The sequence below is a fragment of the Ursus maritimus genome, unplaced genomic scaffold, assembly GCF_017311325.1.
Source record: "Ursus maritimus isolate PB19 unplaced genomic scaffold, ASM1731132v1 scaffold_2, whole genome shotgun sequence".
Lineage (NCBI taxonomy): Eukaryota > Metazoa > Chordata > Mammalia > Carnivora > Ursidae > Ursus > Ursus maritimus.
In genome coordinates, this window is record NW_024424452.1 from 86,637,611 (window position 1) to 86,769,298 (window position 131,688).

General features: G+C 39.6%; 2 protein-coding genes and 1 pseudogene across 2 annotated transcripts; 1 reads left to right on the forward strand and 2 right to left on the reverse strand.

Moving 5' to 3' along the window:
• Nucleotides 1-1,439: 1,439 nt before the first annotated feature.
• SHCBP1L (SHC binding and spindle associated 1 like) lies at nucleotides 1,440-40,378 on the forward strand. Its single transcript, XM_008701228.2, has 10 exons — nucleotides 1,440-1,856; nucleotides 3,351-3,500; nucleotides 13,519-13,733; nucleotides 14,833-14,919; nucleotides 14,992-15,210; nucleotides 30,253-30,358; nucleotides 32,479-32,632; nucleotides 33,747-33,997; nucleotides 35,000-35,122; nucleotides 35,926-40,378. Exons 1-10 carry the CDS (start codon nucleotides 1,440-1,442, stop codon nucleotides 36,175-36,177), a joined length of 1,974 nt encoding a protein of 657 aa, XP_008699450.2. The 3' UTR covers nucleotides 36,178-40,378.
• Nucleotides 40,379-42,053: 1,675 nt separating this feature from the next.
• DHX9 (DExH-box helicase 9) lies at nucleotides 42,054-98,679 on the reverse strand. Its single transcript, XM_008701114.2, has 28 exons — nucleotides 98,536-98,679; nucleotides 95,269-95,401; nucleotides 94,482-94,622; nucleotides 77,046-77,160; nucleotides 75,521-75,633; nucleotides 74,779-74,927; nucleotides 72,385-72,431; nucleotides 70,482-70,618; nucleotides 70,067-70,156; nucleotides 69,804-69,965; nucleotides 69,586-69,663; nucleotides 68,657-68,848; nucleotides 62,218-62,359; nucleotides 61,687-61,769; nucleotides 58,822-58,978; nucleotides 56,544-56,644; nucleotides 55,014-55,227; nucleotides 54,733-54,827; nucleotides 54,362-54,435; nucleotides 53,054-53,206; nucleotides 50,169-50,329; nucleotides 49,327-49,438; nucleotides 48,570-48,731; nucleotides 48,346-48,473; nucleotides 46,295-46,524; nucleotides 45,840-45,955; nucleotides 44,921-45,121; nucleotides 42,054-42,722 (listed from the first exon to the last, which is right to left on the reverse strand). Exons 2-28 carry the CDS (start codon nucleotides 95,377-95,379, stop codon nucleotides 42,356-42,358), a joined length of 3,831 nt encoding a protein of 1,276 aa, XP_008699336.1. The 5' UTR covers nucleotides 95,380-95,401; nucleotides 98,536-98,679; the 3' UTR covers nucleotides 42,054-42,355.
• LOC103672416 lies at nucleotides 88,892-90,708 on the reverse strand (annotated as a pseudogene).
• Nucleotides 98,680-131,688: the final 33,009 nt, after the last annotated feature.

A 131,688-nucleotide genomic window follows, 5' to 3' on the forward strand; every position in this document is an offset into this window, starting at 1 on the left:
TATATATATATATATATATATATAAAATCAGGGTCCTTACCAAACACAATCATCTATTGACCCATCTGCACCCTTCACTAAGATTATGAGGATAGGAATTCTGTCCTTTGTTTCTGTAACTTTGGCATCTCTGCATTGCCTGGCACATAGCAGTTTCCTACAAATATTTGTGTTTTGTTTTGTTTTTCTGGAAAGAGGCTGTTGTTGTTTTTAAACTTTTGACTAGGCCAAGTGGTCTCTGTTACCTCTGAATCTAAGAATCAAAACCCCACAACTTATTAAAAAACAAACTTTTGGAAGAAATGCTAGAGTAAACAGATTTTGCTTTGGGTGAGTGAAATCTGTAGCTAAGTACAATTTTAAACAAATTCCAGGACTCCTGAAAAAAGGAATAAACTTAGAGTCAAAAACGTGATAAATGTTGTAATTATTCCCTGAACATGATATTAAGACTAATATTTTCCTCAAAATAAACTCCAGATTTAACACAGTGTCCTTCCAGATGAGTGTGAAGGAAGGCAGGTGTTTTCCCAATGCTGTTCTTTGTGGGAGCTGTTGGCCCCAGGGCAGTACTTCACAGCTAGAGAGCAAACAGGAGTTATTCCAACTGGCTCCATGCACGTTTAATAGTAATGTAACAGAAACGAGTGGTCTCTGTTCTTCTCCAGAATGTATTATCTTGAGCAGACTTTCATTGTGAGGGTATTCATAGTTTGCACACATTACTCCCAGCTGGAAATTTGAGTCTAGCTGAACAGTTACATAACATAATCTTTAATGGGAATTTCGAGCAGCACAGCAGAGACATGAAATTAGACTAACCTATCCTTTATGGCAAAAAGTGTTTTGTTCAAAATGTAAAGACAGTTTTATATTGGGAACCGTGTGAATAGGCTGGGGAAACTCTAGGTCGCTAGGGGTGTCACTACAGTGACATGAGCAGAGGGTTCCAGTTACTGTCGTCCCCAGGGTAAAACTAAATTTTCTTTCAGATTGTGTTTGTGTAGATGCGCGTGTGTGCAGTGATAGGCGGCGCATTAGTTAGGTCACGATGACCTGGGGGTGACTCACAAACACCCTGAAAACGAGAAGACCCTGGGGAGAGAATTCTCTCGTTGGGTGGGTCCAAGGGGAGCGGCGTAGGGTTAGGGCGAGCGCCCTGCGCGTGGGCGCCACCTAGTGGGGAAGCCGCACTGAGCGCCACACTCTCCACCCCGGCCCCGCTCCGCAGTACCCGCGCCCACCCCCCACCCCGCGGGCAGCCGTCCCCTCCACCCCCGCTCCCGCCCCCACACCAATCCCCCAACTCACCAGCGCCCGGCGTCCCTCGAGGCCCCGCGCTCGTTGCGGGCTCCGCGGGCGCCGCTCGCTCATTGGCCAGCGGGCTGAGGGCGGGAAAAGTGAGTAACGGCTGCAGCCGGCCCTCGCGGCGTGAGGAGATGGCGTCGGGGGCCAGGGCTCCCGTGTCGGAGGACTCTGTCCGAACCGTCAGCCCCGGCCGGCGAGGCGAGAAGGGGCTGGCCGCGCCCACCGGGGCCTCGGTGGCGGTAGGGGCCCTGAAGAGCGCCGCATCCCCGGTGCGGTCGGTGGTGGCGTCCCCGCGGCCCATGAAGGGGAAGGCGGGCCGCGAGGCGGCCCGGCGGCGGCTGCAGCTCCTGCCGGCCTCCCAGGCCGAGGGCCGGGACGAGGGGGCGGAGGACGAAGACGAGGAGGAGGAGGAGCCCCTTCTGACGGTGCTCGAGGAGGAAGAAGAGGAGGCGCAGCCGCTGCCCCCGGTGTGCGTGTCCCCCATGAGGGGGATGTGGCGCGACGAGAAGGTGGCGCTGTACTGCGACGAGGTGCTGCAGGGCTGTAAGGTGAGGGGCCGGCGCGGGGACGCCGGGTCCCTCTCCCCACGGGGCACAGCCCGCCTGCAGTTCCAAGAAGCACGTGGACTTGGCATTTGCAAAGGGTTACCGTGGGCTTTTCAGGCACACAAACCATTGGCAGTGAGGGCGGCAGCCCTGGTAGAGCGTTTGCAGGGTTTCTGGCAGCTTCCAAGAGATCAAGATCGGATAGGCCTTATCAGTGCCCAGGTTTACATCTTAGATCGATAAGCCTTATCAGTGCCCAGGTTTGCGTCTTAGTTTTCTCATTTAACGACTTGTGCCCATCCCCAAGGCTACGATGACCTAGCCTTGACTTTGACCCGACAGTACCGCACAGGTCTACACTCGGTGGTTCCACCCAAGATACAAAACTCGTAACACTGCATAGAACAAATATCATATGTTTCTAACCTATTTTTTAAACTTCTAGTAGAAGAATTTGTGTACAAAGATATTCGTTGCACTGATATGTATCAGAATTAAAAATTAGAAACTGAATTTCCGACTTAAGGGGGCAGTAAAGATCTTGTGGTACTGCATGTAGTGGAAACCCATGCAGAAGTAAAAATTAGGTTTTCAAGAACATTCGTTACATCTCACACTATAATGTTAAAAAAAAAAAAGAGACAAAAAAAAAAAACATGATTCATATGTATGGATGAATACATACGTAGAAAAATGACCGGAGGGAATTAGCAACAATGGTTATTTGGGCTGTCAGGATCAGGAGTGGGTTTTGTTTTCCTTAAATTTTGTGAGTTTTTCTGATTTTCTTTAGGTGAGCCGTATTTTGTAATTGGACGAAAATTTTTATTTATAAGAACACTGTTACCATAAAACTAGGACAGTATTAATGGCCAATTTCTATCTCATAATGAAGGTTGGAGAAGATGAAGTCTCTGAAAGGCAATTGAAAAACGTTTATAGAAATTTTTGTGCTATTAATCAGACGGGATCTAATGCTGGGTTTCACAATAGCTTAGATGATTAGCATCCTTGAGGTAGCTGAATTTAAATTTAAAAAATCAAATGGGTAGTATTTGTTGAATCCTTAATATGCTCTTTGTTTTAAAGAATGGAATGCTGTTTTAAACTTTTATGTACTGACTATGTTCTAAATAGGTTATTGTATCTTTAAAGTTCAGAGAAAATAATTGCTGATTTTTAATATGATAATTACTATTTTTTAAATGTATAATTACAGTTCTTTCTCCTCAGTGGATTAATAAAACAAATTACTTAAATATAAATAACAAGTAGATGTTTCAGCACTGAATTTCCCTATTGAGTGAATGGATCTCTTTTAAGTTTTTAATGTTTATGTTATTTTCCAGTAAACATTGATTCAATTAAAATCTGTTACTTTCCAGGTTTTTTATTATTTAAGGGTATATTGGTCCCATATTTAAATAGAAATCAGTAAAAATATTTATATATCTATGATTTTATATACTTACACATACATATTTTTTCTTTTGCTAGGCGGAAGATGCTGATGAGGCTATGAGTAAATATCTATCAGAAAAATTAAAGTTGAAAGACAAATGGCTTGGAGTATGGAAGACGAATCCTGAGTTATTCTTTGTGAAATATGAAGAAGCTTCTATCCCTTTTGTTGGTATACTGGTTGAGGTAAATAACCTTTACCTGAGCTTTGTTCTTTTGAGTGAAATTATCAGTTCTTTGTAAGACCAAAACATGACCTTACTAATTTGGGGCTTTGATACTTACACACAGATTGGCAAAGATTAATGTCTATTTTAAGTTTCTAAGCAAATTAATAGCATAAAAAGACGGGGGATATTAGCATCCATTTACCTGGGCACAGTTAATTATTAAATGGAATCTAGTGTATCAGACAGTATTTATTAGCTTAGTTTCAATTGCTTAAATAGCAAAAGTGCATTTCTTTTTTTTTTTTTTTAAGATTTTATTTATTTATTTGACAGAGAGACAGCCAGCGAGAGAGGGAACACGAACAGGGAGAGTGGGAGAGGAAGAAGCAGGCTGCCAGAAGAGCAGGGAGCCCAATGCGGGGCTCGATCCCAGGACCCTGGGATCACGCCCTGAGCAGAAGGCAGACACTTAACGACTGACCCACCCAGACGCCCCTAAATAGCAAAAGTGCATTTGTTTAAAATTAGTAATTTAGACTTTAACAGACTTGGGCCTTCTCTTTCCATCATTTTCCTTTAATCTTCATTTATCTGAATTATGAGGTTTAAAGACAGAAAAAGTGGATCAGAAAACTGTTGGTAAAATTTGAAATTTCTCCCTGTGAAAAGTACCCTTTTAGTATACATCAACTTCCAAGGCTTCATCTGATAAGATCTTACTTTTTTATGTCTATAGGTTAAATATTGTGACATATTTGATGTCATAAGTTTGATTCCCTTAAAGATTAGTTATCCTTGTGCAGACATTAATATCTATAACCACAAATGGTATCCCTGCCTCAGATATTTCAAATCTGTTGTTTGGTCACAAGAAAAATTTGTGTTTGAAATTCATTACAGTGCACACTACCTGAAAACAATTCAATTCTATGTTCTATGGCGAAGTAAGTTAGTGGTATTTTTACAGTTAAAAAATGGAATATTTTTTATCATAGAGACTATACAAAAAATATAATAGAGACTTGGGATTCGTTTTTCAATAATATTCTGTTTTTAGTGTTTCCTTGCAGTTTCCTCAACTTCAGATTTTGAACAACTTTTGCCTGGAACTTTAATAACTTCTCTGGACTTTTTTCATGTGGATAAAATAAGAGGAGGTGTACTGTATCGATATTTTTAACGTTTTGGGGGGAGGATTTTTTAGTCAAGTTTTACGTGGAAGCCTGACATATACAACGCATTAAAGCAGGACATTTCTGATTGCAATGAAGGGGATGGCATTCTAGCAATTGACTTTTCTTCCAACACCTCATGATAGTACCTATATTCCATAAAACCTTGAAAGATCCTTAAACTTATATGAAAACTCACTGGATTAGATTACCTAGAAATTATATCAAGTTCTAAGGTTTTACATGCAATACATTGATTATTTGCTCTCTTTCTTACTCCAAAAATAACAAGATTACAAATAATTATATTGCTTTAGAATCCTCTAGGGATTGCCAATCCTCTAGATTGCCAGTGTCTTTAAACATTAGAAGGGTAGGAAGAAAAGGGGAGAACAGAGCAAAAAGCACAATAGTGTATTGGCAGATTCTAATTCTTTGAATTATGTGGCAGTAGAACTGGCTCTTGGGACCTCTTAAGGTAGTGCTGCACAATTCAGATGTTGTTTTGTCTGCCAAAGCTTCTTAAATCTTATTTGGATTGAAGTATTAACAGGTGCTATATGATACTCCTTCTTCTGAAGTCATAATAATTTATTTCTATGGACTTCATTCTCTTTTTCTTTAGATGCTCAGTTTTCTATTGCTGCTGCAAGAATTTACTATAAGTTTGGTGACTTAAACAATACAAATTTATTATCTTACGATTCTATAGAAAAAAAATCTGACATGGGCCCAGTGAGCTAAAATCAAGATATAGGCAAGGCTGCATTCCCTTTTGGAGGCTCTAGGGGAAAATCTGTTTCCTTGTCTAGTCCAGCCTCTAGAAGCTTCCTGTATTCCATAACTTCTGGCCCCCTCTCTCCATCTTCAAAGTCTTTCTTAGACTCTGTCTGGTTCTTTGCAGGCTGAAAAAGTGCATGTCCTTTAAGATTCATGATTAGAATGGGCCCAACTGGGTAATTCAGATAACTTTCCCATCTCAACTCCTTAACCTTAATCACATCTGCATAGTCCCTTTTACCATGTAAAGTAATGTTAATATGTTCACAGGTTCCAAGGATAAAGGCATGAATATCTTTAAGGGCCATTATTCTGCCTGCTACAGAATCATACAATAACGAAAAAATTTGGAAATTTTTGATTGGAAGAAAATCTAGCATATCCTTAATCTTGGTTACAAAATGGTCCAGAAATTAAGGGATTTTTTTTTTTTTAAAACCTCTGTAAAAAGCACTTTGCCACAATATATTAAGAATTTTAAAGTAGGGGCACCTGGGTGACTCAGTCGGTTAAGTGTCTGCCTTTGGCTCAGGTCATGATCCCAGGGTCCTGGGATCGAGGCCACATCAGGCTCTCTGCTCAGCGAGGAGCCTACTTCCTCTCCCTGCCACTCTGCCTACTTATGCTCTCTCTCTCTCTCCCTCTCTGTCAAATAAATAAAATCTTAAAAAAAAAAAAGGAATTTTAAAGTAGTTCACTCATTATATGTCAATTATCTCAATAAAGCTGGAAAAAATAAAAAGAACAAAAATAAATAGACCCCACTGCACATAAAAACAAGTAAAAATGAAAATGAAAAAGTTCACTTAATTTCTAGAAATTTATTCTACAGAAATCAGAAATGCAGAAAAAGATTTATATATTGACTGATCACAGTGATATTTATAAAATTAAAAATTGGTAATAGCATAAAACTTTAATAAGATGCTGGTCAAATAAATGATATATCCATAAGATAGAATATTATGTAGTCATAAAACTTATATTAACAAAAAACTTTTCATGATTTAGAAAAGTGCTTGTTGTATATGAAAGATAAAATAAAAGATTATAAAACTAGGTATGCAGTATGATCCAATTACGTAAATTATATAAAGACAGGAATACAACTGGAAGATAAAAAGGTTCATGGTAGTTGGTTATCTCTATTGATAGAATTATGGTTGATTTTTAAACATTTTATACAAAGAGCATGTGTAGTCACTATCAATAAATTTAGAGAATCTTTATTTTTTTTAAGTTTTATTCAAATTCCAGTTAGTTAACATACAGTGTAATATTAATTTCAAATGTACAATATAGTGATTCAACACTTCCATACAACACCCAGTGCTCACCACAAGCGCACTCCTTAATACCTATCACCTATTTAACTCATCCCCCCCCCACCCTCCCTCAGGTCCCCATCAGTTCTCTATATTACTAGTCTTTTTCTTGGTTTGCCTCCCTCTCTATTTTTCCCCCTTTGCTTGTTAGTTTTGTTTCTTAAATTCCACATATAAGTGAAATCATATAGTACTTGTCTTTCTCTGACTGACTTATTTCACTTAGCATAATACTCTCTAGCTTCATCCATGTCCTTGTAAATGGCAATATTTTGTTCTTTTTTTATGGTTGAGTAATGTACCACTGTGTGTGCATATATTATATATTATTATATATTATCTCACATCATCTTTATCCATTCATCAATTGATGGGCACTTGGACTGTTGCCATAATTTGGCTAATGTAGATGCTGCTGCTATAAACATTGAGGTGCATGTATCCCTTTGAATTCGTATTTTTGTATCTTTGGGTAAATATTTAGTAGTGCAATTACTGGATCATAGGGTAGTTCTATTTTTAACTTTTTGAGGAACCTCCGTACTGTTTTCCAGAGTGGCTGCACCAGTTTGCATTCCCACCAACAGTGCACAAGGGTTCCCCTTTCTCCACATCCTAACATTTATTCTTTATTGTGTTGTAGATTTTAGCCATTTTGACAGGTGTGAGGTGGTATCTCATTGTACTTTTGATTTGTATTTCCCTGATGATCAGTGATGTTGAGCATCTTTTCATGTGTCTGTTAGCTATCTGGATATCTTCTTTGGAAAAATGTCTATTCATGTCTTCTGCCCATTTCTTAATTGGATTGTTTTCTCACTGTTAAGTTCTTTATATCTTTTGTATACTAACCCTTTATCAGATATGTCATTGGCAACTATCTTCTCCCATTCAGTAGGTTGCCTTTTAGTTTTGTTGCTTGTTTCCTTCACTGTGCAGAAACTTTTTATCTTGATGAAGTCCCAATAGTTTATTTTGGCTTTTGTTTCCCTTGTCTCGGGAGGTGTATCTAGAAAGAAGTTGCTATGGCTGATGTCAAAGAGATTACTGCCTATGTTATCTAGGATTTTTATGATTTCAGGTCTCACATTTATGTCTTTAATCCATTTTGAGTTTATTTTTGTGTATGGTATAAGAAAGTGATCCAGTTTCATTCTTTTGCATGTTGCTGCCCAGTTTTCCCAACACCATTTGTTGAAGAGACTGTCTTTCTTCCATTGGATATTCTTTCCTGCTTTGTCAAAGATTAATAGACCATATATTTGTGGGTTTATTTCTGGGTTTTCTGTTCTGTTCTATTGATCTATGCGTCTATTTCTGTGCCAGTACCATACTATTTTGATCACTACAGCTTTGTAATATAGCTTGAAGTCCAGAATCGTGATGCCTCCAGCTTTGCTTTTGTTTTTTTCCCATCGTAGTTTTGGTTACTCAGCATCTTTTCTGGTTCCATACAACTTTTAGGATTGTTTATTCTAGCTCTCTGAAAAATGCTGTGTTGGTATTCTGATAAGGATTGCATTGAATGTGTAGATTGCTTCAGATAGTATAGATATTTTAACAGCATTTATTTTTCCAATCCATGATCATGGAACATCTCCATTTCTTTGTGTCATCCTCAATTTCTTTTATCAATGTTTTATAGTTTTCAGAGTACAGGTCTTTTACCTCTTCGGTTAGGTTTATTCCTAGATATCTTATTGTTTTGGTGCAATTGTAAATGAGGTTGATTCCTTACTTTCTCTTTATGCTGCTTCATTATTGGTAAAGAAATTTAATAGATTTCTGTATGTCAATTTTGTACCCTGCGATTTTACTGAATTCATGTAACAGTTGTATCAATTTTTTGGTGGAGTCTTTTGGGTTTTCTATATAGAGTATCATGTCATCTGCAAATAGTGTAAGTTTTACTTCTTCCTTGCTGACTCGGATGCCTTTTATTTCTTTTTATTTTCTGATTGCTGTGGCTAAGACTTCTGGTACTGTGTTGAACAGCAGTGGTGAGAGTGGACATCCATGCCTTGTTCCTGACCATAGAGGAAAAGCTCTCAGTTTTCCCCATTGAGGATGATATTATCTGTGGGTTTTTCATATATGGCCTTTATTATGTTAAGGTATGTTCCCAGTTTAGAGAATCTTTAATTTGGAGACATTTTAAGGGATCTCTAAGTGGATTCTGGAAGCTGGTTATTTACCTGATTCTACTGTATCGTAGTTCTAAAGAGGAAATAGTCACTTTGAACTGCTCTCAACATTTACATCTTGCATTGTGGCTACTTCCACAAACTTCCACCTTTAGTTATAGAATCCTTGGCTTTATTTATTATTATTTTTATTTGGTGGGGGAGGGGCAGAGGGAAAGGGAGAGAGAGAATCTTAAGCAGGCTTCACACCCAGCATGGAGCCTGATGTGAGGCTCAATCTCACAACCCTGAGATCATGACCTGAGCCAAAATTAAGAGCTGGACACTTAACTGACTGAGCTACCTGTGGTGTTTGGCTACCCCTTTCCTGGTCCTTTGGCTAGAGAAAGCAGACCTTTGGGGGTGGGGGCAGGCTTTTTCATTTTTATTTTTTACTTTTGGTCTACACCTATTAGTATTTTTAGGTTGCCAGCTTCTCTGGTACCCAGTCTAGGATATATGAAGCAAGCTCAAGGAAGTTACTGTTATTCCTTGGGTCATGAGGTCCCTAGGCACTCTGCCTTCTATCCATCTTTTAGAGTCTTATGTTGGTTTTATATTAATATAATCCAGGTTTTTTGTTATACTTGGTAGGAAGAATAAGGAAAAACATGTCTACTCCATCTTTCTGGGAGTGGAAAAATACAGTAACTGAAATAAAAAAAACTTAAAAGGATGTGCTGAACAGCAGAATGAAGACAGAGGAAACAATCAGTGAACTTGACAATAGAAAATTGAAAATTACCTAATTGAACACCAGAAAGAATATAGACTGGAAAACAAAATGAACTGAGCTGTAGGGACATGTTGGACTATAACAAAAGACCTAACATTCATGTCTTCTGAGTCCTAGAAAAAGAGAAGAAAAGGTGTGGCTGAAAAAATATTTGAATAAAATAATGGCTGAAATTTCCCCCAAATTTGGCAAAAGACATAAATGTACAGATTTAAGAAGCTGTCTTGAGAAGTATGGTTAAAGATAGCAGTATCCCACTGAGAAGAAGGGAATAGGTCAAAGTTTACTGGTACTAAATGTTAGGATCCTCTGCCTTCTACTCTGACTCTGCTTCTAAAACACAAGCAGCTAAGGCATATTCCTTCAGGCATGAGAGGTGGAGGATTTTTCTATGCTCAGCTCAAAAGAACAGACCTAAAGGCAGTTGGCATATTGAGTTCCCATGGAAAGAGCTGGTGCAGAACACCCTACAGATCTACAGGTAGAACAGCCGCGCTTGTTCCACCCATATACACAGACCTCCTTTTTAGTGCTCCACTTTTAAATATGAGTAGACAGCCAAGGATCACCAGGCATTTGAAGAAACTCTAATATCAAAACAGTGGTTAAAACAGCAGAAAAGAAGACATTTTTAAGAAACAAATGATAAGGAAAAGAAAAAAAATATATATATATATACACATACATATGTACATACATATATATATTAAAAAACCTATTAATATTCTCAGGAATATAAGACAAGATAAAGCATCCATGAATCAATGACTGGAACCTATCTCCCTCCCCCCAAAAAAAAGAAGAGGAAAGAAAGCTTTCAAATTCATTCTATGAGGCCGGCATTACTCCAATACCAAAGCCAGATACAAAAACACTACCAAAAAAAAGAAAGAGAGAGAGAGAGAACTACAGGCCAATATCTCTGATGAACATAAATGCAAAAATCCTCAACAAAATATTAGCAAACTGAATCCAACAATACATTAAAAGAATTACTCACCACAACCAAGTGGGACTCATTCCTGGGATGCAAGAGTAGTTGAGTATTCGCAAGTCAATGTGATACATACCATCATCAAGACAAAGGATAAAAGCCATATGATCATTTCAATAGATGCAGAAAAAGCATTTGACAAAGTACAACATCCATTCATGATAAAAACCCTCAAAAAAGTTGGTTTGGAGGGAACATACCTCAACACAATAAAAGCTATATATGAAAAACCCAGAGCTAGCATCATACTCAGAACTTTTCCCCTAAGGTCAGGAATAAGACAAGAATGTCCACCGGCACCACTTTTACTCAACAAAGTACTGGGAGCCCTAGCCACAGCAGTCAGACAAGAAAAAGAAATAAAAGGCATCCGGATAGGTAAGAAAGAAGTGAAACTTTCACTATTTGCAGGTAACATGGTACTATATATAGATAACCCCAAAGATTTCACCAAAATACTAAAACTGGTAAATGAGTTCAGTAAAGTTACAGGATACGAAATCTGTATACAGAAATCCATTGCATTTCTATACACTAACAATTTAGTAGCAGAAAGAGAAATTAAGAAAATCCTTCCATTTACAATTGCACCAAAAATAATAAAATACCTAGGAATAAACTTAACCAAGGAGGTGAAAGACCTGTACTCTGAAAACTATAAAACACTGATGAAAGAAATTGAAGGCAACACAAAGAAATGGAAAGATATTCCATGTTTAGGGACTGGGAGAACAAATATTGTTAAAATGTCCACACTACCCAAAGCAATCTATAGATTTATTGTAATCCCTATCAAAATACCAATAACATTTTTCACAGAACTAGAACAAATCATCCTAAAATTTGTATGGAACCACAAAAGATCCCAAATAGCCAAAGCAATCTTGAAGAACAAAACTGGAGGTACCACAATCCAAGATTTTAAGATATACTACAAAGCAGTTGTAATCAAAACAGTATGGTACTGGCACAAAAACAGACACATAAATCAGTGGAACAGAAGAGAAAACCCAGAAAGAAACCCATATCAAAAACAAACACATAAATCAGTGGAACAGAATAGAAAACCCAGAAAGAAACCCACAACTATATGGTCAATTAATCTTTGACAAAGGAGGCATGAAATGCAATGAGAAAAAGATAGTCTCTTCAACAGATGGTGTTGGGAAAACTGGGCAGCAAAATACAGAAGAACGAAATTGAACCACTTTTCTACACCATACACAAAAATAAATCTGAAATGAATTAAAGACCTAAATGTGAGACCTGAAACCATAAAAATCCTAAAAGAGAGCACAGGCAGTAATTTCTCTGACATCAGCCAAGCAACGTTTTTCTACATATGTCTCCTGAGGCAAGGGAAACAAAAGCAAAAATAAATAATTAGGACTACATCAAAATAAAAGCCTTCTGTACAGAAAAGAAAATAGGCAACAAAACTAAAATACAACCTATGGAATGGGAGAAGATATTTGCCAGTGACATATCTGATAAAGAGTTAGTATCCAAAGTATAAAAGAAATTATACAACTCAACAGCCAGAAAACAATCCAATTAAAAAATGGGCACAAGACATGAAGAGACATTTCTCCAAAGAAGACAATCAGATGGCCAACAGACACATGAAAAGATACTCAAACTGATCATCAGGGAAATGCAAATCAAAACTACAATGAAATATCACTTCACATCTGTCAGAATGGCTAAAATAAAAAACAGAAGAAACAACAGTGTTGATGAGGATGTGGAGAAAAAGGAATCCTTGTACACTGTTGGTGGGAATGTGAACTGGTGCAGCCATTGGAAGACAGTATGGAGGTTCCTCAAAAAATTAAAAATAGAGCTAGTGATTCAGCAGTTGCACTACTAGGTATTTACTCAAAGAAGACAAAAACACTAATTTGAAAGGATACATGCACCCTATGTGTATTGCAGAATTATTTACAATACCTAATTATGGAAGTGGGCCAAATGTGCAGTGATAGATGAGTGGATTAAGACAATGTGGCATATATATTCACAATGGAATATTATTTAGCCACAAAAAGAATAAAATCCTGTAATTTGCAACAACATGGATGGATCTAGAGAGCATAATGCTAAGTGAAATAAGTCAGTAAGAGAAAGACAAACACCATATGATTTCACTCATAGGTAGAATTTAAGAAGTAAAACCAAAGAGACAAACCAAAAAATAAACTCTCAGTTATAGAAAACAAACAGATGGTTACCAGAGGGGAAGTGGGTAGGGGGATGGGTAAAATAGCTGGAGAGGATTCAGACTTATCTTGATGAGGGGCGCCTGGGTGGCTCAGTTGTTAGACGTCTGCCTTCGGCTCAGGGCGTGATCCCAGGGTCCTGGGATCGAGCCCCGCATCAGGCTGCCTGCTCTGCTGGCAGCCTGCTTCTTCCTCTCCCACTCCCCCTGCTTGTGTTCTCTCTCTCGCTGGCTGTCTCTGTCTGTCAAATAAATAGTCTTTAAAAAAAAAAAAGACTTGATGAGCTCTGAGTAATATATAGAATTGTTGAATCACTATATTGTACACCTGAAACTAATATAACATTATTAGCTACACTGGAACTAAAAGAAAGAAAAGAAGAAAGAAAAGAAAGAGAGAGAAAGAGGGAGGGAGGGAGGAAGTTTGAAAAATTGTATTATTTAATTAATTTAATTTATTATTTAATTATTTTATTTAATTTATTTAACTATAATTACTTTGTGTGTGGTTAAAGAGGTCATAAAATTTAAAAGAAGAAATTTTATAAGCAGATCATGTATGAGGAAAAAATCCTCATGGTTTATTTTGATTTGTAATGACAAATTTTATAATATTTGTATCTTAGGTAACTTGTAAACCACGCCAAAGCTCATCATCTTGTTTCAAAGTTACTGTATCTGTTGCTGAGCCCTTTTCTTCTAACATTGCAAATATTCCAAGGAATTTGGTCAATGGGATTTTGGAAGAACTAGAGCATAGTGTGCCTCTCTTGGAAGTGTACCCTGTTGAAGGACGAGATTCTGATATACGTGATATTGCTTTGGCCTTGGAAGTTGTAAGGTATATTTAGACCTTTTTACCTCTTAAAGTTAAAATTATCATATTCCAAAAGTTAATATGTAAGTATACACACACTTTATAGTTATTGATTTAATTTTTACTCATTGCTGAATTCAATTTGTCCATTTTTAAAAACTTTATTTATTTATTTTAAGTAATCTCTACACCCAACATGGGGCTTGAACTCATGACTCTAAGATCAAGAGTCACATGCTGCATTGACTGAGCCAGCCAGGTGCTCCTGACCATTTTTAATGAACATATTTGTAACTCTTTTAACATTCTCTTGCAGAAGCATTATATACGGGCAATGAAAAGTTTGCCATTTTTTTATCTTGCTTCTTCAAAAATTGATTTTTAAAAAGTTCTAGAGACAAGGGGCGCCTGGGTGGCACAGCGGTTAAGCGTCTGCCTTCGGCTCAGGGCGTGATCCCGGCGTTATGGGATCGAGCCCCACATCAGGCTCCTCCACTATGAGCCTGCTTCCTCCTCTCCCACTCCCCCTGCTTGTGTTCCCTCTCTCGCTGGCTGTCTCTATCTCTGTCAAATAAACAAATAAAATCTTTAAAAAAAAAAAAAAGTTCTAGAGACAAGTAACATTAAATTTTGTTCATATTTAAGCATCTTAAATATATTAGATTTTATGTTTCACATGTAAGGGCATTACAAATACTAGACGTCATCATCTACATTATGATTGCTTCTTAAAAGTTTATACAATTTGAGAGAAGCTGTCCAAAACTATAATACAGAATATTTTGGGGGCATATTTTTCTTCTTCTAATGCTTCCCCTGAATATACAAATATGATTATATCTTAAGTATTATTTCTTTGTTGAACAAAACCATAGCCAAAATCTAGGGAATTTGGAAACATTTTTCATTCCCACTTCAAGAAACATTATTTGTAGTAACCTGAAATAGGATCTAGATAATCCAATTTTTAAAGGTTTGATTTTAATACTAGTTCACTGAAAAGTCATTTAACAATACTTGTCTTAGAATTCATACAAAAGAATTCTGACATGAGAGTGTCTTTAATTATATACATGGTATTGACTCTTTTTGATCACTTTTATATTATTTTGATTCATTATAGGTTTTTTTATGACTTTCTTTGGAGAGACTGGGATGATGAAGAAAGTTGTGAGAATTACACTGCTTTGATTGAAGAAAGAATTAATTTGTAAGTATAGTTAAAAACGAACTCAGCACATTATTATAAGATAAACATTGTAATTATATTGATACTTTTCAGGTGGTGTGATATACAAGATGGAACCATACCTGGTCCTATTGCACAACGTTTCAAAAAAACTTTGGCAAAATATAAAAACAAACGTGTTGAGCTCATCGAGTATCAGAGTAACATTAAGGAAGATCCATCTGCAGCAGAGGCCGTTGAATGCTGGAAAAAATACTATGAGATAGTAATGCTCTGTGGATTATTGAAAATATGGGAAGATTTACGCCTCCGGTAATAATTTGCTCTATTTTAAACAAAAAGATTACATGGTCTTTCTTTTATCATATCACTTAACTTGTCATATATGTTACCCTGACTGAAGTAGATTATAAAATCAGATGTCCCATTTTTGACATAAGAACAAAGTGCAAATAATAGTATTGGAAAATTATTTTTATATACCTGAATTCACTGAAATCATTGGCTTTTTGGATAAAAAACATGTCATCAATCTAGTTCTTTTCTTATCTTTCATCTTTACATTCTTGATTTTGGCCAAAGCCTAAGAAAAGAGGAGGTAGATCTCCATCACATATAATATACAAAGTAAAGAGAAAGTTGAATAATTTGGCTGCCTCTTAATTTCTTCTCTTTTAACCATCATGAGTTGATAAGTTCTTTTTATGATAAATAAAACAATGTAGATTTAACTAGCATCACTCCAGAATACTTCAAAATGTCTTAAAATATTTTTATATTACTATGCAGCAAAGTACATATTTCTGTCTTTGTTTTAGATAGAGAGGAAATAGGAATTCTTGGTCATGGTTTCAAAATTAATGTAAAATTTTTAATGAAGCCAAAGGACATCTGACTATTTCATACTAGATTGTTAAACCTCTTCCTTTGTGTTCCACCGATACACGTTTTTTGCTTTAGAAATTCTGAGCCACATTTTGCTTGTCCAACAATTAACTGTTAGCCTAAATAGTTTCTTTTTGTATTTCTTTCAAATTTGACTTTTTTTTTAATCATCAAGAATCCCATTTTAGTGCCTATTTTTGATGTTGTTATTGGGATTCCTATATAAGAAAACCTTGGGATTACCGTGGGAAGTCAATATAGATAAGATTTTTAAAATCTACTCTCTAGAAATCTAGATTCAACAATTTGAATACAAGCTATCATCACTAGACTTCATATTCTAATGGCATAGGGCAACACAGGGTTCTCTCATCTTAAACGTTATAATCACAGAGAATCTAGGTCTGGGAGTGGTAGAGTAAGTAATTGATCAAACCCTTGCATAGATAACAACTATAAAATTTGGACAAAAATGTATTAAAATATCCAGCTATTTGAAGGCGTAAAATAACCAAAGCAGGCAACAGCCTTGAAATGTATTTATCCTTGGAATGGGTAAGAAACGGGAATTTGTGGCTTTTCAGTTTGAGAACGATCACCAGTTCTCATAGCTCTGGCAGCAAAAAATGCAGTCCAACTATTTCATGATGGCAAAGGACAGAGTTCAAAGCTGGCAGAAGAACTGGAAATGTAGGTGGGGTATCCTGAAAGAAGTGAGTTGCAAAAGGGGTGAGATCTAGAATTTTAGCATAAACTCTGCCCAAATTCTTGACTGACCACTAAACTGTGCTAGCATTGGTGGGGGAGAGAAATTTGGGAACCCAGACAAGTTAACTGCAGAATACAAGACTAACAATCCTCAGAAGAACAAAACACAATCCAGAATTATGAGAATACATTTTCCAAAGTCTCCAGTGTTCAACCAAAAATTAATGGGCATGGAAAAATCCCAGAAAATTAGATCCATACCTAGGAAAAAAAGATATTTAATAAAATCTGAGTTTGAATGGGCCCAGATGCTAGATCTGAAAGATTTCAAAACAGCTATTATAAATATGTTCAACAAATTACAGGAAAACTGGTGTTATTAAGTGGACGGAGAATCTCAACAGAGAAATGGAAACTAAAAAACAAAATATTTTCAGATGCAGCTCTGACATGTAAAGAGCTTGTTAATTATCACTCCCATCCTTAAAAAAGAAAAAAAGAAAAAACTGAAAATGTCTTTCTTGGACCCATAAGAAAACTGAGGTCACGGGGCAAACTGCCACCTTGAAATCTGGAGAGAGAAGTAAATTCAAAATCACAACAAAGATCTGTTTGAGCCCTAGAGCCATAAACTGTAAGAACACAAATGGTAATTTTGATAACCTGCTGGACTTTGAGTGTGGACTAGTATGCAAGTGAGAAACTCCTGGAGGGATGCAGTTCCTAGGGAGATACCCCACATCTCTGTGGGGTTTTGCGTCCAGGAATTCTGGTGAAGAGCCAAGAAAAATCCCATTATGCCTCTGGTTGGGGAAGGGAAAAGTTACTATTATGAAATATACCCAGAGCATCTCCATGACAAAGATTTATTCACCAGAGGAAAAGACTTTATCAGAGCCTTTTCCCACCTAGGGGAGAAGGGCATTTCCTTGACTCCAGCCCCCTCTAGCCTTCCTATCTGGGAAGAGGAGGACACTAAGAAACTTGGGAAAGTCACAGTCCAGGGACTAAAAGACTAATATTTAATCATAAGATTATAAAACAATTCCTCTCCACCATACCACACCAACCACATCAGTCAGGCTCCAGTATAATAAAAGAACAAGACACAAACTCTGTCTAAAGAGGATTTTTTAGGGAAGCTCAAAGGCAACAGAGGGGACACAAATATGGAAACCATAGGAATGTGAGGCCTCTGACACCTACAGCTATAGCAAACATTAAACAGCTTACCTCCTGGCCAGATTAATATAAAACCTCACTCTAAAATCCTGTTTACTTCAGTTTCTAGTCAATATATCATGCTTGGCTTTCCACAAATATTACAGGACATACTACAAGGCAAGAAAAAACTAAGCCTGAAGAGAGAAAGCAAGCATCAGAATCAGACTCATTATGATTTTGGAATTAATCAGATGGAATTTAAAATACCTAATTAATATGTTAGCTTCTAATGAAAAAAGGACACAAAATGTAAGAACAGATAGCTAATGTAAGCATAAGACAGAAACGCTAAGAACGAATTAAAAGAAAATGCTAGAAATAAAAAACACTAAATAAAAATGATGAATATCTTTGATGGGTTTACTAATAAATGGGATGAAACTAAGGAAAGAATCAGTGAGCTTGAAGGTATGTCAACAGAATCTTTTCAAACTGAAATGCAAAGAAAAAAGTGAAAAAACAAAACATCTAAGAACTGTGAGACCATTTCAAAGGGTGCAGCATATGTGTAATTGGAACACCAGAAGAGAAAAAGAGCAAATGCAGCAGAAGAAATGTGAATTAATAATGGTGAGAATTTTCTAAAATTAAATGTAGACCCCCAACCATAGATCTAGGAAGCTCAGAGAACATCAAGCAGGATAAATACCAAAAAATCTATACATAGGCATATCATATTCACACTGAAGAAAACTATACATAAAGAAGCTGAGGGGGAAAGGAACACCTTATCTATAGGTGAACAAGAATAAGATGTACAATGGATTTCTTATAAGAAATGTAAACAAGATGAGAGGAGTGAAATGTTCATAGCTTTAAAGAAAGAACTACCAACCTAGAATTCTATATATTTGGTGAAAATATTTTTCAAAAGTGAAACGATAATAGCTCTTTGAGACAAAAAGGGGAAAAAAAACACAAAACCTTGAGGGAATATATCACCTTGTAAGAAAAATGAAAAGTTCTTTAGAGAGAAGAAAATTGTTAAACATCAGAAACTCAGATCTATGTATAGGAAGGAAGAAGAGCTTTGGAGAAAGAATAAGTAAAGGTGAATTAAAATCTTTGATTTTTCTTTATCTAGATTGAAAAGATACTGTTTAATAGTTGTTATGATGGTATTGGGTGATATTGGTGTATAGATTGGTAAAATAAGTGACGGTAATATACTGAGGGGAGAAACGGAACTACTGTTAAAAAGTGCATGCGCTATATATGAAGTAGCGTAGTGTTTTTTGAAGGTGGACTAAGATTAATTTAAAATATATATTGCAAGACTCCAGCCACTGAGCATGTGTCATGCGACAGCTTTTCTGGGACAGAATTGTGCCAAGTGCACTGCAAGGCTTCCCTCCAGGGGAAAGAAGCAGTCCGTCCCTTGCCGGGCCCTCTAAGATTTGGAGTTTTGAATCCCAGCCATGCGAAAGAGATAAAACAGGAGAACTGGGGTGTCAGGTGTGCTGATAGCTGGGCACAGACAGGTTGAAGGCAGTGATCTGACAAAAGCCTAGGACATAGGAGAAGAGATTGTTTGCTTTTCTCTGATGGCCTCCTGAACACCTGTGGCCATGACTTCCCCTCCCCGGGGACAATAGGGCAGGGTGATGCCATTCCTCCCCCCCCCACCCCCACCCCCCCCCACCAGCATGGTTGGACTTCAGAGGGAAACACAGCACCTCCGGTGGAGGCTTGAGTCACTTGCACAAAACCCTGCCCCCTTGTACCCAGCAGGGGCATTTTGCAAAGGCAGTTCTGACTGTGAACCAGCTCAGAGGGCCTCTCCCTCAGAAGACCTACACCCCCACACCCCCGCATGTACCAGGTCTGCTGATCATAGAGTGCTCCAAAGTGTCAGCCCAGTTCTGGTGGAAATAGGACCAGGCTAGCTGCCTGTCTTGTCTTGTCTTTTCTTTCTTTTCTTTTTTCTTTTCTTCTTTCTTACCTTCCTTACCTTTCTTACTTTATTATTATTTTTAAAAATTTCTTATATTTTCTTTTTCCTTTGGTATCAGGCTTATAGTTTTTTTTGTTGTTGTTATTCATTTGTTTCCTTTTTTTGGATCAAGCTTTTTTTTTTTTCTTTTTCTTTTTTCCTTTTGTATTCTTTAGAATTGGGCTTATAGTTTTTTGTTTGCTTTTTTTTGTTCCTTTTCTCTTTTCTTGGATCAGATTTTTTTTTAAATGTTTATCAGGCTTATCTTAACAAACAAACCCAAGCACACCTAGTTAAAGGTCTGAACACTCCCCACTGCAAGCAAGGAGCAACCCTGTAGAGGACTGACCTGTGGGAAAGAGCAGGCAAAACACAACAGCAGAGAGCACACAGCATACACAGAAACACTTCCTGAAGCACCAGGCCCTAAACAGTGTATGAACCCTTCTTAATATAGTATACTCTCAAGAGCAGAAACAAAACAAGCTTTCATAACACGCAAAAGACAGAAACCTAGACATAATGACAAGATGGAAGAATTCTCCCCAAAAGAAAGATCAAGAAGAAATCACAGCTAGGGATTTGCTCAAAACAGATATAAGCAACATACCTAAACAAGAATAGAACAGTCATAAGAATACTAGTGTGGTTTGAAAGAAGCGCAGAAGACACCAGAGAAACCCTGGCTGCAGAGACAAAAGACCCAAAAACTAGTCAGGCCAAAATAAAAAATGCTTTAACTGAGATGCAAAGGCAACTGATGCAATCATAATGAGGATGGAAGAAGCAGAGAAACAAATAGGTAATATAGAAGATAAAATTATAGAAAATAATGAAGCTGAAAGGAAAAGGAAAAGAAAACTATTAGATTACGACTATAGACTTAGGGAACTCAGTGATTCCACAAAGCACAATAATATCCGTAACATAGGAGTCCCAGAAGAAGAAGAGAAAAAGAGGCAGAAGGTTTATTTGAACAAATTATAGCTGAGAACTTCTCTAATCTGTGGAAGGAAATAGGCATTCAAGTCCAGAAGGCACAGAGAACTCCCCTCAAAATCAACAAAAACAGGTCAACACCAAGACATATCATAGTGACACTTGCAAAATACAAAGATAGGGAATTTGAAAGCAGCTAGGGCCAAAAGGTCCTTAACCTACATAGACACATAAGGTTAGCAGGAGACCTGTCCATAGAAACTTGACAGGCCAGAAAGAAGTCGCAGGATATATTCAAGGTGCTAAATGGGAAAAATATGCAGCCAAGAATACTTTATCCAGAAAGGCTGTCATTCAGAACAGAGGAAGAGAGAAAGAGTTTCCAAGATAAGCAAAAGCTAAAGGAGTTCATGAACACTAAATCAGCTCTGCAGAAAAAAAAAAAAAAAAATCAAAGGGGACCCTCTGAGCAGGAAAGAGTGACCAAAAGCAACAAAGACTAGAAAGGAACAGAAACAATCTACAGGAACAGCAACTTTACAGGTAATACAATGGCACTAAATTCATATGTATCTATAATTACTCTGAATGTAAATGGACTCAATGCTGCAATCAAAAGACATAGGGTATCAGAATGGATAAAAAAAAAGCCAAGACCCATCAATATGCTGCTTACAAGAGAGTCATTTTAGACCCAAAGACACCTCCAGATTGAAAGTGAGTGGGTGGAGAACCATCTGTCATGCTAATGGACATCAAAAGAAAGAGGGAGTAGCCATAACTTCTATCAGATAAGCTAATTTTTTAAAAAGACTGTAATAAGAGATGAAAAAGGTCTCTATATCATAATAAAGGGGTCTATCCAACAAGAAGACCTAATAGTTATAAATATCTATGCCCTCAACTTGGGAGCAGCCAAATATATAAATCAATCAACAATAAACTTAAAGAAACTCATTGATAATAATACAATAACAGTAGAGGACTTTAACACCCCACTCACAGCAATGGTCAGATCATCTAAAGATCAACAAGGAAACCATGGCTTTGAATGACACTCTGGACCAGATGGACTTCACAGACATATTCAGAGCATTTCATCCAAACCAGTAGAACACACATTCTTTTTTGAGTGCACATGGAACATTCTCCAGAATAGACTGCATACTGGGTCACAAATCAGACCTCAACAAGTAAAAAAGAATTGAGATCATACCATGCATATTTTCAGACCATAGTGCTATGAAACTTGAGGTCAACCACAAGAAGAAATTTGGAAAGACCACAAATACATGGAGGTTAAAAATCATCCTACTAAAGAATGAATGGATTAACCAGGAAGTTAAAGAAGAAATAAAAAAAGACATGGAAGCAAATGAAACAAAACACAACAGTCAAAAACCTTTGGGACACAGCAAAGGTGACCATAAGAGGGAAGTATATAGCAATATAGGTCTTCCTCAAGTAGCAAGAGAAGTTATACCTAACCAACCTAACCTTATACCTAAGGAGCTGGGAAAAAAAAACAGCAAATCAAGTCTAAAAACAGCAGAGGGGAAATAATTAAGATTAGAGCAGAAATAAATGATATAGAAATTTTTAAAAAACAGAAGAAGAGATCGATGAAGCTAGAACTTAGTTCTTTGAAAGAATTAACAAAATTGATGAACACCTAGCTAGACTTATCAAAAAGAAAAAAGACTCAATAAAATCATGAATGAAAGAGGAGAGATCATAACCAACACCACAGAAATACCAACTATTATAAGAGAATATTATGAGCAATTATATGCCAACAAATTGAGCAATCTGAAAGAAATGGATAAATTCCTAGAAACATAGGAAACATTCCAAAACTGAAACAGGAAGAAATAGAAAATTTGAACAGACTCATAACCAGCAAAGAAATTGAATCAGAAATAAAAAATTTCCCAAAAAACAAGAGTCTAGGGCTGGATGGCTTCCCAGGAGAATTCTACCAAACATTTAAAGAAGAATTAATACCTATTCTCCTGAAGCTGTTCCAAAAAATAGAAATGGAAGGAAAACTTCCAAACTCATTCTATGAGGCCAGAATCACCTTGACCCCAAAACCAGACAAACACCCCACTAAAAAGGAGTATTACAGACCAATATCCCTAATGAACATGGATGCAAAAATTCTCAACAAGATACTAGCTAATCAAATCCAACAGTACATTAAAAGGATTATTCACCATGATCAAGTGGGATTTATTCCTGGGCTGCAGGGGTGGTTCAAAGTCTGCAAATCAATCAATATGATACACCACATTAGTAAAAGAAAGGATAAGAACCATATGATCCTCTCAATAGATGCAAAAAAAGCATTTGACAAAATATAGCATCCTTTCTTGATAAAAACCCTCAAGAAAGTAGGGATAGAAGGAATATACCTCAACATTATAAAGGCCATGTACAAAAGACCCATAGCTAATATCCTCAATGTCCATATTCTCAAAACTCTCAGTTTTTCCCCCAAAGTCAGGAACACAACAGGAGGTCCACTCTCACCACTATTGTTCAACAGAGTTCTGGAAGTCTTAGCCTCAGCAATCAGACAATAAAAAGAAATAAAAGGCATCCAAATTGGCAGGAAGATGTAAAACATTCACTATTTGCAGATGACATGATACTCTATATAGAAAATCCAAAAGACTCCACCAAAAAATTGCTAGAACTGATACATGAATTCAGCAAAGTTGCAGGAAATAAAATCAACGTACAGAAATCTGTTGCATTTTTATACACCAATAATGAAGCAGCAAAAAGAAATCAAGGAATCAATCCTATTTACAATTGCACCAAACACCCTAAGATACCTACGAGTAAACCTAACCAAAGAGGTGAAAGATCTCTACACTGAAAATGATAGAACACTTATGAAAGCAATTGAAGAAGACACAAAGAAATGGAAAGACATTCCATGCTCATGGATTGGAAGAACAAATACTGTTAAAATGTATATACTCCTGGGGCACCTGGGTGGCTCAGTCGGTTAAGTGTCTGCCTTCGGCTCAGGTCATGATCCCAAGGTCCTGGCATCGAGGCCCACATCACGCTGCCTGCTCAGCAGGGAATCTGCGCTCTCCCTCTACCCGTCCCCGCTGCTTGTGCTCTCTGTCACACACTCTCTCTCAAATAAAAAAAATCATTTAAAAAAAATGTCTATACTCCCCGAAGCAATCTACACATTCAATGCAATCCCTACCAAAATAACACCAGATTTTTCACAGAGCTAGAACAAACAATTCTAAAATTTGTATGGAACCAAAGACCCTAAATAGCCAAAGTAATGTTGAAAAAGAAAAAGCAAATTGGGAAGCATCACGATTCCAGACTTCAAGCTGTATCATAAAGCTGTGATCATCAAGACAGTGTGGTACTGGCACAAAAACAGACACATAGATCAGTGGAACAGAATAGAAAACCCAGAAATGGACCCACAACTGTATGGCCAACTAATCTTCAACAAAGCAGGAAAGAATATCCAATGGAAAAAAGACAGTCTCTCCAACAAATGGTGCTGGGAAAACTGGACAGTGACATACAGAAGAATGAAACTGGACCACTTTCTTACACCATACACAAAAATAAATGAATCAAAATGAATGAAAGACTTAAATATAAGACAGGAAAGCATCAAAATCCTAGAGGAGAAAATAGGCAGCAACCTCTTTGAACTCCGCAGCAGCAACTTCTTACTAGACATAGCTCCTGAGGCAAGGGAAACAAAAGCAAAAATGAACTGTTGGGACCTCATCAAGATAAAAACTTCTGCAAAGGGAAGGAAACAAGCAACAAAACTAAAAGGCAACTGACAGAATGGGAGAAGATATTTGCAAATGACATATTGGATAAGGGATTAGTATCCAAAATCTATAAAGAACTTATCAAACTAAGGGCACCGGGGTGGCTCAGTTGGTTGAGCATCCAACTCTTGGTTTTGGCTCAGGTCATGATCTCATGGATCATTGGATCAAGTCCTGGATCAGGCTCCATGATCAGTTGGGAGTCTGCTTAAGGATTCTCTCCTTCTGCCCCTGCCCCCACAAATAAATAAATCTTTTTTTTTTTAGATTTTATTTATTTATTTGACAGGGAGAGAGCACAAGTAGGCAGAGGTTTTAAAGATTTTATTTATTCATTTGAGACAGAGCACAAGCAGGGGGAGAGGCAGAGGGAGAGGGAGAAGCAGGCTCCCTGCTGTGCAGAGAGCCCAATGTGGGGCTCGATCCCAGTACCCTGGGATCATGACCTGAGCCAAAGGCAGACGCTTAACTACTGAACCACCCAGGTGCCCCATAAATAAATAAATCTTAAAAAAAAAAGAAGAACTTACCAAACTCAACACCCAAAAAACAATCCAATTAAGAAATGGGCAGAAGACACGAATAGACATTTTTCCAAAGAAGACTTCCAGATGGCTAACAGACACATGAAAAGATGCTCAACATCACTCATCATCAGGGAAATACAAATCAAAACCACAATGAGATACCACTTCACCCCTGTCAGAATGGCTCTAAAACTAACAACTCAGGAAACAACAGGTGTTGGCAAGGATGCAGAGAAAGGGGAACCCTTTTGCATTATTGGTGGGAATGCAAACTGGTGCAGCCACTCTGGAGAACAGTGTGGAGATGCCACAAAAAGTTAAAAATAGAGCTACCAAAGGCCCAACAATTGCAGTACTAGGTATTATCCAAAGGATACAAAAATACAGATTCAAAGGGGCACATGCACCCCAATGTTTATAGCAGCACTATCAACAAGAGCCAAATTATGGAAAGAGCCCAAATGTCCATCGACTAATGAATGGATAAAGATGTGGTGTATGCAACTAATGAATCATCGAGCCTTACATCGAAAACCGGGGATGTACTGTATGGTGACTAACATAATATAATAAAAAATCATTATTAATAAAAAAAAAAAAAGATGTGGTGTATACACACACACACACACACACACACACACACACACACTGGAATATTACTCAGTGATCAAAAAGAACAAAATCTTTTCATTTGCAAAAACATGGATGAAGCTAGGGAGTATAATCCTTGGTGAAATAAGTCAGAGAGACAAATATATTATTTTACTCATGTGGAATTTAAGAAACAAAACAGATGAACATAGGGGAAGGGAAGGAAAAATAAAATAAGATAAAAACAGAGAGGGAGGTGTCCCGACATCAGTAATCACTTTAAATGCAAATGGTCTAAATATATAAATCAAAAGATAGAGATCGTCAAAGTAGATAAAAGACAAGATCCAACTGTATGTTATGTATAAGAAATCAACCTTAAATATAAAGGCTTAGAAATGTTAAAAGGAAAGAGTCAGAGAAAGATACTACATGCTAACACAACCATTAAAAAGTTGGATTAGCTATATTAATTTCAGACAAAGCAGGCTTTGGGAAGAACCAGTTAAATTATCAGGAATAAACAGGGGCATTGCATAATGATAGAGGGTTCAGTTCTCCAAGAAGACAAAGCAATCTTTAATGTGTATGCACCCAACAGAATATCAAAATATGTGATGCAAAAACTGATAGAAATGCAAGGACAAATAGAAAAATCCACTATTATAGTTGGGAGACTTCAGCATCCCTTTTTCAATGATTGATAGATCAAGCAATAATAAGGGATAGAGGAGAATTCCTCAAATTGAAGAAGAACATCTACAAAAAACCTACAGCTAACGTAATACCCAATGGTGAGAAATTGGATGCTTTCCCCCTAATATAAGGAATAAGGCAAGGATATTTTCTCTCATCACTTCTATTTAATATCATGCTGGATGTCCTAGATAGTGCAATAGGATAAGAAATGGAAATAAAAGATATACAGATTGGGAAGGAAGAAATAAAACTCTTTGCAGCTGACATAATTGTCTACATAGAAAATCTCAGAGAATCATCATTATCATCATTATCCTCCTCCTCATCATCAACAACAACAACAAAACCCTGGAACTAATAAATGAGTATAGCAAGGTTAATATCCAAAATCACTTGCTTTCTTATATACCAGTAACAATTTGAAATTTTAAAAATATCATTTATAATAGAGCCCAAAAAATCAAATATTTAGGTATAAATCTAACAAAATATGCATAGGATTTATATGTGGAAAACTACAAAACTATGACGACAGAGACAATGTAAATAAATGGAGACCTATTATCTGTCAATATTGTTAAGATGTCAGTTCCTCCTAACTTGATGTGTAGATTCTATGCAATCCTAGTGAAAATATTTTGCAAGCTATTTTGTAGGTATTGACTATTTCTAAAATTCATATGGAAAGGCAAAAAGCCTACAACAGCTTACACAGTACTGAAGAAGAATAAAGTGAGAGTACTCATATTAACCCAATTTTAAGTCTTATTATAAAACTACAGTAATCAAGAAAGTATGGTATTGGTGAATAGACACATAGACCGTGGAACAGAAGAGTACAGAAATAGATCCATACAAATATAGTGGACTGAACTTTGACAAAGGAGCAAAGAAAATTCAATGGAGAAAAAAATATTATTTTTACCAAATGGTGCTATAGAGTAATTGAATATCCATTGCAAAAAGATGAACATAAACACAGACCTTACGACTTCACAAAAATTAACTCAAAGTGATCCAATGACCTAAATGTAAAATAGAACTGTAAGACTTCTAGAATAAATCATATGAGAAAACCTGGGTTGGCAATGAATTTTTTAGATAAAACACTGATAGTATGATCTGTGAGAGAAAAACATTGAGAAATTGGACTTTATTAAAAGTAAAAACTTATGCTCTGTGAAAGATGCTGTTAAGAGAATTAAAGACCAGCCAAAACTTTGAAGAAAATATTTGTAAAATACATATCTGATAAAAGGCTTATATCTAAGATATACAAAGATCTCTTAAAATTCATCCCAAGTAACAAACAGCCCAATTAAAATGGACAAACATTCTGAACAAACACTTCACCAGAGAAAATATACAGATGGTACAAAAAAAACCAAGTCTATAAAAAGATGCTCAACATCATTACAGTTAGGGAATTGCAAATTAAAAGAATGACATAATGACATACCATTACTTACCTATTAGAATGGTTAAAATCCAAAAAAAAAAAAAAACAAAAACAAAAGCAAAAACAGAAACAAACAAAAAAATCCTGACAATACCAATTGCTGGCATGGTTGAGGAACAAGAACTCTCATTTATTGTTGGTTGGAATGCAAAACAGCACAGCTTCTTTGGAAGATATTTTGGCAGTTTCTTAAAAGCTTAATGTGGTCTAAGCATATGAACCAGCAGTAGTGCTCCTAGTTGGTATTTACCCAACTAAGTTGAAAACTTATATCCACATAAAGACCTGCACATAAATAAAAAAGGATTACTAAGGAATACTCCAAACAATTATATGCCAGAAAATCAGATCACCAGATCAAGTGGACACATTCCTGAAAAGATAAAATCTACCCAAACTGACTCAAGCCAAAACAGAAAACCTGAGTGGACCTATAGCAAGTAAGGAGATTAAATTAGCAAATTAAAAACTACCCACAAAGAAAAGCCAAAGACCAGATGTCTTCACTGATGAATTCTACCAAATATTTGAAGGATTAACACCAATTCTTTACAAACTTCAAAAAAATAGAAGGGAACACTTACCCAACTCATTCAGTGAGGCCACTATTGTTACCCTGATACCAAAACTACAAAAACATCACAAGAAAACTACAGAATAATATCCTTTATGAATATAGATACAAATATCCTCAATAATATGCTAACAAACTGAGTATACCAACATATTAAAAGAATCAGACACTATGACTAAGTGGGATTTATCCCAGGGTTTTAAGGTTGATTTAACACATGAAAATGAATCAATATAATACATCATATTAATAAATAAAAAACAAAAGCCACACCTCAATAGACAAGAATTTGAGAAAATTCAATGCTTTCATGATAAAAATTTTCAAAAATCTTAGCATAGAAGGGATATTTCTCAGCCTATATAAGGCCATCTATGAAAAACCTTTAACTAAATTCTCCTTAAAGGTGAAGATGTTTCCCCACTAAGATCAGGAAGAAGATAAGGATGTCCACTCTTACCACTTCCAGTCAAATTGTACTAGAGGTTCCGGCTAGAGCAATAGGCAAGAAAAAAGCCATCCAGATTGGAAAGGAAGAAGTAATAAAATTATCTCTATTTGCAGATGACATGATTTTGTATATAGAAAATCCAATAATGAAATGCTGCTCAGCAAGATAAAATGCTGATACACAAAATAACATGATGGATCTCAAAACAGACTGAATGAAAAAAAAAAAAAGCTAGACACAAAAGAGTACCTCATGTATTATTTCACTTTAAAATTTCATTTAAAAAAAATCCAAGAAAGGGAAATCTATGACAGAAAGTAGATCAGTGGTTGCCTGGGAATAGGTGTGGAGGATTGACTGCAAAGATGCATGAAGGAACCTATCGGTGTGATGGGAATGTTCTATATCTTGATTATTGTGATTGAGTAAAGTGGGTATACACATTTGTGAAACTTCATGGAATGGTTTACTTAAAATGAGTGTCTCTTATGTAAATTATACCTTAATAAATTTGATTTAAAAAAAACCACTGATATATACTTTTGATTTTAAAACTAGGATTGCATGATAAACTACTGTATTTCCTGAACGTAGGATGCTGTACTCTTTGAGCAGCTAGTGATCAGGTATATGGTGAAGAAATGTGTGAGTAGTTCTCTTTCTCAAGATCATAATCACTTGCTTAAATAGGTATAAAAATGCTGAATGGGTTTACTTTTGAAATGTTGAGCGAAACCTTTGAAGCTGAAAAATATTGGTACTAAAGCTGCATCCCATTAGTATCAAGCAATAAAGTGCTGCAGAGAACCCAAAATATGACACTTAAGGAGATTATTAGTAAAGCTACATCTGTTGATAAAGGAGTGTCCCCTTCAGCTGATAGTAATGATAAAAATTATACTCAAACTTTCTTTTGATGATACATGATTAAGAGATAGGAAACAGGAAATGTAAAGAAGATCAAAAAGAAGAGAAAGTGCAATTAATTAGAAGTGCTGAAGAGCAAACAATAATAATAATTAAAAAAAATACAACTCAGAAGCTAGAATTGTTCTGTTGGGAGGCCACAGCCAATGTATCTATGGAAACCGTATCCTTTGAAACAAAACACTCTGTTAGTTGAACACATCTAAAATTGGGCATTTCCCTAAACACTTTTATGCCTCAGTATCAGAGACATAACTACACCTTTGCTTTGTTGTGAGTCCACAATTCAGTAGACTATGAAAGTACAATCAGGAAAATTTTCTGCTGTATTGAAGAGCTGAGGTGACAGGTATGACTGTAGTGGGTTACATACAGATTTCCAGGTACAAACCATGAAAATGAAAAGATTTTAGAGTTCAAGTAAACACTCAGTTATCTAAAAGATTTTAAACATTCCATTGCTCTCAAGTTGCTCATTGCTCTCAAAGAGCTTAAAATTAGTGAAACCTACTTCTCAAAGATCCTTTGATAAGTTTTATTTTCTAAGTAAGTATAACTTGAGTCTTTTTCACATCAATATAATTGTAACAAATGTTTTCAACCCTAGAGTTCATGGACCTTTCTTTCCAAGAATACTGAGGCGCAGGAAGGGAAAAAGAGATTTTGGAAAGACTATAACACATATTGTGGCAAAAGTGATGACTACTGACATGGTAAGAAATACACTTTATCCCTATTTGTTCATTTAAGTTCTGTGTAATTAGAAAAGAAGCTCTTTGAGGGTAGAGTTCTTGTCTGACATTAATGCCGTATTTCTCCCATTACATTCACTTCAGTGATTAGCATATAAATAAATAAATGTCAGCAACTATTTACTGAGTACAAACTTTATTGCTATGCACTATGCTAACAGTAGCTATGGGAACAACAGGAGACAAATATGAGAAAGACTGCATTTGAGGGAGACACCATTTTATTTATTTTTTTAGAGATTTTATTTATTTATTCGACAGAGATAGCCAGCGAGAGAGGGAACACAAGCAGGGGGAGTGGGAGAGGAAGAAGCAGGCTCACAGCAGAGGAGCCTGATGTGGGGCTCGATTCCATAACACTGGGATCACACCCTGAGCCGAAGGCAGACGCTTAACCGCTGTGCCACCCAGGCACCCCGGAGACACCATTTTAAACCAGATCCACAGTCTTGCTGCTTCATATGTTTGAGAAGTTATTGAAGGATAGTTTTGCTAGCTATAGAATTTTGGTTGACAGTACCCACCCCCCTTAAATATGTTATCCCACTGTTTTCTGACTTCCATGGGTTCTGTTAAGAAATCAGCCATTAATCTTATTGCCAATTCCTTGTATATATATGATGCGTTATTATGTAATCATTAAAAATTAGGCTTTGACAGAGAAAGACAATTATCATATGGTTTCACTCATTTATGGAACATAAGAAGTAGGAAGATCGGTAGGAGAAGAAAGGGAAGAAGAAAGGGGGGTAAACAGAAGGGGGAATGAACCATGAGAGACTATGGACTCTGGGAAACAAACTGAGGGCTTCAGAGAGGAGGGGGATGGGGGAATGGGATAGGCTGGTGATGGGTATTAAGGGGGGCACGTATTGCATGGTGCACTGAGTGTTATATGCAAATAATGAATCGTGGAACTTTACACCAAAAACTAGGGAGGTACTGTATGGTGACTAACATAAAAAAATATTTTAAAAAATTAGGCTTTGAAAAAATATTTAAAGACATGGTAAAATATGATGTAATGACAAGTCAGGATTCAGGGGTGCCTGGGTGGTACAGTCGGTTAAGCATCTGACTCTTGGTTTCGGCTCAGGTCATGATCTCAGGGTTGTTCAGCCTGGAGTCTGCTTGAGGTTCTCTCTCCCTCACTTTCTGCCCCTCCCACTCATGCTCTAGCTCTAAAATAAATAATCTTAAAAAAAAAAAAGTCAGGATTCAAAGCCACGTATATGTATGGTATGATACATTGGCATTATGGATAATGAATATATGCATGGAAAAAGACTAAAAGGAAATCTCTATATAAATACATTTTATTAAGGTTAAAATTTCACTTTATCATTTTTTACATTTTTATAACCAGTTTTACAAGAAAAAAGACATGAATGACAATGCCATTTCTATTGCAATAAAATAGTAAGCATTTTTTTCAGAATATATTTTTAGTTTTCAAATTTTATTTTGAAAGCTCCCCACTCTTGATGGTACTAATAGTGAAGTTCTCTTCCCTTTCCTACTCTCTGTGCAGATTCCTGGTATCTTTTATTTTTAGTTCAAGAATATTTAATATATAAAGTTTTATTGATTTACTAAAATTATAGGATTAGTTTGAATTAAAATAAAGTATTAGACTGGAAAGAGATCTGGTGTCATAAAACCCTGGATCTAAAGCTTAACCACTCACCAACTCTGCATCCTTGAGCAAATCATTTCATCTCACCGAGTTTCAATGTCCTTCACCTGATAAGGGATAACATTACTTCCCCTCAAAGAGCTGTTGTGAGGCTTGAGAGATAATATGCTAAGTTCAAATTCTGTCTTCTGGCACACAGTCTTTCATAGCTGTAAAATTGTTAGCGATTGCAAAGAAAATCCCATTTCAGCATTCCCTTAGTTGATGTGCTGATATTTGGAACATTTAATGAACATAAAGACATAGTATTTACAGCATATTACAGTGTAATATACAAGGTAAGTCTTTGAGAAAAGCACATCTTACTTATAAGCTAACTGATTAAAATGACCTATTTCAGTTTATTTCATTGTTAAAAGTGTACTGTTTTATTTATTCTTTTCAGGTAAAGGACTTATCTTCAGACACACTTCTCCAACAGCATGACGATTTGGATTTGGCTTTGGATAGTTGTTATAGTGGAGATACAGTAGTTATTTTTCCAGGAGAATATCAAGCTGTAAATCTTGCTTTATTGACTGATGACATCATTATAAAGGGTTAGCAGGGCATCCTTTGCAATCTTTTTATAGCAACGTATACTGGAAAAATGGTATTATTATATTATAAACATGATTTACCTAACACAAAAATCCCTTATGTGCCTTATACAATTAAGACTCACCTGTTCATGAGTATATTATCTGTACAGGTGACCTCATTTGGACATAACATACCAAAGCAAATCAATGAGACCACTTCTTCCCCATGATAATGTAGCACTACAAGCAGATTCTAAAAAGATCAAAACAATAAAAACACCAAAAAACCTGTTTGTAATGTTTTTACCCAAACTTTTTCTACCTCTATTGCATTTCTTATCACTTTAGTAGGAAGACCCAAATGTAAGGCTATATTAAAATATATTCAGCATTTTCTCAGGTTAATTCACATGCAAACTTGCTAAAATAGAAGAGTTTACTAAATTTCTTTCAGATTCTCAACCTATTCAGTAATTTTAAATCTGCCCTTTGACATTGAAGGATATTCCCACTGTCTGGCCAAAAGAAAAGAACCAGGTGACTTAGGCTTTGCCTATCAATTCAAAAATTGAGCAAAAATTCACTAGATCTTGATGACTGTAACCAGTAGTATTTTGCTGAACTGCATAGGTAATTAGGAATGTATTTGTCATTTTCAAATTTTTTAGCATTCTTGAAGATACAACCCCTCATTTTTGGATTGATGTTAAATTTAGATGATTGCTTTGACCAGATCAAAATTGTGGATGTATTAATCTTATAACCTAATTAACAAGTCTCTGACAGTCTTTTTTAGTTATGGTAATTTATTATGGTTTTGAAACCAGGTTATGATAAGATAGTTTTTATACCTTAGACATTTTGTAAATGACTGCTGATTATGTAATAGGAAATTTAGGAAAATATATTATGGAATGAGTATGTTGAATAAATTCATAGGTACATTTATAATGACCATAAACCAAGATTCTCCCATCATGGCATCAAAATATGGACAAAAGATTACATTATAGTTAAGTATCTAATTACATATATTACTTATTAAAAATATAAAAACAGTATTATTGAATGACTAAAGGACTTTAAACTTTGTGATTACTGATTTAATTACATTCTTGTCTCTATGAATTAGGAGTTGGAAAGAGAGAGGAAATTATGATTACTTCTGAACCTTCTCATGACAGTTTCGTGGTGTCTAAAGCTGATAATGTGAAGCTAATGCATCTATCTTTGATACAACAAGGGACAGTTGATGGTATTGTGGTGGTGGAGTCTGGTCACATGACTCTAGAAAACTGTATATTAAAATGTGAAGGAACAGGAGTGTGTGTTCTTACAGGGGCTGCTTTGACAATTACAGACAGTGAAATAACTGGTGCCCAGGTATTTCATTTTATAGAAACAGCTTTATATGACAATAGATAACCCTGAGTGATCTTAATGTGCAAAGAATAACAATTAATTCATCTTTGAATTGAGTTATAATCAAGCTTAGAAACTGATAAAATGAGGACAAGTACAGAGCGTCATAGCACACGTAGGAAAAATGAACTAAGTTAAGTCCAAAGTAAAGAATTACAGGCTTTTAATGTGATTTTTTTTTAATCTAGGAATTGGTGGCTACAAAAGAGATCATGAGTCAGTTAACGTTTACTTAAAAAGAAATGAGTTTGAGTCTTCAGATAACAATCACAAAGAGCATTAAAATACTGGAAAATGGAATGAAAAGAAAGATTAAATAAAGGAGATTTTAAAAATAGAATGACTTAATTTCCACTAAACTGAGGAAGTAGACATTAGCAGCACTGAGGGATTTAGAATATATATAAATAAATTTTTATAACTATGGAAAGAATTGTTTAAATAGATTTTTGGCTCCCTTCTAGAGATTTCATTTGGGTGGGAGAGCAATGTGACTCAATGAGACTCTGTGACTTCAACTCTCCTTCTAGGCCCAATCATCTTCTTTTTTTTTTTTTTTTTTAAGATTTTATTTATTTATTTGACAGAGAGAGAGAGACAGCCAGAGAGAGAGGGAACACAAGCAGGGGGAGTGGGAGAGGAAGAAGCAGGCTCATAGCGGAAGAGCCTGATGTGGGGCTCGATCCCATAACGCCGGGATCACGCCCTGAGCCGAAGGCAGATGCTTAACCGCTGTGCCACCCAGGCGCCCCAAGGCCCAATCATCTTCTAACACAGATAATACTAGTTTTCAAAGTTTTTAAACATTCTCTCTACAATAAATCATTACACGAATTATCATATTTTTGTGTAACTTAGTGTGTTGAGAGTGCTAAAAAAAGAATTACAGTTTTTTAATCTAAAGAAAATTTTGGAGAGGTGCATGTGTGTTTTGAGATTGTTTTATTTGCTTTTAATTTACAGGGTGCTGGTGTTGAACTGTATCCTGGGAGCATAGCCATTTTAGAAAGGAATGAAATTCATCACTGTAATAACCTCAGAACCAGTGACAATTCAAAAAGCACCTTAGGTGGAGTTAATATGAAGGTATTCTCATATTTCTTAATATAGTTGTTATAAGAATTATAAATATCATAAAAATACTAAAATATTACTTATAGACAAAGTTTAGTCTAAATGTTATTTATTTGGAAAAGAATAGTAGAGATAATTAAAATATGGTTTAAATGATGGCTGATATAAAACAAGTTGTCTCTAATAGATTCAACTTAAATTCTTAGATAACTTTGATAAAGTGGATAGTTTTGCTTTTATAAAAATGTTTTAGATTTTTCATTGGGCAGATCTGTAGTACGTTTTGGAAAGTAAAGCAAATAAAAAATTAACAAATATATTAAGAAATATTTGTCTTACCTTCAAAGTTTGTAAAATATTTTAAGCTAGCCAATTAAAATAGCAATAATTTGTAAGTGAAATGCCTTCCCATTCCTTTTTAATTCTATTAGCTCTACCTTTCCAGGTCCCTCTCTAGACTTATGTAGTTAATGAAGTTTTTCTCTAGAATTCTAGGTTACATATAATAATTTGAAATTACTTTTATATTATTTCAAAATTTATTATTTTCAATATCTGAAATTATTTTCATATTTATGTTATATTAAAAACTTCATGAGATATTGTTGTATAAAATAAATTGAAAACTTCATTTAATATTTCAACACTAGAGATTTCCTTGGTTGTTACAGTAATCAGTGTGAGGAAAATATCACTTGCTCAAAACAGATTCAGTTGTTCTAAAGAAACATGTAAACCTAAGAATAAATTCTAGAGTTCATATTTTATTTTTATAGAAATTATTGAAAAACTAATTTCCTTGAATATTTTAACAGGTTCTTCCAGCACCAAAACTGAAGATGACTAATAATCATATTTACAACAACAATGGCTATGGTGTAAGCATTCTTCAACCAACTGAACAATTTTTTATTGTAGCAGAAGCAGCCCTCAACAAAGGGGCAGCTTCAGGGGATAAAAAAGATGACAGTATGCTCTCCAGGGTAATGCAGAATCTGAACCTGGAGATGAACAACAATAAAATAGAAGCAAACTTGAAGGGAGATATCAGAATAGTCACAAGTTAAAGCATCTGGATTTATGTTAATGTTTTATATTTCAGAGATTTGTTTAGTAAATAATTCTCATATCCCACAGAAATGGTAGTTTTAATTAAATTCAAAACCAATTAAAAAATAATTAAACATTCTAATGATTTTACTGTATGATTCATTTTAACAGTTTTGAGACATAATGCACACATCAATAAAATTCACCCTTTAAAGGTATATAACAGTATTTAGTCTATTTTTAGTATATAGGTACCACCATCATCACTATTTAATCGCAAAACAAATGTGGTTTTAAACATTGTTTTTGATATTCATAGTCCAATAAGAAGCATTAGGTATTCTATGTAGATAATAGAAAAAAAATTCATTTATAGGCAATTCCTCATTCATTCCCATTTATCTGTGCTAGGAACTGGCATAAGGTAAGACACCACTATAGCAATCATTATATTATATAGAATTAGGTTCAACTGCAGCAAAGAAATCCAAAATAAGAGAGGTAACGAATATAGAAATAGGGGTGCTGGGTGGCTCAGGTGGTTAAGTGTCTGCCTTCGACTCAGGTCATGATCCCAGAATCCTGGGATCCAGCTCCACCCTGGGCTCCCTGCTCAGCAGAGTCTGCTTCTCCCTCTCCCCCTGCTCCTTCTCTTTCCCACTCACTCTCAAATAAAATCTTTAAAAAAGAAATGTATTTCTTCCCCATAACTCAAAAAGTCCAGAGGTAAGCAGTATAGGGTTAACAGATGTTGCATGTTGGTACTTAGTGTAGGGTTGGTAAGTAGGTGTTCCAGGTCAGAAATTCAAGTATCTGGGGGCGACTGGGTGGTTAAGTCGGTTAAGCGTCTGCCTCTGGCTCAGGTCATGATCCTGGGGTCCTGGGAGAGAGCCCTGCATCAAGCCCCTTGCTCAGCAGGCTGCCTCTCCCTCTGCCCCTCCCTCTGCTCATGCTCTAATAAATACTAGTAAAATCTTTTAAAAATTCAAATGTCTTCTATCTTGTCTTACCGTTGTATGGTTTCCATTCAAAATCACTGCATGGGCAAAGATAGCAATTGAGTAATAGCTCAAGCCATTGTTTAAATTCCAGCCATGCAACAGAAGGGGTAGGACCTTTCTACAAAGTTACACACATTCCAACTTTCCTGCCTCCCTCCCACTAGAATCTAATTACATGGCTCCACCTAACTGCAACTGAAGCTAGTCCTACCATAAGGTTCTCCACCAGGACTACCCACCCAATGCATAGCTGTATACATTTAAATTTAGAACCTAAATGAGGGAAGGTTCCATATTTCTGCTCTTCCCTTCCATTTTGTGCACATATCTGGCTTTCTTACATGACTGTAAATTTCTTAATATAGGTACTGGGTCTTAGGAACATTATATCCCACGCTGTATGTGCATTCCAAGTAATAACTGTTAAAGAATGATACTAATGGCTCTCTGCCTATGCTAAAAATGGAAATAAGATTTACAATCCGTGACTTTTAAGGACTTTTCATCACAGTTGCTGGGGATGAAAATGTTAGACTTCTGAAGGTATAGACTGGACAAATCAAGATTAGAAGCGTAGCCTGCGATGTGGAATGAAAAGGGATGAATTTGAATCCCTTTTTGCTTTTTCGGAAGATGAATTTTGAATCCCTTTCTGCTTCCTTTGTTCCATTACCTTGCCAGCAGCAGCTAGGGTAGAGCCTCAGCTGAAGAGCAGAATGGGACCCACAATGCTAGAGCCTGCCGCCAGTTTATGACGTAGAAGCAGTGAAAGTGGCAGGTGACTGAGAAGACATTCCTCTGGCAGGACGGCACAGAAAAGTTCTGATTATAGGAGCAAGCTGCCATTCTGAGACACCTGTCCCAAAGTGCATACGTGTTATCTTCTAGACTGAACAGTTGCAACCAGAAAGATTTGCATTTGAGGACAGGGGTCTAATTTTTCTAAAGTACTAAAGTGAAAAATGAGAAAACTATATATACTTTCAGTGATTGAACCAAATCAGGTGTTCTTAAGCTGAAATATATATAGACCGGTTTCAAGAGTCTGTGAACTACTGAAATTTTAAGTAAAAAAAATTGTGTACCTGCCTTTTGGTGGACAGCCCACAGCTTTCACCATATTCTCAAAGGAGCCTCTCAGCCCACAGAAGCTTACCACCACTGATTTGGGTAACATTTAAATTTCCTTTCACATATTATTGTTCAACTGAAGCCTCAAACAGTTGTCTTTAAACAAAATAATATGTCCTGTAGAACACTCAGGCAACCTTATAACTCAGTATTTTAATACTAAACATTATGACAATACAAATTTTTGGGTGATTTCAGATTTTGCGGCTGCATAAGATGCACATTTCTTTTACTTACCAATAAAATTCTGAAGCCACTGACAGGTATCATTAGAAATACTAGGTTTTTTTGAAAATGCTCAAAAGTATTACTAATGCCAAAAAAATTTAGTTTTATTTAGATCAGAAGGTTAACCATATCTTATTGTATTTCCTATTATTTTAAAAACACTATAAATTTTCAGTCATTTGAATAATTACTAAAATGTTACAAATAATTACTAAATATAATTATTTTACATATTTATAGGTTAACATGGAAAATACAGGTTTATCAAAGTCAGAAGTGTTAAACACTGGATTATGTAGACAATATCCTTTATTGCCTCTATAAATTTATTTCTAGGTTTGAAGGAAATATGCAATTTCAAAGTTAAGAAATTCCTGAATGATTTCCCATTAAGATTAATCCTAGGGTGATCAACTTGTTACAGTTTGCCACCCTAATTAGTTCCCAGGAAGTAGATTCCTTCCTACAAGCTAAATTATCACTGACCTCAGTTAGCTCTGAAAGATTCAATAGTAAATTTTCTCGAGTCAGAAACCTTTTACACTACATCTAATAGGACAGTCCACAAATATCAAAGGTGCACAAATACACTTTAAATAACTTTCCTGTCTTCTGGCCAAATCTATCTTTCGGGTAAATCCAACGGAATTCAGGAACCTTATTTCCAGTCAAAACCATAAGCCGTAAGTCAGTTTCAGTGCAATTCAAAACTGCATTTCTAGTGTCCTTTATTGTCCTACAGTCCCAATTCTGCTTCTAGAATCAGAGGCAGGGAAATGGGCTTTCAAATATGGGCTTTGCCGCAGTTGAAGCTCTTTCTAGTGTCTGTGCTGACCCTAAGCTGACACACTGTTCGTATTCTCCTCTGTTCCTTTGGCATAGGTGATGTCCCAAGGGGTTTATGTGCAGCTCCACAGCACGGGAGATCCCATCAAACTGCAGCTGTTGCTGAAGAGCACAGTGCCAACAGAGTCTCCCGACACGGACAGCTCTTCAGCACAACTTCCTGGAAATGGCACATCCACGTATTCCCCCAGTTAACTTTTTGGCCTCTCTCTGGGCCCAAAGGAAACTTCCAAATCCCTTCTACATCACCCCTAGCCTGAAAGAAAGCTTCAAACTTCTCAGTACAGTGAAAATGCCATCACAGACAAAACAGGTCCATTCTCATCCCTGCCTAAATTTCTAGAAGGGCAGACCCAATTTTGTCACTGCCAACTCTCATTATCCAAACCCTAATGTTATGTGTATGGTGGCCTACATATTCTTTCTTTCCAAATTCTCTTCCCCATACTGTGTCCAGCTCCTTTCATCTCCTGAATGAGAGTGGTGCAATCGGCTCTCCTTTTGGAAAGACTTTCCAGTCATCTACACCTGCTGCAACATCCCTTAAACTGAATATTCTCTTTGTTCTACACAGACTGTAGAAGGATGCTTGAGAAAGGAAACACAGCACATTGGCTGAAATCTCCAGGTATTAATAGGCCACAAAATACACCATGTGGCCTTCTGCTCCGTAAATCTGATCATTTTTTTCGAAGGAATGATTTCTGGATATGATGTTATAATGGACTGACAATTAAAATCGACTTAAGTTGACTTCCACTTAGAGCAATGACAGTCTGATAGTTGATTATCCTCCCCATTCCCATGTGAACAACTAGAAAACCAAATGATCTATTTTTTAAAAACTATTTCCACATACAATATTATATATACCTCTACATATGCGCGTATATATATATCTGAATCAACTGCTTTCAGGCATCAGACAGACAATGCAGAACTGTGGTCACCAAATTAAGGGAAACAAATGAGATGAGCCCTATGATCACCCTTCCCTTCTGTGTGGAGGCACTCTGATAGATCACGGCAGAGGAAGAACGAACCAAGCAGAGCACAAGCAGTCTTACGGAGCTGAAAAAACAGAAGCCAGTTTAGGGAGGGTAGCTACGACTTGTGGGGACACAGAGAGCAGGCAGCCACGGAAAGAGTTCTAGAACTCCACATAGACATTTCCTTAGGTTTTTAGCTAAAGACTAAAAGATTATTAGAACTATCCCTAAGTCGTTCTTCAAGCTTTAGAGAATGTAATTTGGCATCTCTCTCAGCCATTTTGGTCATCTTTTGATTTCCCACTTCTAGTTGAAGTTATTGGAGAAATGAGTACCAGTTAAGCAAGGCATTATTGAATTTATACTTTATATGGTACAAGTTTTCACATGTGCAAAAGGCAAGAGGAAACATGGTATTAACAGTGATAAGGCTAGAAGTTCAGTATGGTTGGTTAAGGAGGACTGAGGCTAGAGTAGGAATCACTGGTTCAGGCTGGGAGCAGGTGGTGGCGGCGTTACTAGATTTGAATGGGAATGTTTACTCTGGCTGTAGTATGGGGAACGGATTGTAGACAGTAGTACTTCCAGAAGGAATGATCAGTTGAGAGGTTGCTGCATCACTGTACATCCAAGTTAATGACAGCCTGAATACAGCAGGTAGTTGGTTTACAAAAGCACAACTGGAAGGTGTTTTGGGAGTAGAACTAACTACACGTGGTAATTTATTAAGACTTTGGCAATCAAGCAGCTGAAACTTCCGTGATTTAAAAACAAAACCAAACCAAACCAAACCAAAAAGCCACACATACTTGAACAGAGAATAGAGTATAGGATAGGGCACAGGTTGAATTAGGTGGTTTTCAGTCTGGAAAGTGCTTAGTTCTTTATTTCTGTGGGATAGCTGAACAGCAACAGATGTCCAGTAAGCACCTGTTAATATGATCTGATGCTCCGAAAGGAAATCTCAGTTGAAAATACAGATCTGAGACTCCGTAAATAGATAGGAGTCATCAGCTGTCAACAGCAGGTTACCTAAAGGACCTATGTAGAATGAGAAGATTTTGAAAAGGATACTAACGCAAAATACAACTTGCCCAAGATAATTCATGCGTCCTAGGGCAGCTGTACGATAGGAGTCCACTTCTATTTAATCCAAAGCCTTTGTAATCTCTACTGTACTGTATCTCAAATGAGAAACATGAACATTCATTAAAAGCCATAAAATGTTATAAATGTATAAACATCTCTACTAAAATAAACTTGATGCACTGGTGAAGCTTCCCTTACCTTCATTCTTTGACTAAATATAACCTTAATTCAAGAATTTTGTGAGTTAATTTTTAATTCTGATTAAAGTTAATTTTTACACTGCAAACTAACTTAGAAAAGAGAATGCTGACCTGGGTCTTAGATTTTTCAAAGACAAAGCTTGGGAAAAAAGTCAAAATGTTCAGCCCTAGGTCAAAAGTTTTATTCAGGGGCAGAGGTCCATGCGAAACTGTGCGCTGGCCAGTATTTACTGGAAGAACAATTCTATTTCAAGGGTATTTATTCTAAATACTACAAGTAGCAGTATCACTTGGTATACTTTGGAAAACAGAAAGTACAATTTTTCCTGTGATGCTTAAAATAGATGTGACTGGCATTGCAAAATTATTCTAACGTGTAACATCAACAATGAACTACATGGCCAGTATTTGGTGTAATACTTTATTTTCTATTGTATTAAACTAAAGCCAAGAAAATATCAAGTTAATTTTAAAGGCAAATCTTTACTCCTTAAAGAAAAAATACAAACTGGTAGTTTCAGAATCAGTGTATTTTACATAATATAAACAAAACCACTAATGTATCTATATGCTTGGTTTCCTTAAACTATAATCAACCACAAAATGGGTGGAAAATGGGTTTACTTACTGGCATCAAATAAACAACTTGGGAAAACAGGTAGCATGCATTTTTTTTAAACTGTCTATGCATAGGCACTGACATAACAAGTCTTAATAGCCACCACCTCCTCTTCCTTGTCCAAAGTAACCACTCCCATAGCCCCCTCGGACAACCCCTCGCTGGAATCCCCCAGTTCCTCTGTAGCCTCCTCCACTAGACCCTCTATAGTCTCCTCCCGAGCCACCTCTGTAGCCACCACTGACACCTCCTCTGTAGCCTCCGCCATAGCCTCCGCGATAGGAGTTGGAGCCACCAGCGTAGCCGCTGCTACCATAGCCTCCACTACCAGCATAGCCTCCGGCACCTCCATAACCTCCGCTGCCGTAGCCTCCACCACCATAACTAGAACCTCCCCGTCTATATCCACCTCCATTGTCATATCGAGCCATCTTGGGAGGACGTGGACCATCTCCATACCTAGGAAAAGTACAAAATCACCACTTTAGCAAAGCATTCTTAATACTTCTCAGCTAGTCATAAAATATAAAGTCATATTTGAAAAGTTAATACATAAAGGGAATGAAGCCAAGTACACAAATATAAACTGAAATGAAATAAATGTTACTCCATAATAGAGAAGAATGCATCAACTGTAACCATCTGTTTTTCAAGTTCTTTCTGGTTCATTCTCAAAGATCTTACACTTTGGCAGTATGTCCTTACACCTTAAGATGGCTGGCTGGCTTTCACCGAGCGCCAGCCATGCGGCATTCTACAAAGCAGTAATACGCAAGAAAGATGCTCCTGGCGTTGGCAGTGTGAGCTCATCTTTATCACCACGCAGCTTCCTGCATTAACGCTGAAACACGTTTTTTAAAAAAATGCCTGTGGTGATTTGTTTACACATACATCTGTTTCGTGTGGCAAACAAAGAAAATGAGGGGTAATGAAAACGCGCATCAATCAAGATGTCTCACTTAACAACTCCAACTCAGCATACCCCAACCTGCTTTTTCTTCCTGCACAGCTTTTCTTACAGAGACTAGCACTATGAATTCAGCAGCTGTCCAAGTCAGAAATGTAGCTGGGATCGTGTTCGCTCCTTCACTGCCCCGCTCCCCCCATTTCAATCCATCACCAATTCCTTCTGATGGTTCTGCAAACCTGTCTAATCTACTCCACCCCATTTCAATTCTCCCTACTGTAACTCAAGCCACCATTATACTCATGCATCCTAAACTCTTTCCTGTATTTATCCCATCCTTTCTAGGTTCTGGACTTCTGTCCTTCACAGAGCAGATTAGACACGTGAAGCTGCCTTAATCGCCATCCCTCCTGCCAAGAGTAATCTCTCTTCTAAATATCTATGAGCACCACATTTGTATCTGCCTACGACACTTATTATTTCTTCCTTTTTGAAGACTCCTCAATAATTCTCCCGTATAATAGACCCACTGGAGGAGCAAGGTACAGCACAATAAGTAAGAGCACTGTTTCAGGAGCCATTACTGCCTTAGTTTGAATCCAGTCCTACCATTCACTAGCTGTATGGCTTTGGGTCTTAACTTCTCTGTGCTAGTTTCCTTATTCATATTAAAGGGGACAAAGATCTACCTATATCATAGATAGACCGAATATTAAAATGAGTTAATGTCAGAAAAGCACTTAGCACAGTGCCTGGCACACATTGACTACTATGTGTATGATTAATAAATGTTAAACAGTAAATCGTTTATAGCAAAATGGGACCCACAATGCTTTATGAATTCTAGCAGTTCTGTATATTAAAATTATTAACAGTTTATAACCAGAAGCAGTAAGTGATCCTTGAAAGGGAGATTAAAGAATATTTCTGGATAATTAGAAAAATTTTAGTATGTTTGTATATTAGATAGTGTTGTCAAACACTCAAATTTTGGGGGTGGGATCATGGTACTGCAGCTGTGTGCTTAAAAGATGCATGAGATATACTGATGTAAAATGTCTGCAACTTAGTCACAAATGATTAAGTAAAAGTAGGTATGTGTGTGCACACACATGTATGAAAGCAAGTGTCACTGAATGCTGACAATTAGTGAGTTTAAGTTACAAGACAATATGGGTGTGTTCACTGTACTATTCTTCTGCCTTCTCTGCAAGTATCAAGTATTTCTAAATAAAGAGTTGTGAGCAAAGAAAGATTAAAAAGGTGGAAAAAAGTGAACCAAATAAGACATTTTAAGAATTAAGAGAAATTTCACACTTAAGACATTCACATTCTTACATTTCCCTACTAAGATAAACCTTGAGGCTTTTCATTTGAAAAAAACAGCAATTTAACCCCTCCATCAACATTTTTTCATTAGAGATGGCAAACAGTACTGTGGAAAGAGAACAGTCTGGGCTCTTTCACTTTCCAGTCATGTGACCCACCCCGGATTTTTATGTACTTTTAAGGTCCCTTTCAATCTCCAACATGCACTGATATAATACACTATTAACAGAGATAAAAGTTAGTAACATCCTTTTCTCTGAGTGTGTTAACCAGAATTAAATTTCATATTCAATGTTTGTTTAGAATTTTAGTTTTATTTAATTTTAAATAAACAAGGCCTTTATCAGCTAACTGTGAGGATTTTAGGCCAGTATGATCGCCGTCCTCTGCTTAGTTCAAAAAGAAGTTACTGTGTACTCACCGTGTACTGCCAATCATGAGGTTGATACCAGCAGCTGAGGGCCTGGAGATCTGGCGGATCATGTTTAGCATATGTTCATTAACAGGGTCTAACTGGCTGATGATATTAGGCTGTTTGGTTACTTCAACAACCAGAGCCTCCATGGCTGCCCGGAGAGCAGTAATACAGGCAGCAGCCTCATGAGATATTTGCAGTCTGATCCTAAAACACAGAAAAATGATAAAGTACAAGAAGGGTACATACAGCAAAAGACTACTGTCTCTCAATTTCACACGTGATAAGTGGTGGAATAAATTTAACTTCTTACTAAGTACCAATACTTTCAACTCCTGCAACAACCCCAGACTTGGGCAAACACAGGCATGAAGAATGATAACAGTCTTACACTAACTTCTTAAAACTCACTGCTGGCTACTGGCAGGTATTGTAAACCAGTAAGTCTATCAAGCAAAATACGTTAGCAATACGGATCACTCAGCTTCCAATAAAAGAATGAAAGAAGAGACTATGTGAGGAATTTTCAGGAATATGACTGAGCTTACCAAGTGTCACTAAAATCTATTCCATTTTCTTCAAGTGGTTACTACATGCTTACCAGTAGTCTCTAACCACATACAGAGTACACGAAAGAGGTACCCAAATTCCAATTAAATTCCAGTTCCCTGGGGTAGTATTCACGGGGGCAGATGTGGCTTCAATGCCTAATGCATTTGTTTCCACTAGTATGACTTACTACCGAGTATGAACTATACTACCAAGATATACCTCTCTCCAAGAAAAGACAATGTTGTAAAGCACCTCATTTAAGTCACGAAATTTTGTCATGTTTATTTCACAAAGTAAGTTAGATTAGCAGTTGAATCCCATTACACCTCAACTGTAAGAATGCCGTTTGGAGTTCACATCTGAAAATCCGTACCAGTCATCTACAAGCACAATCTGTCCATCAGACTGGACTTTCTTGGAAGCAAAGAGAAGCAACTGCAGGGGAGTGACTAAGGTCATGCCTTTAGCAGAGATGGCTCGGGTTCGAATCTGCAGATGAAAAAAGAAGCAAGAGGAAACAGATGATATTTCAACTGCCAATAAATTGCCATATAATAATGAACTATGCTCTGAAAACTAAAATTCATGTTCCCACTGCACATTAATAAGTAATGACAATGTAGGTTTTCAACGTAAATTTTTCTTTTGGGGGGGGCAGTAAGGGGCAGAGGGAAAGGGAAAGAATCTTAAGCAGGCTCCATGCTCAGCAAGGAGCCTGACATGGGCCCTAAGATCATGACCTGAGCAAAATCAAGAGTCAGATACTTAACGTACTGAGGCCATGCAGGCACCCCTCAACATCAATTTTCTAAACTAATCTTTTCTTACCTTTTCACCAAATACAAAGAAGGGAGATGGGTACTTCATGTCTTGGCTGCTAAAGGGACAATTAACAGACGACTTGTGGATAAGGGCATTACGCCCTTCAGTGGTGAGAATCTTTCTTTTTTCTTTATGATAGCACACATTAGGGTACACACCAAAAGCCAGGAGAGAGATAACAACATCCAAATTATTATCTGGTCCAGTGTTAGTAAACACTTGTGTCAACAAGCAATCTGTAAGAGGAAAGGGGTAAAAATATCAGATATCTGGCTAATCCTCATATTGCATGTAAACTAGTTAAGAGAATTAGGAGAACTGACTCCTTCCCACGTCTTTTTTCAGATAACCTGCCTAATTTCCTGTCTTCTCAGAACTCTTGCACCCACATTAAGTTCAAGGAGAAATTCTGCTAAGTCTCCACAAGAAAACTAAAATATTTGCATTTTCTTATAAACTCAACCATAACACAAGCTTCGAGTGATTTCTTAAAAAACAAAAAGCCACCCCCCACCGCCCCCGAGCCCAGGTTAATCATCTACTTGCAGAGTGAGCGAGACCAACAAGTGAACAAAATATTTCATCTGCTGGGGCGCCTGGGTGGCGCAGTCGTTAAGCGTCTGCCTTCGGCTCAGGGCGTGATCCCAGTGTTCTGGGATCGAGCCCCACATCGGGCTCCTCTGCTAGGAGCCTGCTTCTTCCTCTCCCACTCCCCCTGCTTGTGTTCCCTCTCTCGCTGGCTGTCTCTGTCAAAAAAATAAAATCTTTAAAAAAAAAAAAATTTCATCTGCTGTTCCTAAATAGCTGTTCTTTCCAGAGAAGATGGAGTGACAGTCTAAGGGGAGCCCACTGGAAGGAGGGCTGATGTTTTCACCCACGCTATGCTTTAGTACTTCATCATGGTTTGGGACGTATGACAGTGACCACTAAAGAGCATGGATACATTCTGTGGACAAACCTGAGTTCTAATCTTATCACCTCCTAACTGAATGAACAATTAATTTAAACATCGGTGTTAGTTTCCTCTTCTATAAAACGGGGTAACAGTACCTGTATCTCAGGACTACTGTGAGGATTCTATCACAAAATATGCTCTTTTTTCCTTGATTTTGACAAAAAATTACAAACTTAGTTTACAACAGAGGAAAACATTTTGTCTGTAGTTATTTAGGGCATATCCCTTTAAAATCTGCCATCCTGCCCGACTATGTTCTGTCTCTCAACTACGCAGCTATTTCTGGTTATGTGCTTCAATTCCCAATTTTAGGAATTTTAATCTAGTTGGAGAACAAAAGTTCAATAGCTCAACTAATATAAGAAAAAAACAGCTAGATTACGGTTTCTCCATCACATTATCCAAGCCCTCTTACTTGCCGGCACACTGAAATCTTACTTAAAGGCACTTAAAATTTAACAATGGTAAATTTCATGTCTAAACATGAACATGTGGGCAAAATGATCACTTCACAAACCACTGTCTGAGGTTATTCAACAAACTGACTAGTCTACAACTGCTAAAAGCTACACCTCTGTTCTTCGCAAGAGAGACTAAAAAAAAACCTCTCAAAGTAGCACAATTCTTAAAACATCTACTCATCACTTGTGTAGTACGTTACAATTTGAGCATCACCACCTTTTGCTTCCTTTTTAAAAAGAATGAATAAATGTGAAAAACTGATAATCATTATAGTTCAAAGAGTTAAGGAATAGCTAGGAACACAGACAAAGCACAGGGTCTAGAGTCTGAAGCTAAAATATACTGCTCTGCCAATGTGCACATGCTACATAAATGCCACTTCAGATAGAACTTTATTTTTTTTATTTTTATTTTTTTAAAGATTTTATTTATTTATTTGACAGAGAGAGAGACAGCCACCGAGAGGGAACACAAGCAGGGGGAGTGGGAGAGGAAGAAGCAGGCTCCCAGCGTGGAGCATGAAGCCCAATGTGGGGCTCGATCCCAGTACCCCGGGATCACGCCCTGAGCCAAAGGCAGACGCTTAAAGACTGAGCCACCCAGGTGCCCCAGATAGAACTTTAGAATGTGAGAGGCCTACCTTCTGGAAATCCAGAATTAATCAGAATCTCTTTGAGCTGAACTTTGGCTTCCCAGGTCATTCTTAGTGTAGCCATATTGAGTCTTTTGTGCTCACAAAAACGTATCTCTGCTTCTTCTCCACCCATTCTAAAATAGATTAAGAGTCATTCTCAAAGCCCCAGAACACAATAGAAACTAAAGACAGTTCTCACATCTTACAACTTTCCTCTTTCAAACCCATACCTAGCATCATCCCAAGCTTGGAAGACTGATAAAAGGGCCACATGATCAGAAAATCTGTTTCCAGCAAAATTTCGATGAATATAACCCAGTCGCTTTCCTTCACTAATGAAAGGCTCCGGAAAGCAGGTGGCGGCAGAGATGGTACAGACAGCATCTCCCACACTGAAACAGACAGGAAAATTCAGTCTCATCATACTCTTGTTCCAGGTGTTCATGAGCAGTACTGTCACTGTGGGTTAGAGTCTTTACTGGCTACGATACTGCATTATCAGCACTGAGACTGGCTTAACAAAAAACTTTTACAGCTGCTCTCTCCAGAAGCAGAAAGAGAAAAAATAAATAAGGAGCTCTGATATTAATGGATGCATATTTACCATAAATTATGACCAAGTATTAGATTTTTCTTCTCCAATTCTCTTCCCCATCTTCTCAAATCTCTTAATCTTCAAAATTTCTTGATAAAAATACCTGTTTTCCCAGTGCCTTTTTTCTTTCAAAGACAACTACTTATGTGCCTGAGACGAAATGCAATTCTTTTGAGGACCTTGTGCTCTTTCCCCCAACAAATTGGGCTCAGGTGTCTATTGGGACCATGCACTCTTCTCGTTTCATTCTTTTCTTAGTATCTGAAGTATGCCACTTCTACACATAAGAACTTAATTTTTTCATCTCAACCCATCCTGTTTTTATGGGGAGGGGAATAAAATTATGAAATTGTTCTACTGTTTAATTATCAGCAATAAAACAAAGCACTTACTAGAAAATACATCCCATTATCATCATTTTGCCAAAACGAGGCTCAATGGGGAGTTTAGCCAGGATTCGTCCCAGAGGAGTCAACTCATCATTGGCATCTAATGCATCAAGCTCTGTGGGGAGATATTTCTTTGTGAGCAGAAACAGTAATGAACACTCTGAGGCAAAGATGAAACATTTCTTTACAGGTTGAGATTTCATTATTTATCAAACCAACTGCCAGCACCATGCCCATAGCCAACAACTGTCCTCACTCAAAAATACAACAAAACCAAATTCTAGAGCACCTGATAGGAAGGAGGTACTAGAATTAGGCCTTGTAGATTGTAAAACGGAATACAGTCTACGCAAACTCTATACATACAAAAACTAAAGTAACAGCGTAAATACACATGCCTTAACAAGTCTAATACCATCTGCTGGTAATTTTTAGAGAGAAATGAAATCTGGAGAGTAAGTCAGATGAGTACTAGATTCAAAATTCAAAATCAGATTCCCCTGGCCAAGGCCCTTAGTTTTTCACATGATACTATACCACTTCTATGACATAATTAGGAAACACAAACATGTTGTAACAGATACATTTAAAATACTGTGTTGTAATTCATGTTCTGATCATTAAATATTGGTTTAGAAATGACATTTTTTACCGAAAGAAGACTCATGTTACCCCTTTCTTACCTCATTTTATAAAACTGACCACACTAAATATGTAAGGCAACACTGGAAGTCTTACCACAGCCTGCTGAGCGTACCTTGATTGATCTGTTACATATTAGTTGCCAGAACAAGACAAATGGGAGTAGTTAGCATTTTGTGAGGTAGGTCTGTATTTGAAGGTACCTCTAAGAGTGTGCTCTGCTTCGATCACAGCATCCAAAGGCGGAGGTTCAATAGCCTTGGCCAGGAATTGTCCAATTCCTCCCAGACGCAGAAGTTTTATGCTCAAAGCAATTTCATGTAATGGTGTTCGGAACATCTCAGGTGTCATGTGGGTTTCGAGTCTAAGTGAAAAAAAAGCATAAAAAAACCATCCACTCTTGTATATACACATCTGCTCAATAAAAATCTCTGCAGAGAGATAATCAGGTTTATAGAGTTGTCCTTCCCTTATCCTTTTACAATTATCAAAGAATGTTTTGTATTTACTACAAAGACTCTGGATAAGACCCTCTTAACTGCTTGAGCAGTGGTTTACAACTTTACATTTACAGCTTGATGTTATTTTCACCTGTGGAGTGAAGGAGGATGAAAATTATCCGAAATTCTTATCCATACCTATGACTTCTTCAGGTCTTGCCTGCTGACAAACATGGGTTAAAAATAGTGGCTAGACAGGGGCACCTGGGTGGCACAGCGGTTAAAGCGTCTGCCTTCGGCTCAGGGCGTGATCCCGGCGTTCCAGGATCGAGCCCCACCCACATCAGGCTCCTCCGCTATGAGCCTGCTTCTTCCTCTCCCACTTCCCCTGCTTGTGTTCCCTCTCTCGCTGGCTGTCCTATCTCTGTCAAATAAATAAATAAAATCTTAAAAAAAAAAAAATAGTGGCTAGACAGAGCAGAGGGGATGGGGTGAGGGGACAGGCAAAAATGGGTGAAGGGGATGTGCAGGCTTCCAGTTATGGAATGAATAAGTCACAAGAGTGAAAGGCACAGCACAGAGAATATAGTCAACAGTACTGCAGAAGTGCTGTATGGTGACAGGTAGCTACACTTGTGCGGAGCATAGCATAATGTATAAAGTTGTTGAATCACTATGTTGTACAACCAAAACTAATGTAACATCGGTTGTCAACTATACTCAAAAACAAATACCTCACCCCCAAATGGTAGTAAGACTTTCCGTGGAGATTTAGGTTAATACTAACATATCCCCACAATCACCTTCCCCTTCCAGATTCATAAAATTTAGTGCTACCAGAAAGGATTTTATAGATCATCTAACCCTTAAAATTTTTTATAATAAAAGTTACTATTACAAATTAGTATTAACAATGATAATAGCTAACATTTACTGAGAGCTTACCATGTGCCAAGCATTGTTCTCAGTATTTTACATTATTAACTCATTTAGTTCTCAAACAAATCCTGTGGGTTAGGTATTATACTATCTTCCTTTTTCAACTGAAGGAGCACAGAAAGTTAATTAACATAATTTCATTTTACAAAATGGGGAAACAGAGGCCTAAAGAGTATAAAGACTTAGGTTATGTGATAGACTAGGTACAAACAGTATTAAAATCCAGTTTTCTCTCTCTTTTTTTAGTAGGCTCCATGCTCAGCATGGGGCCCAACGTAGGGCTCGAAAATCACAACCCTCGAGATCGAGACCTGAACTGAGATCGAGAGTTGGCGCTTAACCAACTGAGCCAGCCAGGCACCCCCAGGTCTCTAAATTTCTAACTCGGACTTGTTGGCTATACACTATTCATGATGAAGATTCATGGGAACCATTTACAGATGATTCCAACACTGCTGGCAAGACTTAGGTCAGCTTAATTAAGGTTTACATAAATGCAGATAGCCTTATTTGTTCCTCAACCTACAAAGAACATAAATCCTTTATTACAGGTGTATTCATGCCATTACTAATTAGTAGGTGGTTTCCACTCTAAGATGTTAGAGTACAGTACTTGTTTCTTCAGTTCAAGGGACAATCTAACCTTTAAAAAGTAGGTATCTTCCAAATGTTGCAGCCAGTCTCCTGAGCTAATTTCTGATGCTCAAATAAACCCACATTTACTATTACCAGGGAGCCGTAAGTTACCAGTACCAAAGCAAATCAAAGTTTCCTTGCAAAATTTTTCTTCAGTGCATTATGTACATCTGGTCACCTAAATTAAGTCTGTCCCACAATACTTTTTTTTTTTTTTTAAAGATTTTATTTATTTATTTGACAGAGATAGAGACAGCCAGCGAGAGAAGGAACACAAGCAGGGGGAGTGGGAGAGGAAGAAGCAGGCTCATAGCGGAGGAGCCTGATGTGGGGCTCGATCCCATAATGCCGGGATCACGCCCTGAGCCGAAGGCAGACGCTTAACCGCTGTGCCACCCAGGTGCCCCTGTCCCACAATACTTTATTGTGATAAATACACACATGTACAAACCTCCTAACTCTATCTTATGGTCAATCGGTTAAAGCAAGTACACACACATGGATATCCAGAAACATATAACTATAGATCTTTAATCTATAACTCGAAAAGATAAGGATTTTCTTAAACCAACAAGTTCCAACCACATTCCCCAAAAGGCACAGAGTATAAATGGAATTGGACAAGGTACTAACAGACTTGGGTTTCAGTTCTGAAGAAGTCAGCTAAGCACCTTAAGCTTTAGTTCCCTTATCCAAATAATGCCCTCTATTTCTCAGGCATATGAGGATGTGCTAACACTGGAGGGAAAAAGTGTACTTTTTAAATGTTATTTTTCAAGAAGTTAACCATTCCATAAATATCAGTAATCCTAAAGTGACCTATGTGGAACCAAAATAATGTCTGTATAGCCTCCCTTTAAAAGATTAGTAGTAATCAGAAAATCAGTATCAAACATGCCATCACTGACAATTTCATCCTCATCCACAATCTTGTTATTTAAGCCGTAACTGGAGGCATTTATGTACTCTTGAGTTCAGTAAGTTTACAGCAGGGTGGGGGCGGGAGGGGATGTATTGTATGAAGGGGTAAAAAAACAAATCTGTAGTAGTCTTTATTTAAGAATTGGTCTTACCTCTCAAAACGAGCTCGGCTACATAGGTGAAAGCAGAATCCAGGCCGCACACGGCCAGCTCGTCCTTTCCGCTGCTCAAGGTTTGTTTTGGATGCCCACACTGTAGCATAGTTGGTCATATTGTTGTGAGCAGTGAAGAGCTTCACCTTCTGCCTAAATAGGAAACAGTGGCTAATTCTAAGACTCACATGCACCACCAGTACATAACTATCATATTTCCACTAAGGGATGGATGCTTTCCAGGTAGCTATGCTGACATGAAGCCTGTGAGCAGCACCAGAAAAATCTGACTGTACCCTCTGAGTTGTCTACCTTGTAAGACACAGTAACAACACGTCTGTGCCACTTACCAGCCGAACGGTCTTGGCCAAGTTACTAACCTTTCCGTGCCCCATTTTCCTCATCTGAAAATGGCTATAATACTCTTACTGACCTCACAGGGTTTTTATTTATCAACATTAAGTGAATTAATGAATGAAAAGCATTCAGACAGGATTTGGCACATACGGGAGAGTAAACAGTAATTATTCAAGCCAAGTCTATTCCAAAGTTCAGTGTAACTTCCAGGCTATCTATGATCTAAAAGTTGATGACCTCACCAAGCAGTGCCCGCACAGTCCTGCTGAACCACTAAGGAACCTGAGAATCCTTCAATGTTCCACACAGGCAGCTGGCACAGGAGAACTGCGTGCAAGGCACTATTCCCTACAGTGGGCACTGTCAGATCTTTCTAAATTGCCAGGGGAGGCTGAGGGACTATGTAAAGAAGACACGGGGCACAAGCTAGCCAGATAATAACAGTTTTGACTTTTCTGTCCTGTGTATCATTTACCATATAATTGTGTACTTTATACACAATGCATCCCTGTGTATTTTCCAGGCTCATCACATACCAAATATGAATTCTTTTAATTTGTAAGTGAAAGTCCCATAGGTAGAATATTTGTCATAAGCTAAATATTGGCCATCTTTATACACTAAACAGTATGCTACTGTATGGCTGCGATCAATGGAAATACACAATGAGAAATGAGCAAAGATCAGCAGACAAGAGCAGTGGGAAGCTCAGAAGTTAGAGTGTCAAGCTTTGTCACTTTCTACCATGATAACTGATTTGTGATAAATCAACACCAAGAATTATTAATTAGCCTGGAACCAGTATATACTCAGCCACGATAATTTAGACAGTACAAGAACACAGGACTTCATAAAAAAAAAGGGTGATTTTGACTCTGTTAACTGATACTAAATACTACATGGAACATTCTTAAGATTTATTCTAGGCAAATAGGTTCCTCTGAAACTTACTTGCAGGAGTCAATGACATAAACGACATCATTTATGGTAATACTAGTCTCAGCAATATTTGTGGACAAAATAACCTGTGAAAAAATATTAAGAAAAATTATACTTCAGAAAATATTTTCCTGTTATGCACTTAAAAAAATGACTTGCTTATATAACAAGTGACAAGAGAATTCCAGGAGCCTTAAAAAAAATCATCCACCCACTGCCCAGCTAATGAAAAACCTACTAAGCTCAGGAAGAGAAGACCCTTTCTTTCCCTCCTCAATTTAGTGGGATTATAATTTTGGGGGGGTAGCTCTTTGAAGGCCTGTAATATTTGTTTAATATCTATGTAACTTCCAACCTCATAAATGTAAATGTTTACTATTTACCTTGGTTACTCCAGCTGGTACTGGATCAAATACTTTGCGCTGTTCCTCTCGAGGAATCTGAGAATGCAGAGGTAGAATCTGATACCTATGGCTTCCTATAACAATAAGGAAAGGTTAAGGTCTAAAAATAATAGTCTGTTTTTAAACAGAAACTGCTCTATATTATGTATATTTTTATTCAAATACTGACACAACACATTTTGTTTTCACATGCTGGCTAGGGCACAAGCACAAATACTCATTTTTCACTGTTAAATATGTGAGAATTCAAAGACTCATACCAAAATGTGGATTCATCTCCAAATGCTTCTGCATAGTATAAATCAAATTCCAGCCAGGCAAAAAAACCAACACAGCTCCAGGAACATTAAGGGTCTCAATGTACTTAAGTAGAGCTTCGATGAGTTCAAAAGGGGTTTCCTTTTCATTCAACTGAGCCATGCTCATCTTTGTTTCTGGACCATACTCATCACCACAGATCAGGTTGCAATTTGCCTGCAAAAAACAGGGAGACATATTTTGAACTGTCTTAATTAAAACAGCTCATGAGATGTCTCTTAGATTTGTTTTTAACATTCTAATAACACCTAAAGTCCTTCTTAATTCTAACTGATTAGTCATATCTGGCATACAGAAGAAATTTAATTTCCAAAAATGTAAAACCTACTACATATTGAGATACTAATTTTTCTCATGACCAATATTTCCCAGAGGCAATGTCTAAAATTCAAGCACAAACTCTTAAAATTTGACTCTGAAACTTCTAATGGCTCCCAACTGTATTTAAGACTTTTACTCCATTTGTTTCTCAAAAATATTCTCCTTAATGATTAATGAACTGCTCCTATGATCCTGTTTATCAATTACCATATAATTATTTTACCTATGCACAACACCTCCCTGTGTAATTCCCAGGCTCATCTCATACCAAATATGAAGTCCTTTAATTCTTAAATGAGTGTCCAGCTGGCAGCTCATTTGATCACCTATTTCTAAAATGTGGTCTGTATTTTCTAAAAAGTCTTAGAATCAGTGCTAAACCAAGCCTTTTAGTAATGAGAAAGTTGTTACATTGTCTTTTTTCTGCCCAATAAACTTTCTCATTTGCTATTCACTTATATCCCACCTTCTGATTAAAAATATTCCAACTTACTGCCTATCAAATTCTGCACTGCTAACTATCTGACAGTATTCTGTTCAAAATTCCAGATACAAGATGCATTTTTGTATTATCAGTGGTCCAAATCTCAAAATCAGTGTTATTTTTCTTTCCTCTTTCTTCTTAGGAAATCCCTCATGACACGCTGGTTTAATACTCTCCATCTGATCATGTCATCACCACACAGGCTCTCTAATCTAGAAGGGTAGCTGCTGCTTCAAAAATTTTATTGTACATATGGATCACATGGAGATTTTGTTAAAATGTACATTCTGATTTAGTAGATCTGGGATGGAGCACCTGACTTTGCTTTTCTACTAGCTTGCCGGGTACTGTGGCCCGCGGAAAACAAACCCTTGCAAAATGGGAGTTGTATCTAACCACATGTGGCCTTTACACATCTTACTCTTTCCTCCTTATTCTTTTGACCTTTATCCAGAGATGACTTAACTTGTAGTATGAAAAGAGCCTGTCACTGAACATGGAATCCTTTGGAGTAAAATACACCAATTAATTTAAAAATAGACATTACAGTCACTTTTTTAAAAAGTTTTCTATAATGCTAATTCATTGCATGTTTTTACTAAAACCATTCTGTTCACAACAATAACAATTTGTCCCTAATGAAAACTTTCCATGAAGATTCACTTACATCATCATCCTCACCACCATCATCTTCCTTATCCTTCTTCTTCTTGTCCTTTGGTGGAGGAATAAAGTGGGTCATCTGAATACAGTCTTCCAAAAAATATTCTGCCAAGACAATCCAGTCAGGTGAGTACCATCAACTTTCAGAATGGAGCAGTCTTCAAAACTCATTTTCTAATTCCTAACTCAAAATGACCTTAATACCCTTCAATCTGATTCTTCATAACAAGCAAGAAATTCCAGTGGTAATAAATAACCTTTTTTTCCAAACTCAGTGTTCCTGTCTCTTGACCTTGAAGGAGGGTGAGGTATCTCTCCTACACGTTTCCACTAAGCCAGACAGGGTACCCTCTATATCCAATACTCCATCAAACGTTTGTGGAATGCCTATAGAGTACATGCACTATGGTGTACCCTCCCATGGTATGGCAGTTAGATATGGAAAGAAAGAATGTGAATACAGTAATATACTGTAGTCCATTCCTCCTTTATCAGGATATACACATAAAATGGGTTCCCTTTAGTTACTACTCTATAGAAGGACATCAGCAAAGCTGGAATATCTGCTGATCAATTATACTCCTGAGGTTCTCTGCTGGGCCCAGAAATGTCTCATCATCTATAAACAATTCCCCCCTATATCCTAAGAGCCCTAAAGTGCTACTGTTCACATTGTATCGAGGGTACATACAACCAATATGACTCTCACTGATGACGTTAAACTCGTTCACCTGAGACAGTGTTTGTCAAGTTACTCCAAACAGCATATACAAGAGTATACAAGTATACTCCAAGTCACTGTGAAGCTACTGTTGTTTCTCCCCTTCCATCCTCTACTCTGTGGAAGCAAGTCATTAAACACAAGACACTCAAGGGACAAGGACGTAAGCCTCACTTTTCTGAGTTAAGAGGGAAAGTATCTATATAATTTTTCTGGAATTATTCCATATGAGAGATGGTTTTTATTACCCATTTATTCATTCAACCACCATATGGACGCATGGATATTTATTTTATCCTTAGAGTTATAATCCAGTACTACGTTACTTTATTTATTTTTGTTCAAATTATTCCAACTCTTACAGGTTGGCTCTTGTGTCCCTCTGTCTCCATCACTGTGGTCAGCAGACAGAGCTAGGAAATATACACAAGCATACTCACCCATGTATCCACACATATTTTTAATTATCTGTATCTATTCACTTGTATCCGAACACGACTTCTTACTAATGTTTCCACATGGTTCATTCAAGCCTTCCCTCCTACTTACCTATAGCCTCTCACTCCAACAGTAAACCTGGCTCCCCCATCTGCCATCCACTTAATAATTTTTTCAATCTCAATATACATGTAAACAGTTGTATTACAACTGTCAATCTGTACCTTCACAAGATACAACTGCATTGCCTTTTATTGTAGAGCTACCCTTACTTCTGATCAAAAAATAGTACCCTGACATAATCATTTATCATTTCATACCCACACAGCAAAAATTTCTTAGCTTATTTTCATGCCCTTAATTTGACTGTGCTGGAATTCACTTTTTTAACCAAGCTATTAGATGACTATCCTAAAAATGGTGATAAACTATTCTGAAGAAAGTAAAGGAGTGGGGCGCCTGGGTGGCTCAGTCAGTTAAGCATCCTACTCATGGTTTTGGTTCAGGTTATGATCTCTGGGGAGATCAAGCCCCTAGTCCTCAGGCTTCTCAGGCTCTCCACTCGGCGGGGAGTCTGCTTCCCCTCTCCCAGTGCCCCTCCCCCTGCTCTAGTTGGCCCACGGACGCTCTCTCTAAAATAAACAAATCTAAAGAAAAAAAAAGTAAAGGGGCTCTTACTTATCGGAAATACTCGATCTTGACATACTCACCTTAAAGTCATTTTAACACATGCCGGCTTTGGCTCTAAGAAAGATTCTCTTGTAATTTGACTCTGGCTACGTAAGCTTTTTAATAGTATTTCTCATAAACATCTATAAGCCATACTGATTTACACTTGACAGTATATAATTCTGAAAGTTATCTTTGGCTATAAGAAAAAGGCAGGAAATTTACTGGATATGCCAACTCCTCAAGTAATGAATGAAACTTGTTCTTGCTCCTCAGATTATACTCACTACTGCTTGACTCAAAGCCCAAGAATGCTATGATGCATTTGATATTCTACTTTGGACTGTATTTTAAATGTCTTTTGAACTATTACTCCAATCTCCAAGATTAAGAAAATCCAAACACCAATACATAAAAGATATTCACCCTCCCACCCCACCTCCAAACTATTTACCTTGAACTGGGTAAGTCCTCCCATAAACTTCAATGATGGGGCAATTGAAGAAATATTCACAGAACATACTCGTGTCAATAGTAGCAGACATGAGAACAATGCGAACTTCAGGATAAGCCTGAACCACATCACGCAATACTACCAAAAGGAAGTCGGTCTATTAAAACACAAATGAAAAAAATTGCATAAGAAGTTCATGCTAATGACAGACACCCAAGAGATTTCTTGTGTCATACAGAAATCAGTGAAATCCAGTTTCTTTGGTGGCTTGCAGAAACATAAGATAAAGGGTTACTGCGGGATTCAGTAGTATTTATTTTTAAGAACAGTTGTAGCCTAATAGCTATTGGGATTAGAAATGAGTGCTATTTAGGTAGAAGGGAAGAGGAAAAAAAATTAACGAGAGCAAAGAATTCATCTCAAAATTTCCAGTGAAATTTATATTTGTAGGTGTACAAACTTTAACTAGGGAAGAGGGAAAGCCATGATGAACCAAAACTCAGTTATCCAACCACCTGCAAAGCTAATCTTAAAAATGTTGAAAAGGTCTTATTTGGTTCATTCAAACAAAATAATGGACAAAACAGTTATAACTTAATAGGTGATACCAGACAACACGAAAGCTACAGCTCTGACAAAACTTTTCTCTGGCTGTGTGGCCCTCTTGCCCATCACTGCCTCACTCAACTAGAGAAAACCATCCTGAATCATCTTATTCCTTTTCATATACCTTTCCTCTGTCATCTGTACAGATACCTATACTACACACACACACACACACACACACACACACACACTCACACACACACACACACACACTACATATACAGAAATATATTTCTATTGGACAGTGCTGTCTAGATGTTTAATTGTATTTTTTACTTATGATTTTAAAAACTGCTTTGGCATTTAAGTCCTTAATCTATCTGGAATTGATTTTTGTATCTGGATAGGAGGCAAGGATCCAACTGCAAATATTTCCTTATGATGACCACTTGTTTCCAGCCAATTTGTTGAAGAACCCACTCCCCTTCCCCAATGACCCAACATGCCATCGCTCTCTTATACCAAAGCGGCATTCAACACACCATCTGTTTCCAGTTTCCACATTCTGAATAATTCAAGGATCAAACTCATGTTCTATCTCAATTATTATAGCTTTGAATTAAGTCCTGATATCTATAAAGCCAAGACAATCCATTCTGCTGTTCTCCAGAAATCCTGGTTATTTTTGGACATAAATCTTCGCTGAAGTATTCATAATCAGTCTATTAAATTCTATGAAAAACCCTGATGGGAATTTGATTAGAACTGCACTCATCGGGGGCGCCTGGGTAGTGCAGTCGTTAAAGCGTCTGCCTTCGGCTCAGGGCGTGATCCCGGTGTTCCGGGATCAAGTCCCACATCGGGCTCCTCCGCTGGGAGCCTGCTTCTTCCTCTCTCACTCGCCTGCTGTGTTCCCTCTCTCGCTGGCTGTCTCTCTGTCACATAAATAAATAAAATCTTAATAAAAAAAAAAAAAAAAAAAAAAAGAACTGCACTCATCAAACTGGATCAACTTGGGGAGAAGTGGTATCTATAGGATTGATTTATTCTGAAGTACCTGACATTCTAACTATTGCAATGGTATCTTTTGAGTTGTTTTCTAGCTGTTTGTTTATAATACACAAAACACAACTGACTTTTGTAATTAACCTTTTCATCCAGCCGCACTGTTAAATTTTCGTATTCCCTACTATTTATAATAATTGGCCTCTAAGTTGGATAATTTAGGATAAGGGTCATCTGAAAGAGAATATAATAAGTTTCTACAAAGGCATTTTTTCATTTTTCACTGTGAACAGTATATTTATACAGACCTGACAGCTTTGAAGGAAAGCTGACCAAACCACTTATCTGTTTTTTAGGAAAATAGTAATGATGATCCATGATATTTCCAGTAAGATCTGGGACAAACTCTAAAAACTGGTATGTTACCATGCTAGTGAAGATAATACTGAAACATTTCATTTTAAGTTAATCAGAAAAAGAACTACAGTTTTCAAGAGATTCTGAATGACAAAACAGCAAAAATTTTATCCCACTGAAAAGTTAAATTTCAGATTTTAAAAGCTATCTAAATAAACTTTCTTACTCGTTTTAGCTCAACCATAAAGGTCAAAGTTTTGCTAAAGTAAAGATGATGAGCAACAACAGCTATACAAGTATTTTCTAAAGAAAAAGTGCTCCAGTAAATATTTGAGCAACAGCAGCTTGGTAACAGTTCGAATGACATATTGCCTATTCACTGACACCTTTGTTTGGATATGTAAAATAGTGGCATAAAGACAAATCATTGCTTTATGCTATCAACCTTCAAATTACACAATTATACAGTAATTGTATACAAATTTTGCCAAAGACCAAAAAAGGGAAGGGTTATAAAATAAATTCTAGTTTCTTCCTAATTTGGCATGATTATCATTAATATCTGAAAAGATCAGAGCTACAAACATCTAGAAAGACATTACTAATTATACTGCATTTTAAAACTTAGAAAATTTATCCTGGATAAATCTCCAGTTCAAAGAAAAACTAATTATTAAAATTCTATCAATGATTCAGTCATAAACAGTTCAGCTGCTGAATTATGCTACCTCTTACTGATCACTGCAATGATACTTAACAAGAGGACTTCCAGAATTCTGTGCGTTTAACAAAGACAAAAAGGTTTATTTGCCTTGCTAAAAAAACAAGTGTCCAGTATCTTAGTGACTGATTTTGATAGAAGATGTAAAAAAGTAGGAAAAGGGAAGACATTCTACCTTGATTTTTTGATTCAGAATATTAGCATTAGTACTTTACTGTATCTCTCAAGTTACTTACATTTATGTCTCTTTCATGTATTTCATCTACAATTACGTGACTGATTCCTCGAATGCCTGCTTCTAATTTTCTTAGGAGCACACCTGGAAAAGGAAATGAGCGGAACAACGAGATAAGTTTCTATGTTGATTAAAGTAGGGGGAGGTATAAAAATGTGTAAAGAAACAAACTTCTAGACAATCAATTATGCTTCAGTTAATATAACCCCAGCAAGATTTTAGAGAAGAAATAGTAATCTGTATATTTAAATTATTAAAAGGTAACAGTGTATTCTGAAACACATTCGTTCAATGAAAAGAGCATTAAAAGACATAACTCTAGTAACCTAAGCAGATTTTATCTACAACAACCAGCGGGTAACATAATGCTCTCCATTTAGAGAAAAAGTGCCACAAGTTCTACTGAAACAAGAATTCTGAATCTGACTCCTTGACTTCTTATTTCTAGCCACTCTGCACTGTTACCAAGTTTCTTCATAAATAACACAATATAAACTCCAAGTCAAAGACCAAAATAAAACAAATTACTGACCGACAGTACAAAACATTATACTGGCATGAGGGCGGGGAAGGACAGACTCAAATCGAACGCTATAGCCACAGCTTTTTCCAGGCTCTTCTCCTCTCTCATAGGCAACTCGTTCAGCCACAGAAACTGCACTTATTCTCCTGGGCTGAGACAAGAAAAAAGAAAGTGATTCAAAGCTACAAAAATAACAGTTACGCTTGTTTATTAGGGTTAAATTACCGTAGTAAATCTGTCCCACTGCCAGCTCAGCAATCAACACAAACAGTAATAGTAATGATTTTTTTTTTTTAACCAAGCTCCAAAATTCAGAACAAAAAAATTACCACTTAATTCTATGGCAGACTCTTAAAAACGCTGTTTCTCATTTTGTATATAAAATAACTCTCAGGTTTTTATATAAAATAAAATGTTTTCACCATTGGCCCAAACTCTTAATAGTCAGAGTAGTTTTCCAGTAAGAAAGGGGGCAGAGCACATATCGGGAGTTCTTGTAACTGCCTACCAAAGGGAAGGCACATGTCTAAAAAATTATTTAACTGAGCTGTATAAGTATGAGGAAGGTAAATAAGCTCCTTCTTGGCCATATCTACTATGGCCACCTTTCATTCAATCATTCTATTAACTCATAAAGACACTACTCATTGCATATTTGCATCAGGTGCCACAGACAGTGCTAGAGACGGAAAACTAAATGAAATCACTCTTGTTCTTGACAAGCTTGTACAGTGAGGAAAACAGAGTGTATATTACTGCTTCCAGCAATAAATATGCCAAACCCAAGAGGAAATGCTGCTAATGTTTTAAGTGTTGGACCTTAATTTTTCTGAAAATAAAATTTTCTGAAGTATTCCATGTTCCTGTAGGTATGCAAAAGAATATTTACTTGGATACTATGGCTACTACTATGTCCTGAAGGTACGGATATGGAGGTACACGCAGATTTATAAAGACTGAATACTTCTAAGCTGCCTTGAATTTGATTTTGTCAAAAAGTTCTTGATGACAGGTTGTACTTTAGTCCTTGCTTGGGAAAACTTTTTCTTTTCTTTTTTTTTTTTAAGATTTTATTTGTTTATTTGACAGAGAGAGAGGCAACAAAAGAGGGAACACAAGCAAAGGGAGTGGGAGAGGGAGAAGCAGGCTTCCCTCTGAACAGGGAGCCCGATGAGGGGCTCAATCCCAGAACGCTGAGATCATGACCTGAGCCGAAGGCAGACGCTTAACGACTGAGTCACCCAGGCACCCCGAGAAAACTTTTTCTGAGTTTCATATTTAAATATCAATATGATGTTACCCCAGGTTATGACATGACTCTTTAGGAAATCAGAGACTAATAACAATCTTTAAAACAAAACAAAACAAGTCCAAAACAAAACCTTAGTAACTTCACTAAAGCTATTAATATTTTTTGAATCAATAAAAAACATGATTGATTAATTTTATAACCCTAATTTAGGAGTCCTGTAGGGTATGGGGCTGGTAACAAATATAAGTATACAATCACCTAATTTATATTTATCCTTTCCACAAAGGTAAGGGATTAAAAGACGCCGTCTTGAACACATGCTGTTGAGTTTTCCTGAGCTTATACTCTGGTTTCTGTGCCTTGACTTGCTGAACTATGCTAGCTTTTACTGACCACTACTGACCTGTACTCTGCACCCCACTAACTGTGAATAAGTGTTACATGAAGAATTGAGTTCTATATTTAGCCTTCAAGAGGAGTTCGACTATACACTTCCATCAGGAAATGTAAAAATAATATTCCACTAAATGTACAAAATATAATGTTTTCTGGGACCTTTCAAGAAGTTCACTGCTTTCTATAAACACATAAATTATTTTTTTTAAATTATTTTACTTATCTATCTGAGAGAGAGAAATCACGAGCAGGGGGGAAGGGTAGAAGAGGAAGCAGACCCCCGCTGACCAGGGAGCCTAATGCGGTACTGGATCCCAGGACCCTGTGATGATCTGAGCTGAAGGCAGATTCTTAACTGACTGAGTCACCCAGGGATCCTAAACAGATAAATTCTTGACACCACTCTTATCTCCTTGCTCTAGTTTTGTCTTTCCTAAAGTTTTCGACATTCCTACTAAATAGATGGCTTCTAGAAGAACTTCAAATCTATGGGGTTATCTGACTCTTCGGAAGTATATTCATATGTTATTGGGTACTTGGGGGTTGTTTTTATCTCCTTGGGGCTACCTTCAGGTCTACCATCTTTATAATTTCCAGCCTCTTAAAATGACTATGGACAGCAGATGGCATATTCCCTAAGCAGTACCTATTGTAGCCCTCAACTCTATAGGGCCCCCAAGCACAACTGTCTTAAGAGACTCAAGAAAGCCATCCATGATAGAGGTTACAAATTAACATAAGAAGTTCTAAAACAACCATCTTCAGAAGCTCTATGGGCCACATCTCCTTGAATCAGTATCAAGATGACTATTCATTCAAACAGCTAAAGAAACAAATAACCTTGCAATCTTCTTCCCATATTTCTGTATGCTTCTCTGACTTCTCAACTTTCAGTATTCTCAACAGCCCTGACTTTAAAATAAATAAAAAACCCACTTAAACTACATAGTGAAGAGAAAAATTTCTTTCATTCATAAATAATTTGATGGGATTTTTCCTGAGGTGGGTATAGCAAAGTGCATAAAAGTTAAAATATGTATAGGATAGGACTTTCTCTGAGGTGTGTATATCAGGTGCATAGAAGTTAAAATATGTATACCATCTGACCCAAAAATTCGTTTTTGAATCTATTCCAATGAAATAATCAAATGAGTATATAAAGATGCATATACAAGTACGTTCATCTCAGCATATGTAATACCAAAATATTAGAAACAATCTTAAAAAATATCCATCATTTAAGAATAACAGCATATGCATAAAATGGAAAATTATTAAGTTATTATAGAATTATATTGTTGCTCTACCACAATACATTGCTACACAAAGAGGACAGGTTAAGATAGTATACATATAGTATGCATAAAGTCTGAGAGGATAAAGATCTAAAGTAAAAATGTTTACTTCTGGATGATGAGCTCTTGAGTGGGTTTTGCTTTTAAAATTTACTCTATTTTCTAATTATCCCCCTAGTGGAAACACACTACTTTTATAGTTAGAAAAAAGTAGTTAAAAAATAATCTTCGAATTCTCATAATTCTTAGCTCATTAAAAATATTCACAGGACAGGCACTTTGTGTGGGAGAACACTGCTTAACATGGAAGAGGACTAATGAATGTTTAAATATTCTCAGACTGTATGCCACTTGATACCCTATGAAGAAAGTGCTCCACTTATCCCTTGAATAATTTATCTCCTTTCTCTTGATTTTCTGTGCTTCAATAACTGTTTTACATACCATCCCATAGTGAATAAATACAAGGCAAGGTTCACCGGTAAAACATCATTTTTTGTCTACACCTAGAGATCTACCTTTCCACATATGGCTTCACTATTCCTTTCTTTACTATTCTATAGTATAGTGGTAAGGTTAGGAGTCATGGTTTAAGCCATTCTGTTTTATTCTAATCCATAATAACTCTCAGCTTGTGCTCTATGACTTGAGATAACACATATAAACCAGGAACAGAAAAATTTAGGTAACGACCTCATGTGTTTCCTATAAATGGCTACCAAGTGGGAGAAAAAGAAAAAGATAAAAAGATACAATAGTGATATTACTACAAAAATTACTAATGCTGTCTCAGATTGCCTTAACAGAATACTATGTATTTTTTAACATTTTTTTTCCTTTTAAAGATTTTATTTATTTGGGGAGGGCATGCACAAGCGGGGCAGGAGGGCAGAGGGAGAAGTAGACTCCCCACTGAGCAGGGAACCCTGTCGCGTGGCTGGATCCTAGGACCCTGCAATCATGACCTGAGCCGAAGGCAGAGACTTAACCGACTGAGCTGCCCGGGTGCCCCTGAAGTACTATGTATTATTAAAAACAATATTAAGAATATTAAAAATTGGGGCACCTGGGTGGCACAGCAGTTAAGCGTCTGCCTTCGGCTCAGGGCGTGATCCCGGCGTTATGGGATCGAGCCCCACATCAGGCTCCTCTGCTATGAGCCTGCTTCTTCCTCTCCCACTCCCTCTGCTTGTGTTCCCTCTCTCACTGGCTGTCTCTATCTCTGTCGAATAAATAAAATCTTAAAAAAAAAATAAAAATAAAATAAAAAAAGAACACTTTCGGGCCCTTCTTTAAAAAAAAAAAAGAATATTAAAAATTATATTCTACAATGACCAGTCAGTATGCTAAGGCCCATCTTTTATATTCCAGGTAGGATGTCAATGCATTCAAATGTGGTTAACTGAATCTTAGACCCTGTCTTCAGGGCAGAACTCTAGATGTTTATAAGACAAAGCAAACATACTGGAACCCCACAGAATTTTTTAAACTTTTAAAGACATTACAGGAAAAAGGTATCAGAGACTGATTTTGAGACAAACACTAGGACAAAGACTTATTATGACAGTTCAGAGTTATTTGTCCAAAATCAGAACACAAGCTACATTCCCACACAGATGGAAATTTTCGAGTGTAAGTGACCACCTCTTATGAACATTCTACCCAGAGAACAAAGATGGAATAATTCTCTGACGTATCTTTCAACTCCATGATTCTATCACTTTATGAAGGAATATAAATAAAAGAGGACTAATAGAGAAGTGAAAGCTGTTTTCATATGCAAGGAAGTAAAGTAACATTTGGCCCACCATTCCACCCTGTAATTCACTGCTTACATTTGTTATAGCCTATATATCGAAATCTGTGCATTTCACAGATAAAACCACTAGAAATGTCCAAATTATCTGAGAAGGGACACAAACTAGTAAGCAAATTATACAAAGTTTAAGACTAATACAAAAAGCCTATTTTGTCTAGAACACAGAAAAGCCGTTTTTGGCTAGATTAACTTGGCTTTGACATTTATTAGATGGCTAGTGAAAAAAACACCTTCTCACTTGAGCAGGAAGTGATTTTATTCTACTCATGACATGTAAACAACTTCTGAGTGAGAACACAGGTTTTCAGCTCATCTGCTGAATTCTGCATCTCTTCCTATGTGACAACTTTTTTTGAGATTAAAAGTGTAGAGTGATAGTAAGGAGGGAGGGCAGAGCAGAGCTCAAGACTCCTCTTCTGAATAATATACCTCCTACAAGACAGGTAAGCATTAAGAGCATGGGTATTAACAAAAAACCAAACAACAAAAAAAAAGAGCAAGGGCATTTTATTGGTTACCGTACTTGGGGCTGGTACTTTCACTATGAGGCAAAGGATTCATAGCCAGTTTTGCAAGTGGGAAGGACAATCAAAAAACATTTGGAGAAGAAAGCTAAGGGTCCTTTCCCAGAAAAATGTAGACCTATCATATTTTTAGCCTAAGACAGCACTGATTTTAAATGCAACACTCATCCCTTCAGTAATTTTTTTTAGGCCAAAAACCCAACTGTCATATCAAACATAGATACCGGTTATAAGATCTACCACAATTTCAGAAATTTTAAAAATGTATGTATACATATAAATGCACAGGCACAAATAATTTTTGCTATTTTGAGGTTCACTACTTCTCCCCAAGGATCAATTTTGTGTCCCAGGTTAAGAATCCCTAAGTCAAGGTCTGAGGCAGCCTGGTATCTGGTTTCTATGCAATGGTCTCCTTCTAGGTGCCACGAAGTACAGGGTTAGAGCTGATGGGAACTGCTTTAACCTGAGAAGGCTTGGAAGAGCTAATTAGCTTTTCCCTAAGCTCTGGAACAAACTCACAGGCATCACTTATTGCTGTTAAGGTAATACAATGCAGTAGTTAAGAAAAAAGAATCCTAAAGGCAAATTGGTTTTGAATCCCAGTTTCACTACTTCCTGTGTTAATAACTTGGGCAATTTATTTAACTCTTTGTACCTTCATTTATAGAAGGAAAAATACTATATAAAATAGTATGTACATCTTAGAGTCATAATAAACTTCACAAGTTTAAAAAATACCAACTGTTTAAAACAGAACCTGGTATACTTTAAGCATTCAGTTAGAGTCAAACATTAACTGTTTTGTTAGCTTGCCTACTCCTGCTCTGAGTATTACGGTAAGATGGAGAGGACCAAGACTTGCATGTGAACTTGGGGAGAATGTATTCTTAGTCTTGTCTGATTCTAGGCCCAAAGACTCCCTCTAGCCCAGACAAAAAGAATCGCTCACATGGTTCAATTCAGCTTATCAGTGAAGGAGATGAGAACAAGACTTAAATTCTTCCTCTTCTTTTTTTTTTTTTTTTAATTTTAAAGAGCTTAATGTGGCTACAAGGGGGAGTTAATCGAAGAATTAGAAATAGCCTGGCCTCTAGGTGTTTCCACCTCTCAAACTCTATCCACACGAAACACATACCTTGTAAGCTGGCTTACTACTTACCTGAGTTACTACAATATTACACTCTGCTGCTCGGTCATTCTGGATGAAGTCATCTAGAATAAACTGTGGAACTTGTGTGGTTTTACCACATCCAGTAGCGCCTCGGATAATGACAACCGAATTTTGACTAATTGCTTCCAAGATTTCACTTTCAAATTTCTTCACAGGCAGCAACTCTCTCTCCTGTAAGATCTTTTTTTTTTTTTAAGAGAGAGAGAGAGAGAGAGAGGAGGGGAGGGGCAGAGGGAGAGAATCTTAAGTAGATTTCCATACTGAGCACAGAGCCTGACACGGGGCTCAATCTCACGACCCTGAGATCATGACCCGAACTGAAACCAAGAGTCGGATGGCCAACCAGGTGAGCCACCCAGGCACCCCTAAGATCTGTTTTAGGAAAGCTCCACCACAAAGTTTTATCAACATATACATTAGAAACAACGGTCTTAATCCTAAAAAAATTTCCCATCTCTATAAAAACATTCCTTTCCACTGGCTTCATACTCAATATATTTTTTCATAAAACAATGTACACATTTGTATCTCTAACAGAACTGTCCCTCTTCACTGAGTTTCTGAAGAATCTACCTTGTGGCCTTGTCCAACCTCTTGTTTTCCTTTCTCCCTGAACATTCCATATACGTTCCCCTTCTTACAACATTTTAATGTTGTTTTACTCAAAAAAGTAGTGAAAAATGCTAAAAAAAAAAAAAAAAAAAAAGCCTGGAACCTCTCCATTTACATTAACTAAGAATCCCAGGCCCTTAACTCAAAACAATTATCCTTAGACATAAGTACAATTAGAGGTTTGGTAAATACTTCTGGATCCACCTCCTAGAAAGGGCAAAATATATTATTCACTGTTCTTTTGCCCATACCCAGAAAGTTCTAAAGCTCTGGGCACAATATGTCTAAATACTTCACTGACTTACTGCTGGCAAATCGTGATCCTGTTCCAGTTGGTACATTAACTCATTCTTGAGGTCCATGCTTATTTGTTCTGGAGTAGCCTGTGAAATGAGAAGGCGACAAACAAAAGCACATAACTTAGCTTCAAACTGAAAACATTTTTTAAAATCTGGGCATCTTAATGAAATATATTAAAAATAAAACACAAAGAGTCTGAGCTCAAAAACAATGCTGCACTCACATAAGCCAGAGGCCCCTCATCAATGTTGCTACTAGTCCAAGGATTCCAATTGGATTGTGGAGGTGACCAAGGAACCACACCCATTTGGTTTTGTCGCTGGGATGGCTCAAAGTGAGCCAATTTGCCAAGATTCAGTACGACAGGCATAAAAGGATCATCAGGCTATTAAAAAATAAGAAAAACAAAAAAAAACACCAATACCAGTTGCTTGTCAGACTAGAAATTTTCAATACAAAGGTGTACTAAATTAACTGTATGCTTACTGGGGGCACGATCTCAAGATTTAGCTCCTGAATGATGTTTTGCAGCTGATGTTCTAAATCTTGTGAGAGGTTAACTTTGTAAGGCTCCACCTACAGAAAAAAGGATAGCCATGAAAATTATGTACCACACACATGAACACTACTCAAATCTACTACAGCAGGGTTAAGAGCATATAGTCTACAATATTCCTAAAGCCAACAATGAGTCAGTTCCTCATCGTGAAAGAATGATGATTATTTACTCATTGTCCACTCTGAACACAGTATCATGCCAGACAGCTGATCAGCAGGGCCATTTCCATTTCTTAAGGTAAGATTCCAAGAACTATGAATTAAATTTCTTTAACCAGATACCAATCAAAAGCTAAATTAAATCTTACAATATCCCTCTGGGCTACTAAGTCTAAAGACTCACTGTCTCTCCTTCTTTCTTCTTTGTAAGTCCAGAGTAAGCTTCAATTACTCCAAGATGGTAGAGTTGTCTGACAAGTGACAGGGCACAGGACTGTGCTGCCAGTTTTTTATTTGATCCATGTTCACGTGCAAAAATCCCTATAATTTAAGTTCAGGATTACTAAAGATGAAAGGATAAATCATCCGAGTAAAGAAACATCTCAATATAGGCAACTAGGGGCTTGGGTACAAAAGTCCCCCTAAAACACAGAGTATGTTATAGACTCTTTCTTTTTCATGTTAACTGCTAACCAAAAGCAATTCCATTAACAGCATATCAATTAAATAACCACCTTGATTACAGGCAGATACTAAGACACAGACAAATCATTATAAAAGCAGTAAACCGATTTCAACCAAGTTGTCATTATTAATATCATTTGGTGTTAAAACAAAGAAAGAAAACGTAGTTTAACTTTTGAAAAGCAAAACAAAGAAAGAAATGAAAATGGGTCCAAAGTGGTTACTGAGACCCGGAGTTGGCAATCTTCTACAAAGAATCAAATAATAGTTTAGGCTTGGCAGGCCACATAGTGTCTGTCACAGCCACTCAACTCTACCTAGCCTGAAAGCATCCATAGACAACACATAAACTAGGGTTTTACAAACTATGGGGCCAAGAACTAAAAATGGCTTGTACGTTTTTAAAGTGTTGTAAAAATAAGACAAAAATAACAATGGGTGATATACGTGACCTGCAAAGCTTAAAATATTTACGATCCGGGCTTTTATCAAAGTTTGGTAGCCCCTGACATAAACAAACGAGTGTAACTATGTTCTAATAAAATTTTGTTTATACAACAGGTAGTGGGCTGTATTTGGCCAGAGGCCTATAATTTGCTGATCCTAGCACAAGGCCGAAGCCAGAAACTACTCAAATTCTTAAAGAAAATGCCAATAAAGTTTCTCCTCCTCCAGATATCATTCAGCTTTAGGAGATGACATAAGGTAAGGAAGGGGCACAGATACCCTTAGGCCTACTAGCCAATTTAGTCAAATTAATTCTGAAGGTCAGATCAACGGCACAACAAGCTAGACTGCCTTTATCCTCTTCCCTTAACATCCCATCTACTCAAAGTCTAACTTGTTTTTAAAGTCTAGGATAAAAAAATTCAACACCATCTCTTTCTGATTCATTTGAAGGTTTGATTTTATGAGGAAAGTCTTTCATGTACTATAAATTCAAATCCTTAATGTTAGCTGCAGAATTCACAAACTGAAAAGACTCTTAGGCCATTTCTCTCAATATGCAGATTAAGTTAATGGGGTCCCAGCAATGTTAGTAACAAAACCAGTAAGCTAGTTCCTTACTTTCAAGCATAACACACTGTTTGCTTTAAACTTACTCAGAATAGAGAATACACAATTATATCTTTGCCTTTTCACTTCCTTTATGAATACCCCCAATCCATTCCTGTTTCCTCAGGATAACTTTTTCACCTCTTCTTGATGTTATGACTCTTAAATGCTACACATCCACGTTGGGGCTTCAAATGCTGTCATCTACTCTAATCTACTCTACTTTCTAAATTTCACCTAACTACCTGAACAAATTTATGTAGAAAGATTAAAAAATATATATTTTAAAGCTCATGACTGGCAGACTCCTAAGTAGCCTCACTACCATCTCTTACCCTTTGAAATATAATACTAGCATGATCTTTTTTTCTTACCTGCAAACTGGGAAACTGGGCCCTCTATATAATTACTAATATTCTAAAATACCCAGGATGCTACCTTCCAATTAATACTCTTTCAATTAATAAACATTATATATATATATATATATATATATATATGGCTGAAGACTTTAATGTATTACTCCACTATATAAAACTCAGTATCAGGGAAGCAGTAACACTTACTTCTGCCCAGCTGCTTGATATAAATGGTCATTTCTGCAATAAAGCTCCTGTAACAACACATACAAACAAGGTTAGGAATTTTACTGTTAGAAATTACTAAAACCAGGACTCCCAAATCAGGCAGGCTTTCCAACTGCTTAGGCAAGTCACAGCAAAAAACCACTGTAAACACTTATTTCTGTTCAATCCTAGAACGAATCAAGTATATGTAAACTTCAAATAATGTAGAACATGGTACAAGACAACTATAATCAAAGCTGACAAGCCAACTGTTCATGAAAAGAAAATGTTAAGGTTTTAGATTCTGTGTTTACTTACTCCAAAGGTTGCAGTCTCAATAGCTAGAACACATTCAATGAAAAGGAATTTTCCATTTAGCCTGGGGCCAAGAAATAACACTGGCCCCAAATTCTTTAAATTATAGTTGTGATTATTTTAAGATTGCTTTGCAAGGGTCACCCACTAATGACTTCAATCTGTTAAGATAAGCTAAATATATGCACGCATGCACACATACACATGAACATACAAACACTATGCATGTATCTGTGGCTCCTGAGGCAGGGGTCTGGTATCTGCCTGCAGTTGGAAGCAGCCCTTGATAACAAAAAACTTAGCTTATTTATATCACACTTATTTAAACCAGGGAACAAAGTATTTTTGGAAATTAGAGCTCAAATCACTAGCAGATTCTAGGGGATGAATTTAGGTTTCAATAAAGCAAAGACTGTCCTTTGAAAACTATATGCTTTCTGATCCTTCCACTGCTCAGGTACATTCTAGCCTTGACTTTGTGCTGTGAATAAAAGGTTAGGGAAGTCTTAAGAAAAAAATAAATGTTAGACTCCTTCCTATACCTCTTGTGAACTGACCTTCAGGCACAGCGGCTTCAGGGGTCAAAGGCCACTGGCTTTCAGGGGAACAACATCCACCCTTTCATTAATGACACCGATGCCAGTATGTTTCTCAGCCAGGCTTAAAGTCAGCACTCAATCTCATTCTCCTCCACCTAGGGGGAACAGCGACACCAGAAATCAGTTTACAATAGTTTTCCATGTGATTGCTTAGTTCAGCCTAAGCAGCAGCACATGTGTGTATGAACACAGACCTCTGGTGTTGCTGTCTGTTATGCCTTTAAATAAAGGACATACAAGGAGATGCTGTCCTAGCTCCCCCAATTGTCTCTGCCTCCCTCATTGTTATATCCTGAATTCTTGAATTCTATCAGGAGACAAATGATAAGATATTGGTATCAAAACATGTTTACAACAACAACCTTCAGACACATTTATTTGTTCTTAAAGTCACTGAGTGCTACTAATAATCTCAATCAGTTCAGAAGGACAAAATATTAAAGAAAAATCAACAAATGGATCCTTTATAACCTCCGAGGGTTTTAAAAAATGTGATGTCAAATTAAGTATCTAAGAATTCAGGACTGAACAAACAGGAAGCAGGGGGAGCCATGCTCTAAACATCATTTTGACCACAATGTCAAAGTTTTATTTTAGTAATAATTATTTTAGGATTACTAGATGCATCGAAAGGAGAACACTCTGATTTTCAAGGAAAATACTTTTAATGTATTTTGAATAATTTATTTCATATAAATAAAGGACAGCAAATTAAATCATCCAGAAGGTTTCCACTAGCCTTCTTTCTCTTCCAATAAAAATTACAGTGCCCCCAGAAGTGTCTAATCCATATGAGCCTTCCTGGGAGTAATAATTACTACACCCTGGAATGCTCTCAGGAAGAATAGCAAGCAGGCTGAGAAACATACTGTCAACTGTTACAACAACCTCCCTTTATGTTCAGTTTTATATATTTAACAGAATAAAAATAAGCTAATTTAACTCACATACAAAGACCAAAGCTACCCTTCAGCTTTACAATAAGCCCTTAAACACCTCAACAGGACTCTTAAGAGCTGGCAACTTTCAAAGCTAAAGGAAAATTTGGATCTAGATGTAATGGAGTCTACCTGAGACTCTGGAACTCAGTCTAACCTGACCCATTAAAGAAATAATCCTTATAACACCTTTAACAATACCACAGTGAATAAACTCACCACCTCGGGCTGCTTTTTAAATGAGGGACAAACCACCGCTTGTGGCTGATTTTTGCCTCTCAGATAGAAATGAGAACCTCAGAAGTCTAGCAACACAAACAGCAGATTTTTGCAGAACTTCTAAAATCCTCCTCCTAAATGAAAAATCATGGTAAACTACTAATTACAAATCAATGATAATTTTTCTTATGCAAAGTATCTTCTTTTCACAATTCATTGCTAATCCACAAACTAAATCAGATAAAACAAATACAAAAATAGAACAATGACTATACAAAACAGCCCTAACTTACTATAGAAGGAAAAGAATGAAACAAGCAAACCTGTTGTGATCAGGACCCACTTGGGTGTACTTATATTCTCCTTGGATCTTTTCCTTTTGGAAATACTGGTTCAGACGAGCCTTAGCATTTTCTAATGTCCAGTTTCCATGAAGCCCAGCATTTAAATCCACTTCTTCTGACTCTAAAGTCTGTTGAATCAATGGTAATTAAATTTGGCTGCATTAATTTTAGTTTAGTTATGCATATTTAAGGTACAGAAATTTGTAACAATATCTTCTTTGTACCATCCTATATGCAAAAACTGTTTTTAATGCTTCTATTCCGAGACAAAATTGAGAATTAGTTTTTACTGCATCTGCTGATCCTATTGTATAAACAAGCTATTAGTTAATGTACTGTGTATTTAAATTATTTCCTAAGAAACCTTAACAAATTTTCTTGTGTTGGCTTTAATACTTTAAATATATTATTAGGTGGAAAAATAAGCTTTTCTAAGAAGACATTTTTGAGTGCTCACGAAATGAGGTTTACTAAGGTAATTACATTTCCTGTAAAACGGAGGACACATTCTACCACCAGAAAAATAATGTTTTGTTTCATAGGCAATTCTAGTGACCAGATTTAATGGGTAGCTTAGGTTTATGCTGTCTTGTGTGAACGAGCAGCCTCAAACAATGACTTAAAAGAATCACCAAATTAAGTTGTGAATATCTTAAATCTTGCAGTGAACCAAGTACTGATAATCCTGGGTATGTGACAAAGGGTGACATGATAGCCTTACCGCTTGTACTTCTTGTTCTTCCTTTCTTGAATAATAATCCTTCAAGTTGGCTCCTCGATCCCAGGTGGGCCCAGGAGGACCATAGCCAGAGGCTCCAATTCCAGAATTATTTTCTATAAGAAATGAAAATTATTATTCTCTTAAGGAATTGAACTGTAGGAAGATCCTAAGTATTTTAAAGAGTATTTTTAGATTTTGGCATTCTGTAACTACAAAGCCAAAGTTTCAATTATTTGGAAATGTGCCCCAAATCTTAATGACTTACTTGAAAAGTGTTTCATGATTGAAATATAGGTCTAAATTGATAATCCCAAGGCTGGTATGTAGAGGAGAGCTACTAGCAATGATCATAAGTGACTGACAATCTAGCATACATTTTCAGTTGATTAAACTTGGTAACTGATTAAATTTGTTCAAACTGCCTCTTTTTTTTTTTTTTTTTTTTTTGCTAAATATGACCTTGAGAGAAACCTGTTAGCACTAGTGATGGGGATAAGGAGAAGCTGAAAAGGTATAACAAAGTGCTGAATCTTGGTAAGAAAGCAGAGTAACTAAAGATACCTAATACTGCCTGATTATTAACTCTACTAAGTCTATGACATGCTTTTTAAAAAATTTATTCCTCACAACAATCTTATGAAAGAAATACTACTGTTATTCTCATTTCATAAATACCAGATCTAAGACTTAAGTAACTTGACCAAGATCCTAGTTAATCTATCCTATACTGGGGCAGACCAGTAGAAGTTTTTTTTTCCCCCTCTCAATTTTATTTATTTGACAAAGAGACAGAAAGACAGAGAGAGAGAAAGCAGGGGGAGGGGCAGAGGGAGAGGGAGAAGCTCAGCAAGGAGCCTGATGTGGGGCTCAATCCCAGGGTCCTGGGATCATGACCAGAGCTGAAGGCAGATGCTTAACCAACTGAGCCACCCAGGCGCCCCTAAAAGCTTTGATAATATACAGAATTCAGTAACACCTTGGATCCACAAGGTATAAGTCTACAATCTATTTGGTAGGAATGAGTTAGAAACAAGAAAGGGCAATAAATAAGACCCTTCAATCAAATGTTCTAGGCTGTGCAAAATCTATCCAGAAATAAAAATTAGTGGGGCGCCTGGGTGACACAGCGGTTAAGCGTCTGCCTTCGGCTCAGGGCGTGATCCCGGCGTTATGGGATCGAGCCCCACATCAGGCTCCTCTGCTGGGAGCCTGCTTCTTCCTCTCCCACTCCCCCTGCTTGTGTTCCCTCTCTCGCTGGCTGTCTCTATCTCTGTTAAATAAATAAATAAAATCTTTAAAAAAAAAAAAAGAAATAAAAATTAGTAGCTAATGAAAGCAAGGAATTAGCCTGTATCACACTTCGTAAGAGAAATCACGGGTGGTATTGGTAAATTTATGAAGGGCCTGGGTTGTCTCAACATTATGAATTCACTGTAGTTATCTTTCTATCCAAACGAGAAAAGAGAAGATCAAGAAGGATCATGTGTATCTTATCACGTCATACACACACACTCAAGTCCCTTACCTGCCTTAAGAGCCAAATGTGGAGGAAGAGGCCCTCCCATGGTTGTTGGTAAACCTCCACCCGTAGTTGCTGCGGTGTCAGGTATATCAGTAAGTGGGGGTGGAGGAGGTGCTACCTGCAAGAGGAAAAGTCAAGGCAGGGTCAGTATTTTACCCTCACAGGGACTAGTAAATTTTTTTATACTTAAAGGAGGCCCATGTGTCACCCCTTCCTAACTCCACAATATTAACATCTTTGTTTTCAATGTTTATAAAACTATTATGTTCTTGGTTGAAGCAGAAAAGAATAAACGTAGTAAAAATTACTCGTTAATTCTCCACAGGAGATTTTATATGTATTGTGTAAACAAATACAGTTTTTCCACAAAACGTGGGATCGGTTTATGGTATATAGTTAATTTTTTTCCACTTAGCAGCTTTATAAGTACATTCCACATTCAAGAAGTATCTGTTAGGAACCTTCTATAGAGTAGACACTGTTCTGGGTACTGAGGATAACATGAACAAAAAAAAAAGAGACAGCTGTTCTGTACTTAGAGCTATATTCAAATAGCTATATTCTAATTCTTACAGAGCTAAATAATGAATAAATACATAATATGTCAAGTATGATACAATACTATAGAAAAAAATGAAGCAGAAAAGAAAAACAGGGACTGTGGGAGATCACTATTTAAATAAAGTGAACTGGCAAAGCCACATTTATAAGTGAAAAGAGATAAGGAACAAGTGAGGAGAACAACAAAGAGTATGGGGAGGAGACATTTTCAGAGAATGTCACGTTCCAAGATGTAAAATATCTTATGTACATCTACTTTTTCTTTTAAAGATTTGAGAGAGAGCACGCTAGACCGAGTGCGTGCACGAGCAGGGGGGAGGGGCAGGGAGAGAGGGAGAAGCAGACGCCCGGCTCAGCAGGGAGCCTGAGGCAGGGCTCAATCGGAGGACCCTGGGATCATGACCTGAGCTGAAGGCAGACGCTGAGCCACCCAGGTGCCCCACATCTTCTAGTTCTTTAAAGATTAATAATTTACATTCATTTTAATGACTGACTACTCCATTGTATGGATGTAGTAGATATAACTAGCAATACCATGCTGATGAACATTTAGCTTGTAGCCAATCTTAAATTATAAAACAATACTGCCATAAACCCTTTGTACTTTGGCTTATTCTTCTCAGGTAAGATTTGCTTAAGTGAAATTCCTGGGTCAAAGGCATCAACTTTTTTTTTTTTTTTTTTAAGATTTTATTCATTTGTCAGAAAGAGAGAGAGTACAAGCAGCAGGAGCAGCAGGCAGAGGGAGAAGCAGGCTCCCTGCTGAACAGGGAGCCCGATGCAGGGTTCGATCCCAGGACCCTGGGATCATGACCTGAGCCGAAGATAGCTGCTTAATTAAGTGAGCCACCCAGGTGTCCCAGGATCAACATTTTAAAAAGCACCATAGTGCATTACTGAAAGGTTGGACTTCCATACATGCACCTGCACTATATATCTGACAATCTATTTTCTCACATCCTCTCCAATTCTAGGAATTACAGCAAGTGTTTTACATCTTTACCAATATTAGCTTAGTTTTTTGTTATAGCAACCTATTATTTTAATTTACAATTTTCTCTGCCTATTCTATCTGGATATTCACTGATCTCATTAATTTCTAAGGAGTTAACATTTCAGTGCTACTCACTTCACTCTTTCTCATACAAGTTGCAAATAATTTTTGTTGTCCTTTTCCTTTTTTCACTTTGTAAATGCTTACCACCCAAAAAGTTATTTTGTTTTTGTTTCTGTAATCAAATCTAGTTTCTGCCTGTGATATCCTCCATAAAATGGCCTTTCCTGTCCAAGACCTATTCAGCATTATTTTCATCTATTTCATTTTGGAGATAGTATCATGTAAATATAGTTACTATAATCTTACAATAATTAAAATTCTTTATTAATATATGGACCAGCTACTACTTCTAACTTATTAAAATTCTTCTTGGCTATTTGTCAACAATTATTTTTCCTAATTAATTTTTAAGATTTTATTTATTTATTTGAGAGAGTGAGCGAGAGAGAGAGAAGGTGCAGGGTGGAGGGAGAGGGAGAAGCAGACTCCTCGCTGAGCAGGGAGTCTGATGCGGGGCTCCATCCCAGGACCCTGGGATCCTGACCTGAGCTGAAGGCAGATGCTTGACCATCTGAGCCACCCAGGTGCCCCAAGAAAAAAATATTTTAAAGCAGCAAGACAGTTATATACAAGGGAAACCCCACAAGACTATTAGGGAATTTTTCACCAAAACTTTGGCAGCCAGTAGAGAATCGCATGATAGATTTAAAGTGCAAAAAATGAAACACTGTAGTAAGTATGACAACATATACATAAAACACTGGGGGGAAGAGGAGTAAAGAATGGGTTTGAACTTAAGTGACCATCAACTTAATATAGACTGCTATATGCAGAAGATGTTATACACAACCTAATGGTAGCCACAAACTGAAACCAACGAGTAGATATGCAAAGAATAGAGAGAAAGCAATCCAAGTATATCACAATCACAGAAGAAACCCAGCAAACCATGAAAGAAAGAGAAGAATCAGAGAATACTACAAAAACAACCACAAAACAAGTAAAAAAAAAAAATGGTGATAAATACATATCTATCACAATTACTTGGGCTCAATGTTCCAATCAAAAGAGGGTGACAGAGTGGCTTAAAAAACAAGACTCATATGCTGCCTATGAGAGACTCACTTCAGACTGAAAGACACCTGCAGACTTAAAGTGAAGGGATGAAGAAATATTTAGATGTAAAAAAAAAGCTGGGCTAGCAATATTTCTGTCAGACAAAACAGACTTTAAAACAGGCTTACCAAGAGACAAAGAAGGATACTATATAATAATAAAGGGCAAAATCCAACAATAAGATATAACAATTATAAATATTTATGCACCCAACATGGGAGCACCCAAATACTTAAAGCAGTTAATAATAAACGTAAAGGAAATAATTGATGGTGATACAATAACAGTAGGGGACTTTAACATACAACTTACATCAATGGACAGATCATCCACATACAAAATCAACAAGGATACAGCGGCTTTCAGTGACAAACTGAACCAGTTATTTTTTTTTTAAAGATTTTAATTATTTATTTGACAGAGAGAGAGTGTGTGTGTGTGCGCACAATTATGGCGAGTGCCAGGCAGAGGGAGAAGGAGAAACAGGCTACCCATGATGTGGGGCTCAAAGTCAGAACCCTGGGATCATGACCTGAGTGGAAGACAGATGCTTAAATGACTGAGCCACCTAGGCGCCCCTGGACCAGATAGATTTAACAGATATATTCTGAACATTCCACCTAAAACAGAATACACATTCTTTTCAAGTGCACACTGAACATTCTCCAGAATAGATCACATGTAAGGCCACAAAACAAGCCTCAACAAATACAAAAAGGTAGAAAGAAGTCACACCGTGCAAATTTTCTGACCAGATGCTATGAAACTAGAAATTAACCATAAGAAAAAATTTCGAAAGGCCACAAATACAGGGAGGTTAACACGCTACTAAACAATGAATGGATCAACCAAGAAATCAAAGAGATGAAAAAGTACATGGAAGAAAGTGAAAATGAAAACACAATGGTCCAAAACCTTTGAGATGCAGCAAAAGTGGTTCTAAGAGGGAAGGTTACAGCAATACAGGCCTACCTCAAGAAACAAGGTAAATCTCAAATAAACAACCTAATCCTACACTTACAGGAGCTAGAAAAAGAACAACAAAGAAAACCCAAACCAGAAGAAAAGAAATAAGATTAGAGCAGAAATTAATATAGAAAACCAAAAAAACAATAGAAGAGATCAATGCAATCAGATTCCTGTTCTTTGAAAAGGTGAACAAAATTGATACCTCTAGCCATACTTATAAAAAAAAAAACCAGACTCAAACATAATCACAAATTAAAGGAGATAAATAACAACCAACACCAGATACACAACTGTAATAGAGTATTATGAAAAAGTATATGCCAACAAAAAATTAGACAAACTGGAAAAAAACGGGTATAAATTCTATAAACATATAATCCACCAAAACTGAAGCAGGAAGAAATAGAAAATTTGAACAGACTGATTACCAGCAAGGAGACTGAATCAGTAATTAAAAAAAAAAAAAATCCCAACAAACAAAAGTCCAGGATCACATGGCTTCACAAGCAAAATCTACCATTTAAAGAAGTTAATACCTACTCTTCTCAAACTGTTCCAAAAATAGAAGGAAAACTTCCAAATTCATTCAACAGGCCAGTATCACCTTGACAGCAAAACCAGATAAATATATCACAAAAAAGGGAAAACTGAAGACCAATTACCTCTAATAAACATAGTTGCAAAAATCATCAACAAAATACTAGCAAACCAAATCCAATAATATATTAAAAAAATCATTCACGACTATAAAGTGAAATTTTTCCTGGGATGCAAGTGTGGTTCAATATTCACAAATCAACATGATACATGACCCCAATAAGAAAAGGATACAAACCATATGATCATTTCAACAGATGCAGAAAAGGCATCTGACAAAGTAAAACATCCATTCATGATAAAAACCCTCAACAAAGTAGGTCTAGAGGGAACATATCTCAACACAATAAAGCCATATATGAAAAACCCACAGCTAACATCATATTCACTGGTGAAAAACTGAGAGCTTTCCCCCTAAGGTCCGGAATAGGACAAGAATGTCCACTCTCACCACTTTTATTCAACACTGTACTGAAGACCTAGCCATAGCAATCAGACAAGAAGAAATAAAAAGGCATCTAGATTGGTAAGAAAGAAATCAAACTTTCACTCTTCGCAAATGACATGATAGAAAACCCTAAAGATTTCACCAAAAAACTTCTAGAACTGGTAAATGAGTTCAGAAAGATTGCAGGATACAAAATCAATATGCAGAAATCTGTTGCATTTCTGTACAATAATGAAGCAGCATCAAGAGAAATGAAGAAAGAAATCCCACTCACAATCACACCCAAAATTATAAGATACTTTGGAATAAACCTAACCAAAAAAGTGAAAGACTGGTACTCTGAAAACTATAAAATGCTGACGAAAGAAACTGAAGACACAAAGAAATGGATACTCCATGCTCACGGGTTGGAAGAACAAATATTAAAATGTCCACACTACCCAACGCAATCTACAGATTTAATCCAATCCCTACCAAAATACCATCAGCATTTTTCACAGAACTAGAACAATCTTAAAATTTATATGGAACCACAAAAGACCCCAATAGCCACAGCAATTTTGAAAAAGAAAAGGAAAGCTAGAGGTAGCAGCAGTAATCAAAAGAGCATGGTACTGGCACAAAAACAGACACATAGATCAACAGAACAGAAAACAAAACTGAGAAACCCACAATTATATGGTCAATTAATCTTTGACAAAGGAGACAAGAATATGCAATGGGAAAAAGATAGTCTCTTCAAAATGGTACTGGAAAAACTGGTCATGCAAAAGAATGAAACTGAGCCACGTTCTTACACCATATACAAAAATAAACTCAAAATGAATTAAAGACCTAAAGGTGAGGCCTGAGACCATAAAAATCCTAAAAGAGAGCACAAGCACTAATGTCTCTGACACTGGCTGGAGAAACATTCTTCTAGATATGTCTCCTGAGGCAAGAGAAATAAAAACAAAGTAAACTATTGGGACTACATCAAAATAAAAAGCTTCTGCACAGAAAAGGAAACAAAACTAAAAGGCAACCTAATGAATGAGAAGATATTTGCAAAGACTTCTCTGATAAACAGTATCAAAATATATAAAGAACCTATACAGGGGTGCCTAGGTGGCTCAGTCCTTAAGCGTCTGCCTTCGGCTCAGGGCGTGATCCCAGAGTCCTGGGATCGAGCCCCACATCAGGCTCCCCCACTGGGAGCCTGCCTCTTCCTTTCCCACTCCCCGTGCCTGTGTCCCCTCTCTCGCTGGCTGTCTCTCTCTCTGTCAAATAAATAAATAAAATCTTAAAAAAAAAAAAACTACATAATTCAACACCCCCCAAATAATCCCCAATTTAAAAATGGGCAGAAGTTGGGGCACCTGGTTGGCTCAGTCAGTTAAGCATCTGCCTAAGCTCAGGTCATGATCTCAGGGTCCTGGGATCTAGTACCACATCAGGCTCCCTGCTTAGCTGGGAGGCTGCTTCTCCCTCTCCCTCTGCGTCCCCACCCCTACCCTGGCTTCTGTGACCTCTCTCTCAAATAAATAAAATCTTTAAAAAATGGGCAAAAGACATGAAGACACATTTATTCAAAGACATACAGATAGCCAACAGACATATGAAAAGATGAGCACTCAACATCACTCACCATCAGGAAAATACAAATCAAAACCACAATATCACCTCACACCTATCAGAATGGCTAAAATAAAAAACACAAGAAACAGCAAGTGTTGGCAAAGATGTGGAGATGCACTGTCGGTGGGAACGTACATTGGGCATCCGTTGTGAAAACTAGCATGGAGGTTCCTCAAAACTTAAAAATACAAATACCATATGATCCAGTAACTCCGCTAGGGGGTATTTACACAAAGAACATGAAAGAATTTGAAAGAATATATGCATCTCTACGTTTACTGCAGAATTACTTACAACAACCAAATTATGGTAGTAGTCCTAGTGCACACTGATAGATGAATGGATAAAAAAGATGTGATATATATACACACACACACACACACACACACACACCAGAATATTATTCAGCCATAAAAAAAGAAATCTTGCCATTTGCAACAGCGTGGATGGATCTAGAGAGAATAATGCTAAGTGAAAGAAGTCAGAGAAAGATAAACACCATATGATTTCACTTATATATGGAATTTAAGAAATAAAACAAAGGAGCAAAGGATAAAAAGGGGAGGGACAAAACAAAAAAGACTTTTTTTTTTTTTTAAGATTTATTTAAGACAGAGAGAAAGCATGAGACAGAGAGAGACAGAAAGCACAATGGGCGGGTGAGGAAGGGCAGAGGGACATGGAGAAGCAGACGCCCTGCTGATCAGGGAGCCTGAGGTGGGGCTCAATCTCAGGACCCTGAGATCATGACCTGAGCTGAAGACAGACACTTAACTGACTGAGCCACTCAGCTGTCCCAAGAAACAGACTCTTAACTATAGAGAACCAACTGATGGTTACCAGAGGAGAGGGAGGTGGGGGGACGGGTGAAATAGGTGATGAGGTAAAGGAGTACACTTGACCACTGGGCGATGTATGGAAGTGTTGAATCATATTTTACAGCTGAAACGTTGTTAACTCTACTGGAATTAAAAAAGAAATAAGAGAGTATTAAAAGTGTGAGGTAATGCATAACCTTTGCTCCAAGGAAGATCTAGTGACCTGAAAAATTACCTACTACGTTAAGTGAAACAAACAGGTTACAAAATAGTATATGCAATACATATTCTATCAATTAAAATACACATGTAAGTATTGAAGCAAAAACAAATCTACTGGCAATAACATAGTTCATGCTGCCATTACAATTTGTATGTTTTGCAAAATTTCTGCAATATGCATTAAACACTATAAAAATGTTTAATTCTAGAAGAACTTATATAAATAATACGTCTAATTAATAAAACATGAGCTAATAAATAAATGAATAGACAATTCAAATGAAGAAAATTAGGAGTGCCTGGGTGGCTCAGTTGGTTAAGCGTCCAACTCTTGATTTCAGCTCAGGTCATGATCTCAGGGTTGTGAGATAGAGCCCTGTATCAGGCTCCACACTGGGCTTAAAGAGTCTCCCCCTCTGCCCCCTCACCCCACCCCACTTATGTGAACACATTCTCTCAAAAGGAAAAGAAAATTAGAAATAACGAACATCTAAAAGAAATATTCCATTTATTAAATAACTAAAGAAATGCATATTAAGTTTAACTTTTTTATCTCTTAAATTAGTCATTTTTTTAGGCTACCAAGGGTTCTGGTTGAGATAGTGATGTAGGAAGATCATGAACTTGCTTCCTCACACAGACACACTGAGTCTACAGCTACATATGGAACAGTTTCCTTTAAAAAAAGTAATCTAAAAGCTGAGTGATGACTACACACCAGGCAAAGATGGGAAAAAAACCACATCAAAACAGGTAGCAAAGGCTGGGGCAATCTTGCCATAAGCCCCATTCCAGGTGTGGCAACCCACAGCCAGGTGGGAACTTAACCTAGAACTCCTCCCTGATGAGCAAAGAGTTCAACCCTCAAGTTTTAAGACATACACTTGAAACAAGCCTCCAAAACACCTAATTTTAAAAACTGACAGAACTTATATTCCAAGACCCACAAGATGGGAGCAATCTGTAAAATGCCTCTTAAAGGGCTTGTGTGCTTGGGAGTCCCATCCCAGGGCCCAGCTCAGAAGCAGCCAACTGTGCCCAGACTTAAAGTGAAAAAGACAACTGCTTATATTAAAATCCTGTCCCAAGGGACAGGCATCTACTTTAATACACACATCTAGAAGTCTGCTGGAACACTACCGAGGAATGGAGACCAGTGGGTACTATCTTTGCATGCCTCAGAGCACAAGTATCTCCTAGAAAAGAACCTTTACATGTGTGTGGTGCCCAAATTTTTGTGGCTGCTGCACAGGGGATGCCTCTTCACCTGGCTCTGGAGGCCAGGGAAGCTTGTGCTCCCAGTCACAAAGGACTGTAATAATCAGCTCCTTTAGAAAGGAGCTCAAAAACCTCTCTGTGGCCCCAAATTTCATGACTGCTGCCAGGGGACACCTCTACTGTGCCTGGGTCAGGTGGCCAGTGCAGCTTACACTCCTGGGTCCCACAAGACTATAACCAATGGAGAAAGCATTCTTTTTCCATTAATTTTTTTTTTTTTGAGTATAGTCAACCCGTGATGTTACATTAGTTTCAGGTGTACAACAGTGATTTGACGTGTATATGTTATACCATGCTTACTGGAGATAGCTCTTAAACAGCTATAAACAGCTATCACACCCATGGCACAGAAGAGGCAACAGATACAGGAGCTGTCTTTCTGTGAGGGAGGCCTATCTTTAGCTAATCATCGTGACTGTGGCCTGAGGAGTAGGCTTCTAATTAAACAGGCATCTAGGGGCTGACTATAATCCTTTCCAGAGACCTTTGAGGGAAGGTGCTATCTCATTCTACTGCGTTCCAGAGTGCCAGTGTCTCCTGAAGGAAAGCTTTACATGTATCTGGTTTCTGCAGCTAACATCCAGGGATGCCCCTCAATCACCTGGCTCTGGTGGCCAGAGGGGCTTACATTCTTGCATCCCATGGGACTGTGTTAATTGGAGCAACAGTTCTTGGCAGGCTACCAACCCCAGGCACTGTACAGTGAGTGGACTGAGGCACACCCCCCGTCTTTCTGTGAAGGTCGCTTCGTTTGTCCTGAAGTGTCAGACAGAGGCAGGCTTCAGGTTTGCCACACGCTACCTATGTAACTACTCTGAAGGAATACTTGCCATGGATGTCATCTTGGTGATCCTCCTCTGGTTTGTTCCAGCTTATTGGTTATCTTCCAAAAAGGAGATTATACAATCATCTGGAGCCCAAATATTTGCATCTGCTGCCCAGGGAACACTTCTAGATTATCTGGCTCTGGTGGCCAGCAGGGCTTATGCTTTTGGCACCTCAAAACTACATATATATTCATATACTTTTAAAAGCTGCTGCCTGAGGGTCTGGCTTCTAGCCTGCCTGAATCTAGGTGCTGAGATCCTACCCTTTGCGACACTGAGTGACCTTAGCACAGCCTCAACTACTAGGAGCTATTAAAAATACAACAGATCTTCCTGGACAAGCACAGAGGTTTAAGAAACAACCAAGAGCTGGGGCAGGGCTGAATGAGAAAGCTCACCTCCTACATAAGGCCACTCCTTTAAGACTTAGGAGAAGTAGTTTCATCTGCTGTACAGAAACCAACATAGGCAGGGGCGCCTGGGTGGCACAGCAGTTAAGCGTCTGCCTTCGGCTCAGGGCGTGATCCTGGCGTTGCGGGATTGAGCCCCACATCAGGCTCTTCCGCTATGAGCCTGCTTCTTCCTCTCCCACTCCCCCTGCTTGTGTTCCCTCTCTCGCTGGCTGTCTCTATCTCTGTCGAATAAATAAATAAAATCTTTAAAAAAAAAAAAAAAAAACCAACATAGGCAAAATGAAACAGGAATATGTTCCAAATGAAAGAACCAGATAAAACCTTAATGAAATGGAACTATGCTAATTTATCTGATAAAGACTTTAAACTAATGGTCATAAAGATGCTCACCAAACTGGGGAGAAGAATATATGAACACAGAACTTCAACAAAAAGATGGAAAATATGAGAAAGTACCAATTAGAGAAGACACAGCTGAAAAATACAGTAACTGAACTGAGAAGTAACACTAGAGGGGTTAAACAGCAGACCAGATGGAAAAGAAGAAAGGATCAGTTAACTCAAAGCCAAGGAAGTAGAACTCACCCAAAAAGAGCAGCAAAAAGAAAAAAAGGTGAAAAAATGAAAACATCAATGGACTAATATTCGTATCACTGGGTTTCAAGAAGGAGGAAAGAGAGAGAGAGAAGGGGCAGAAATTTTATTTGAAGAAAAAAAGGGCTAAAAACTTTCCTAACCTGGGGAAGGAAACAGACAACCAGATCCAGGAAGCCCAGAGGATTACAAGTAAGATGAATGCAAAGAAACCTAAACCAAGACACATTATAATTAAAATGTCAAAAGGTAAAGCAAGGAGAGAATAAAAAGCAGCAAAAGAGAAATATCTCATTACACACATGGGAACCCCCATCCATGAGCAGATTTTTCAGTGGAAACTTAGTGGGCCAGAAGGGAGTAGAATGATATATTCAAAGTGCAGGGAAAAAAATTCTGAAGCAAGAATTTATGTACCTGGCAAAGTCATCATTCAGAACTGAAGGAGAGAGAAATAGTTCCCCAGACAAGCAAATGCTAGAATAATTCATCACCACTAAACCTGCCTTATGAGAAATGTTAAAAGGACTTCCTGGGCCCCCTGGGTGGCTCAGTAAGTGTCTGCCTTTCGCTCAGGTCATGATCCCAGAGTCCTGGGATCGAGCTTTGCATTGGGCTCCCTGCCTAGTAGGTAGCCTGCTTTTTCCTATCGCTCTGCTGCTCCCCTTGCTTGTGCTCACGCACTCTCTCAAATAAATATTAAAAAAATGTTTTTTAAAAAGGACTTCTTTAAACTATTAAGAAAGGGCACTTATTGGTAACAAGAAATATGAAAGAATCTCACTAGAAAAATTAACATATAATAAAAGATTACTTATAAAACTAATACGAAGGTTAAACAAGAAAAATAGCAAAAAATAACTATGATTATAATAATTAAAGGATACACAAAATAAAAAAATGTAAAATATTATATCAAAAATATAAAACGTGGTGGTGAGGGGAGTAAAAATGTTAGCTTTAGAACTCAAGTTACTGACTCAAAATATTATCGATATATGCTGCTATATGTAAGTGTAATCGTGATTACAAAGCAAAAATCTGAAATACACAGAAGAAAAAGGAGTATGAGCATACCATTAAAGAAAATCCTCAAACCACAAAGATAGCAAGGAACAAATAGAATCTAGAGAAATAACTAGAGAACAATGAACAGAATGGCAATAAGCACACGCCAATCAATAATTACTTTAAACTGTAAATGGACTAAATTCTCCAATTAAAAAACAGAGTGGCTGAATGGATTAAATAACATGAACCGCCTATATGCTGCCTATGAGATACAATTTATTTTTTAGTAGGCAAAGAACTTTATTAACCTTGTTTCAAACTTCTCCCAGGCTTCTTCAGCTTAATTAGCTACAAAGAATGAACTGTGTATAAGCAAAAACTGAAAAGAGCTATGGCGCCCTAGGCGCCTGGCCTTAAAAATATTAGAGATCTAGATTTTATCAGATCCACGAACAAAATTTTAAAAAGCAGTCGTAATATAAAATAGCATCTTCCAGTAACTTCTTCAAGTTTTATCTTCTTCAGAAGTTGACTCAATTCAGTTTGCTTTATTCTTAGAAGCTTCATCAAAATTCTCCGTAAGATCTGGATCTTCATCCTCCTCCTCCTCTCTGATAGCAAGTGGTGCTTTTACATCCATATATTGTTTGGGCAGAGCTTCAGTCCATCTTCTTAAAGGAGTCAAACTGTCTCCACTAAGTTGGTTTAAGATACTGGGTAGCATTTCTGTCAGCTGCTTTGTTTTTTTCTTAGAATGACCTGTGATGGTTATTATTAAAGTGTTCGCACTGCCAGGGATGCCTGAACTTTAGGGTTGTTAAAATGGATCACTGTCCCTTGGTTTGTGAACACATTCACTTTTTCAATACCAGAGGTATCGTTTATCCCTAACTTCTTTAAAGAGAACTGAAGTTTTCTATCATCTGCTGTAGCCATTCCATGAACCACCTTCTTGGTAAGCAGTTCCTTTTCCACCAACGCACACGTGCGCTTGCACTTTGGAAAGTTTCTCCTGGTTCATGGTTGTTTCTTTCATCTTGTTGGAACGGAAACGGGACCACATGAGGGAATAGGGTTGGCACTCAAGAGGTCCCAGGTGGACCAGCTGAAATTAGGTACACACACGTGGGGATGCAAGATGGCAGCCAGAGGGAGACCAGAAGTGATCCAAGAGATACACTTTAGATGGAAGTACACACAGACTGAAAGTGAAGGGACAGAAAAAGACATTCTGTGCAATGGAAATAAACATTTCCATTCGTCTGGGGTAGCAACCAGATAACAGACTTTGTTTTTTGTTTGTTTTGTGTGTGTGTGTGTGTGTGTGTGTATAGTAAACTTTGAAACAAAGAGTGTAATAAGAGACAAAGAAGGGCATTTCCTAATGATGAAGAGCTCAATCCAACAAAAGGATATAGCATTTGTAAATATTTAGGCACCCAACACAGAAGCACCAAAATATATAAAAAACAAATATTAACAGACACAGAAGAGAAACAGATAACAACTACAACTATAGTAAGGAACTTTAATACCCCACTTACGTCAATTGATAGTCATCCAGACAGAAATCAGTAAGGAAACACTGGATTTAAATGACTTGTTAGAGCAGATGGACAGGTATTTATAGAACACCGCTAAATAAAGTGAAATAATCACACATTTATTTTGCCTTCCCTGTCTAAACTCTAACTCAGGGTGACTAAATTATTGATTAAAGAAGTTTCTTGTTATAGAAGTATTCCAGATCAAAACCAAAGGAAACTACTAATGAAATAAATCCACACAGTGATCATAAACCACTGCTCATACCACAATATTACATGCCTCCTCCTGATAGAACAGTATTTTCTTGTTCTTGCCCCTCCCCTCCAAATCTGAATCTAATCAAGTCTCTAGATCTAACCAATTATGGGAAACAGAGAGGCAGAGAAATGTTTTATGATACCACAGAGATGTAATCCAGAAATTCTGAACTGTGGGAAAATAAAGAATAAATGACGTGCTTTCTTCAACAAATTGCAGAGAAAAGTGAGAAAGAGGGTAAGAGAATCAAGTGATTAAAAGAGATATTAATCGCTTGCTATATAAATATGACATCATTTGGAGCATGATTTAAACAAAATGTAAAAAATGGATTTGTGAAACAGGAAAATTTGAATACTAACTGGATATTTGAGGACATTAAGAAACAATTCTTAAAATTTTTTAGATTTGATAATGGAATTGTTATTGTGTTTTTTAGAAGGATTATCTTTAAGATATACAAACTGAAATAGTAACAGATGAATGACAGGATGTCTAAAATATACTTCAAAATAATCTGAAGAAACTAGAAAAAGACTAGAGATGAATGATGACTGGCCACATTGTAAAGTATTGCAACTGGATTATGAAAATATGGGCTCACAGTATTATTCTTACTTCTGTACACATTTGAAATTTCCACAATAAAAACATTTTAAAGTATCCTCCGCACTCAGAAACAGGTCACTTTTGGCAAGAGCAATTTGTGGAATGAAAGGGCAAATGCTAGATGAGGTAAGTGACATGACCAAGGATCTCGCAGGGATGAGGAGATGAGATAAAGATGGTAGCTTAAAGTAGAGATTGGTTTGTTATATGATGCTTTTCCAAATTCGCCCATTCATCATTCATTCATTCAACCAAAACAAACAAACAAACAAAAAAAACCCCACCTTCAAGTGCCTGCTGTATAGGCCAGAACTATGCTAACATTGTGGAAACAGCAAATGAAGTCAAAACAAAACCCAGGGCACATGGGTGGCTCAGTTGGTGAAGCGTCTGCCTTCGGCTCAGGTCTAGGTCTCAAGAGTCCTGGGATTGTGCCCAGCGAGCTCTGGGTTCTCTGCTCAGTGGGGAGTCTGCTTCTCCCTCTCTCTCTGCCTCAATCATGCTCTTTCTCTCTCTAATAAATAAACTCTTAAAAAAACAAAAAACCTGCTCTTATGAACTTTTATTCTTATATGAAAGCCTGGGGAAAAATGAGGTTAGAAAAGGCTTTATCACACTCAGTACAACTGACATTTTGGGCAGAACAATTCTTTGTTGTAGGAGGCTATCTTACGCATTGTAGGATGTTTAGTAGCATCCCTGGCCTCCATATATTATAGGTTAGTATTGCTGACACTCCCTTCCAGTTGTAACAAAAATGACTCCACACATTGCCAAACATCCCTGAGACAAAATCACCTCTGAGCGGAGAAGCACTGGGTTAGAAGTTAGTAAGTGCTACTAAGAAAAATAAAAGGGGATAAGAAATACCAGGGTAAAGGTAGCAATGGATTTACAACTTTGACAAGGATGGCTGGGAAAGAGCACTCAAGGCAGAAAGAATAGTTACATACAAAAGTCTTGAGGTAGAAAGGTGTTGGCACATTGAGAAATGGCAAGAAAGCCAGTGTAGCTGGAACAGAGGAAGTTAGGGGGAAAGTGGCAAATGCACAGACTAGATTGACCTTTCTGCAAATAATAACATGAAATCTAGGGGGGAAAATATACAAAAAAACCTGCCCCAAAAACCCCAAAGTCCCCCACAATTATATGCAAGCACTAAAAAGTGAACAAAAGCTGGAAGATTATGGAGGTGACTCAAAATGAGAAAGTAAGGAATAGCCAAGGTTGTAATTCCAGTCTATTATAGCTTTTAGCCTAAGGGAAGACCATGTGAGACAATTAAAACTCCAAAAGAAAACCCAGTCTTTTGGGCCTGAACAATCAGAGAATATGAGCTTGGGGAAACGAACGCTGCTAGAAAATGAGGAGGCAATCCTGGAAAGAAAAGAAGGAAGAACCTCAGTTTCTGTGTATAAACTCTGCCCAAATCACTGGCTAACACCCAAACAACACATGTACAAGACAAACTCCAAGCTGCCTAGCAAGGATCAGAAAACTGAAATGAGATTTGAGCTGTTACCCAAAAAATAGTTTCTGCTGTAGGAGTCCAACCAAACAAATTGCATGACAGTAAACAAAATCAGTAATCTTTCAACAAAAAATGTAACATTATTTAGGGTCTCTACAACATAATTATCACAGTGCCCAAGATATAATCCAAAATTACTTGACATACAGACAAAAAGGTGAGAAAATACAATCAACAGAACCCAACCTGAGATGACCCAGATGTCAGATTTAGTAGACAAGAATTTTAAAGCTGTTGTAACTATGCTCAATGACATAAAGAAAATTCACATTTGTATTATGAACACATGCTTATAATGAATGAAACAGTAAGAAATGCCACCAGAGAAAGAAAATCTCTTTAAAAAACAACAACAACAAAATCTGTTAATTCTGGAAAAGACAAAGACAATATATGAAGTAAAATTCACTGGATGGACTGACAACAGCAAAAGGGAGTTGACAGAGAACAGTCCGTGAACTTGAAGATAATCAGTAGAAGTCATCCAATGTGAAGAACAGAAAGAAAGAAAAAAAGGAAAGAGCCTCAGGGAGCTTTGGGATAATACACAAAAGTTTAACATATGAGTCCCCAAAGGAGAAAAGAACAAATGAGGCAAAAAAAAAATTTTTTTTGAAAAAATAACAGCAAAAGATTCCCCAAATTTGGTAAAGGACATAAATGTACAGATTCAAGAATCTCAGCAAATTCCAAGCAGGGTAAGTACAAAGAAAACCACACCTAGTCACATCATAGTCAAACCGCTGGAAACCAAGAAAAAAATAAATGCAACCACAGAAAATAACACATTACATATAGGGGGAAATGATTTGATTATAACTGACTTCTCATCAGATAACAATGGAAGAAAAGAGGTGCTGAAAGAAAAGGAAACTGGAACACCAGAATTCTACATTTAGTGAAAATATGCAAGACAGAACGCAAAACGAAAACATTTTCACATAAAAGAAAATTAAGAAGAATCTGTCACCAGCAGACCTACACTTTAAGAGCAAGAGGCTAAAAGATACAGAACAGGTCATAACAGATGGAGCAAATGCCAATGTTCCAAATATTTGAAAGATATTTGCAGCATTCTTTTCATAGCCGGAAAGAATCTCCAAGATCATCTTATCCAATCCCTTTATTTTGCAGATGGGCCAACCAATTGCAATTACCTAGTGGTACAATATACTACTAGAGAGTAAGTCTCCTGACTTCTGGGTCAAAGCAATGGAAGGAAATAAAATATTTATATCAACCTTTATAAATAAGTCAAAATACAAACACAGTGAAAATGAACTGTTAAAATTGATACAGATATTATTCCTAAAGGTTTTATAAAAACTGAATCTTTCATTTAAGTTACCTTGGTTATTAACTTAATTTATAATGTGAATCTTTTATATTGTTAAGAATTCCTCTATCTTTGTGAAAACTCAGCTTTTCATTTTTTAATTAAATGGAGATAAAGTTTATTTCTTAAAAACAATACTAAAAAGGAGAGTCTGTTGCATACTTACACAATATATTGAAGTAATCATGGTATCAGAAACACAAGAATGATATGTCATTGCATAAAACAGAATTTTCTCTCTGCTGTAATAAGGAATTGTCAATGGGAGTAAACACTGTCTTAAAGTATTTCTGATTTTTATACTCTTTAAAATATTATCTTTGGAAGTACATAGAACACAACAGGCTCTTAAAATTAGTTTATGAATGAATGAAATATATAAAACCACAAGAGACACAGATTAAAGGAATTTCCCAAGCCCACAATTCACGTACATAATCAGAATAAAATCAGAATTTTCAGGAACTCATCCCAGGGCTCTGAGAAAATAAGATTCCAAGGTTCACTAAGGAACACATTAATATATTTGAAAACATCACTGAAAATCATCACCCTGTGTCTCTGTATGTAACAGGTTGGCATTACCTTACCACATACATGCTAAGTGCTGGGCCTGCCTAAGTACTTACCCCAACAGCTGGGACTTCTTCACTCTTTACTTCATTTATCCGAACCAAATAGTTAACAAAATCTCTGGCAGCATTGCTCTGTGCATCTTTTTTATTGGTGGAATTGCCCATGCCAATGTAATTATAACCTTCCACTCGAACCTTGAACAGTCAAGAAAAAGTGTATTAGAAGAGACTGACCTGGGTAATCCTGGGACTTAAAAAATACATAACTCAATAGTCCATTAAGAAATAACAGTTAAATGTTGAAGATATGCTCTATAAAAATACTGAAAATAACACATCTAAGAAAATTTATAAGTTGACTTATGAAAAAGCTTGAATTGTGTTGTCCAGTGATAAACTAATCTAAAAACAATATTAATTTATGTGGCTCAGACAGTCTCTTCTTCTGTAACAGGATGTTCCACATTAAAATTTGATTTTATAAGCCCCCCCCAGAACAAACTCCCCACTTGTATTTATTTTAAGCAATTTGACTTGAAGCAATTGCTCTACTTTATACAGGAATTAGTAAAACTCGCAAACAGCTGATCCACCTTTTTTAATCTGTACTACTGGTACTGTGGAAGCTGAGGAAGATACATGTTCTAACGAGAATAATTTACCTATCAGATTGTTTTAGAAGTAATGCTCACTTGAAAATGATTTATAATGAAACAAAATAGCAAGCAACCGACAATAAAGAACATACAACACACTACTGTTTCCAAACAGAAAACATTGTCCTCTTAACAGCAAAATAAGTGTCAAAAAATCACATAAATGCAACTATATTCTCTAGTACCTCACACATGAATTTTTGCCTGTTTTTGTTCCCCACTGCTCTAATTTCATAGGATGGGGTCATCTTCCTTTTGCCACACCAGGCATACAGAAAATTTTTAACATCACCCATGATTCAACTGTCTTCTTTAGACCTAAGAAAACAAAAGTTAAACTGCGTTATTTATAAGAGCAAACACTACAAGTGACAAATAACTGGAATTAACTGAAAATTTAGGTTAAACACAGGATATCCTATCATGCTGCTATTAAAATTGCTTATGACAAAATTTTAATGACATAATTGGAAGGCCTATGACATGTTACACAAAAAAGCAGGATACAAAACTAAACGATTTGAATTATATAAAAGTATATATGCATAAATCAAGACTAAAAAAGAAATATCCCTCAAAATGGTTATCTTTGGGTGACTACAAGTGATTTTTGACCTTTTTTTTTTTTCTTTGAGAGAGGAAGAGAAAGAATCTTAAGCAGACTCCATACACAGCATGGAGCCTGATGCAGGGCTTGATCTCACAACCCTGAGATCATGACCTAGGCCGACATCAAGAGCTGGATACTTCCCAAGTCAGCCACCCAGGTACCCCTGACCTTTTCTTAAAAACACTTTATGTGACGTGCCTGGATGGCTCAGCCAGTTGAGTGGCTGATTCTGGATTTCAGCTGGGTCATGATCTCAAGGTCCTGGGATTGAGCCTAGTGTCAGGCTCCGCCTCTGGGCTAGGAGGAGAGTCTGCTTGAAGATTCTCTTTCCCTCTGCCTCTCCCCTCCACGTGTGCGCCCTCTCTCAAATGAATAAATCTTAAAAAAAAAAAAAAAATTTCATGCAACATCCTACTTTTTACAATAGGCACCTTATGTGTTAACTCAATCCTCAAACAATGGGAGATAAAATTATATGGTAAATACTATTATCGTCTCTCTACAGAGGAAGAAACAAGGGCATAGAAAGTTTAAGTAACTTTTCCAAGTCACCCACTGTGGAGGCATAAATTCAAACTCAAACTACTATATTAAGAAATGGTCATCAATCATTTTGTGTGAAATTCAAAGAGTTTACTCTCATTCTGAGGTGTCTCCTAACAGACTGTCCTCAAAGCTGTAGGCAATATATTACACTACTAAGTCCAAATACACTATTTAGACTAGAAACACTAATCTGTTAAGTACCAAATCTCTCATTTAGGCCTTGTAATTCATTAAAATTTGAGGATATTAAGTTTTCTTGATGTACACCATACCATACGTGTTGGCACTCTCCCTCTAATCTAGTTTATAAATATACCAAAAGATACAGAGCCTGTGAGTTTAAAATCTGAATCTAAATTAAAAGCAAGATACCTGAAGGGTGCCTGGGTGGCTCAGTCAGTTAAGCCTGATTTCTTGATTTCGGCTGGGGTCATGATCTCAGGGTCGTGGGATCAAGCCCTGTAGTTAGGCTCCATGCTCAATGGGGAGTCTGCTGGAGATTCTCTTTCCCTCTCCCTCTACTCCTCCCCACCGCACAAACATGCCCTCTCTCTTTCTCTCTCTCTCAAAATAAAAAATACATCTTTAAAAAAAAAGGCAAGATATCTAAGACCAAATTTAGATCCAGAAAAAATATGCAAAAAAATTAGTTTGCTGTGAGAAGAAACCCTTTTACTAGCATTAAGCCTTTACCTTCTGTTCAGTGCATTTTGTTAGCACCTAAATCTAACATCCTAAAACTGGACCCCAGTATCAACTTATTCTGTAGTCACAGTCTAACCCTGGGCAAATCCTGTTAACTGAAAAGCTGTGGAAAGCTCATGTCTATCTGTAAATTCAACCCCTGAATAATTAAAAAAACAAGACCTCAGGGTAAATGAGTACCATGAAATATGAAGGACTATACTATCAAATTCCTTCCTTCCTAGGCAGTCTCATCTAACTCCATTATATTCAGTATCAACTATAGGCTAATGATGCCCAAATATATATTGAAAACTTAGTCTTTTCTCTTTAAGCTCCAAAATCAAATTCATCCAACTGCAGCACTAATGTGCAAATGTTAACCTGACACCTCAGTAGAAACAGAATTTAAGTTTCCTCCCCAAACCTGCTCCTTCTTCCCCCAGTCCGACTGTTTCCATCTCCGGAAATGGCACTGCCATCTACCAAGTTACTCCTGTCACAACTTGGGAGTCATACGCTCCCTCGAGATCCTCCACAGCCATCTTTTGAAGCGCCAGGCAGTAACCTTATAAGATCATCTACATGAACTATTTTCCTTAACCCTTACAATAATTATACTGATAAGACTATTAGTATTCGCCCCCTTTAGGGATGAATAAACTGAGACAAAGAACACTTTGCCCCAGAGAAGACAGAGCTCTTAACTGGGAGACCCACAATTCCAAGCCAGGTAGTCTGACTCCTGGACCTACACGCAATTCTGCCTCCAAAACATGTTTCCAATCCATTCGCTTCTCTTCATCCCCTGCCACCACTACCGCACACCTGCCGTACAGCAATAACGTTCTAGATCTACAGATCTAGATCCCGGTTTCCACTCTGGCCACCCAAAAACCAGGAACATGGCCTTCTTTGTTTCTTTCCAATGTCTGCTCTCAAGCGCTGACTAATCCTTCCTTAGCTCTGCAATTCTGCTTTTCCACCGCATCTTCAGAGCTGACGCGTTCTCGACCTCAGCTCCAAAGTCTACCTCCTCCGAAACGCTTTCCCTTGCCACCCCAGTGAAACTAGAATTCTCCCTTGGCAATCTTCATTTCCTCAATCTTTTTACTGAAACCTGCAGACGTTTCGTTTTTCTGTTGCCTCACCACCACCGAAACCTCCATGCGGAGGGGGGAGGGGCTGTGCCCCCACGTGTTTACGGCTCCGCCACCATGGCCGCAGGACAGCGCCCGGTCTTTGTTGGCGGAATGAATGGATGAAGGGCCCTAGGCGTGTGTGGCGTCACCGCGGGCTCACCACCCGGCGAGTCACCCCCTTTCACTCAGCGGCGACAGCGCCTCCGCCGAGCGCAGGCCGAAGGAGGAAGTGGGGTTTGGCTGCTTCGGATAGGGACTGCCTATTGCTGGGGGAAAAACGGGTCTACACCGCGGCCCGGGGAGCGCAGGCATGGCGCGGCGAGCAGCACGCAGCCCGCAATCCGGGAACCCGGCGGGCGTCTCGCCCCTTCCCCCACCCGCCACCGCCGCCCGCGCTTCGCAACAAAGCCCGGCTGCAGGAGCGCGGGGCCCCACGCCTCCAACGGGTGGCAGAGACGTCTCTCCCCTACCGGCGTCTGCTTCCTGGTGTCCGAGAACACAGCCCTCTCAGGACGGTCCGTGGCAGCGGCCTTCCTCAGAGATACCGGGCAAACACACCGCAACTCGCGTGGAGGCGGCGGAGAAATGGCTCCGACGGCGGCGCCAGGGGGGCGGGGTCAGTGCACGTACGCATGCGCACGAAGCGAGTTTAGGGCTGAGGGCGCCCCAAGGGAGGGGCGGGGCCGCAGCTACCTCTTCCCCGCATCGCGTCCGGTCGCCAGGGAGATCATCCGCACTGGGCCTGCTGCGCCCCAGCCGGGGTTCTTCCCGTGCTCCCTACTTTTGAACGTTTCTGGGAGTTGGGGACCTGTAGCATTTTGACGCAGCAAAATGTTTCATAGCTACTATCATGGGGACCTCCGGTAGATGACAGATAAAGGGTAGAAGACAGAACTGGAAATTTTAGGGGCTATGAAGAGTGCTTAGGGCAGTACTTGGTGCATAATAGGTGTTCAATAGGTCTTGTTATTGTAGTGATTCAGATACTCTAATGCCAGTGTTTTCTGAAAGAAATAAGCTCAGTGAAGGCAAGAAACCTGCCTAGCTAGTTGAGGCCACTCACTGCCGTGGGTGGCACATCTTACATGCTCAGTAAAAAACGAGCTGAATGAGTGGGTAAAAGCTGCAAGGTTGTTTTTGCTTAAATTGGATAACCTTTTGTCTTTAGAGTCTTTGGAATAATTTGTATCTTTAGCTATTGTAGTAGTCACTATTACATTTTTTGAACTCTAGTGCTTCCCATGAACGCAACAATACAAAATATTTCAAGTTGGGGTTGTTTCAGTCTGGGCCCATCACACCGTATCCATCCTTATTATTCACTTTTTATTGCTTTTTTTTTCTTAATTCTTCCAGTTCATAGTGATCAATCCCTTTATTTTTTTATATATTTTTTAAAGATTTTATTTATTTATTTGACAGAGAGACAGTCAGCGAGAGAGGGAACACAGCAGGGGAGTGGGAGAGGAAGAAGCAGGCTCCCAGCGGAGGAGCCCGATGGGGTACCCGATCCCGGAACACCGGGACCCCGCCTTGAGCCGAAGGCAGACGCTTAACAACTGCGCTACCCAGGCACCCCAATAGTGATCAATCCCTTTAAAACTCTGTTGCTCCTATAGTCAGGATAACAGTTTAGCATTTACTCTTTTATTTTCTTCATGTGTTTGCTGTCTTCAGTTAAGAGTAAAATCATTCAGAGAAAGACCTTAATCTTTTTATTTATTTCTTTATTTACCTTTCAGGGTGCTTAAAGTAGCAGGTTCCTGATAGTTATTTATGATAAGGGAAACCAGCATATATGGATTGCAAATGTTTTGTAGCAGATAATGAATACAGCAAAAGTGTCAACATGTTAAGTATAAGTAAAACTTTGAGAGGTGGATCTTTCCAAGGATTATGGGGAGTTTTATCATTGAGTTGGTTCATTAATTTGGGCCTTGCTCCTGAGACCTAGAGTCCCCAGGGGATTGTGGCCATAACTGGCATTACCTTTGTAGGTTGCTGTTGGCAACTAGCAACTAGATCTTAACGTTTGTAAATGAAGCTTCAAAACCTGCTCCAGAAGTACGGTGTGGTCAGATTTCAATACAACTAGATGTTCCCGGTATATGACTATCTAGATGACTACAGAGGTTAGCAAAGCAGGATAGAGCAGTGTGACTAGTACTTAACATTTCATACTTACATTTTTGGCTAGAAATAACTTATGGAAGGGGCGCCTGGGTGGCACAGCGGTTAAGCGTCTGCCTTCGGCTCAGGGCGTGATCCTGGCGTTATGGGATAGAGCCCCACATCAGGCTCCTCCGCTATGAGCCTGCTTCTTCCTCTCCCACTCCCCCTGCTTGTGTTCCCTCTCTCACTGGCTGTCTCTATCTCTGTCGAATAAATAAATTAAAAAAAAAAAGAAAGAAATAACTTATGGAAGAGTTGACTTAGTTTCTGAGTTTGGTAGAAAATAAAGATTATAAGGATATGGATTAAATTTGATCTGTGGGGTGTATAAAAAAATACTAGCAAAGTTTCTCGTGTCATTTGTTATTTCTGCCAACTCAGTGGACTGGGGCAAAGTTTCTGCCAGGGAGAATGAGATGGTGATCACCACACCTACAGTTGAAATGAATGATGAGAAATGAGGGAGAATGTTTTGGTTCATTGTTCTTGCTCCGTTTCTCACAAGCAGAGGGTTGGGGGTGGGGGAATGGAATAAGAAAGCCTGCAACCAGAACTAGGATTTAAGCAGGGTCATGATATCTTGAAGAAGTCAGTACTGGTGAACTTTGAGCCGACTCATAAGCTTGTGAACACCAATGACACTTGTGCCCTTCAACACTCTTGTACTACCATATACAATGTTGTATCCAGACAGGAATGAAGTTTTGTTTGTTTGGTTTGCATTTTAAAAGGCTTACAGAGACTTCCTGACCACTGGGGTAGCTTGACTTCGGAGTCTTAGGAAGTGGTCTACTTTTTATATATATATATAAAAGAAAGTTTCACTTACGTCCAAAGAGAACATATAAAATATATTCATTACAACATTATTTCTGTTGACAGGTAGTTAGAGGCAATTTGGTGCTCTTCCCTACATAGATAAAATGCATCAGATGTTAACCATGGAATTCAATGCAGCTGTCAGAAGAAATGAATTGGATATACACAGAGCTTAAGGGCACAGGGGTGGTGAAAAAAAATGAAACAAAATAAGTTATACAACAGCATTTATGTAAATTTAAAATGACAGTATATGTTTTGCATAAAAATTGTTAAAAGATACACAGGAAACACATTAGAATGGATGTCTATTGTGGGGGGAGAAATGGGGTTAGGAATTATTTTAAAAGGGGACATGAACAATACTAGGCTCCTTTGGATAGATATGGAGGACTGTAAATGATACAGATGTCAGGGATATATATAGGGTCTAATTCTTATATTAATTAAATGTTTATTAAGGTTGTTTTTTGGCTTGGTTTGTTTTTTTTGTTTTTGTTTTTTTTGTTTTTTGGGGTTTTTTGTTTTTTGTGGGGTTTTTTTGGTACTAGGCACTATTCTAGAGGAAACGGCCATAAGTAAGACAGATGAGATCCTTTTCTCATAGAGCTTGCATTTAGAGATGACTTCTGTGTATGACAGAGTTGCTTTTATCAGATGAACTCTCCTGCCAGAAGCAACTCCAAAATCTGAAGGAAAAAAAAAGTCAAAAGAAGACAGCTGTTTGAAGTATTAGAAGGAAGGCAGTTAATATCTGAGGGACTAAAATCCTGGTGAAGAGGGAACAGCAGAGCTTTTGTGTCACTTTTCACTTTGATCCATTTACTGATTCCTAAGTTGCCTAGGGCAAGAGATCAAGAAGCCAGGTAGGAAACAGAGGCTGCAAGGCTGAAAAGCTAGGTAGAGCGTTCAGGAGCCTTATGGTACTAGAGAGACAAAACCTGGAGTCCACCAAGGAAGAGAGACCAGGCTTTCATCTGACACCCCTTGCAGAGGTACATTCTAAAAGGAAGGACAAACTCAGGGGAATGAAAACCAGCCTTAAATCATCTCACTTCCTCATTGGACCAAAGTGCTTTATCTTTCTCTTTCTGCCAGAAGAGGAAGACAGAAGGACCTATCGCTTGTACAATTTTTTTACAGAATCTCCCAAATTCAATAAAAAAAGAGTCTCCAGGCAAGCCAGGAGACAGGCCAAATGACTGAAAATTAAGAGGAGAAAATAAAACAGAAATGTGCCCATAAATGATTCAGATATTGAAATTATCAGAGACTTTATAAAAATTGTTATTAATATGTTCAAGAAAATAGATGAAAAGGTTGGAGATAATTTACAGAGAGCTGGAATAAATGAGAGGCATCAAATAGAAATCTTAGAAGTGAAAATAGAATCGCTGGAATTCAGGACTCAATTAATGGGTTAATAGATTGTACATAGCAGGAAAGAGGATTGGTCAATTAGAAATAGATCAGTAGAAAATATCCAGATTGACCTTGCAAAGAAAAACAAATGATAAACACACGAAAGAACCTAAAAGATGAGTGGAACCTGGTGAAAAGGTCTAATGTACATGTAATTAAGGTTTCAGAAGTGGAAGAGAGATAGAATGGAGAAAAAGCAATATTTGAAGAAGTATTCCCTAACCAATGAAGACATAAAGCCACAGATACAATGAAACCTTGCATTTTAACAGACATACAATAAAAAAGGATGCAAATAAAATATTCACTGGTAATAAGTTGCTATGCAGAGAATTAAGTATAATGCTGGGATAGAATTTGAATGGGTGGGTAAAAATATCAGCTCTGAGAAGGTAATATTTAAGCTAACATCTGAATAGCAGACAAGAAGACAACCACGTGAGAATCAGAAGAGCATTGCAGGCTCTTATATCGCTCTGTAAGGAGGAAAAGAGGTAACAAGTCAAGTCAAGTAGGGCTGGATAAAGTTTGAAACAGAACAGTGTCTGTGTTCTCCAAGTGCCTTGAGTACCACGATCTTCCCAGCCAAGCAGGTCCAAAGATTATCAGTTAAAGACAAGGCAGCTCCAAGGGGAAACTCTATCACAGGTCAAGGCAACTCTTTATGGTAAAGGCCTAAGCTCTTAGTAGGAAAGGTGTGCAGCACAGATAACTGGATACTTGGGAGGAGTGGATGGTGGGGGAATAAATGGCTGTTATCTCTCCATATGATCCAAATTCCTCCCTTGGAAGCAGAGCTGGTGGCCACAGTTTTTGCATTTTGTTTCATTCCTTCTGATCCATTTTTAGTCAGTCCCCTGTGAGAAAGGTCTGTGATTTCCCTGACTGTGGGCCACAAGCATGAGTCTTTCCTGAAGTCCCTCAAGGGAGGGATCTGTTCTGGCAGATCCCCATGCTTTTAGTTATATACAGACTATACTAAAAGAACTCACCCCAGGGGCGCCTGGGTGGCACAGTGGTTAAGCGTCTGCCTTTGACTCAGGGCGTGATCCCAGTGTCATGGGATCGAGCCCCCCATCAGGCTCCTCTGCTATGAGCCTGCTTCTTCCTCTCCCACTCCCCCTGCTTGTGTTCCCTCTCTCGCTGGCTGTCTCTATCTCTGTCGAATAAACAAATAAAATCTTAAAAAAAAAAACTCACCCCAAATTTTTATACATAATTAATTCAGTTAATTGCGGTCCCTGTAACTGAGGTATTTACATATATAAAGATGAACAACTCTTAAATGTACAGCTTATTTTTTTTAACCTATGTGTACATAGGTCAGAACTACCACCCAAATCCAGATATTGACCATGTCTATCATCCACAAAGTTCTCTTGTGTCCTTTCTCAGAGGTAACTACCATTCTGACTTTTATCACAATAGATAGTTTTGCATGTTCCTGAACTTCATGAAAGTGGAATCATGTAACATGTACTGTTTTGCATCTGGTTTTTTTCACTTAACATAATATTTTTGAGATTCGTGCATGTTGTTAGATATAGCAGTACTTTTTTTTTTATTGTTGTTAGTACTCCACTTTATTATCTACGATTTGTTTATCTATTCCCCTGATGATGGGCATTTGAGTAATTTCTAGTTTGGACTAATAAGAATAGAGTTGCTATGAACATTCTTGATTACATCTTTGGCCCCTCTGTTTTTAGTTTTAGTTTTTGTCTGCAGTGGGGGAAACCACAGCCCTTTGGCTTGCGGTCTTAGAATTCCAACAAAGCAATATTTAATAACTGTATTAAAATCTGGCCCTGTGTCTGTAGCCTTTAATTCAATTATCATCAATAATGGGGCTTAGGATTAGTTTAGTCTTCTGATTATGATTTGAAAGAATTTAAAAGACCTTGGGCAGCTTTTTAAAGAAGAAATTTAGAGACTAAAGGAAAAGAAAATGTAGGTTGAACATACCATTTTCTCAAAATCGTCTCAAAGTTTAGTTTTCTATTGCTACATAACAAATGAGTATAAACTTAGTGGCTTAATTCAACACTTTTTCCTCACATTTCTGTAGGTCACGTTCTTGGTAGAATATTAAAAAGACTGTGGTCCTGGGACATCTGGGTGGTTCAGTCAGTTAAGCATCTGCCTTTGGCTCAGGTCATGATCACAGGATCCTGGGATCAAGTCCCACATCGGGCTCCCTTTTCAGCAGGGAGGCTGCTTCTGCCTCTACCTCTCCCCCTGTTTGTGTTCATTCTCTCTCTCTCTCTCTCAAAAATAAATACATAAAATCTTAAAAAAAAAAAGACTGTGGTCCTATTTGCTCTTAGGAAGAGTAAACAAATTTTATGATGCTAAGTTTGAAGTGTTTTAAGTGGCTGGTCCCATCCTACATGGTACTAGGACTGGTCTTTTTGATGACTAGCATACAGAAAGGATGGTAGATCACTCCTGAGATTGCTTTAAATGACTATGATTTCTGTTTGGGTCTGGCATATTCTTTCTGTCTCTCTTTTGGAAGGAAGCAGGCTGAAGCCTCTGGCCAACAGCCAGCAAGGAACTGAGGTCTGCTCGCTACTATATAAGTAAACCTAGAAGATGATTCTCCAGCCCCAGTTGAACCTTGAGATGAGTGAATCTCTGGCCAATATCTTGACCGGAACCTTGTAAAACACTTGAGCCAGAACCACCCAGTTAAGCTACTCCTGGATTCTTGACTCTCAGAAACTGCCTGAGTTAATAAATGTTTGCAGTTTTAAGCTGCTAAGCTTGGGGGTGATTTGTTACATGTAATAAACAACAAAAACAAGTATCTTCTATATCTAAGTTCTGTCTATTCTTCTTTCATTCCTTGCTGCCACTTCCTTAGGTTAGGGCTTCACCACTTGGTACCAATTGCCATAGGCTACCCAATGGTTTACCTGTTCCCCGTCTCTGTCTTCCAGTCTACTCATCATGCTGCTTCAACTTTTAATACAAAGTTATGTCATGTACCTCCCTATCCCATATGCACATCTTTTACTGATGATGACTCATTGTTTTCCCTTTTCTCACCCATGCCTCTTTGACTTGCTTGTTCCTCTCAAATCACTTAGCAAAAGGCATTGTCTCATTGTATAAGTCACTGTTCAAAATAGTCACACATGGCTCATTCAAGAGCCCACAGAGATTTTTTATTTCCTAGCACCTGTGGTTAGATGGAAACACAGTAAAAAACTTCCCAACCTAGGAAAAAATCGGAGAGTGGCACTATCATCTGGGCTCCATTAATAATAAATGCAATTTCTATTGCAGCTCTTGCCTGGGGTTTAGTACCATTTTCAACTTTATTTTGCCAGCTATTAGTTAAAAGGTTTAGCAGTGATGTAATGTTTCTCTGTTGTATAAAGAGCACATACTGAATGCCCTGGAAAGCTACAAAAACTAATACTTCACTGTGTTTATGCTGTGCCAGATACTATTCTAAGAACTTTATATGTATTATTTGGTGTGATCCTCATAATAACCAGGAAACAGATAACAACATCAGGAGATAGGGGCTCCTGGGTGGCACAGTCGTTAAGCGTCTGCCTTCGGCTCAGGGCGTAATCCAGGCGTTCTGGGATCGAGCCCCACATCAGGCTCCTCTGCTAGCAGCCTGCTTCTTCCTCTCCCACTCCCCCTGCTTGTGTTCCCTCTCTCTCTGGCTGTCTCTCTGTCAAATAAATAAATAAAATCTTAAAAATAATAACATCAGGAGATAGATGTTCTAATTCTCATGTTATAGATAGCTGAAAGACTGAGATATACATAGTAAGTGACAGAGCTGGGACTTGAACCCAAACAGCCTGGATCTGAGCACATACCTTTAATCATGGGGCAACTCTGCCTGTCATACAACCATGGCGTACTGTTCGTCATTTCATGATACATTGAACCCAACTCTCCACTACATCAGTAGGTCCTTGGGCTTGAGTCTTAAGGACAACACTAGCTAGAAGGTATTGTATTAAAAGTGGACATAGAGTTTTAAGATCCTCAGTGTGAAATAATAGTCTGGTGTCACCCAGTTAAGATTCATATCCTGGTCTGCCACAGACCATGCATGACCGTAAGATACTCAACATTTCTTAGCCACAGAGTTACTTCATTTTTAAAATGGGAAGATGCTAAGTTGTAGCGATTCTAAAATACACTTTAAAAAACATTTTGCTATCTCTAGACTGAGATGGCATGTTCTAGATAAGGAATCCAGGGTGAGCTGCAGTGATCAGTATGTCCCAGAGCACAAAAAGTGATGTGCCACCTTTTAGGGACAAAATGTACCAACCCGGGATATCCCAGTAAGGATGCATATTTTGCCCACTGGACTAGTTTTGTTAACAAAATGACAAGTCACAGAATCTTATCTTCTAAGACTTAGTTTTAAATGTATGACTACAGTAACCCATGGCTCAAAAGCCGGGGAAGCTTAGGCCTAACATTGAGTTCAAACCTAATGCTATAGATCCAGAGAGAGATGCTGCTGAGTGTAACTGGGCATCCCCACTACCTGAGCTCACGGTAAGGAGCTGGACACCGTGAGGACAGGGCCTGGGAGATGCTAGACACAGCAAGTACAACACAACAAGATGAAAGCTCAATTTATTAAAAGTGGAATTAATAACGCTACTCAGAACAGCTTGAGATTTAAAGGACTGCTGACCTGTTTAGTGTGGTGAATGTCACAGATAAAGTTCATCATCTGGATTCCAGCAGAAAGGATTGTCTATTTTGACGATGAAAAATGTTACATATCACATATCTGATACCTTTAAAATTATTCTCTTCCTTGTTATATAGTCACCGTATTCATTGAAATGCCAATTGCTATCAGAATTCATTTTTTGTGGCTTGCTGTGCATATCGACCAGTAAAGAATTTGCTTTTTTTTTTGTAAGCAAACATGACATTGGAAATCATTCACATGTTATTTTTCTGTATCTGTTGTACCAATTTCTACCAAGCCATTTGTTTATTTACAAGTTTATTCAAGTTCATTCGATTTTGCAACTTGCTTCGTTCCGCTTTTACAATTATATTTGCTTTCTCTGCCTTTATTCTATAGGAATTCGTTTAAATTTCGTTTACAGTTTGGCTTGCTTCTTACTTAGGTAACCACTGAAAAGCCATATTCACGTTTGCTTTAATGGTTCCCATATTAAGGTGTGGGGTTTAATCTTCCCATGCATTTGTATATTGGAGCATTTTGTTGCCTGCTTATACCAGCTTTCATGGATACTAATACATTTCTATAAGATAATGAGATTTCACCTTTTTTCAGTATTAGTTTCATATATTCACAATTTATAATTTCCTATTGGATACTAGTACAGTATGTACTGTATTTTCATGAACAAAATAATATGGTTCCCTTTTCAAACTACTTTTTAAAAACTTTTTTTCTTTTCTTCTTCTTCTTTCTTTAAATGGGCTCCACGCCCAAAATGGAGCCCAAAGTAGGCCTTGAACTGCGACTGTGAGATTAAGAGTCATTCACCAGGGCACGTGGCTCAGTGGGTTAAGCACCTACTTTCAGCTCAGGTCATGATCCCAGGGTCCTGGTATCGAGCCCTGGGATTGAGCCCTCTGCTCAGCAGGGAGCCTGCTTCTCCCTCTCCCTCTGTCTGCCACTCTGCCTATTTCTGCGTTCTCTCTTCATCTCTATCAAATAATCTTGTATAAAAAAAAAAAGTCAGACACTTAACTGAGCCATGAAGGTGCCCCACTTTACAAACTTTCAATGAAAATAAATGGGATATACTCACCTATTAAGAGAAAATGACTCACAGATTGGAACACATAGCAAAATACAAATTTACTCTATTTATTTATTTATTTATTTAAAAGATTTTATTTATTTATTTGACAGAGATAGAGACAGCCAGCGAGAGAGGGAACACAAGCAGGGGGAGTGGGAGAGGAAGAAGCAGGCTCATAGTGGAGGAGCCTGATGTGGGGCCTGATCCCTTAACACCGGGACCACGCCCTGAGCCAATGGCAGAAGCTTAACCGCTGTGCCACCCAGGCGCCCCAAATTTACTCTATTTAAAAGAGGCATCTACAGTGAAAGATTCCAACAACTTGAAAAAAATGGAGCTCTAAATAAACCTACTAATGAAAAAAAATTTTTTTAAATGTTGAATACAGCGACTGCCCCACCAGAAGTGCCGTAGTGGGCGCTGTGGAAGGCCAGGAGGGCTAATGAGCCTCAATGAGGAGCACCTGGAGTGGGGGCTGGGGGGGTGGGGTGGGGTGTCGCGTGGGCAGGGGCAGGTCACGTGCCCCCCGCGGATTTCGTGACGGCTGAACCGGAAGTGCCGTTGCCGGCGCCATATTGGGTCCGGGTCCTAATGAGCCTAATTAGCAGCACCTGGGGAGGCCAGGGGCGGTTCACGTGGGCGGCGGAGGTGAGTGTGTCATGGGGTGGCACTCTGGGCTTCTGCTTCCATCTCTGGAGCCTGGATGCTGTCTCGCCTCCCTGGGGAGGGCTGGGCTGACCCTTGTGACAGTCTAGGAAGGTTGACTTAACCCGACGACCTTGCGGATGGAGGACGTGAGGCCTAGGGGTAGGTGACTCATTTAGCAGGCATGGCACAACCCCTGTGGCCAATGAGAAAATTTTCACTGTGGCCTAGGGCACTCCTGCAGGGCTTCACCATGTGGATTTGGAAGAATGTCCTGGTGTTAGGGAGGCTCACAACCCTGGGCCCTTCCTGCCCACAGGCTCCCTGTTCTCACCTCTGGGGCAGCCAGACAGCAGCACCCTTGTGGCTGTGCCCATCTTTCTGCTGCTTCCCAGCCTGACCTACCTGCCTTGTGTTCAAGCTTTCGCCAGGGTTGGTAGCCAAGGGGCGCCTGTGCCTGTGTATGAAAGTGTTCGTGTGTGCATGTTGGGGTGTGCGGTAGGTGGGGTATCTGGGCCAAACCCGCCTCCCTCCCCATCATCTGGTCCTGGATGGGGTGGGGGATTTGAAGCCTCTGCCCTGGACCTGTGGAGAGTTCCCCGGTTGTCAGGTGTGTTGGGGGCAGTAGGGCCCCAAAGAGGCTCAGAGGGATCCGGATTCTCCGGGACCGATCCACCCAAGATCCTCTCTCCTGCTTCTTGAGGTGCTCTGTGGTTTGCTGATTTTTAAACACCTTTTGTGAAAATATAGTTCGGGGTCTCTGCTGTGCTCAGGACCCCGGTGAGCGCCACAGAGAGCAAAACAGACGCAGGGCCCATTTGGAGTAAATCGTCACCCATGTCAGGTTGTAGGAGGGGGCCCAGAGGAGACTGACCAAGTGTGGACTGGCAGCAGAAAGGATGAGAGGAAGTTGCACCGAGAGAGCGGGGTGGGGTGTGGGTGGGGATTTTGGGAGGGGTGGGGAGGTGAGGGAGGAGATGCTGGGCACACTTGACACGGAGCATGTGAATCAGGGTGTAGCAAGATCTGGTTTGTGTTTGGAGGATAGATTTTGGTGGTACGAGGGGACGGGGAGGACCCACCGGGAGGCCAGTGGTGGTGTCCAGAGGGTGGCGATTTGGTTGGAGTGGGTGGGAGAAGCAGAGAGAGAGCAAAGTGGAGGGAACTGCCAGGCCTTAGGAAGAGAAGCCGAGGGGGCAGATGAGACAGGACCTGGGGAACTGGAGGGGCCGCTTCCTCCCGTGGGAAGCTGGTGAGGCTGATTGGGACCCGTTGTGTTGGAGCCCTGGGCCACATCCTCGTGGGAGGGCCTGTGGGTCTGTTGTTCAGGGAGGAGTCGGGTGGGGCGGGGAGCTGCCTCCCATCTGCCAGTGGCACAAGTGTGGTTCCTGGAAGTGCCAGCTCCCTCTGTGGGACGGGGACACAACGGTCATCCTGTAGCCTTAAACCCACCATCACAGCTCACCCTGTAAAGGACGCCTGTCTCGGTGGAAGTGAGTTTTTTGGGATCATTAGCCCGGGAGGCCGCAGGGGCAGGTGCTGGCTGCCCCGAGAACAGGTTTGGATCCAACAAGAGGCGAGAAGGCAGGCAGCACAGATGAGGCAGGGCGGCCTCTGGCTGGACGGGAGTGAAGCTTCCATAGGGAGCTCATGCTTCCTGGAGCTGGGCCTCCGAGGACCCTCCTTGGGTGTGCGGAGGCCCCAGCTGTCCTCTCCTGGCCTCAGGGTGAGGAGGAGCTTCTCTCAGAACGTGCCCTTTCCAGTGGCATTCTTCCCGTCCCTCTACAGTGTGCACAACGGGGACTTCCAGGTGCGTGCACAGCCCGCGGCAGGGGTTGGGGGCAGGGCTGGGGTCACCCACCTGTCTGGCCTGCCCAGGATGTGGGCTTCGGGTGAGAGTTGGGGGCTAGTATGGGGGCCTTCGTCAGTGCTTTGAGCTTTTTTGGTGTACGTAGTGGGTTTAATTGGACACGTTGTGTCTCAAATGCGTCAAAACAAGTTGCTTTATTCTCTCTGGCGGGTTTCTTTTTGTTTTGGGGTAGCAGCCCCTGTGAGGTCAAGGGTCATGTTATAGTGCAAACTACGGCGGCGTCTGCAGCTGCCGCGTGTCTCGTCCCGGCTTCTTCTCTGAGGGTGTCTGTGGGGAGGGTCTGGTGCTTGTGCTGTCGTCAGGGCCCTCCGTGGTCTGTGGGCTACTGCTCTGGTGGCACTGTGGAGTGCCTGGCCCCTCCTGGTTCCCATGGGTGGCATGCTGGCACCTGTGGCCACTGAGCCCAGTCCACATTTCCCCCTTTGTGGTGCCCTGGTGAACACCACCTGGAGGGTCTTTGCATCAGAGCCCTCCGTTCCCACTGGCCTGATGGCTCCTGCCCCCTGGGTGGGGAGAAGCTCCAGTGGGCGGTCTCGGGTTCTCCACTGCCGGCGGAGGATGGGACAGGATGCTTCCTGGGATCCTTCCCGGATCTCCCTGCCATTGCTGGGTTTCCCTCCGCCTCCCCCAGGTGTCTCTCAAAAGGGAGCCCAGAAAAAAAATTGAAAAAGGGGGGCCAGGTTTCAAGATTGTTGTCCAAAAGTATAACTCAAAGCTTAAAGCTGAGCATTTTGTCCTTGGTGGAGGCCACCTCCTTCTCCCAGGGAGTCACTGTCAGAACCCCTAGGCGATCGTCCTGGAGTGCTCATCGGGGCCACAGGCACCCAGCGCTCCTCTGTAGACCCACGTCACCGGCTGGGTTATTTAGAGCCCCCGGTGGTGGTTTGTTAGCCATGGGTCAGCTCTCCAGGGATCAGGGCAGACACAGAGGGTGAGATACGTGTGGTCCACTTGGTGGTGTTTCCTGGTCCCACCTAGGAAATCCTTTCCTTTCGGAGGTGGGAACCTCCTGTGGCTCCACGGAGAGGTCCGGGTCTGCTACCCTCAGCCCAAAGGTGCCGTTCCCAGCAGCGTCTCCCAGGGTGCGTGCTTGTGTTTGCCCAGTCTCTGTAGCTGATGGGAGTGTGTGGAGCAGCAACCAGGGATTTTCTCTGTCCCTGGCACCTGTCAGCACCTGTACCCTGTTTCAGGCTGCTGTGAGCACCGGGCAGGAAGGTAGGGGATTGCTGAGGGTCCTGAAGGGACTCGGGGTCCTGGGCTGAGGGTGGGCTGGCACATGGGGGGAAAGATAGAAGGTTGCAAGCACAGTCGTTGCTTGGACTCTGGGAGAGGATGTCAGGAGAGCTTCCTGGAGGAGGAAGGGAGGCTGCTTCCAGGGAGAATCTTGAACATGCTGCCTGAACCTTTCCCACCCCCTCCTGCCATGCTCTCTGTTCTAGACCTGGCTAGGGGCCCACAGAACTGGTCTGCTGCCGAGCCAGGACTGTGCCGGTTCCCCACGAAGAGCCTCGGAGTCTAGTGTCCGGGAGGCCATTGGCGTGGCTGACCTAGGACCCAGTGGATCCCTAGCAGTCAGTGGTCCTGGAGGAAGAGTGGGCGGGCCCTGGCGCCAGCCTCCCAGAGTCTGTGCTGTTAGGGGTGCATGTGGTCCAGGGAGGGCAGCCACTTGCCTACCTGCCACAGGAGGTCTGGGTCCCCGTGAACCCCACCTGCCAGTTCCCCCATGCTCAGATTGCAGCAGTGGTGACTACTGGGCCCTGGGCTGCCCTGGGGGTGGCACCCCTCCACCTTCCCAGGAAACACACGGAGCTCTGGGCCCAGCCCAGCTTTGGCCTGTGACCTTTCTTGGGACCAGCAGAGCCTTGATGCCTGGCAAGAAAGTTGGCCTGTGAAAGTCGGTCACAGTGAGAGGCAGGTCCCCGCTGCACGGATCCTGTGAGGACCTCAGGGCCTTTTCTTCGCTCCTACCCTTTGCAGTCACCAGGTTAGATCTAGAACCCTGACTTGGCCAGCTGCAGGTTCTCTGAGAATGGAGACCCTGCACAGACATCCTGACTGGATGGAGGCAGGCAGGCAGGTGACCCCTCCTGCCTCCCTTCCCCTCCCCTCAGCAATCCACTGCCCAGCCCCCACTCCCTGGCCCACCACTTCCCTCCCTGCTGTCTGGCTCCATCCAGGCCCCTCAGAGAAGGGGGGTGTTAGCCCCACAGCCTGTTCTGCCCTCACCCCCTTAAAGGGCCAGCTTACTCCTGGCAGACACAGATGAGGTGGTGCTGTGACCTCTTTCCGTGCCTTCCTGGGGTTGTCTCTTCTACTGAGGTGACAAGAACTGGCTGCTGGCTGGGAGAGGGGCCCAGAGGAGGTGCAGGGGGATGGGATCTGTCTATTCTTGGGCTTTCGGAGGTGGGAGGTGTGGATGTTGGGTTTGAGCAGAGGCAGAAGAAGGGAACCCTGGCCAAATTTCCTCGCATGGCTCCGAGCTGCTGGTGACCCACCCTGCTCTTTCAGATTTTATCTGTTGTTTGATCTCTCTCCTCTGTGTTTTCAGGTTTTGTGAATATTTTATGTGTCTTGTTCGATTTATACTTAAGAACCTTCATTTTTGTACTGTGATTTTTTTTTTCGTTTCACATCCCAATTGTCCTACACATCATTGCTGATCACCTCAGTCCATCAAGGATACTATCAAAATATCACAGACCAGGTGGCTTATAAACAATAGAAATCTATTTCTCACAGTTCTGGAGGGTGCATGTCTGGTCTCTGGTGGCAGACTGCTTGTTTTACCCTCACTTGGAGGAAAGGCACTGGGGTCTCGTTTACAAGGAGACCTCACCCTCATGACCCAATCACCTGTTCTAACACCATCCCATTTTTCATGAGGATTCCAACACATGAATTTGGGGGGAACACAAACATTCACACCATCGTCCCGATATCCACTGACTTGTGTACATTTACCTTCTAGTTTGCTTTTTGTTATCTTTCCCTTTTCCTACCAAGGGACAGGACTGGTGGGCTGCGTTTCAGTTGGAATTTCCAAATGATGACACTAGAAACGCAGAACTCTAAATTTCAGAGATTCCCCAGACCCTTCCTGAGTGGGTGAACTGGTCACAGCTAAACTGTGAGTGGGTGGTGGGGATGTCCGCGGCTTCCAGACCATTTGGGGTTGTGCGAACAAAGTAGAGAGACGGTCCTCAGGCTGCAGGAGGGAGATCCATGGCGGATTCCCCAGAGATGTGTCATCTGAGGCGAGCACAGAACCCTAGGTGTTCGACTTACTCACAGGTTTATTTTTGCTTTCTCCTGTAGCATTTCAGCAGGACGTATCTTACACAAATGTCCCTTCGTCGGGGCTCTGGCCCTTCATAACCATGGCCATATGTCATAGTGCTTTTCACAGATTCTGTTTCTTGGAGAGGAGAAGCACCGAGAACATCCGCTGTAAGTGTGCATGGGGCTGGAGCAGGTGCGCGTGGGGCCGGTGGCCTGGCCACCCTGGGCCCAATGCGAGGTCCTCTCCGCTCCGTGTTGACAGGTGGATGCGCGTGGAGAAGTAGGTGTGTTAAAGACGGCAACGTGATTTATGTTTAATGAGATTCTTTACACCAAGCCTGAATTGTTGAAAAATTAACTTTTCTTTTTTGAATGGAAGGAAACTCATCAACCATTTTTTTTAATGTTTTTTAATTATATTATGTTAGTCACCATACAGTACATCCCTGGTTTCTGATGTAAAGTTCCATGATTCATTAGTTGCGTATAACACCCAGTGCACCATGCAATACGTACCCTCCTTACTACCCATCTCCAGTCTATCCCATTCCCCCACCCTCCTCCCCTCTGAAGCCCTCAGTTTGTTTTTCAGAGTCCATAGAACCATTTTTTTTTTCTTTTGTTCAGAAAGTCATGGTTAAATTGGCAGCACATTTCACTGGAATCCTCCATTCGAAGAACTCTATAAATACATCAAGCTTTGATAGGATCATCAGAACACTCAGGTGTTTCCTATGAACCCATCTGTTTCTGGGGAGTTTTCCAATGGGACATTTCTAAGCCTTACCGGTGATCTTTTCATGCTCCTTGGTCTGTTTCTATTTTCTTTCTATTAGGGTCCATTTTGTTTATGTGCATTTTTATTTAGAAATTACTCATTTCCTCTAGGCTTCCAGTGTTCTCTTATTTGATTTTTAGAATTTTTAAAGATGTTATTTGAAGTAAAATTGGCAATGCAGGGCTTAAACTCAGGACCCTCAGATCAAGACCTTAGCTGAGATCAAGAGTCCGACGCTTAACCTGTTGAGCCACCCAGGTGTCCCACTCTTATTTGACTTTGAATCTCTATTCTGTTTCTATTTTTTCCAGAAATATCACAGTTAATGAACCAAGATTGATAACTTATTACTAACTGAAGTTCAGATTGTGTCCGGTTTCCCTCTGTTCTGCCTTTGCTGCTCTAGGGTCCCATGTGGGACAGCACATGACAGGTGGTCATCGCGTTTCTTCAGGCTATTCTTATAGACTCTGACAGTTTCTGAGATGTGCCTTGTTTCAGTGACCTTGACGGTGTTGAGGAGGAAAGGTCAGATGTTTTGTGGATTTAGCTCCACCTCTGAGATGGGTGGCTGAGTGTCTACATCAAGCGTTTGGAATTCTTGTGCGTTGTTTTCTACTCATTACAAAAAAAAAAAAAGTCTATGTAATAAGTTATTTTTACCACCGTGAACCCTGGGTAGTTACTATAGGCTTTGGTTTTATTCCAGCAGTAGGCTGTGTATTTGATCAGTTTAGTCCTGCTGTTAATTAGAAACGATGACACTTCATGTGAGTACAAATATCAATTAGAAAAAGAAAAGGTAGGAAGAGTCCTGAATGTTGAAGTCATTGATGAATTAGACTAACGACAGGTTGTGCGTGCATGTGTGTGTGTGTGATTGATTGATTTTCAGGGAATGGTTCAGCTTTTTGTAGGGCCTCTGAGAGAACCCAGGTGAGCCTTTCAAGTAGTTGGTACCTGTTCTCAGAACTCGGGAATCTTTTAGTCCAACAGTCAATCCGGTAAACTTTGAGGTCTCGAAGAGTTTCAGTCCTCGGAGACCATGTCGCAAACCCTTGTGAATATAGGCATTCTAGGGTATGCTCAGAGCCCTCATTGGCTGGTACTACCATGTGACGATTTCAGACAGCATTTCTCGAAGTACCTCTTGGGTCTGTGTCCATGTCAGTTCCCTACACTTCCTTACACTAGTTATGTGACCAGTGGGTTTCAGGATAATCCCCACATGTGATTTCTGCTCTTTCCTACCAGTCCTGTCTGTTTCTGATCTTCTTCCTTTATGGTAGGGGTTGGGAAGCAACCTGTGTGGTGTAGTAAGGGGTGTGGTAGGTGTCTGCCTTCAGAGGACCGGATGATGCCTAGAAATTGTACTGTAGTTTGAGATCCTCAGCCCTAACTTAGGTCAATTATCCATCCTCTGAGCGTCAGGAATTCCATCACTTGACTTGGATGCTCGTCTGTTCTCCAAGTTGTCCTCAGAAATAAGGATGTCATCCATCTAGGGAATACTGGTTTATGCGTATGTTTTTGTTTTAGGAAAGGCCTGGATGTTCCTGAAAATAACACTGTGGAGCACCCTTTCCTGTGCTTGTTGGCCATCAGTAAATCTTTTGTGAAATACTCGTTTTTAAATAGACGGTCTTTTTATGGTTCATGAATAGGAATTCTTTCTTGACAAATCTTTGTCAGTGTGTGTATTGCAAATCTTTACTTCCCAGTCTGCGGCTCACCTTTTCATTTTCTTAGTGGTCAAAAGATAGGGAGAGATGTCACATTTTTAAGGGGAGTGTGAGAGGGAGAAGCAGCTTCCTGCCGAGCAGGAAGCCCAATGCGGGGTTCCATCGCAGGACCCTGGGATCACCAGAGCCAAAGGCAGATGCTTAACAGCTGAGCCATCCAGGCGCCCCCTGAATTCTTTTAAGTGGTTAGTACACTCTGTGGCCTACCCTAAGATCGACATGTTCTACATTTTCTTCCAGAAACTGTCTAATGTGAAGCTACAATCCATCTCAAATTTCTCAGTTCCATGTTTCATTCTAATAGGGTATTTATAGACTCTCTTGGATTTTCTATGGACACAATCCTATCTGTGAGTAGTCACAATTATCACCTCCATTCTTATACTTTTGGTATACACTGGGTAGATTCTCCAATGCAATGTTGAATAGAGTCTCATTGTTTGGAAATTTTAATATACCTTTCTCAATATCTGTTAGAAAAAGCAGACAAAACATTGGTAACAAATGTGACCTAATTGACGTCTATGGAACATTCCATAGTAAGTGCAGAATACATTATTTTCCAGTGGTCATAGACTATTTACCCAAACAGATGTTACGTTGGGCCATGAATCATGTCTACGTTTCAAAATCCTGAAATTAACTAGATTATATTCTTAGGCCACCAAGGAATGGATCCCTAGTCCTAATGAAAAGAAAACCAGGTAGTCCCTCCATGTTTAAAAATTCAATGTAACTTTGCTGCATATCTTAAGGGTCAGAGAGGGAATCGCAGTGGATATTCTCAACCTTTTCTACGTCAGGGCTCACACACAATGGCCCTTTGTCTGTGAAGAGCACTCCCTATCCTAAGGTAGACAGGAGTTAAGCCTCCTATCAGAGTTCTGCGTGTCCCAGACACACCTGGCAGCCTTTGCCTGTGTCCCCCGCAGCTGTCCTTTCTGGTGTCCCTGAGTTAAGGGGGTCAACATAGCTATATGGAGATGGGAAGCTCCCCACTCCTAGTGATGATGGTGCTATTGTCCCCACCAGTCTAACAACATGATTTCTGAGAGAAATACGACACAATAGCAGCTTCTTGACCTTCCTTAAGGTTTGAAAATTATCTTGTGAGTCATCTTTTAGAAAAACGGTTTCAACTTGTGTTCTTTTCTCTGGAAAAGAAATAGACCCAATGGTAATTATGGCTTCCTGAGCACCTGCTCTTGGGAGACACCATCCTGGCTCTGTGTAGCATTCTCCCTCTTAAACTTCTAAACCAGGGTGTAGATAGAATGAGTCCCATTTTCTAGATGGTTAGACAAGGGCTCAGAGACGATATGAATTACAGAGGATTTTAGTGTCAGAAACCTAAGTGGGATCTCCAAACTGACTCCAAATCCCTTGTTCTTCCATACAGGGTACCATTTCCCTCTTACTTCTGGTCTTCTCGATCTGGAAACCTAGGAAGTTTTAGGATTTTCTTGTTGTGTGGCCAACTGGAATGAATTTGGCTGCCCTTTTAACCTCTGCCCATCATGATCATGAAGATAATTATCTCAGTGGAGGACCTTCGAGTAAGAGACTTAAAGATCCCTAGGAGTAGAGATACTATAATATTTTTCTGATATTAAAGTAACTGAAAGAACTATCCTTTTTTAATTGATGGAGGCTCTGGTCTCTTCAGAGTGTGCTGTAAGGTCGGAAATAGTGTTTTAAAACACTCAGCCTCTTCTACAGAGTGAGACAATGCTTCTAAAGATGGCTAAAATATTCCCTTACCTCCGGTTATTTACTTCCCAACCATCATAGTGTTTCTGTGTTAGGACTATGATTTCCATGAGGCTAAAGTTGCAGAGAAAGAACTTAGTGTATCCAGGGACACTTTCGTGTTGTGACAGTGAGCTATTCTGTTGTATTCTGTAGTCCAAGGGAATGGTGCCAGACATCTCTAAGATGTCTAAAATTCTGACTGTAAATGATCTCTATGCTTCAGAGATTTGGGCAGGACCTGTGTTGACCATGGAACAGGTAACCTTCTGTAGGGGTCCTTTGATTTCTTTGTACTATGTGAAAGGTGCTTTCATCTCAAGTTCCTCCATTTGGTAGTGATGATAAGGATAAGAGTAATTTTTATGTCATACCATCTGTGAGGCCTGATCTTGGCCTCCCAGGAAAGCTCTCCTTTAACATTTTACCCAGCTCAAAATGACTGGGCAAAACCTCAAAGCATAGGCCCTATTTCTGCCCCCAGCACATATTGTCCATATGCATCAAAAAGAAAAAGAGAACCAAAAAATTACTTTGCCGGACTTACCCTATTCTATTGTCTTTACCTTGTTAAAGGGGGGAAAAGGTCCCTAATAGAATAAACAGATTATACTACAAAAAGCAAACATACAAGGATGGCTGAAAATAAAATGACTAATTTTCATCTCTCAAAAAAAAAAAACCCTCAAAACAGAACAAATATATGACCCTGCCCTAAATGTTCCTTCCCTGGAGCACTCCCTTCTTTGTGAAGATTGTGTCTCCCAGGCAGCTGTCCTTGACTTGGGTTTGAATAAAACTCTCTTCCTTCCTCTCTAAAATGTTTTAAAAGGTTCCTTCATTTAGTGTCAACAATAACAGTATGTTTTCTTTTTAAGTGAAAAATAAATATTCCTGGTTCATGACTGCAACAGCACAGAAGGCCTGTGTCCTCCTGGCTCCTTCCCTGCAGAACCAAGCATGTGTATATAGATTCCAGCACAAATGGGCTCATCCTAGAAGGATGCTTTGAAGGTCTGAGAAGCACTAGCCACTCCATGGGTGAGACAAGAAGGCGAAGCTACTCTCACTTGGAGCATTCCTTTTTGGGCTTAAAATTGCCTTGGAAATGCATGAAAGCATTGCGTTTCCTAAAGCCCAAGGCTGGAACAGTCTGAGAGTAGCTGACCTTGCCAGGAACCAGGCACACCCCTGCAGGGAGGGTTGGTGCAGAAGGGAAGGGGCAGGTCTCTGAGGGTGGTCTGCAGCTAGAGGGGTCTGCGGAAGGGGCCGTGTGTGTGTGTGTGTGTGTGCGTGTGTGTGTGTGTGTGTGTTTGGGGCCCTGCCCACGATCCCACTCACGCCTGCACAGAGCACTGCGCTAAGGAGGCACCTCCTGGACCCCCGGGGATCCCAGAATTGCGAGTCATGGGGGTGGGTTGCCCGGCATCCAAGGGGCTGGAAGCACCACACTCCTCAACCAATCACCGTGTGGGGGTGGAGCTACGTTTCTGTGGGCGGGCCCGGAGCAGCCTGAGGTCGCAGACTGGGAGCCAGAGAAGGGGAGCTCTGAGAGAGTCGACCTGTGGAGTTCCTGGCCGAGTGAGTGCGTGCTGTGTGCCAGGGTGGGGGTCCGGGAGTAGGGGGCACCCCGGGTGGGACGCAGGGTTCTGGAAGGGCGTGTGGAGAGAGTTCATCGTGGAGACTCAGGTGAGTTTTCTTTTTCCATTGAAAGTCTCTTCTACCCAGTCTCGGTCAACTGGCTGTATGCCCCAGACCCAGGAACTCTGGGGCGCCCGCTCAGCAGAGCTTTTGTGGGATGGGTCACAGACATTCCAGGGTTTCCTGTGTTCCCCAGTAAGAGTGAGAGTAAGGACCACACAGTCCCCAACTTCAGTGGGGTGCACTTTGTCCCCCGACACAGTGCAGGTAATGGACCTTGAGCAGTACCCCGAGTTCAGCAGGGTGTTCCCTGTTCCCTCAGGCACAGGTGTGGCGGTAAGAAGCCCCAGAGCCGTTTGGGGGCTTCAGCATTGTGCGTCCTATCCCCCAGGACGGTGGGAATGGGCTGTGAAGATAATGACTACTAAAAGACAAGTCTGTGTTTCCCCTTCGCCCAGAAACCGCAGCAGGTGTGCAGGCTTTAGGTCCGAGGAGCCGCCTTCTCCCCGGCTGACAGCACTTCTCTGCTCTGGCTCCACGAAACCCGAGGTTTTGAACGTCTGCGTCAGTGAGGCCGCTTGACACAGGACGCCAGCGTTCAGAGAGAGCCGCAGGTCCGTTTGGCGAAATGTCATCTCCACGTCAGGACTGGAGGTAAAACCTCTCATTAACCGACCATCTCCGGGGCTTTTCTCTTTGCTCTAGTTGAGCCATGAAGTAAAACTTAAGTAGTACTTGTCAGCGTTCTGGGTTTGGTGAAAGAGGTACTTAGTTTCTGAGCAGGGAGAACTTTGCAGGGCATCCCATTTTCCCTGTTCGTTTATTGCTTATGAATGTATTTTGAACAGCTGTTTCCTAGAAACACTCTTTTATTAGAAAGGGAAGGTGAGATTTACTCTTTGTGTATTTTTAAGATATACTTTGTTCCTCCATCTAACAGTTGGGCCTAAGATATGGTTGAGTGGCCACCATTTGGAGTTAGATGGCTTTTGTCATCAGATACAGACTTAGATGATGTCTTGTCATTTGTCAAAGGTGATGTTTCATCACTGATTAGTCTTTTCATCCAAAGAGTTACAATTAGGGTCGAGGGACAATTCAAAATTATTCAAAGCAGCCTTTCCTGTTTAAAAGTTGAGCTTGACTATCTAGCTTTACTGATGTATCATCTCGATATTTTGAGGTGCCATATTCTCTCTGTCGTTTCTTTGGTGGTAGAGTGAGAAGGAGAGTCTTTGGGAATTCCTTTGGATAGAGGCATGGTAGTGGCTTCAAAGGGCTTGGCGTCAGGAGCCCTGGGCTGAGTTCTGGAACTGCTTGCCTGACGTTGGGTTAGTCAGGTTATCCCATAGAGTTTGTTTCCTCCTTATGAGATTGCTGGAAGGTGAAATAAGTCAAGCAGAGAAAGGCAATTATCATATGGTTTCACTCATTTATGGAACATAAAAAATAGCAGGGAGATCAGTAGGAGAAGGAAGGGAAGAATGAATGGGGGGAGGTTAACAGAAGGGGGAATGAACCAGGAAAGACTATGGACTCTGGGAAACAAACTGAGGGCTTCAGAGGGGAGGGGGGTGGAGGACTGGGATAGGCCAGTGATGGGTATTAAGGAGGGCACGTATTGCATGGAGCCCTGGGTGTTATACGCAAACAATGAACCATGGAACACTACATCAAAAACTAATGATGTAGTGTATGGTGACTAACATAACATAGTAAAAAATTTTTAAAAAAAAAGAAATTGCTGGAAGGTCATCTCTATGGAAAGGCTTTTTACGCAGAAACTGTCCTGCCTAATGAAGAACAACTAAAAACGAGGTGATTTGGGCTGTATTATTCTGTAAATAATCATTTTAAAACTCCCTGTCCTAGGGATACGGTATGTTATTGCACAAGGAGGTCTGAGAAGGCTGCAATGAAAGATTGAGATCTCAGAGCACGTTCATGTTCCATGGATATGTCACTTAACAGTTTGCACATGAAGGAAGGTAAGTGGAGAGAATATGACAGAAGGGGATAGAAGGTGTGAACCATTCATTAGGTAGCCTTCTCCCCTTCTCAGGAAAGCCTTGGGCCAGTGTCATTTTGGAAGAAGAGGGGGAATCCTGGAGCTTTGCAGCAGACAGGGGAGTTCCAGGTCTGGGTAGAGGTGACAGGGATCCCAGAGGAGAGCTGAGTGCATTCTGCAGCAGGGTGTGGGCAGGGCAAGCTCCAGGGGTGGCTGTGAGTCTCCCGTGTGACCGTTGTGACAGGTGAGGGCTGCGAGCAGGTTCCTGGCCGAGGACAGGTGAGGCACAGGTGGAGAGCTGGCCGAGCCCCTTCTTCAGGGCCACCGGCCTCACCAAACACACACAGCCTCATCGTCTGTCCCTGTCACTCCAATTCAGACTGTCAGAGTCGCCAGGCCGAGATGTTTGGTGGTGCTTCTTTCCTTGCATGCGTGCGAAGTTTCAAACCTGAGGTGACGGACGTGATGGGTCCTCAGAACATCTGTTACTCTTTTATTTCCTGCTCTACTTCCGATCGGTGAAGTGAATCGGACCTGCTAGTGGAAGGAGCTATCTGTGCGTTTTTATTTCCTAGTTTAATTAAACAATGGGAAAAGAGTCTTCTGAAATAGTAAAGGAATCCTTTCTGGGTGTTCATGTTTTTCTCTTCTGCGAGCCACATTCCGATATTAGAAATTATTTGTTAAAGTGAAACAGCCTCAGAGCTGTCACAGGGTTTGGTGGCCTTTGTGAGAGGGAGAAAGGGAGAAGGAGTGTAGGTTCTTTAGGAGCTTGGGGAGTGCCACATTGTGCTCCCAAAGGAAATGGAGCCTCCTGTCAGCCTTCCCGGGGCGGGGGCCGGTGCTGCTTACCTGGAGACTCCTCCTGGGCTCTGGAAGCTTGACCTGGTGAGTCATTTGCTACTTGAGCTAGGGAATTGATGAAGAAAACAGAATGAATGCTGGGGTTGCCTGTATCCTGTGGACTCAGACAACTCCATGTAGCAAAGGAACTCTTCACCCGTGAGGCGTGTCGGGATCCCTGAGGGTGTGGGGTTTGCTTCATGGGCTGAGGTTGTGTCTTCATCCTTATCTGGACCAGAGCCATGTTGTCTGGCTGTGGAGATCCAGACCCTTAGGTGACCATGTCATCATCATCATTATCATTATCATTATTATTATTATTTTAACAAAGCAATAGAGACATTGACTTTGAGATAAAAATACTGAAAGGAACAACACAAGGTTAAATATATACGTGATGATTGAACTTGTGGTATCTCTCATTGGTGTGGGTCTTGTAGGGCTGCCCGAATGAGAAAGACCAAGGAATTCTATGTGGATAGAAGTGTGCTGTGCACAGGGAGTGTTTTATTCCATCATTTGACTTCTCTCTCTGAAGGGAAAATAGAGTGGTGTCTGGAGCTTTGTTTCTGATTGGAAGGATTGTGAGGCCAGTGAATTGAAAGAGCAGTGTTCACGCTGACATGGTGCTCAGTGCCCAGTGAGTGAAGGTTGGAAGCTTGGACTCAGAAGCGTTGGTGTCCAGGGAGGATGTTTTCCGAGTTTGCAGCACATCGAGTCACTTGGCTGGTCTGCCTAAATTGGGCCAGTTTCTGCATTTCTAAGGGCAGCTTGAAAGTGGCTTGCAACACTAGGGCATTTGCAGAGTGGTCTGCATGGGACCCCTGTGTGGGCCAGTGTAGACACAACCCAGGGAATTCCAGAGCTAATGATGAGCACGTTTGTGAGGCTGGAGTTTGCTTCTCTGTGAGAAGAACTGAGCTGGAGTGCAAAGAAGTCTCTGGGCCTTAGGACTCACTGAGCGGGTCTGAGTCTGGCAGGGTGGTCGGATCAGATGTCTGTTTCCCAGGACCTTGGCCAGAGGGAGATTTGGACCCTGGGAAGTGTCTCTGCTCAGCTTTCTCAGATGAGCACCTCAGGCAAGGGGAGGAAATGTGTGTGCTCACCTGTCATCGAGGAAGGTGTCTGGTTTCAGGTTTCGTGTGCAGGTGGTTTCCTCGTATGGCTCCCTTTCCTGATGGTGTTCAGGGTGCAGGAGGTGGGTGGACCCCTTGTCCTGGGCATCCTGGCTGTACAAGAGCCCTGGGGCACCTTTTCCCCTGGGGATTTGGAGCACGACATTGGCGGGGGGGTGTTGGTGAAGCCATCAGTTTATGCCTCAGTTTCTTCCCTGCCGAGATGGAGTGGAGACTCTAAGTGCTATGGAAATAGAAAGCAGGAGACGGGCTGGGGGTGCTGAAGGGGAGGTGGGGGTGGTGTTCGCTATTCATATAGGGGCCAGGTGGTACTTCACTAGGAGGGTGATACTTGAGTCAAGATCTAAAGAAGGTGAGTGATATCACATCAAGAGCATTGTAAACAGAAGGGAAAGCATGTGCAAAGGCCGCAGGCAGGAGCATACCAGGTGTACGCAGGAGCAGCAAGAAGGCCCTGTGGCCACAGCAGACAGCATAGGACATGACCTCAGGGAGGTGACACAGTGTGACAGAAAGCCATGGCAGGGCTGTGACCCCATGCGACCCTGTTTCACTGGGCCATCCTTTCTGCAGGGTTGAGAACAGATGACAGAGGGTTGAGGATGGGCAAGGGAGGTCAATGATGATGTTTTTCCAGGAACTCAGGCAAGAGATGGGCTCCAGTGTGGACCAGACAGGTGGCCTTGGAAGGAGTGATTAGTCCTATTGTGGGTACGTCTTGAAGATGGAGCTCACAGGATTTGCTAACGGCTTAGATATTGGGGATTGGAGAAAGGAGGAACTGGGGTAACTCCCAGCTGTTGTGGGTTGTCCTGAGCAAGGGGAAGGAGAAGGTTTCTGGGGGTAGGGGGTAGGAGGTAGCCCGTGTTCGCATGCTGAGGAAGGTGCCTTTCCCGGTGGATCTGCTGAGGTTTGTGTCTGGGAGAACCTTTCACATCTCCTCCCTCAGCAACATTCAAGTACAAGTATTCCCCACTTTTTAAAAGTTCATGGGAGGACACTTGGCTTTTTGGAAAGATCTCCATTATTACCTGGTTTCAGTAATGGGAAGAAACCTGAAGAGGGTTTTCCTCTTATGAAAAAAGCTGAACAGTGAGCATCGCGTTCAGCATCTGTTTTGGGGAGAAGCACGACAGAGACAGCGTGCACCCTAACCCGCTCCTTCCTGGGAACCGCTCTCCACGTCCAGCCACCAGCGCTTTGAATTGTGTCTGTGAGCTTTATCTCCATTTATTTTCGGCATCCGTTAGGAGTTGTGTCCTGACGCCTAAGAAAAGCCAAAGAGAAGTCATTTTTGGAGTCTGAGCGTGCTCACTCATTTTTCCATATAAATTAATGGTCATTCCTTCTTTGCACCATTTCTGCTGTGAAAGGTTTCTTAGGAGCACCGTACTTTCAAAGAGCGGGGGAACCTGTACTTCATCCTGCAGGGTTAGCTTTAGTCTCCATGCTGCACAGAACATTCCATGACTGTCGGATTTTCTCACTCAGACACTGCGTCTTTGACCACCTTCACCCGTCCCCCCCGCCCTGTTCCCCAAATCAGGTACCCACCCATCTGTTCTCCATATCTATGCATTCAGTATTTGTTTATTCCACGTGGAATACACATGAGAGCATCTGGTATTTGTCTTTCTGTGTCTGAGTTACTTAGCATAAGGCTCCCAAGGTCTGTGTTTCTATGTCTGTTTATTGGGAATAATGCTGCAGTGAACATGGGAGTGCATCTGTCTTTTTGAGGTACTGTTTTTGTGCTCTCCAAATCAATACTACTCAGTAGAGCCATTACTGGGTCGTGTGGTAGTTGTATTTATTTTTCAGGAACCTCCATACCGTTTGTCACAGTGGCTGCACCCATTTCCATTCCCACCAACAGTGCACAGGGTCCCGTCGTCTGCACACCCTTGACCACACCTGGTGTCTGTCTCTGGGACGATTGCCGTTGCAACAGATGTGAGGTGATAGCCGATTGTGGTTTTGACTTATGTCTCCCTGATGATGATTATGATGTTGAACAACTTTTTCTGTCTCTTTTGGCCACCTGTATACCATCTTTGGAAAGTATCTATGCACACATTCTCCCTGTGTTTTATACTGTTTGTGTGTGTGTGTGTGTGTGTGTGTGTGTGTGTGTGTGTTTTGATTTGTTTGAGTGTCTTGTGTATTTTGGATATTAGCCTCTTCTCACACATATGATGTGCAGATACTTTTTCTCATTGAGTCCTCTGCCTTTTTAAGTTTTTGATGGTTTCTTTGGCTTTGTGGAAGATTTCCATTTGATGTCGTTCCACTTGTTTATTTTTGCATCTGTTGCCTTTGCATTTGGTGTCCAATCCAAAGACTCTTTGCCAAGACCAAAGTCGAGAAATTTAGTACCTGTGTCTTCTTGGAGGTTTATGGATTCAGGTCTTATGTTCAAGTCATTCATCCATTAAAATATTTTGTGTGCAGTGTAAGAAAGTGATCCAGTTACATTCTTCTGCATTTAGTGTCCAGTTTTCCTGTTACCGTTCACTGAAGAGACGGTCCTTTCCCCATGGCATATCTTCTGCTGTTTCGTAAGTTAGGATCATCTAGGTGTGGGTTAGTTTCTGAGCTTTACTATTCTGTTCCACTGACCTGTGTATGTGTGTGTTTATGCCAGTACCATACTGCTTTGATGACTATGGCTTTGTAATCTAGCTTGAAATTTGGGAGTGTGGTGACCGCAGCTTGCTTTCTCCAGATCACTCTGGGTATTTGGGGTCTTTCGTGATTCCATAGGAACTTTAGGCTGTCTTCTGTGTCTTTGAATAATACCATTGGAATTCAGGTAGGGATTTCATCACATCTGTCCATTGATTGCTTTGGGTACGATGGACATGTTCACATAATTAACTCTTCCAGTTAATGAGCATGGCATACACTTCCATTTATTTGTGTTGCCTTCCAAATCTTTGACCCATACATCCCCTACCCACACACGTTTTTCCTTTCTTTTCTGCCATGTGTTGAGTGTACCAGGTCTTTCTCATTCTTGGTTCCTTTTATGCCTAGATTTTTTCTCGATGCAGTTGTAAATGGCATTGCTTTCTTAATTTCTCTTTGCAAAAGTGTGTCATCAGTATCTAGAAATGCAACAAGTTGGGGCACCTGGGTGGCTCCATCAGTGAAGCGTCTGCCTTCAGCTCAGGTCATGGTCCCAGAGTGCTGGGATCGAGCCCCGCACTGGGCTCCCTGCTTAGCGGGTAGTCTGCTTCTCCCTCTGCCTGCCACTCCCCCTGCTTCTGCTCTTTCTCTCTCTCTGTCAAATAAATCCATAAAATCTAAAATAAATAAATAAATTAATTAAATGCATGAATGCATGCATGCAACAGGTCTCTGTATGTTGACTTTCTATCCTGCAGCTTTACTGAATTTGTTTATTCCAACAGTTTTTTGGTGGAATCTTGAGGGATTTCTATATATAGCATCATTTCATTTGCAAATAGTGACAGTTTTCCTGTATGGAGTTCTATCTTTCTCTTTTTTTTCAATGATGTTATGATAGTCACCCTACAGTACTTCATTAGTTTTTGATGTAGTGTTCCATGATTCATTGTTCACATAGAACACCCAGTGCTCATCACAACACATGCCTTGCTTAATACCCATTACCGGGATAACCCGTCTCCCTACCCCCTCCCTTTCTGCAACCATCAGTTTGTTTCCCAGAGTCTCTCATGGTTCATCTGCCCCTCTGATTCCCCCCCTTCCTTTTTCCCTTCTTTCTCCTCATGTCCTCCATGCTATTCCTTCCATTCCACATGGGAGTGAAACCATATGATAATTGTCTTTCTCTGCTTGACTTATGTCACTTAGCATAATCCCCTCCTGGTCCATCCATGTCCAGCAAATGGTGGGTATTCATCCTTTCTGATGGCTGAGTAATATTCCATTGTACGTATGAACCACATCTTCTTTATCCACTCCTCTGTTGAAGGACATCTTGGCTCCTTCCAAGTTTGGCTGTTGTGGACATTGCTGCTGTGAACATGGGAATACAGGTGCCCCTTCTTTTCACTACTGGGTCAATGGGGTAAGTACCAAGTAGTGCAATTGCTGGGTCGTAGAGTCACTCTGTGTTTGTTTTAAGGAACCTCCATATTGTTTTCCAGAGTTTCCAGAGTTGCATTCTCACCAACAGTGCAAGGGGGTTCCCCTTTCTCCACATCCTCACCAGCATTTGTGGTTCCCTGCCGTGTTCATTTTAGCCATTCTTTTTTTTTTTTCAATATATTTTGCTTTATTATAAAGCAAATATATATTGTTTGTTTGTTTGGGATATATTGTTTGTTTGTTTTTTATAATAATTTTTTATTATGTTATATTAGTCACCATACAGTACATTCCAAGTTTTTGATGTAAAGTTCCATGATTCATTACTTGCGTACAACACCCAGTGCACCATGCAATATGTGCCCTCCTTTTTAGCCATTCTGACTGGTGTGAGGTGGTGTCTCAATGTGGTTTTGATTTGTACTTCCCTGATGGCAAGTGATGTGGAGCATGTTTTCACGTGTCTGTTGCCCATTTGTATGTCTTCTTGGGAGAAGTGTCTGTTCATGTCTTCTGCCCATTTCTTGACCAGATTATTTGTGTTTTGGGTGTTGAGTTTGAGAAGCTCTTTATAGATCGTGGATACCAGCCGTTTCTCTGTAATGTCGTTTGCAAATATCTTCTTTGTTTCTGTAGGTTGCCTTTTAGTATTGTCTATCGTTTCCTTTGCTGGGTGGAAACTTTTTATCTGGATGAAGTCCCAGGAGTTCATTTTTGGTTTTGTTTCCCTTGCCTTTAGAGACTTGTTTTGAAAGAAGTTGCTGTGTCCAAGGTGGAAGAGGTTGCTGCCTGTGTTCTTTTGATTTGGATGGGGACAGGAATCCATTATCTTTAATTCCTGATTGTATTTGAGCCCTCTCTCTTTCTCGGTGAGTCTATGTTTTTGTTTATCTTTCCAAAAAAGGAAGCTCTTATTTTCATTGATTTTTTTTTTTGGTCCTTTTAGTCTCCATTGGATTTATTTCCATATTCCTTTTTGTTATTTCCTTATGTCTACTAATTGGGGGCTTTGCTTTTTTCCCCCTACTTCTTTACCATTTAAAATTAGGTTGTCTATGGAGAGCTTTCTTGTGGATTGAGGAAGACCTGAATTTCTGAGAACGTCCCCCTAGAGCCACTTTTGCTGCCTCCGGTAAGTTTTTGTAGGTTCTCTTTTTCATTTGTGTCAAGGTACTTGTAAAATTTCTTTTGATTTCTTCTTTGTTGGTTGTTCGGTAGCATGTTGTGAAATCGCCACCTATTTTTGACTGTCCCATTTTCTTCTTGAGATGGATTTCTCGTTTCATATGATTGTGGTTGGACGAGATTTGAAGCAGAAGGTGAAGAGAGCATTCAGATTAAAGGTTTGTTTCCTCGGGATTTTTCTGAGGGTAGACCATGAGTTGCATGGGGACAGAAGAAGGTTTTGTGAGATGGGGGAGGGGTCAGCCCTTGTTAGAATTACTGACTCCTAGCATGTTGGCCACGTACCACCGTTCACACCGTAGTCCTGATGGACTTGTACTTCATTAGAAATATTTTCTAGGAGGTGCAGGGGTAGCTTTCTCTAAAAGAAAGGTGCCATGTGGGCTCATGGCATGACCCCAGGTCAGCAACCAGCAACCATGGCCTCCAGGGTATTGTCTTCTCTCCCATCTAGCTCTCCTCCTCTGTCCTGTGCAACCCGATGCCAGGGTAGCCTTCTCGAGAGGCAGCCCTGTCAGTCACCTGATGGAACACTTCCATGGATCCCCTGTGAGGGGAGGATGATGCCCTGCCCCAGAGGGGAGCTGCGTGTCCCCATCAGGAGCCACATTTCTCTTTCCAGCATTCTCAGAATGGACCTCTCAGAACCAAAACTAGGGTTAGGGGTTAGGCCTAGGAGAATGGGAGTTCCAATAGGCTGGCTGTGTGGCTAATTACCCGAGGGGGGTGTTGATGGCATGGGTTGGGGTGAGTGTCAAGCATTGGGTTTGTGGCCTGGGGACCGGTGAATGTGGGGATCGTGGGGATTGACGCAGGCAGACATTCAGATTTCTCCTCCTCTGCATCCGTTCTGGAGTCCCAAATGATACCGTTTCCTTCTCTGTCAGCCTGAGTCCTTTGGTATTGCTAATGGATGCCCAGTCTCTGGATTTTATGGCCAGGCCTCTGGGAATGGAACCCTCAGAACCCAACTTGGGGTAAGGTTAGGGCCGAGGCCCATGGGAGATCTGATATGCTGGCTGGATACACACAAACCTGGATGCCTGAATCGAGGGCGTGGTTTGGGGGTAAGCGTCAGGCTCAGGGTTTTTGGTAAGTAGTGTGGTGAAAGTGGGGGTTCGCTGGGATTGGCTCAGGTGGGCATTCCGATTTCTCATGCTCTGGATTCTGTCTACAGCTCCCAAATGGCACGGTTTCCTTCTTGTGTCATGCTGATTCCCAGGTATGGCTCAGGTTTCCCCAAGCCCTCTGTCTTAGAGATAGGCCACTGGGAATGACCTCTAAGAACCCCACCTAGCATGTGGGTTGGGGCCTAGGAGCATGGGAGGTCCAATCTACCAGCTTTGTGCTGATCGTCCCGGGGCCTGATTTGAGTAGGTGGGTTGTGGTGAATGTCAGCTCAGGATTTTTGTCCAAGGGTCCCCTGAATGTGGGAGTTGTCTGGGATCGACTCAGTGGGACATGCAGATTTCTCCTGCACCGAATAGTTTCTGGAGTCCCAAATGGCCTGGTTTCATTCTGTGTGGCATGCCGAGGATCAGTTATGGCTCAGGGTTCCCCAATCCCTATGTCTTTGGATTCAGGCTTCTGGGGGTGAACTTCTGAAACCCAAACTATGGTTAGTGTCAGTGCCTAGGAGAATGGAAATTCTGATAGACCATTCTGTGGGCAGTCCGGGGCTAAGTGGAGAGAATGGGTTGGGGTGAGTGTGGGTCTCAGGATTTTGGTCCAAGTGCCCCATGAATGTGGGAATTCGCTGGGATTGCTCAGTTGGACATACAGATTTCTCCAGCTCCTGATAGCTTCTGGAGTCACAGATGGTACACTTTCTTTTTTTTTTTCTTTTTTCTTTTAATTTTTATTGTCATGTTAGTCACCGTACAGTACATCCTTAGTTTTTGATGCAATGTTCCATGATTCATTACTTGCGTATAACACCCAGTGCTCCATGCAATACGTGCCCTCCTTAATACCCATTACTGGCCTACCCCAATCCCCCACCCCCTCCCCTCTGAAGCCCTCCGTTTGCTTCCCAGAGTCCATAGTCTCTCATGGTTCATTCCCCTTTCTGTTTATCCCCGCTTCATTCTTCCCTTATTTCTCCTACCGATCTCCCTGCTATTCCTTATGTTCCATAAGTGAGCGAAACCATAGGATCATTGTCTTTCTCTGCTTGACTTATTTCACTTAGCATAATCTCCTCCAGTCCCATCCATGTTGCTGCAAATGTTGGGTAATCATTCTCTCTGATGGCTGAGTAATATTCCATTGTATATATGGACCACATCTTCTTTATCCAGTCATCTGTTGAAGGGCACCTCGGCTCCTTCCAGAATTTAGCTGTCGTGGACAATGCTGCTATGAAGATCGGGGTGCCTATGGCCCTTCTCTTCACTACTTCTGTATCGTTGGGGTAAATACCCAGTAGTGCAATTGCTGGGTCATAGGGTAGTTCTATTTGGCGGGGGGGGGGGGGGGGG

Excerpts from the sequence above, each read along its gene's own strand:
- DHX9 (XM_008701114.2), bottom strand. The coding sequence starts at position 95,379 with ATGGGTGATGTTAAAAATTTTCTGTATGCCTGGTGTGGCAAAAGGAAG. Across the intron at positions 68,849-69,585 it reads AGGATCACGATTTGCCAGCA|ATCTTACAGGAGAGAGAGTT; the intron begins GTAAGTCAGTGA and ends AAAAAAAAAAAG. Across the intron at positions 48,474-48,569 it reads CAAGCTTGGGATGATGCTAG|AATGGGTGGAGAAGAAGCAG; the intron begins GTATGGGTTTGA and ends AATCTATTTTAG.
- SHCBP1L (XM_008701228.2), top strand. The coding sequence starts at position 1,440 with ATGGCGTCGGGGGCCAGGGCTCCCGTGTCGGAGGACTCTGTCCGAACC. Across the intron at positions 15,211-30,252 it reads TGGGAAGATTTACGCCTCCG|AGTTCATGGACCTTTCTTTC; the intron begins GTAATAATTTGC and ends TTTCAACCCTAG. Across the intron at positions 33,998-34,999 it reads GTGAAATAACTGGTGCCCAG|GGTGCTGGTGTTGAACTGTA; the intron begins GTATTTCATTTT and ends TTTAATTTACAG.